The sequence below is a fragment of the Nelumbo nucifera genome, chromosome 5, assembly GCF_055504915.1.
Source record: "Nelumbo nucifera cultivar China Antique chromosome 5, China Antique-T2T, whole genome shotgun sequence".
Classification (NCBI taxonomy): Eukaryota; Viridiplantae; Streptophyta; class Magnoliopsida; order Proteales; family Nelumbonaceae; genus Nelumbo; species Nelumbo nucifera.
The window spans coordinates 10,803,721-10,932,077 of record NC_142653.1 but is presented as its reverse complement, the minus strand read 5'-3'; the positions used below and the strand labels follow the sequence as shown (position 1 = coordinate 10,932,077).

Here is a 128,357-nt window from a genome sequence, read left to right as displayed (position 1 = left end):
ATATCTTTGGGGATTTTGTTCTGTCCTGCTTATCTACATTGTAAATTCTTGGTTTTGATTATAAATTAATGACTACCCCGTTCTTAGTATGTGCCACTATATTGACATACTTTGTTTGAAACCCATTGTTTATATAATAAATTTAAAGTTAGGTTTTTAACTGATTTAATAGATTAAACTAGGTTTTAATTATATTTTAATAATTTTTGTGTGTTGGGGGGGGGGGGGGTATACGTATTTTACTAAAGTTTAATTAGAAATGTTGTTCATTATTAATATGGGTCCTACATTTGAAATTAGTATATTTCGAGATTGGAGGGTGACTGTTCCAACGTTTTTGAAAGTGAAAATAACCACCCTTAGAAATTCTTTTTTCTTGAGGAAATGGATAGATCATGTATCTAAAGTAAAGTGATTTTGTTTGAGAGTGGAAAATAATAGCTTGATAGGGGGGTTGCGAAGCAATATGATGACAAGAAGAGAGAATAAGCTGATGTGGACAACTGCATTTTGTTTCCGGAAGTTATTTATTCGTGTAAATGCAATTATTTGGGTAAGTTTTTCTTGGGAAACACTTATTTGGGTAGATGCATTTACCCATGTTCTTTAGTCATAGAAATCTATTATTAAAAGGGGCATTTTTATCCCATTCAAGTGTTAATAACTTTTCTCCTATGTGAGAAAGTTATTTACCCACCTAGGAGATGGGTATCACTTTCCTAGGTAAGTAGTACCCAGAAAAATAAATTTTCCTTGATCCCCATAAAGCTAAAAAAATGAACATGAAATTTTTGGTTTCCCCCTCTCAAAATCCAAAAAAAGAATACCCCCTCAAAATCTAAAGTCTAAACTACTACTAGTGGAGCTTGCACTTATATATACTCTTTCAAATCAAGCCTATTAAGTAACCCGGCTGTGATGTGTTACAAAGAATCTGGATTCCTTGATTCCTTCTCCCCATGCAGCATCCCCGAAGGGTCAATGGGCCTGACCTATATATACTCTTTCAAAGCAGCACTAGTGCTTACGAATTCGGCTTCAGTCAATGCAAGGCCCGTTCGAACGGCCTTTATGGCCATGTATTGAGAATATCTTCCCATAAAATAAAATACATATATACGGAAATATTCTCAGGCTGTTTAAAGTTCGAACGGGCCTTGCACTGAATGAAGCCGATCTCAGTTCTTACTGATTACTAAGTACTTAGTGGGTCTCTCTGTGGTTAGTCTATGAATCACCCCCTCTACACCACTTATGAGTACTGTTTGTCGCACTCTGCTCTACGGGGAACCTTACATCCTCCCGCAACAACGTGGAAGACTCGGGCGTCAGTTCAGCATTTAAGTTATAGAATGAATTACATCCATGGAAGGCAAACGTGCATCCATTCCATTTCCATGTTGACTCTACATCAACCCAATCATCATCATCCGTATAATACGAAACAAGTCTAAACCTTGTGGGACCCGACCCGGATCTTCTCCGATCGAGTACGGTCCAATTTGATGATAGATTCCCGTGTACCAGAATTCCACCCAATAAAATAATGTAAAATATGATTCATGCTCTATCTGGATCTTAAGGGCCGAGACCCACCCACATGCCCTAGCGTTATTGGCCCAGGAATGATCTTTTTCATTGATACGATATCCGACGCCTACCCGCACTAATACTTATCTCTCCCTCTCTCTCAATCAATCAATGGCGTCGAGGATTTGGTTTTTGTTTGAAATAGATCCGGGCTCATGATATGCGCTACACTTCGTGAGTTCAGATTGCCACCCCACACGTGCCTCATATGTACATCTCACTATGTTTTTAATACACAGTTGAGATGTCTTGTGGGGTGCACTTTATAAGGCGCCAATATAAATTTTCATTCTCACACCATCATTATAATACGGGATCTGTTCCTCAGTTTTGCGCCCCTCACATGCACATCTCCAATGCATTGGGAATACCTCCCATAAATAATAATTTAAAGGTGCGGAAGATGTTCCTAATGCATGGTAGAATGTGTGTGTGAGGCACTTGTGAGGCGTCGTCATCTATGAGGAGCAGATCCGATCTCTCTTGGAATTATACATTGAAAACATCTTCCATAAAATATTCAAGTAGAGAGATATTTTCAACGCAAAAAGGTTGTGTAGGTGGAGTGAATACAAATTTTGTGAGAAGGAAATCGGATTTCCACTCCACATCCTCGTTTTTAACTGTTCTGTGAGTGGCGTATACAGTGTAATACTAATAATGTTCTCCCACCAACACTAACGTAGCAACAGCAACACAGAGCACACAGGGAGCAGTGAGCACAGCCCAGAATAACACTCGAGTCGAGCGCGACTCAACCTCACTCGACTAGCCCAGATCTTTGACTAAAACCAACAATCATGCAACTTTGCACCGTACACCACTATATGGATTTGGAATATTGTGTCATGTCAAATGGGCCCACCCCAATTTTCAATTTTCAAGTTCAACCCATTTGTAAAGGCTGGGCTCTCGCTCTCCATTCTCCAACCCCATCCAGATTGAATGTTGGGCTTGGGCTGGGTTCATCAATGTTCCACGTGTTGTGTTCGACAATTCAACCCATATCTGCAACTGCAACTGCAAGCCAGAGGAGGTTCAGACTTTCTTCAGTTTAAGAAAAAAAACAAAAGGCAAAAGTGATTTTGTATCAAATCTGTCTTGTTTAATTACGTGGCATCATCCCCTGATACTCTGGCATTCAAAATTTCTTATCCCCCCATACCACTGCTCCAGTCTCCTATCAGTGCAAGTGTTCCATCTAGCAAATCTACAGCTTCAATCCAATTATCCAAACCGTTTTGAGTGGTTCAAGAACAAAAGAAGAAGCAAAGAGAGGGGTTGAGTAAAACAGAGATGTTCTAGATGAAACCTATGGGATGGATGGTGAATCCTGCCATCTATCAAGCTGTGTGGCTAGTTGGCTTCGCCTCCTTTCTTGGACTATGATGATGGTTAGGACTTTTGAAACCATCCTTTTGTCTTCGTACTAGTAGAGGCTCAATATTGAGGGTGTCATAAGCCAAATCGGATTTTCTGTGTCACATTTGCCCCTATAGTACAGTCGGTTGATTGCAAATCGATTACTAAGATAAAATAACCTATAGGAGACTGGTAGATGTGTACTCACTTACCAGACCTCCGTGAACCACTTAGGGATGATGCACGGTAAAGAAATAAACAGAACAATGAATTTGTTGGTGTAACACTGGGTTGACCACCAATCTATTTATAGAGTGTTGTCAGTCACCTGAACAGACATAGATGTGTTTTTATAGAGAGAAGTGTCTCTCTAGAATAGTGCAACAGTCCACCTGTTCGAAGAGACATGGAGACACAAAAAGAATAGGAAGAAGAAGATAAAAACGTTTCCAACTAACTTTGAAATTCAAAAGTCAAAACAGTTTAAACCGATCAAAGGCAAAAACGATCTGGTGTAGCACATGTGTACCCGCATCCACACCCCGCACACCGTCCCATCCTAAGGTCGCGTGTGTGAAAAGCACCCTAACCCCCTCACTTGCATGTAGAGATTTGCTCTCCTCCTATGGTTCCCTACCCATAGAGAGAGCAATCCTAATAATATGCTCAAAGCCAACTATTTTCCCAAGCAATGTGGGACAAGAGTCTCCTGCATGTAAGAGGAGGAAAAGAGAGAAAAGACAAAACCAAAACAAAAGGGAGGGATAGAGAGAGAGAGAGAGAGAGAGAGGATATTCTTGAAATTTTGAATCTCCTTCCAACACTCTCTACCCACGCTCTACTCGTCAGGAATTGTAGCCACACATCACCATCTTGTATTGTGAGATGTTCGCCGTAAGCTCATGATGCATATGATTCCTAGCAATAATCTCTGTCTCTTTTGGGAGAAGATTTTATCAAATGAGATAGTGATAGAAGATATCAATATATAATTTTGGATTTCTCTTTAGTCTAGATAAAATGGTAAATTCATTGAAAACAAATAGCTGGCAATGTCACAAATTTCTATGCTTGGAAATAGGGGTGGATTCGAGCCAAGCCGAACCGAATACTTGGCTATTTGAGCTTGACTCACAAGAATAGTATCAGGCTCGAGATCGGTCCAAAGCTCGCAAGTTCGAGTTCAGCTTGAGCTCGACTATAAGCCAAGTTTTTTTTTTTTTAAATAAAAAGTATATGTAAAAATATTTTTATTTTTTAGAAAAAATTAGGAAATATAAAAAAATATTTAATATTATACATAAAAAATAAATATATTATTTTATATGTAATAAAGTTATTTATTATATATATTCATATATACATATATATGTATGTATATATAATAAAATTATTTATTTAATACTAAGCTCGTGAGTCTCACGAACTGAGCTTCATTGTGCTCGAGCTTGGCTCGATTAGCAAATGAGCCTATATATCGGGTTCGAATTCGACTCAAAGCTCGATTTAAACCGAACTGAGCTGAGCTCGAATAGCTCGTGAAAGGCTAGGCTCATGGCCACCCCTACTTGGTAACTATGTAGCGTCCCTTTGGGAGATTGAAATTTTGCTTGGATTGCTTTCGTTAAGCTGCTTTGGAGAAGCTATTAAAAGAAGTGCCCATTTAGGAGGCCTTTCAAATAGTGTGGTTTCTTACTTTTTATACATGGGCTCCACCCTAACAGCTTATAAGCAATGTTTCTTACTTTTCTTACGGCCAAACTTAGCTGAACCTTAATTTAGTAATTTCTCCAAAGCAGTTCAGTGAAAACAGCTTAATGCAAGTTTCAGCACTCCCCAACGGGTCTGGAGTTTTACAGAAAAATCTTTTTTTTTTTTTTGGTTGATAGATAATTAATCTAGGCTTTCTAGGGTTTTCACCAGACATTGCTTATAGTCTATCCGGGTGAGGCCCATATCACAAAGCCAGAAGCTGCCACATAAAAGCCCTTCCAAACAGGCACTAGGCCTGCTTTCAAGAGGGCCTAACTCAATAGATTAAAGCTATCTGTATAAGCAGTGCTTCTGCTTCCAGATAATTCTTTTATTGTAAAGGGATAAGTACAAGTAGAAGAAGCGGATTAATATGAGTTTTGGAAGTATATATTTGGAACATGTTAGCCATTTTGAAGTACTAAACCTTGTATTTGCAAATATAAATATGTACAGTGCAAAGCCTTATATATTGTATTTCTAAATTTTGCATTTGCACTGTATTATTTGTACAATCACAAGTCTTATATATAGTATATCTATATTTTGTATTTACACTTTTTCCAAACAGAGCTAAATATTATGATTTTCAAAATCGGACTGAACCGGAAAAATCAGGAATCAGTCAGTCGTTTTACCTCAAAATTAATATTTTGTTAAAAAACATTGATTTGATTAGCAAACCAGTGATTTAGGCGGTCAAACCGTTTGAATTATCCAATGATTTTAGCCATTTTTTTTTGCAAAACAGATTGTCCATTCAGTTCGAACGGTCAGACCGTTGAAAGAATATAATTTCATTTTCTCTCATGGGTAGGATGCCATCTCAAACCAACATTAAATCCTAAGAAGGATGTCGATCATCACAAACCATTTGATGAGAAGGGGGCAGCAAGCTCAGCTAATATTGATAAATCCTGAGACAAATTTAAAAGTACCCCAACTTTGTTATGGCAAATAGGGGGTTTTCTCACTTGGACCATATGTTGTATAAAATAAAGTGTCTATTGATCCTTAACCATCTACTTCCCTTGATATGACAAATACTCTCTCTCTCTCTATATATATATGTGGTCTTTGGTAAATTGATTGTTTCAAGGAACCATTCAAGCCCTTGTATAATTTACCCTCTCAGGCAAAAGTCCATTAGGCTTAATTAAAGTATGAATAATCATAAATCAATCTATACCTTGTGTTGAAAATTAACTAATTATAATGGAGGTGATAATTTAGGGGGCGTTTTACATGAACAGTTTTTCTTGTTGTCGGTTTTAAAAACAAATCAAATATTTTGGTTTGAAATCAGATTAATCACAAAAAACGTATTCTTAATTGTGTATGTGCGATTTTTGTTTTCAAAACTGAAGAAAAAAGACATGCTCTTAAATCTGGTTTTAAAAACATATTTTCATTTGATTGTTTAACATCATATTCTATAAGTCATATAATTTTTATACTAGAAAATTTGTTTTTATTTAAAAAAAAAACCATTATTCGTTGGTTCTAAAAGTAGGTATTACTTTTTGAAAAAAAAAATTGTTTTCGCTTTAAAAACAAAAACAAAGTTTTTGCTGATGTGACAATTGAAAAATAAAAGCTTTCATGTTGTAAAACTCTCCTTTAATCAAACATCCTCTAATATCATTTTAAAGAAGTTTAAGCTCCTAGATAAGATCCCTAAATGGGTTTATTACTCTTTAATAGGTTGAAGTGGCTGAATTGAATTGTTTTGCTGCCTTTAATCAGTAGAAAAGCAATTAATTAAGTGGTGGTGAGATCCTTAATACGAGTTCGGATCTCCTGCCCATGAGAACCTTGCCCACGTCTACCCACAATACACTACCCCCCGTGAATTGGGAACATCTCCCCCTGCATAATACTATGCAGAGGATGAGATATTCTCCACGTGTGGCTGCGATAAATGTGGGCAGAATTTGTGTGGGCAGGAGATCCGGACTCAATTAATACATGGTTGAAAAGTTACGCAAGTATGTAGAGAATGAAGATGCTAAAACATCTGAAATATTTTGATAATAGCAAGGCAAGAATTCCCATTAGTAGGGGCCACGTATACTTGGTCAAATGGTTTCGTGTACTTGAAAAACTTGGGGAGAATGACCAATCAGCCCAGATCAGAATTTTATAGCCCCATAGTACAGGGGGAATGCATCCTGACCGTGGATTGATGCCAAATTCACAAACAGGATGTGGTTTATGGGGGGGAGAGGGCTAGTAATAAGGGGGGAGGGGGGCTGGAATTCAGAATTCTCTTGGACATGAATCCCAAAGTGCAGCTGGGTCCTAAACAATTTCATTTTCTTCCTATGTGGGTAAAGAAAATGAATGTAAAGAAATAATAGAAACTGTTTGGGGGGGGGGGGAAATAAATTTGAAATTAAGAAAGACTAAAAATCTGCTTAAAATTTGGAATAAATCAAGATTCAGACTAATAAATGAAAATTTACAAAAAAATTGAAAACAAATGGATCAAATTTCAAGAGTGGGCGGCTCAAATTGTGCACAAGAAAAAGCTAGATTAAAGAAAGAATATGATAAATGGCCATTAAGAGAAGAACAACTATGGAGATTGAAATCCAAGGAGTTGTGGCTTAAGGAGGGTGACAAAAATATTAAGGTCCTGTTCATTTTTCGGTAAGTTTTTTATCCGGGTAAATGCAGTTATCCGAATAAGTTTTTCTTGTGAAACACTTACCTAGGTAAGCATATTTATCCATGTTCTTTTATTTCTCAAGTAAAAAAGAAAATGACTATTTTAGCCATAAAAATCCATTATTAAATGAAACATTTTTATCCCATTTAAGTTTTGGAATCTTTCCCACCAGGTCAGAAAGTTATTTATCCACCTAAGAGATGAGTAAAGTGATACCCAGGAAAATAAACTTTCCCTAACCCCACATTAATCTGAAAAAACAACATGATATTCTTGATCAATGGGAACCAACTTTCCTCCCTCTCAAAATCCAAAAAAAGAACGCCCCCTAAGTATTTTCATCAAATCACAAAATTCAATAGGAAAATAAATTCCTTCGACTTTTTGAAAGATGAAGACGGAAATCCTATGTCACTTAATAATAAGATTGCAGAAATGTTTAAAAAGCATGTTGTTCAAATAAGCGGACCTAGATATGATAAAAGAAGTTGATATTCACCCTTTAGAGAAAGTAAAAATCTCAGAAACTGAGGCTGAAGCTTTACCGCTACCCCCGAGTGAAGAAGAGATAGAAAGTGTTGTTAAATCCGGAGAACTCATTCAGCTCCGGGGCCGGATGGCTTTTCTCCAATTTTTTTACCAAAAATATTGGAGACTGGTTAAACCTGAGGTCTGTCAGCTTGTCAAAGAATTTTTTCATTCTACTAAATTTCCTGTTACTATAAACTCCACAAATATTGTATGTATTCCAAAAATAAAAAATCCTGAAAATATAAATCAATATAAACCCAAACCAATCAACTTTCATTAAGGGCAGGCAAAGGTACTGATAACATCCTTATAGCTAGAGAAATTGTTCATAAAATGAAAAAAACAGAAAAAAAATAAAAGGATGGATCATGCTTAAGATTGACATGTCAAATGCATATGACAAAATGCGTAGGAACTTTGTTTTAAAAATGCTAGAGGCAATGGGTTTTCCAGAAAAATGGTGCAAGATGATTGAATATTGTTTAGAAACCCCAAGGTTCTCAGTCAGGATAAATGGAACACCTAAGGAGTATTTCCAACTCTAAAATGGGCTAAGACAAGGAGATCCTCTATCCCCATATCTGTTTATTATTGGAGTGCAAGCCCTCTCTAGTTTGCTTCTAAAAGCTGAACAAAATAAAGAAATACATGGTTTCAAAATTAGTAGGGGTGGTACTCTTATCACTCATCTACTATTTGCAGATGATTGTATCATCATGTGTAAAGCTGAACCAAACCAAATAAGAAAAATTAAAAAAATTTTATGAGAATTTGAGGGGCTGTCAGGGAAAATAAATAAATTTAGCCAAGTCTGGGAGTCCGGTTTAGTCCTTGTGTTCCTAGAAGGAAGAAAAAAATATTGTTACATCTGCTGCAAATGAAAGCAATGAAAGATCATGAGAAATACCTAGGAGCCCAATTATGTTTTCAGGGTAGAAATTTTGCTGGTCATCAAGAGATTATTTGAAAAAATGGAATCAAAACTTGCCTCATGGAAGGCAAAGCTGATATCCCAAGCCGGTAAAACAACACTGATCAAGTCGGTGCTTCAGTCAATACCCTCATATGTTATGTCAACCACCATTCTTCCAGTTAAAATCACAAGTCGAATAGAACAATACAAAGAAAGTTTTGGTGGAATAGTTTAAATTATATTCAACCCCATTCATGCATGCCATATGCCATAGCTTGGGAAAAACTCTGTAAATCTAAGAAAATGGGTGGACTAGGTTTTCGAAGAACTATGGAATCAATAAAGCCATGTTCACTAAACAAATCCGGAGATTGTTAGGAAAAAGTAATGATCTATGGACAAAAATGATAAAAGAGATAATTGGGAAATAAATCTTTATTCCAAGTCAAAGCCAAATGGCTCAAGTTGGTGGAAAAGTGAAGTTAAAATATTAAGTGAAATAAAACATTGTTTGGTGTGGCAGGTAAATGATGGCAATAAAGCTTATATTCTTGACCCTTGGATCCCCACTCGTTCTAGAACCCCCCACCTGAATCCAAATTAGCACTATCAAGTAAATAACATAGAAGTCCATGGCATGTTGGATGAAAATGGAAACTGGAATTAATTTGTAAATATTAAGGATATGTTTGAAAACGATGTAAATGGAGTGTAAATCCCGGTTCAGGGTAAATTTGTACTCTGATTCAATTTTGCCTGTATTTGGCAACATTACATTTATGCATTGACAAATGACAGATCAATGCATATTTACATTGACAATAAGATGTAAAAGTACTACATTAATAAAAAAGAAGTAAATTTGCATTCAAGTGGGCTTTTGATAAAAAAAAGCATATGCTTTATTGAAATTTATATTTGCATTAATTATAACTAAAAGTCTGTTTTGTAAGAAGATAAATTTGTCAATGCAAAACTAACCTAACTTTACAATTTATATGAACCATTTTACACTCTACATATTTGCATCGTTTCCAAACACAGCCTAATGAAATGTTTACTCAGGATTTGGTGAGTCATATAATACAAATCCTTAGGGAAGCAGTGCAATCAGAGGATATTTTGTTATGGAAAAGGTCAAAAAATGCAAGACATACCGTAAGATTTGGGTACGAGATTTTCTCATCTCTTTTGCCATCAACATCCTCCCATAATGGCCGTTGGAATATTATTTGGAAGGCAAAAGTTCTTATGAGGTTTCAGATATTTATGTGGAAGGCTTGGTGGAATGGTGTTAAAACAAAGGACAAGATGGTGTTTCTGAAACAGAAAGACCAAACGTGTGGTATATGTCAATCTGAAATAGAATCGTGGCAACATCTTGTTTTCTCTTGCCACTATGCCTAAGCAGTTTGGCTACTTGCTAATAGCCTAATATTGGTATCAACCCAGAGGCTATTAGAAATCTTCAGTTATATATATCAGTATGTTACAGATTGGGTGTCTACTAAATTAGTAAACCTTCCTAATGAAACAAGGAATCTGTTCATAGTTAAGTTTCTTATCTTGTTCAGGTTGATTTAGGATGCCAGAAATGAAAATATTCATGAGAAACAATTAATTCACCCAATCCAACTAATTGAGAGGGTAAAGAATTTCATTCTTCCCGATTCAGAACCATCTCCGATACCTAAAGTCCAACCAAGGGCCCATTCCTTTCAAACTATTCACATCATGTTTATTGATGGAGCTTTTATGGATTCAACAGGAAAAACTGCTATTGGATATGTTATTTTATTAAGAAATTTAACTACAGAAGGAAGAAGAATGGTGGGCTTTGATCGAGGGATTGAAAAAAACAATTAGCCTAAGTATCAAATCTATTCAAGTTTTTTGCGACTATTTAAGCATCGTAGAAGCTATAAACAATAATATGGAAGAACACTAGGAGACAAATTACTTGAAAGATCATATTGTCTCTTTTGAATTCTTTTGATAATATATGTATTAATCATATTAATAGAATGTCAAATTCTACTGTTCATCCTAACAAATATAATATAATATCTACCACTAAATGTTTAATATATTTTCTTTTGAAAAAAATGAGAGAAATTAACTTGCACTCTCATTTGTTATTTGTGATCTCGCCATGGTCGGCTGTCGTGGTCGCTCGATAGCTGCCTTCTACTGAAAAAGCTAATGTATCTTCACTAGATCTTCTTGCAACGTGCAGTTGGGGTGGGTAAGCTGAGCAATGGACGAGTGTTTGAACATGATGTTACGCGATCTAACTACTCCCTGTTGGAGGATGATTTGGTTTCCAGTCGGACAGCGAGATAGGTGAATCTGTAAGAAAGGATCAGAGAACTCGGGGTGGCTAATACGACAAGGTCGCTCCGATGCTTAAGTCAGTAAACTGATGCGAGCTGAAAAGCTTTGAGAGCTTAGAGAGCTAAAGAGTTAGAGAGTAGAAAAATTACGCGTATTTTGCACAATTGTGGTTGGTGCCTTTATATACTGAAGTAGTCGTGGAGCTCACGAAAGAGCTCTGAGATATTTGGGGTGTGGAGATAGAGTTCATTCCGCTTCCGAAGGAGCAGTATATAGAAGGCTTATTGTTCCACTTCCGACTCTGGCGGAGTCGAGATGAGTCCTCATCGTAATCTCGGAAAAGTCGAGATCTGTTAGCTCATCGTGATCTCGAGAGATTCGGGATCTGTTGGAGAGACCTCTGGAATTGGTTACGTAGGAATCAGTTACATGGCGATTCGAGTTGTTGGTCCCGAGCTGATACTTCGGTCTTTTAGTTCCGAATTGTATTGAATACCGATGTGAGTTTTGTGCCGAGGTGGCCCTGCACCGAGATGAGCCTTATGCCGAGGCGGCCCTTGTACCGAGGTGACTGAATACCCGAGCTCAATTGTTGCGAATTAAACTTGTCAGGCTGAGTTATCATCTCTTAATTAGGTTGTGTCCACATGTCCCATTTTCGCTGAGTCGGGGCCAAATCACCCTTCATCAGAACACTACAAAAAAGCTACCAAACACGTGTGAGGTTTGAAAATGGGGTGTCATATCAGCCGTGCATGATTGCCGATGCTAGAAAGGGAAACACTTCCTGAAAAGAGCAAACACAATGCCAGTAGAGTTCCTTTTGACAGAGCTCAGGTCTTTGGGCATGTGAAGGGTGATCGAAAGTAAAAGGATAGATAATAGAACGGTAGGAAGACACAGACACACATTCACAGTCACATTCATAGACTGATCATCCATCCATCCATGTGTGTACGGGTGTCTTTCGCCCTTTATTATTTGTTTATGGATTTATTTCTTTCCAACGACAGTGTTTTCCGTGCATATCAAGGTGCAAATCCATGGTGGGATCATGGGTCGAGCAGGTGGTGAACGATTGAACGTCACTAGTAAAACCACCTATCATGTGGGTGTGGGAAACTGAACTGAAAGAATTAGGTAGCTAGGTAGACTCTCTTTTGTACGTTTCTGTAAGGATCAATGGCGGGCTAGCTCTAGCAGCCCAATACTGAGATGATTTGATTTCTAAACTTGCGAGGCCGTCGCCTTCTGTTCATCGTCAGCTTCTCCTGGAGACTCCATGAGAACATGTATATATGAGTACGATTTTCACTATCGCTGACTTCATTCCCACTCTCAAAAAGTATATCTCAGCCTGTGAGAAGACGACAGGTTTCCCAGGACGACGACATAATGGCCTAGCCTGTAGTTTCTCTTGTTTTTTCCACGGGTTCATGATTAAGTTTGGAAGGCGAATTCCTTCCCAGAAATTGTATAAAAGTATAGTTGGAGCCTGGAGGTGCTTTCAGATTGTCTCTTCCAACTTTTTGAAAACATGAACAACAACAGAAGCTGGGCCTGCAGCTGCAAGTTTGCCTACACTGAAGAGATTAATTTGGCATTATATGGATTCATCTTCTGGATAGTGGTGAATGGAGATATATTCATTTTCTACCATCATCCTTTTGCCAATTCATATATAAGCACATCGCCAAGGTTCATCAACTTTGATGGTATTTGGTATCGTGGTCATGGTCGGTTTTCTCACCATCCGTGACACATTGGAATTTGGGAGAGTTGTCCGATAATATCAGGCACTAACAGGGACCCGTGCGATGTACGGGAAAATCTGAAAGATTTAATAATTTTATTTTAATTTATAAAAAATAATAATAATTAATTATATATGAATAAATATTATTTAATAAATTTAGTTTTATTAATAATTTTTATTTTAATTATTATTTTTAAATAAAATTTTGATTATTTTTAAAATAAATAAAAATAATTATGAAAGTTAACATTTTTATTAATTTCATTAATAATTAATAATTATATAGGAATGACAACGGGGTGGATTCAGGGCATGGCACCCCATTCCTGTCCTAGTGTTACATGGGTTCAAGGCAAGGTAACCACTCCTCAATGTTGAGCGAGCCTAGGGGCAAGGCACCCCACTCCTCAGAGGATCCTCAAATTTCCCTGTCCCGTCTCTAGTATTGGGTGGGTTCAAGTAGAGGTGTAAATTGGGTCGTGCTGGGTTAGCACGACACAACCCGCATGTGGCCCACACAAAGTGCGAGTCATGACGTGCTAGCCCATGAGGCATCTCCGGTCGTGCCTCCCTCCTCTAGGATAATTTGGGGGGTCGGTTCAACACGACCCACAGTTCGAGCCCGCACGGGCCCGTGCCATGCCATGGGTCGGGCTAGTTCATGGGCCGAGCCTTGGACCAGGCCATGCCGCACACCAAGCCAATCTCAAGGCAAAGCACCCGCTCCCCATCCAAGGTTTTTAAAATTGGACAGGATAGGGAACCGTTCTGGGGTCGAATGGTTTGGTCGAACGAATGACCTGCTCTGACAAAATAAAAATAAAAATTAGAAAAACAAAAATGGCCAAAAACTATTGTTCGGGTTGGAGGTTCGACCACCCAGGTCAGTGGTTCGCTAACCAAATAAACGGTTTTTTGACAAAAAGCGGTTTTGAAGTGAAACGGTGTTTGGTTCAAAATTTTTTCAATCTAACCATATGATTTGATCTAGTTTTGAAAACACTGTCCCTGTCAACCCAATATCAATTTGATGATAGAAATGATCAAAAGGATATATTGAGTATCAACCACATGGTAAATTTCTAAAAGTACACTAAATTGTCCTTAATATTTAAAAATGTAATTTTATGAAAATTTTGGAAAATTTATTGTACCTGTGTAATTTTGAAAATTTATTCAAATTTATTTAAATTTTTATTAAATATTTTTTTCTTTTTAAATGGTTTACTTACAGAATTATACTAATTTATCTTATAATTTCTAATATAAACTAACCAATAATTTCCTTTTTCCAATATTATACTAATTTATCTTAATAATTTGTGTAATTATTTGTTCAAATTATAGTTTTCCATTTCCTATAGTCATTTATCTTTAATAATTTTCAATAATTTGCAATGAAAATTACATAATTTTTCAATGATTTTCCAAAATCTATCAAATGTAATAAATTTTCCTAAAATTTCCAAAATATTCTAATAATTTTCAATAATGATTTAATGCATTTTAAATAAACTTTCAAATACTTTATATCTTTTAATTTCAAAAATGTTATTTTACGAAAATATAGTTTTATGAAAATTTTTGAAAATTTTATTACATTTGTGTAACTATGGGGATTTATTGAAAATTATTTTAAATTGTTATTAAATATATTTTTTTATTTGGTAGTTTACTAACAAAATTAAACTAGTTTATCTTTTATTTTTCAATATAAATTAATTAATAGTTTCATTTTCTAACATTATAATATTTTGTTCCCCTATTCGTATTTGGTTATTAATTACAATAATAACAATAACTAAAATTTTATACTTTTTGATAATTATTAAATATAATTCTCAATTTTATAGAAATTAGTTAAAGAGTTTTCAATTTCTATAAAATGTTGTTAATGAGTTAATTAATAACAATATTTATTAATTTTTGGTAATTTACTAACCTTACTAGTAAGAATATTTAATTTTTGATAACTTACTAACCGTATTTATTAACTTTTGGTAATAACACTATTTAATACTCATCAAATATGGATGGAATTAAATATTAACCGTATTTAACTATTTATTAATTAATATGAATATTTTAAATGAGGGAGAGTGGATATAGATTGGGGGATGCATTTTGGGAAATCATTAGGGAGTGGGGCAATATGATACTTTCCTATTGGTTTAAATGAAATATCTTAGGAGAGAGATTATAGGAATATTTTTAGGTAGTTGGGTGATATGGCTTAATGGGAGTGGTGGGAAGGGGAGAGGAGAAAAGTCAAAGAGAATGTAGGGTGGGGATAATGGAGCAAGGAGAGGCATGGTGACGGGACCCGTGCTTTGTTAAGCGAAAGTTAAACAACAGAAATACATAAGAGTGTATAATTGTTTTATATTTGAACTTTTTAATAAACAATCCGATCAAACTCAACCCGAGTTAGTCGGTTTTAGGGATGACAATTTTACCCACAAAACCAGGTCCCCGATCTGACCCACCCATAACGAGGCGAATATTCCCCAGTCACAAATGCATACGGGTCAGATTCGGGGAAGTTCTTTTGCCCTGGACCGGGGACAGGAAGAGGATGGGTTCTGCCTATAAATCCCCGGACCCGCCCCGACCCCGATTTTAATTTACAACTTTACCCTTATATATAATGTATTAAACGTATTAGGGTAAGAGTAATTTGACTAAATTCGTGTTCCTGAATTCTTGTTTCGTCTTCTTCTTCAGTTTCACTGTTCAACCTTCGCTAAGCGCAGAGACCTTTAACCTTCTCAATTTCTCAGTCTGCAATCTTGTTCCGTTCTTTCTCTTCGTTCATCCACCAACCGCTGGGTGCTACCGCCACTGTAGAACCTCTGGCCTCTGGCCGCCGACCGCCGTAGCATAGAGGTGCAGCTTAGTCTGCAATCATCTTCAACCTTTCTCAGTCTACAATCATCTATTCGTTTTCAACCTTTCTCGGTCAGCAATCTTCTTCGATCTTTGTTGCTCTCCGTTCGTTCACCCACCGTCGCATCAAGATCAGGTCCAAGCTCCTCATTGTCCAACAATTGAGGGTTTCTAAAAGACTGTCATGCTAATTGAATCAAAACAGAACAAATGAATGACATTTTAGGTTCTTGTAAATTGAAATGTTACATGGCCTTTCGATGGAAACCGTTTCTCTCCCTGTTCATTATTTTCTTCATTTTCTATTTGTCGTGTCCTCTGATTTACATCTCTACTCCATTCCATTTCATCGATCTCTTTTGGCTTTTAGGTCGGAATCTCTACAGCTCGTCCTCCAGCGTACCCATTGAAACAGTCATCTAGGCGGAGAAATATCGGAGATTACCCATCCCCAGATCATTGGTTGCAGGGCGAGTACATGTCGGGGATTCCCCATCCCCAACGGGGCCAGGGATGGGGGTTGAATCTTCACCCCGATACCAAGGACGGGGTGGGGATGGGTGCAGGGATTTAAGCTACAGGGCAGGGACGGGGAGTGGCTGCCCCTCCCAGTTGCCATCCCTAGTCAGTTTTCTAGTATTTCAGATCGACTTTGGTTTAATAAATATATATTACTATTTTATATTTTAAATTTAATTTTTTAATACAGAAAATAGGAAAATTCCCATATTTATTAGTCTAAAATATTTTATACCATAGATTTAATTTTTGTTATTTATTTTTTAATAATATCAATGTAATTTATGAAAATTAAAATTAATTTTGTAAGTTTAAATCTTTTGAACAAACAAACTAAACCGAAAATAGACCCAAATCGATACAACCCGAGTTGGTAGGTTTTCGCTAATGGTAAAACGGTTTCAGGTGACAAAATACGGATTTGATCAGATCGATTTGGTTGGCAAAACAACCTACAACTGAACTGAACCAATCATTGAACACTCCTAATCTCAACTAAGTTTATAGTCTAATTTCTAATAAATGATAATAGTTTAATCTCCAATAACTATTGAAAATTTATAGCAAATATACATAATCATTGAAAATAAGTCTATAATGAAAATATAATAGATATATAATAAAAATAAAATAATTACAAAAATATAATAAATACTGAAAATATGCTAAATTAGTCAATAAATAGTGTAATCTTAAATAATAGTTTAATCTCTAATAAGTATTACTCTATAAATTATAAAAATATATAAATACTAAAATAAATTTACAACAAAAATACAATAAATACGATAAATTAAATTTCAAAAGTTAAATAATAGTTGTTTAATCTCCAACAATGATTGATAATTTTCTATTAAATAACAAAATAAAAATACATTTATAAATAATTATTGAAAGAAAATTTATTAAAAAACAATAAATAATTACTGAAAATAAAATGAATATAAATTATAGTAAATATAAATATATAATGAATATACACTATTATTGTAAAATTATTACTAATAAATATAATTTTGTTGATTGGTATTTTTTATAATAATTAATTGATACAAGTGAAGTTAGTTATTTACAATATTATTTACTTATTTAAATAATATTTTTGTTTAAGTTCTTAAAATATTAATTATTTATTGAATTTAATAGTCCATAAAATTATAATTGTACTATTATTACATAATTCGTTATTAGTTTTGTAAAATATTAAATTATTATTAATATTAATATTATGAATTCTATTATAATTATTTTTCTACTTTCAAGATTTTTTTTTAATTTATTACGTAATTTCGTTATTTTAACTATTTAAAATTTTGTCATGCTAAATATTTTGTTATTTAAATATTTAAATAATATGTAAAATATTTAAAATTTTTCATTATTTGAGTTTTATTTATTTTAATGTCATTATGTAATATTAAATATTTGGTTATATTATTTAGCTATTTTTAACGTTTTTATTTAAGATTTTTAGTTATTGAAATATTTAAATAATATTTTATTTTTTAATGTTAAATTATTATTATTTGAATAACATTTAAATTGAATAATTTGTAAAATTATAATTTATATTGTTAGTACATAATTTCATGATGAATTTTGTAAAAGTATTGAATTATTAATAATATGAATATTATTAAATCTATTAATTATTTGTGTTTTGAATAAATATTTTAAATTTAGTATATAATTTTGTTATAACATTTAAATAGTTCTGAATTTTTTAATTGAATCTTTCTTTAGATAGATATAGACAAAAAGTGGGGGAGAGGATAAACAGGAATTAGAGATAGCAAATCCCTCTTTCTTTGTGGTTGTTAGAAATAGCAAAGCATATGAGATTTCCTTATTGGTATAATGGGTAATTATGTGGAATTTAAAAAATAAAAAATTCAAAAAAAAAACAGAGGGGGTTTGAAGCAAGGAGATGGCTGCTAACATGGTAGGACCAATTTTAATATATATATGGTTCAAATTGCAAAATCGAATCGAACCAAACTGAATTTGTGGTTTGGTTCAGTTTATACCTATAAATGGTTTGGTTCAATTTGATAATTTTTTAAATTATGGTTTGCGGTTTCATTTTGGTTTACAACTAAAATATATATATATATATATATATATATATATATATATATATATATATATGTATGTATGTATGTATGTATGTATGTATGTATGTATGTATGTATGTATGTATGTAAACATTATATGTAATATATTTAATGGAATGCGTAAAATTATAAATATATAATGAACTCTTTATTTTATAATAAAATAATAAATAAAAGTTTTAAGTTTTAAGTTTAATTTTTAGGGGAGATATTTGGGCTTTCTATTTGGGTTAAGCCCAAAAGAACCATAGAATGGTCCAAAGTCTCCAAACCGTATTAAACACTGCACCAAACCGTAATAAAACGATTTGGTTTGGATCGGTTTAGAAATTTCTCAAACCGTAATTTATTGGGTTGGTCTGAGATCTTCTCCAAACCGCACCGAACTGGACCGTGAACACCCCTATTAGGCATCACATAGGATGTAAATTTGAAAATTCTCTAGAGTGAAGAACAAAAATTAAAGTTGTTTTTATTTTAAATTGTTTTTACAAAAATTGAGACACAAAGACCAGGATGGTTGGACCATTTGGCCTGGGAGCTGTTCAAGAAACTAGTTTTGTTTCACCCCTTAACCTGTTCTTTGGCAAAAAACCATTGACTTGGTCAGCAACCTATTGACTTGAGTGGTCGAACTGTTGACCCATTCAACCCGAACAACATTTTTTTCCATTTTATTTTTATTTTTAATCTGGAATGGACCATCTATTCGAACCATATGATCGAATTTCTAACCCAAAAACCAGTGGCTAAAGCGGTTCCAGTTCCAAATTGGTTTTTAAACCATTGCTTAAAACCATTTTTCTAAATCACCTTATGAGTCTGTGTAGATATGATGCATATAATAGTGTATATGTAACAATGACACTAATACACCATTATATATCTATACTACTATAAAAAGTACAAATAGCCTCTAAAATTTCAGGAATTTTTCTTGACTAAACTACCCAATTTTTTAAATATGGTCCCTTTATTGTGAGGGTAAGAAATGTAAATTGAATACTATTATTCAATGCATTCAATTCCTTCATTAAATCTCACATTAAATCCATACATAATAAATTTTATTTATTCTCATCACTAAATTCCACTAATTAAATCCATACATAATAAATTAATAATTCCAATAAAATAAAAACTTGTACTTTTAAAATCTACATGAAAAAAATAATGTTTTCATCTAGGGTGGTAAGAAAGTAAACCATTTTGGGTCAAATAGGCCAACTCATGTTGCCACAATTAAATAATAAAAAATTCGAAATAGATAAAAAATTCAAAAAATATATAGAAATTAAAGAAAAATTTAGGAACATTTTTAATATCATATATTCGACATATTAAACAATAATAATTATGATAAATAAGAAATGTTTTTATTAATTATGAAAATGGAATAAAAAATTTAAAACCAATTAGAAATAAAACTATTTTCCTATTCTCTTCTCTCTTATTAAATCCTATATTTGAGATATATTTTTCTCATCATTAAATTCTATTAATTAAACCCTCAACATTAATTTTAATAGTATAAAAATAAATATTTTGAAAAGTAATTTGAAAACAAAATCATTTTCTTCCCTCTCGATGGTGGGTAAGCAATTCAGCCATTTGGGGTTAAATGAATTAATCATCAATGCCATAATGTAATAATAAAAATTAAAATAAATAAAATATAAAATATAGAAAAAATGAAAATAATTGGGCATATCTCTAATATTGTATATTCATTATACTAAACAAAATAAGTGTAAAATATAAGTGATGTCACGCGATCTAGCTCCTCTCGCGTGTCAGATGACTCAAACTCTGATTCGGATAGTACCTTGTCAGACTGAGATATGCTAGGTTGAGCTAGAGATGGCCGAGCTGGTTTTGTTTTGCAAGAGGAAGAGTTAGATTGCCCGGGTTGTCTTTACCCGAGGTGGGCATTCCGATGCTTAAGTCAGATAGAGTCTTTGAGAGTTCTTTAGAAAGTGAAAGAGCTTGAGAGCTTGTAATTGCGTGTACCTTCACAAGTATAAATGAGTGTCTTATATAGGCGTCAGTGGTCTGAGCCCTCTTACAATGGGTCTCATCTTTTCACGGAACTATTTCCCCTTGGTCGGGTGAGTTATTACATCAGTTACGAGATATGCATTGGGGTTACAATATGCCCGAGTAACTTTGAGGCATGTAGTGCGGTAAGTCGGTCCAACGGTTGAGGCATTAATGTTTTGGAGATCTCGAGTTGTTAACGTATCTTCGGGACAAGTCAACGGGCTGGCTTGGCAGGTCACCAATCACCATCAAATCCTGTAGCTCTGCCGGTCTCTGAGGCAAGTTGCTGTAAGCTGGGAGACCTGTCAGCTCGGCCTGGGTGAGGTGTTTTAGGCTAACTCGCCGAGCTAGTTCGCTTATGCAGCACCAAGGTGTTGCTCGAAGACCATGTGTCGTGATGTGATTTGGAGGATCAAATTACCCCTCACCAATAAGAAGTCTTTTTATTAATGATGAAAATGGAATGCCAAATCTAAAATCAACCTAGAAATGAAATGATGGCATAGTTAAATAATAAAATTTTAAAATAGAAAATAAATAGAACCACAAAAAAAAGTAGAGAAAATATAAATGCCAAACTATTTTCCTTTTTGGGTTGTGGGTTGGGTTAAATGGATTAACCGATGATGTCATGGTTAAATAATAAATCTTTAAAAAGAAAAAGTACAAATAATCAAAATAATATAAAAATTATAAAAAAATTATACACATCTCTAATATATTAATTATATTAAACAAAGATTAAATCTAATAAGTAAAAATTATTTATATAATGTAGATGAAATGTATAATTTAAAATTGATCTAAAAGCAAAGTTGTTTTCCTACTTAGATGGTGGGTCAATTATCCAACTTTTCAAGGAAACTCATGGTGTCATAATTGAATAATAAATAATTAAAAAATATAAAACACAAAAAATAAAAAAGTATAGAATTTTGTCTAAAACATTTGGGAACATTCCTAATGTTATATATTCATCATATTAAATAAAAATAATTTTTAAAATAAAATTTATTTTTATTTATGATAGAAATAGAATACAAAATTTAATAATAATAATAATAATAATAATAATTTTTATTGCAATTTAAATTTTTTATGTGAAATCGGAATTTTTGTGTATATTTACTTTTACCATATAATATATTTATTTATATTATTAAAAGTACCAATGAGGGAGTAGAACTTTACTAAACTACCCCTATTTTTTAATTTAGTCTCTCTTTAATTCTAAGAGATAATAATGTAATACCATTTATAATTTTCACCTTTTTTAATTCCCTCTCATTATGTTATATATTTAAGGTATTAAATCAAATTCTCTCACATTAAATCTTGTATTTGAAGTATTTTTTTTATTTAATAATTCTAATAATTAGATCTTTATCAAATACAAAAATAATTTTTAACAATATGAAACCCTTGTTTTTAAAGGGTAAAATGCTAAAACTGAAGTTTCTAACCATTTCTGTAAACCTCCCTTGAAGTTTGGTAATTGCAATCACCTCTCTTGAACTTTAACATAATTGCAAGTATAACCTTTCTCTTATAATCCTCTAATAAGAGGCATGAAAATGTCCAAAATAACTATGTAGTTACTTTGACTAAAATGTTTATTTTCCAAGTTTTCCCTTCATATCAATTAATACCCCAAACCCTTTCGATCTTTTCTGAAATTGAATTATTTTATACATTTTCCTTTCATATGAATCCCTCAAAGGTAAAGTTACAAATTTAAACTTTTTTGTTGTTGTTTAAAGTTTGTATTGTTTGTTATGCGAAAACTAGCCTCAATAATAACTACATGGGTATTTTGGACATTTGTGTGCCTCTTGTTAGATGATTCTAAGAGAGGGGGATCTACTTGCAACTGTATTAGAAAATTCAAGGGAAACGATTGTAGTCACCAAACTTCAGGGGAGATTTCAGCAACGGTTAGAAACTTCAAGGGAGGTTTCATTAATTTATTTATTTTTTCAAATTAACAAAAAAAAAGAAAACAAAATCATTCTTCCATCCGAGTGGTGGGTAAGCCAATTCAACCATTTGGGCCAATTGGGTGAATCCATGATGTCACAGTTAAATAAAATATGTAGAAAAAATGGGTCATTTCTCTAATATTTTATATTAATCATATTAAAGAAAAATAAAGTGTCATAAACAAAAATTGTTGTCATTGATAATGCAAATGAAATACAAATTTTAAAACCATAAAAAAATGAAATTGATTTTCTATTTGGTCTAGGTCGACAATTCAACTTTTAGGTCAAATGTGCCAATATTTGATGTCATAATTAAATAATAAAAATTAAAAACATGAAAAAATGAAAAAAATACATAAATTTTGCAAAAAAAGAAAAATCGTTTGGGTGCACCTCTAATATTGTATATTCATCATATTAAACAAAAGCAAGTGTCATAAATAAGAATTATTTTTATACACATGGAACTATAAAAATGTAAAAAATGTAATTCGAACTATTATTTTTTTGCCTCATTCAAATCCCTCTCATTAAGTCATATATTTGAGGTACTAACGTCCATTCTCTCTCATTAAATGATATATTTAAGATACTTTCTCACCAATATATTATGCTATTAGGTCTATATCTAATACTTTTAACAATATAAATCACTTTTTTTTTTCAAAATTGAACCAAAAAATGAAATTGTTCTTTTGTCTAGGTGTGGGTAAGGTCAGCCCATCTGGGTCATATGGGCCAACCCATGATGTCATAATTAAATAATAAAAATTAAAGAAAGATAAGAATACAAAAAATATAAAATATAACATTTGGAATACTATAATATAGAATTATTTTATACACCTAGAAATATATACAAAATTTAAAATAATTCGGATGTATATTACTATCTTCATCTAAAATTGCCATGTACATATTTACTAGTATATATATATATATATAATATTTGATGAGGTACAATAGTATAAATATAAATAGGTGATGAAAAAGAACCAAGGTGCCAAACACCGCCTTTGTTAATAATGAAATTCTTTATCCACACAATATTAATCCATTAGGTCCTACCAAATCTTGGTTGAGAGGTTATCACCTAGAGTCTAGGGAGACTTGGCTGTAGGAGGGTTACCTATAATCATAAAGGAATGTTAGAGGCTCTGGGTGATACCCCAAGGTGTGGATTCCGATGGTCAAGTCAGTAATGTCAAAAATATAGAAAATGAGTTGGAAGAATTCAATTAGACATGATATGAGGTGAGGTGTGCTAAGTTATTTGGTGTATGCCTTGTGTGTAGTATCCGACGTAGTGTGTTGAAACAAATGAGGGGCTCATCTATTTATGGTAGAGGAGCTCCATTCAAGAATGGGCACGACAGTCACAAGTGGTTGGAGCTCGGTTCAGTTGTCACACCCTAGGTTAACACGTTACATGCACGTGGTAGGTAGCGGGCCTACTTTGAATGTGGTGGTGCTAATACTTTAATGGATGTCCATGTGTTGCTTCCTTGGTTGATCAAATGTGCGTGTCATGAGTTGGTATTAAATCAGCGTGGTCAGGTCAAGTCGATTCGACCAAGTCAATTAGGGTTAGGTGAGCTTAGTCAAGTTGGCTTGGCCAAGTTGTGATGGGATCTGCTCCTCACAGGCACATCCACTGTGCATTGGGAACATCTCTCGTGAATAATAACTAACAAGTACGAGAAATGTTCCCAATGCATGATAGGATGTGCATGTGAGGCGCCTGTGAGGTACCAGGTGTGAGGAGCAGATCCGATCTCGGCCAAGTTAACTGCTCTTAGGTTGACTTGGCCTTCTAAGGTGATGTGAGGTCAATTAACCACTTTGTCCCCTATCCTTATGCTATTTGGAAACTTTTGACTAGTGTTGTATCAGGCAATAAAAACAATTTGCATCAAATAACATCTTTAATCAATAAGTCTCCTGCTACTTGAATTCTTGCATTCTATTTGTACTTGAATTCTGTTTCGTGATAGATAATGCTATTTTTGCTTACCAAAAAGTAATATTATTTGCTAATATCAAACTATATATCCATGCATTCGGATCATCACGGAACACCATTTGAATGGTCCAGATTAATGGCTGGATCATGACAACCCAGCACTATCTTGAGTGTTCCAAAACAATAGTTAGTTCTTTGGCTACATCACCCAATGACCTAAATCCAAGGATTAAAATATTGATATCGATAGGGGCATATTATACCTAGATATGCTTGGATACATTGATATAGAATCCTTTTATAAAACTTTCGATATATGGGCCCCAACCCTTTGATGATTATATAATTAACAGAGTAAAAAAAATAAAAATGAAAATAAAAAACATGAAAGTATCAGTAATATTGATATGCATCGATACCCTAACTTGGATATGAGGCTTATTGATATTTTAATCCTTACGCGATCTGTAGTTCAGCTTTTATTATATGGTCTACTTCAAAACTAGACCTTGACAGTCCATATAGATAGAACAGTTTGGTTGGTAAACCATGCATATCACTTGCACTTGCATTTTTTTTCCTTTTTAATATAAGTTGATAGAATTAAATTAAATAAATAAAGTATTACAACTCTACATAGAGCAGTCTCACAACATTTAGATGCGTATATTATTTTTTAAGTTTATGAGTTAGATCATGGCAGAAAACACAGACAAATAAGATGAATATACCACATAATTATTTTGGTACATCTCTTGGGCTGGTTCAATCATTTCAATGTAGCCCTAGTTATGAGAAGTGTGTAAAATATAGAAAAAATAAGGGGTATAATTGTATAAATGAGAAACCAGGCTCATCTCCTAAGGAAAAGTGAGGCATGGAATCTAGGCATCTACCTCTTTTTTAGTTTTATTAAAAGTGGTCCCATATAAGGCCTCATCACTTCAGTCCGTGTTGGAGGGTGATAGCAAGATGTTTGGATGCAGTGGACCTTTAACATCTAAAGTACAATACGAAAACATAAGGACATAATCGGTAAATATGAAAAAAAATTCAGACCATTCACCCAAACGAAGAGGCCATTCTTTCCTACCCCCAGTGTCCCATCAATTAATGTTACAGGTCAATTGGTCAAAAGCTCACACAGCAGGATGTTTGGTTACTAATTTATATGTCAATGGGCCCATTTACGACATGTATGCTACAGATTTGAATGGGCTGGACCAGGGTAAATCCGGTCATAGTCTCATAGATGTCTGATGTGAGCCCACTTATAAACTAATTTTGGGTTAGGGTTGTGGTAGTCCAAAATTTTGAAATAGAGGAAATTAGGGGCAATCGACTAATTGCCGTGTTGGCGTGTACTGTACCGACCGCTGCGAGTCCCGAGTCCGTAACCAGAGCCGCCCCATTCCTTCTCGTACCCGAACTCTCTCGAAATGAGCCACCGATGTGTCGTGTCCAGCTGTCTTTGACCGTGACATTGGACTCCACATTCACAGAGCACACGCGAGAAGGAGTGGTGTCAAAGTGGGTCCATTCTCGGGAAAGTTCCACGTCTGCATCCAATTCCGTACATCTTCTCTCCCCCACAAGGTGTGGGGTTCTGCAGACTAGGACAAAGGGGGGCATCCGATCTGGAAGGCCGGAGATCCTTGGGGATCCTTGCGTATGAGCTGGACGGCACTGCCAGTGCCAGCCAATAAGGGTCCGAAACTTGTGTGTGTAGTGTGTACATGAAAGCCACGATACCACCGCCAGGCTTCTAGATTCGCTAGTAAAGGAGTTCGAAGATAACGAAATGACGGATAGCACCCTGCACTCCACTCGAGTTTTTTGTTTTTACTTTTTAACTCTCCTTTCCTTTGGTCAAAAAGAAAGAAAGAAAGAAAAGGAACCGAATAGAATGAAAGAAAAAGAAGCGTGATGTCATACGCATTACATATCAATGAGGTGCCGTCTTATGCTGCCACGTGTATAGTTTTTTAAAAGATTAGAATCCACCATCAGATATTCGGATGGATCTTAAAGAAAAGAATATTCAGGCAAAAAACAATTAGCGGAGTCAAGACTCGAAATGATGCTAATCATAATTAGAATGTCAGACTCTTCTAAAAAAACTCAGTATATAGAAAGGTATTATGCGGTCATTTCCATTTCTTAGACGTGGGATGTTTTCTTTTTCTTGGGTGAGAATTATCAATTATTTGATGATGATTCTAGATTCTCTATACGTGTGGTCAATTATATGGTTCAATGTTTCCCTCCGGCTTCTACTTTTTTTTTTCCCTATTTTTTTCAAATATAGCCGGCATCAATTCGGCAAATAATAATGATGGATGAAACTGTCATAATTTGGAACATTTGGAAGGTTATACGGACCAATACGATATATCGAATGGACATGGTATTTATTGGTAAGGTTCAAAGTATTGGAAACTTAAGATGTATTGGAAAGATAATTTTAATAAATGTATGAGGATATGTTTTAGATATGTATAGATAGGGACAAAAAAATAACATATGTATACATATGATAGAAAATTTAAATAAATCATAAAAAATATATTAGTAACAATACTTACAAGTTTTATATGATTCTAAATAAGTCATTTAATTAAATATAAAAAAATTATATTTTAATATTTATATAACATGTGACATATCAAGATATAATTAGTAACCGTTGAAAAATGATGAAATAACTAAAATGTGAAAAAAGCAAAAAAATAAAAACTAAAATGTGAATATATATATACATCAAATTTCAAATAACCAATATAATTTATCTTAATATTTATTAGTATATAAGTTTTAAAAATTAATTTCAGCATTTATTAATAAGCACCACTAAGAAAAGATAAAATTTACTTAAAACTAAAAATGTTTATAATTAAAACAAGCAAATTGGAATGGCTTAGTGGCAAAGTTATGGGCGTTAAAATCTAGTGGCCAAGGTTTAAGTCTTGCTATTGTTAATATTTGTAGTTTTTATACTAACGAAACGAAATTAATGAGAGAGAGGATAATTAATTAATCGAATTAATGAGAGAATTGGAATTAGGTGTTAAAATTCAAATTTGTCTTAAATATAGGACTAATTAACTAATTAATGAAGGAGAAGTTAGACATAAATGTAGGAGTAACAAATGACATTAATGAGAGAGATTTGGTATTAAATATAAATTAACCAAATTAATGGAAGAAGGGGAACAAAAACGATTCGGTTTGTATTTCAGGCTCGTATCGACCGATGCATATTCGAAACAATCCAATACGGGCCCGTATCAACCAATACATATCCAAAATAGCCCGATATAGGCCCGTATCGGTCGATACATACGAAAAGAAATGGAATAAATGATTTATACGTGTTCCATGTATCGGGTTCTTATTGGAACGGTACGTATCATCTGATACGAACCAATACATTACAATATTTTGAACCTTGTTTATTGGATTGGATTGGACCTGGTTTATTGGTAATAGATTTATAATGGATTGGGTCAGATTGAACCAAAATCTGATCCATTGATAGAGGATAAAAATAAAAGTGCCAAATGGATTAGGTTTGAGTTGGAATAAATCTAAATTAAAACTAATTTAAACAAAATAGATGGTTCAAACATTAAATTAGACCAGTTCAAAATGGTCCAAAATATTCATCAGATTGGATTGAATCTGGCCCATTTGTAATGGAATCATATTGGGTTGGACTAAATCCAGTCCAATTAACACCCATGAATGAAAGGAGAGGAATTAAGTTAAATTGAACCTAATTTTGCCTCACTATCTTTAGAGATAAATTAAATCTAATTGAACCTAATTTTTCTCTCATAATTGTCCCAATTGAATTTTTAGAATACCAATTATAACCCTTTTACAAAAACAATTTTAAAATGGCACTTTTATAAAAGTAATTTTATGAAACTTTTACGAAAGTAAAGTATTTTTACGAAAGAACTTTATGAAATCACTTTTATAAAAGTACTTTTAATGAAAGCACATCTTTAAAAGTAGTTTTACACGAAAACACTTTTATGAAAGAACTTTTACGAAAACACTTTTATAAAAGTACTTTTATGAAAATACTTTTACGAAAGCACTTTTATAAAAGTACTTTTATGAAAGCACTTTTATAAAAATGCTTTTATGATAGTACTTTTACGAAAGCACTATTACAAAAGTACCTTTATGAAAGTACTTTTATAAAATCACTTTTACAAAACTACTTTCATGAAAGTACTTTTCCGAAAGTTTTTTTTATAAAAGCATGTTTATAAAAACACTTTTGTAAAAACACTTTTACAAAAGCACTTTTACGAAAATACTTTTATAAAAGCACTTTTTACAAAAGTACTTTTATAAATTTTTTTTACGGAAGTGCTTTTATCAAAGTACTTTTATGAAAGCACTTTTGTAAAAGTACTTTTATAAAGTCACTTCTGTCAAAGTACTTTTATTCATTCACTTTGTACTGAATATTTTGAAAATTTGAAATAAAATGTAGGACAAAAGAGTCACAATTGTTTATTTAAGTGCTTATTGGAGAAAAAGACCACCAAACACCCAATATAAAGAAATGCTTATTTTTTAAAATAAACACTTAAAAAGTTGGGTGCCAAATGCAAATAAGTGCTTATTCAAATAAACACTTGTTTTTAAACACTTATTCAATAAGCACTTATTTTTAACATAAGCACTCCCAAACATGGCCTAAGGCTTATGAAGGTATTTAGAGATGACAAACACCTCAAAAAGGATACATAAATGTTGATTGTGCTATTAAGGATGGATGCATAGTAGGTTTAGGGTTGCTGGTATTAAATCAATGAAAATGATGGAAGTCACCATTTTAGTAAAATGGCTTACCTCCCATGTTTTCTAAGGGAGATCGAAGCTTTTTAGCAGTAATTCAATCTTGTGTTACTCCTTGGTGAATTGATGCTCTTTTAGGAGATTGTAAACTTTTGTCAAAGAACAACCCTTTGACTTTCTAGTGCTTGCTCGTTCAAAAGCAGTGTTTTCAAAACCAGACTGGACCAGATGGTTGGACCTAAAAAATCAGGAACCGGTGACTTAATCGATTCCGTTTTACTCTAAAACTGTCTTTTGGCTAAAAACCGTTGATTTGATCAATAAACTGCTGACTTAGACAGTTGAACCGTCAATTTGAACAACAGTTTTTGACCATTTTTTATTTTTTTTAAAGTTCTTTGTCAAAGCAAATTATCCGGAACTGGACAATTGAACTGCTTGACCTAAAAACTGGAGCCCAGAATGGTTCCTTGTAGAGTTAAATACCTCTTCCATTAACACCCAATGGCTGGAGCACCAATCACTCGTAGAGTTACTTGTGCGTCAGCGCTCATCCGTTGCTTGTTGGTTCAGAGCATTGAAGAAAACTACAGGGCGCTCCTGCACAACTTTTGAGATGTTGTAATTCAATCTATTTGTTGAATGATTGAGATCATAGAATATAGGTTAGAGTTGTGCTCCTTTGTATACTTTTATTTGTTTATTTTTTTCTCCTAAGGGTTAAGCTTTATGTCCCCCTCGGTTTTTAATGATTATTAATAAATTTGCCATTTTATTTATTTTTCTTAAAAAAAGAATGGCCTAGGGCTATTTTCTGAAAAAAGTAACTTGCATCAAAGAGAAATTTGAAGTGTTTGACTGACCCACCTTGAATTTTGGATTTTTTTTTTTATCCTTATAGGTTTAGGTTTCTTTTCTTTAGGAAGGGAAGTATTTTTTTAGTGGATTATCTAAATTCTTTTGCTTAGGTGCATCCTTCCTAGGGATGCAAACAGATCGGATCATATTCAAATCAGGGTATATTCGAACTCGATCCGACAATGTTTATGTTGGATCTAATCCAAATTGAAAATTCGTTCAGATCGGATAGGACTCTATTTGAATTTGAATCCTGTTGTAAGTTGGATCTTCGGATCTGATATATACATGTTTTTTAATTATTTTCATTAAAGTAAAAACAAATAATATAACAAATAAATAAAAACATATATATGTATTATCTTCGGATCTGATATATACATGTTTTTTCATTAAAGTAAAAACAAAAAATACTAACATTTTTTAATTATTTTCATCATATATATACATGTTTTTTATAAAAAAATAAATAATATAACAAATTTATAAATAAATAAATAACATATATATGTATTATATATATTTAGATTTATAAATATATAATATACATCGGATCGGATCTTCTCAGATTGGATAGAGGTGATTCGAATCCAATCCAATCCAAAGATCCAAACTGAGGTGATCTGAATTCTACCAAATAGGATCAGGTCTTGGATCAGATCGGATCATGATCTGATCCATTTGCACCCCTAATCCTTCCAAAGCCACAAAATAAAGAATATGGATTAATCATAAATTAATTCTGAATTTGCATTATCTTATAGAGCAATATATGTGTGTAAGTAATTAAATTTGAAAGAAAGTGACATTTAGTTTTGATAGTACCATATAATGGAACCCAAGTCAATTGTTTATTCATTTAATGAGCGAACTCTCAAGTTTATCTAACTATTTAAAAAATAGAAAAAATGGAAGTATTTCATTTCTCTATTAAGTATCATCATAAACATATCTCATTTGTAACCATTTTATGCATATATAAATGGGCCAAACAATAATAAAATAACTCGTCACTCATCCTCCACTTCAAAAAACCATTCAGCCTAAAAGTTTAAGTTTTTAGGTAAGGCCCCTTTATAGTTTTTTTTTGTTCTCTAATACACCACATCATGCAAAAGCTTATTGGACTTAAAATGTGGGCAAGCACAGACCAACTCATATATTGTGCTTAAGTGGGTATTCTATAGTGTGGATGCGAAATTGGGTGGTTTGTTCTCATCGATACTACAGGTGTGAACTACACCACACCTCGTAGGCGTTGTACAAGGTGTGGTGTTGTTCAATCCACACTTTGTTTTTTATTTCATGCATATCATATACAACATGTGAGGTGATCTACAATAAAAATATCTTATGTTTTTTAAACAATATAAATAATTTAAAAAAATAAAATTTAATCATGATTAATACAAAAAAGTATTAATTATTTGTAACATAAATAACAAAATAATTAATAAAAATAGAAAAGGAATTTATAAAAAAATAATACTAATACTTACAAAAAATTAAGAGTATTAATTTTAAAGATAATTAATAAAAATTATAAAGCTTTAATAAAACATGATGAATAATTAATAAAAATTATTAGAAGAATTAATAAAAATGAATAATAATTATAAACAAATAGAAGTTGGGGTAAAACAAGAAGCATAGAATCTTTTTTTAATTTTTATTTTTAACCACCATCAAAGGACCAAACTAGACTCTTTGGTGTGGATGAGAAAATGCGATATAGAATCAATCCATGCTACAACCTCATTGACACCACTTATCTCGTGGCATGGACTGAAATTGTCAGCACCATGAGATTATCACACATCCGAACGCCACACCGCCTAAGTTGTTAAGGTGAGATCCTTGAATAGGTTTTTATTCTCCAACACCCCAAACCCCAAAATCCTCTTATGTTGATAAAATCGAGATCAATGCCCAAGTATTTGCTACAACCAGGGGACATTTTTTTTATGTAAGCTTAAGTGAACAAACTTGAAGGGTTTTCATATTTGTCTTACACAAGTAATCGAGGGTATGTCATTCAACAAACAATATAGTATATGTTTGGTTCCGCTGGCGTTTACAGATTAACACCCATAAAAGCATCACTTTAAACGTTTCTTGTTTTTTTTGTTTTTTTTGTTTTTTTGTTTGATTGGGCATCACTTTAAACCTTTTTTTTTTTTTTTTGTTTTTCCACTTTAGATTAACACCCACAAAAGCATGCCATATCAGCATTTTGTTTCAAGAAGTAATGGTACGTTAGGAGAAATGAAAATTTGATGTTTCCCTAAATGCCCTATGCACAAAAATCAAAGCATTTCTGTTTCTTAATGTTTATTTGATAAATGGTGAAACCAAATAGTGGTTTCATATATAATAAATGCCAATACCTATGTGGTGTGGCGCTATGTGGTGCATTTTTTTAATAAACGCCAACTATTCCCCTTCATTCAATGTATCTAGTAAAGTTTCCTCAAAAAACCATTGAAAGTATGGAACAAACAATTAGGAACTTTTGGTGGGGTGTGTCAAGCAATCGGAAACATCCTTATCGTTGGTGTTCCTGGAACACTCTTACCTTGCCCAAATCTTATGGAGGCCTTGGATTTAAGAAATTAAATCTAGTAAATCAAAGCCTTCTCAATAAAGTTACTTGAAAATTCTTGAATGAACAACATAAACTCTGGGCTCAGATTTGGAAATCCAAATATCTTAAAAATTTTACTGCCTTCCCTTATTCCATTCCTACCTCAAGCTCGATTTATTGGAAAGCTATTTGTCCAAAATTAATTGAATTAGCTTATGAATGTGGGCATTTAGTAAATGAAGATTCCTCCTTGATTTCTCAAATCCCTTGGGTACAATCAAATTCTAAATTCCATTGGATTTCTCTTCCCTTAGCCCCCCATCTTCGGAACTTAAATATTTCCAATCTTCTTGTGTTAGGAACCTGGAATGAAAACCTTATACAATCTCTATTTCCTCTCCTAGAAGCTACCAAAAATCTCAAAACACTTGTTTATCCTACTAATAATGATATTTCTTGGATATGGGAGAGTCATAACTTTGGAAAATATTCGGTAAAGGAAAATTATAAGAAAATCAAATGTGTCTTCTGAATATCACTTCTGATTTAAAATCTTGTCTCACAAAAATCTGGAAATTAACTATCCCTCCTCGTTTCCAATTATTTTTATGGTGAATCATAAACAATTTCATCCCAGTAAGAGAACAACTTTGCTTAGAAGACCTTGAAAATGTTTGTCTTTTGTAATACTGAAATAGAATCATTAACCCACCTTTTTCTTAATTATCAATTTTCCTCAAGTTGTTCTCTTCACCAACCCTTGGAATCTTCAACTGCCGCATATTTTTCAAAATTCTTGGACCACAGGCATTCAAAATTTGCATAACCTAATACTTGACTAATATCTTTTTATGCATATTCTGGGTTGGATTGCCATGGCCTGGTATTATATTTGGTTTGCTCGAAATGAAAAATCCTTTCGGAATCATCACATCTCACCTATGTCAATTGCAAAGATGGTTAATCATTCTTTTCAACTTACCATGGGTTGCATCTATGATTCCTGATTATGCGCGATCTGAAAGCTCCTAGTTGGAAGGTGACTTGGACCAAGCTACACGACAAAGTATCAGAGAACCCGGGGTGGTTAACCTGGCGAGGTCGCTCCGATGCTTAAGTTAGTATTGAGTTATGCGAGCTGGAAGTTAGTAGGCTAGGGAGCAAGTAATCGTGCGTACCTAAGTTTTGGGGGTTGATGCTCTTATATAGTTGGGACGCCGTGGGTCTCGCGTAATGCTTCCGGAATCTCCAGCTCGTGACGTAGGGATCCGTTCCGCTTTGGAAGGTGGGTAACCTACCAATTAATAAGGATCACCGTTTCCTTTCGATTCGAGCGGGATGAGGATAAGGCCTACAATTACGCAATGTGATTCCGAGAAGTTTGAAGATGACTAGCGAGCTTCTAGGTTCGATTATGTGGCACCTCGGCACGCGTGGGTACCGAGGTACCCCGGTTTTAAAGTGCTTTGGTACTGAGGTGCTCTGGTTCCGATGTGACCAAGCTCCCGAGGTTCTGCGATCTGTTGTCGTGGCACCACATGCTGATCCATCGTCTGGCTGGCAGGCCGCATCTACGTGTCCCTTACTTATTAGGTCAGGCCAAATCACCCCTCATCAATTTCCAATCTCTTTTAAATCAATCTACGGACGGATAGCAAGTACTCTCTTCTTATACCTCAAGGTGCAGATTATATTGTATTTTCAAATGCATTGAAAATTTTGGATTCTCTATTTACATTTGGCATCACCGTTATTATCTCGGAATTTAACTTGTTTGAAAATATTAGGAGGACGAACTTCCCCAAGTTAATTTTGAGGAAGTGTGTTTATGTTCTGATCCCAGCAGTTGATAAAATCGTTGACGCAACAAATGGATTCTCCCTGGTTAATGCCAATGGCTTTTGTTGAACTTTTGTTATTAAGGAACCTTATTAACTTTTGTTATGTAAATAGAAAGTTTAACGAATCAGCCCATGCGGTATCCCAATTAGAACCTCACCTTCTTCTTTTGTTAGTTTAAGATTATCAAGAAGGGATACATAGGGTTGAGGACTTTATTTTTCTTTCTGTTTGTTAATATAGTATTTACTTTTTTTTTTTTTAAAAATAAAAAATAAACTAAACCAAACATCATCACCATGTGCTCCTCTCTCTCTCTCTCTTAGAGTTACGTGTAAAGCACGTGCTACAGGCCGTTGACATGTCTTATCATATATGGTTATTTGCTTAATAATATTGTTTTCACTTTTCGACTGATAATTGCTTAATAATATATATATTTTAAAAAATGGCATTGTTTAAATACATGGCAATACCATCCTACAAGGCTATATATCCTTTATTGCTCTCATCATAAGAATATTCAGAAAACACTAGTTAGAGAGAGAGAGGAACTCTGCAGGATCCTTTCAAATCACCTGTCAAAACAATTACGTAAACTTAAAAAGGTCGGTGACGACATTATTTACAATTAACAACCTAGAAAGCTCCAACTCCAGAGTCAGATGTCTATATCTGTTATCCCTGATTTGGTTTTAGATAACTTACACGTACCGGACGGGTTCAACTTTCACAATCCATCTACATGTTTCTGTACTCTCACTATATTTCTAGTAAAATCACGAGACAGAAACTTAAACCACCATCTTCAACAGATGTTAGCTTCAAAAAATCTTGGGTCGGTTCCTAACTACAGCTCTAGCAATAAGATTTAGAGAAAGAATGACCCATAAATCTGGAATATGGATTAATCCCTAAAACAAGTTGGAATACCGAATTAGATCTTAAACCCAAATGCGTATGGGCAATGCAGAAAGTTAGAAGGAATAAGCAGGACCAGAAGTTTATTGCATTAAAAATTTTATTTTTCTGGTCATTATTCAAAGCTAGAATTTGTGATCATATGGACAGGAAATGAATTCTAGAAATGCCCATCTCCTGTGAAGTGTAGACAATCTCTGATTTGAGGTGGGTAAGTTATCATACCAAGGATATTTATGAACCCCAGCAATTACCATATCTCCTCACTCCTCAGTCCCATCCATATATAATCACCGTCCCCTTTGAGGCTTTTTGACTGTTTGCAGAGTGTTCATCCTATTTGAGTGGTAAAAAGAGTCAAAAGTCAAGGAGGGATGGAGTTTTCTGATTTAGAGAGTTAATTAGAAATTAAAGGATAGTTTAACTTTGAGACTAGCAAGTTAGTAATTAACTATTGTTTCCTCTAAAAATGGATTCTCAGAGCAAAGAGAGGATGGTGTCAATTTAGGAGTTCCTTAACCAAACATTTGAAATAGATTTTAACCAATACGATTCAAGAATTTAGCTAAAACAAAATCTCGACGAAGATCAATCTCTATCCATTTCCCTTCGCAACTCTATATAAACCCTTCCAGTTCCTCCCTCCCTCACTCGACTCAGACTCACAGGCCACAGCGTGATAATAATATTCCTTCACGACTCCCACCCCCATTCATCAAAGCAGAAAAAAAAAAAGAAAAAAAAGCTATATAACAACGAGTCTAGTCCACATTCTCCATTCACACACAACACACGCGTACGGAAACTAAGCCTGGTGAGAGATTGACTGAAAGACGGACAGGTGTTGCATTTTTGTGTAAGAAATTAATGGAGATGGGAGATATCCTGCTATACCTTCTCCTTCTCCTCCCCGCTCTTCTCTCTTATCTCTTCTTGAGAAAACACAGGAGGAATTTAGAACAAAGACTTAAGCTTCCTCCAGGTTCAATGGGTTGGCCTTACATGGGAGAGACTCTTCAACTCTATTCTCAGGACCCAAATGTCTTCTTTGCTACTAAGCAGAAAAGGTTTCTTTAATTTCTATACATCTTTTCTATGCTATTATCAGTTTTACTGCACTACTCTTTTTCTTTTTCTTTTTTCCTCTGAAGCTTTTTGTGTATTCTCGGGCCTGAATGTGGTGGTGGCGGTGGTGGTGGTGGTGCTTTAGGTACGGGGAGATATTCAAGACCCGCATACTCGGCTGCCCCTGTGTTATGCTGGCGAGCCCCGAAGCCGCTAGATTCGTGCTGGTGACAGAAGCTCAGTTGTTCAAACCAACCTACCCAAAAAGCAAGGAGCGTATGATCGGGCCGTCTGCTCTGTTCTTTCACCAAGGCGACTACCACAGCCGCATCAGAAAGTTGGTTCAGGGCTCCTTGACTCCGGAAGCCATCCGTAAACTTGTTCCCGACATTGACGCCCTTGCGATATCCACATTGGAGTCATGGTCCGGCGGCCATCTTGTGAACACATTCCAGGAAATGAAGAAGGTTGGTTTCTTCGATGCTATATCTTTATATGAAATAATGGTGGTTACGCTTGTCTCTAATGTGAAACTCGTGTCTTTTTGTTTAGAACCTTTGTATTTTATTGGACGGATAGAACCAGATATAGAGATTAAGAATTATGATCAAAATTGTCTTATTCTCTCATGTTTTGTTAGATGGGTTCTCTTAGCTTTTTGTTTTTATTGATGGGTTCTCAATCTTTCTCTCAATTATGAGTCTTTTCACTTTCTCTCACGGTTTTCTATAATTTATTACTAATGGTCCTCTTTGATTTTTGGCAGTTCTCTTTTCATGTAGGTATACTAGCTATCTTTGGCCGCTTAGACGCTTGCTACAAGGAACAGCTAGAGAAGAACTACTGCATAGTAGACAAAGGCTACAACTGTTTTCCGATAAACATTCCGGGAACTGCTTATCACAAAGCCGTCATGGTAAGTCAAGTACTCATCGTATTTCAGCTACTGCTCTGTAATGGAAAAGCTCTTCTCAATATGATGTCCGGCTGACGACTGACTGTTTAATTCTTTCCTGTATTTTCTGCATTAATTGTCAAAAGGCAAGGAAGAGGCTAGGTAAGATCCTGAGCGAGATAATCTGTGAGAGGAAGAGTAAGCAGTTAGTGGAGAAGGATCTCTTGGGTTGTCTCATGAACTCCCAAGATGAAAAGGCAAACGTCCTGACTGAAGATCAAATCGCTGATAACATCATCGGAGTGCTGTTCGCAGCTCAAGACACGACAGCAAGTGTCCTTACTTGGATACTCAAGTACCTCCACGACGACCCAAAACTTTTGGAAGCTGTTAAGGTAATTAGAATTCATGATCAAAATTTGCTTCTCGATCTCTGACTCTGAGAAGCTACTGCAAATTAAATAAGCAGAGATCGTAAATTAATAACGATAATCATTTTTGCAGGCTGAACATAAGGCAGTATACGACTCGAATGGTCAAGGAAACCAACCCCTGACATGGGCTCAGACTCGAAACATGCCACTTACCAATAGGGTATGTACCTCTCTTACCCAGAAGCAATTATTTTCTACCGATCGATCGATGATATGTAGGCAATGAAGCAGCAGCTTACAGTCAGTGATTGCTTCTCGATCGTATAGCTCGCTGAACAGCCTGAACCTGAAGTGTTTGTTAATTTTGAAGCAGGTTATATTGGAGAGTCTGAGGATGGCAAGCATCATATCTTTCACATTCAGAGAAGCAGTGGCTGATGTGGAATACAAGGGTAAAGTATAGGAATATAGACGAAAACAATTAGACGTTCTCTTCTGTGGACTGTGGCTTCTTTTTTTTTTTTTTTTGGGTTCTCTTTTTTCTTAAGACTGATCATGATCAGTATTGGGAATTGTGATGACAGGATATCTCATTCCAAAAGGTTGGAAGGTGATGCCTTTGTTCAGAAACATTCATCACGACCCAAGATTCTTTCCTGATCCCCAGAAGCTTGATGCTTCGAGATTCGAGGTATGTGTGTGTTGGTTGGAGACAAATACACACTAGGCACGGATATAAACTGAGATGTTGTCCCAGATCCGGTCCCAGAGGAGAGAATTCTGAATGGATGAAATTGTGTTTTGGTTCTGTTTGACGTACGCAGGTTGCACCAAAACCAAATACTTTCATGCCATTTGGCAACGGAGTTCATGCGTGCCCTGGCAATGAGCTTGCCAAGCTGGAGGCGTATATTGTGGTCCACCATCTGGTCACCAAGTTCAGGTACGACAAACCCAAACCCACTTAGGATCATCATCATCATCCAGAGTCCACACCAGTAGAATAGTAGATGGTCCCTCTTACTCTTTTGACATTAATTGTGTGTTTTCGTTGGTTTTGATAAGTTTTGGTTTTCCAGGTGGGAAGTGGTGGGATCTCAAAGCGGGATTCAGTATAGCCCATTCCCCGTCCCTCAGCATGGACTTCCGGCCAAGTTTTGGAAAGAATCCGGCAGCCAAAGCCAAGGCGACGTACAGGAGAGAACAGAGGCATTTCCAAAGTCTGAAAGTCCGAATTAGTCTCAAGTCTGAAGAACCATGCATATGGCATCTCCTCCGCACCCCAACCCCTTTTGACTTGCTTTATTTTTGTTTGCAAGTTTTGGCCTCTTAACGGCATCATCTCTTATTGGGAAGAGAAGATTCCTCTTTTTCTTCTCATGTTGTTCCTGTTATCACTTTTTATTACAAAAGAAGAAGAATTGTTCTAGCTAGTCAGTCCGTCGGTCTTTCTTTTACTCCACATCTTTCAACGGTCCCCCCTCTCTCTCCCTTTCTCCGCTGTTATAACTTGTAAGTAAGATACTAAGATGTAATAAAAGAAGATTGGCATTAAAGAAGAAAAGGCAACCAAGGGTGAACGTGAATCAATCACCTTTTTCGAGCATCGTCTACGGCTTGGACATCAATGGTAGAACTACTTTATAACTAGATGATATCAAGTTGTCAACCCAACTGAAATATTGCCACGTGCACTACAGAGCATGTCCTTTCACGTGGAGTTCTACAGCTGCGGCTGGGAATGAAACACAATGTTTCTGGTCTGATTGGACAGATAGAGAAAGGGAGGGAGGTGCCCATTGCTGGAGGGCATCCTCTCTTTCTCTCTCTCTCTCAAGGACAATGTTTTATAAGTATGGTGGGACCCGTTGCAAAGTACACCACATTTGGTGCTTTCCCTCTTCCAACTGACCCTACCAAGATGTGGCTACAAGAAAACTTTTTATTCTAGTCTTGGAGCTATCGTGCCTTGGCCGGTGTCTATCTATGTCTTGACTCTTGATCGATCTTTTTGGGAGGCCCAATCGTCCTCTATCTGTGGGGCCCTGGTGTGACCCTATCTCAAATGCCAACCAACCACCGACCCGAACCCCTCCTCCATCACTCCTCTTTCTTCTGTTTGCCAACCAAACCAGAGTGTCCTTTCTCCTTGGCCTGCTTTAGTAGTTTTAAATTTAAGCGAAACTGCTCGTCCTTTCAAAACAAAAGAAAATAGCCCAAGACAACTATCACAATTTCCTAACATACCACTCGCTATCACTTGTAAATGGCCTTCTTTTGGGATTCAATTAACCATAATAAGTGTGGAAAACCATGGGCTGGGCTGGGCTGGGTGGTCAAATTAGTTATTAGTATTTCATGGACTCTCTTAAATGAATGATGTCTTTTTTGCATCCAAGTCCAACACTCTACGGACTCCTGTTTCTTGACAAACTTCTATCTATGTATCAACAGTTCCTTTCCTTTCTCCCACACTTGACTTAGGGCCTGTTTGAGAGGCCTGAGTTGAAGATTCAATTACACCCGTTTACTTATTTTGAAGCGCTTATATAGGATAAGCTATTTAAAGACGCTGAAGCAGATAATTAATTTGAGCTCTCTGGATTTTCTTTTTACCAAACATAGCTTATAGGCTGTTCCTTCCATTTCTAAAATAGAATTAATAAACAAGTCCATGTATGGTTTGAGGAATTAATCAAAGGTTTCTTCTCCAAATGATTCATCATGGTAACGTTTAGTATTGCAACCCTAAGGGCCAAGGTTCTTGGTTTGATCCAACTTACCCAAACCTAACCTAAAATAAAGGGTAAATCACCCACTCCCTAATGCTTTGTGATCCTCTAATTCTCGTCCTAGGACTGTTATCTCATGAATGAAAATGCAAAATGACATTAACACCCTGATGTCTGAGAGAGATTTGGGTTTGCCTTTCGCTATTAGAGAAAAAGAAGTGAGAAGCCAAGAATGGTTCCTCGAATCCCAATAAGGGGATCTATCAAAAAAAAAAAAAAAAGAAAAAATCCTGATGAGGGGAATTGAACTTTTCAAAAAATTCAGGGGCGTTCCTAAAATATATCCTATGTACTTAAACGCAGTGACACAGTTGTGCACATCAGCTTATTCTCTCTCCTGATATTGCTTCCCACACCTTACAATTTTGTGGTTTTATGAATTTTAAAAAATAAAAAAAAAATCAAACATGGGGCTGTTTAAACTCACCCACAACCAATTTAGTTTCCTATTTATTAGGAAATCGAATGTGATCACCCCCCATATAAACCTGAGCATAATTTTACATTTTAACATCAGTCCATACATCAGACTGGTTTGTTCTAGTTTAGACAATATCTACGATGCCAGGAAGATATGATACCAATATACCAGCTGATTGGTTACCACTTCTTCGATACCAGTTAATTGGTTATAAGTTTTTTTGGATATCATGCCTTTCTAGTATCATAATCAGATTCTAAAATAAATGATAAGAAAAGCAAAGTATAGAAAAAAAAAAGAGATTCATGTGCTTGTGTTATTACCTAAGGCTCAGTTTGGAAAGAGTACAAATATAAATATGTACAGCGTAAATACATACAAAATATAAGGTTTTGCATTTATACTCCTTCCAAACTGAGTTTAATTTACTAACCAAAAATGTGGTAAGCAGGGAACACTAGATTGGCCCTCCAAAACACTGGTGAAAAACCTAGTTGCATATTTTACAACTTCCTGTACTGCCATGTTTACATGATTATGGCCATTCTCTGGTCCAAAGTTCAAGCCATTTAGTTTATATTTGGTTGAAAAGGGGAATTTATTTCCCATGGATAAGATATAGTGCTAACCTAATTAGTAACAACTTAAGGTGGTTGCTTCTGCAACGTGGTTCAAACCTACCCAATGTTTTTTTATGAAAACATCTATTACCATAGTTTTTCAGATGTAAACAAAAACCTTTAAATAGTGAACCACTTTTTTTTTTTTTTTTTTCAAAAACATGTCAGACATGGGTCTTAGGCCTGTCTACCCCCCTAAAATAGTGAAAACCCCAAAAGGCCAAAACACCCCTATTTTATGTTTTGGTGGGTCACCGATACGAATTCAGGTTTCCTACCCACAAGAACCCTACCCACTTAACACTACAGGTGTACATTGGGAACATCTCCCCATGAATGGTAACATGCAAATAGGGGAGATGTTCTCAATGTACAGCTGTAATCTGAACTCCACCGGTACCTATGGGTCTATATGAAAATTTGAACCTTGATTGCGTAGTAATTAATTAACTGGGTTTGGCATTAATGTCTAGTAAGAGCTACTATTGCAGGACCTAGAAAATTTTCCTTGGGGAGACACTGTACAAACTCTTAAACCCTATCTTCGACACCTAAAGCCTTATTTCGAGTATTTCAAGCCTTCTGCTGGATGAGGCTGGGGGACCCAGATCCACCCTAGGTAACCATATTTTCTAGCCATTGTGAACATCAACAAGACCCCATGGTAAACAGGGCTGTTGTTTATGGCACTTGTCACCTGAACTTATTCTCTGTATTAATCTTGAAATCTCAGTCCTGAATGTCAGGACAGATGCAACAGAATGGTAGTAGTTATGCATGTAGAGCTTGAAGTGACCTCTCTCCAAATGTACCATAATTACAGAGGTAAAGAGGACCACAATAGAACAAATGGTTGCCTGGATGGACACCTCTTACAGTGAAGTGCTTTAACCTGGGCCACCTGGCTGAATAACAACTTATTGCAACTCTCTAGAAGTTGCATCAGGAATCAGTTGCCTACGTGTGAACTCATAAACCAATACAAAGCAGTCCTTTTTTTTTTTTTGAAAAGGTGAAGTAATTTATTCATCAAAGAAAACATTACAACAAAGCAGTCCTTGATATTCTTAAAGAACAGTACACAGTAAATTGTCATAGAAAGATTTGTACTGTTCAGGTAAGAAGATGGTGATGCCTTTCTCAGAAAGGTACAAGCAATTATAAATGTTAGTCGCAATAATTGGTTTGTGTGTTTATAATGTCCTTCTCAGTAATAGTACAAGCAAGACCATCATAAAAAGAAAACAATGGGAATAGTAAAGTGAATAATACATGTATGATATTCATAGGGTAATGGAGCCGTGCATTTTTGGTTGATCCAGTTGACCGCCAAGAAAACCATACAAGTATGAATTTCCATACTTATCAAAGATTTGAATCTTGTGATTGACAGCAAGCATGTGAATTAGCATAAACCTCCAGTCTGAATCACCATGTTAATGCAGCAAGTTAAAGCATAGAACCTGATTGATCTAGATGCCTTGAGAAGCAGCAGATGTATACTTAAGAATGGTAGCAACAGTCCTTTCTGTCTCTGCTTAGGGACCACCTGCATATGTTTAAATTCATACATAGAAGCTGGAATAACATGACCATACTCTATTTATGAGCTACTGTTGCAACATAAACTCAAAATGCATTGCTGGATTAAAATGCTTCTAGCAGTAGTAGCCACGCCTAAATGTGTACCATTGGTTAGAAACGAAATTAAAACTCATACCAAATTTGAGATTTTTATAGTGAATATTCTAGGTGATGATATTGACTAGTGGTTGCATCTAATAAATTATCCTCTTCTCTGGATGCATACGTATTCCTGGTACTGTGCTGTGTTCACGACCATGTAAAGGAAGCCTTACAAGGATGCTGTGACCACTTAATTGGCACTGACTGAAAATTCCCGACACAATAACTTCCTCAAATCCATGCCATGTATCTAAACTCATCAACTAAGAATTTTTAACTTCTAGTTCATTTTTCTTCAAATCCATCTTAGATGACCAAGTACAAAAAAAAAGCCACCTAAAAATTCATTCCAGAATGAATTTTATTTGCCAATGACTTGAAGCCAAAATTTGTTTTCATCGGAACTCATTCAACTTAGCTCTAGGGGACTTTCATTCCACACTCCACAAAAAATATATGGAATGCTGCTAAACAATGAACTCTATATTTTCTTTGCAACCTTGTCCCCAACCAAGACATGCAATTTTTTCTTGTAGCATGTTGTTTCATGGGTCCCACCATGTCTGTATGGTCAAGTATCAATAGTAGCATAAACTTGTTGTTAAGTAATTTATAGGATAAATTACCTGGACAGATTGTTCAGCACACTCGTCAATGACCTGTAGAAATTAGCACCAGCAAAATCATCCTGTTTAGCTAATAAAAAATATTGCTTTAATTCGAAAACAAAATATACAGTGTTAAATCTGTATATATATATATATATATATATATATATATACCTACTTTAACCACTGAAGATAACAAAGAAAAGGAAGGTAAAAGGCACTAAGATGGTGTCAGTACCATAGCAACAATGCCTGTGGTGCATTCCAGAATAGTGGGTCACACCATGGTATGGTGTGTTCCAAAACATGAGATAATAGTGCATTCAATTTTCTATTCGGGAGACATGGATTGCTGATTCCAGAACCAGCAATGTCCCAACAGAATATCAATAACTACCATAGTGTGTTTAGGAACTAAATGAAACAAAAACTACCATGATACCAAACACCCCCTTAATCATGGACATTGTTACCATAGTTACGGTGATGGATGCAAAAAACAACAGCTTCAGACTCTGGCCCAATTCATATAAGATAAAAAATAGAAAAAAGGAAAAATAGTTAACAAAGAGATATACCCAATAGCCTTTTTCCTCAAGTCTCAACCATTTACCTTTACCCTTTTCTTTTCTTCACCTTGATTCCAAATCTTAGCTCTAGATTGGACAGTTAAAATCCTTCAACCAATTTCACTTTTCAGCCATGCACCAAGATCAGGTGTCAAACGGCAAAATATGGAGATCATGGATGGTGAAAGAGCAATTCTCCACCTGATATGATCTCTGAGGTCCCATTTGGTTGCAAAGAGAAAATAAGAAAGTGGATGAAACTAAAAGAAAATAAAAACAGAAAACAAACAAAAGAAAATGTTCATTTTCTTGGAGGTGTCTCTAATTGACAACAAAAAAAGGCCGTTACCCCATTGTTGGCCCCAGCTATCTGGGGTCTTGGGAGGGGTGGACTAGATATAGTCCTAAACTTTGGCATTTTTTCCACACAGTGGCCACTCTCATGCTCGAACTAGCATTCTCATGCTTGACGGAATGAGATTTTACCATTGCACCGAATAATGGCCCCTAATTGACAAGAAAAACAAAGCCAAAAAGTGGCAGTTAGTGAGCCCCATCCACTAAATTTGCACTTAGCACTCAGTTCTATTGTATTCTCAGATAGTTTGAAAGGAAAAATAATTTTACCATTTCAAAGAAAATTTTTGGAATCAACGGAGTCCTATTATGGATCCCACCTGCTTTCTTACAAGGTTTAAAATGTCATGTCCGTGGAAATGTTGGTCATCCAAATATAAGAAACATGTTGGAAATGTCATATGGAAATATTGTTAAAATTATAGACATGGTGAAAATATGCAAAATATAGAATGATATTTTATGAAATGATAAAAGAAGCATAGGCACACCTTTTAAAATTATTAACTTGTTCCAAATCACTAAACAAAGCTAAGAAACTAAGATTATGGACAAAATAATACGTTCAGAAGTTGCCATGTAAACCTTAAGATTCAGTGCTTCATGATGGGATGAGTTAAAGCAAAAATTAAACTCATAGAAATGTAAATGGTTGTAGTAGATCAACCAAATAATCTATTACACAAACAAAAAACTAATATTTAACTTCATGCTTGAAATGAATATTGAGCTAGCTCACATTGGTAATCATGTAAGTTAGGTAGGCAATAACATTGTCACTCCACAAAAATACAATATAGTCACCAACTTATGTTGTAATGCTATCTCTTGCACTCCACATAGTGTTGGTAGTGTTCACTGGGCAATATATATGTCGTGGAAACTATCTCTTGTACTCCACATAGTGCAGGTAGTGTTCACTAGGGAATATGTCGGTTCCAATAAAATTTTGTGTCACTACCCATGGAAATGGGAATATGTCATGGCAATATTAGGGAAATTAGAGACATTTTAAACTATGCTTTCTTAGGGCAACAAATGTTTGTTTTATGATTTTCCTGAGAAAATTTTACTATTCTCTCCCATCTCTTATTGTTAGCGTAGGGGTATTTCTATCTTTATACCTAGATTAATGTTGCTGATCTGTAATGTTGTGTTGGAACCAGTGCTCCTAACTTAAGTAAGGGCACATAGGTCTTTTCAATTAGTTTTAATAATATAAATACTGCCTGGCCGACTAGGAGATTTTATGTTGAGTCTTCCAGTTCGAACCAGAATTTCTCCCTTCTCTCTTTCTCTCTTTCTTCCACCTTTCTCCTTCTACATAACTGATCTCAGACAGACAGAACTCTAAGGCAGAACCGAATTATAACATGGTATCAGAGCAACTTGAATCTGCCTAGATTTCTGCTTGCCTAGGTTTCTATTCTCTGCGCACCCTATCTAGGGTTTTTTCCTCTTTTTTCTGCATTCGATTGGAGATAAGGGAAAGGGCTGAAAAGGAGTGATCGCCCTCTTCCCTTGGAGGTTTCTATGCCTCCAGTCAGGTTGTATGTGGTCGGTTGCTGTGATTTCTGAGATCGCCCTCTCCTAGTAGAGGAAGAATAGAGGGCCGAACTGTGTGTGCAGTGGCTGTCATGTGTGGCTGTCGTGTGTGCAGTGGCTGTCGTGTGTGGACTGATTTCCTGCTCGTATGGTTGTTACTTCAGTGATAAGGTAAGAGATCTCAGTGCATGATATCTGTTATGGATTAAATAGGAAGTGTGTTTCAGACCATATGCTAGGGTTTCGGACAGTAATGTGCTAGGGTTTATGCTGGTTTCTTTGTGCATTTCGAAGGAAGAGATATGATCATATAGTGGTGAGATTTCAGGTAGTTGTAGGAGTAGGGTTTGTGGTGTAAAGAGCACATTTTTCAGCAACAACAAGTGCTGAAATCAGTGTGACAGGTGTGGTCTAGGGTTTGTGGTGTAAAGAGCACACATTCCAGCAACAATAAGTGCTGCAATCAGTGTGACAGGTGTGACCTAGTGGTGTGTAGTGTGCAGATCTCAGTGATAATAGAATTCAGCAAGTGTGCAGAATCGGTGATAACATAATGTGAGATAATAGTGATTATAAACCTAGTGTGATGGTGCCTACAGACTACCTGAATGTTCAGATGACCTCCATTAAATTAAATGGAGAGAATTATGTGCCTTGGGCTAAATCCGTCGAAGTCTTTCTGAAGGCAAAGAAGAAGGTAAAACACATCAGAGAGGAGAAACCCTCCTCTGATTCTCACGAGTATGAAGACTGGGAGCAAGAGGATGCTCAGATCATCACATGGTTGTGGAATAGTATGGAACCCAGGATTAGTGTGAACTTCATGTTTCTTGATACTGCCAAAGATGTGTGGGACCATGCGAAGAAATTGTATTCGGGGCAGGACAATACAACTAGAGTTTATCAGCTGTATCAAGAGTACTTTAACCTGCAACAAGGCAATCAGAGTCTCGAGGAGTACTATGCTAACATGAGAAACATACGTAATGAGTTGAATGTCTATCATCCTCTCACTTCTGATGTCAAGATTCAACAACAACAGAGAGAGCAGCTTGATGTGACTAGATTTTTGGTGGGACTGAAGTCTGAATATGAACCAGTACGGGCTCAGATATTAGGAGGATCAACTCTTCCCTCCTTAGAAGAGGTATTTGCTCGACTCTGGAGGATTTCTATCGGATCTACTGAGAACTCTAATATCTCAGATAGATCTGCCTTTGCTGTATCGAGAGGCCGTGGTGTTAGAGGTGGAGCTAGGGGAGCTCAGTCTGGCCGTGGTGGTGGTAGTGGTTCTGCGTATGGCTGAAGTGGCAATGGTGGGCCTACTCATAATCGTGGTGGTGGTCGTACTGGGGGCAGAGATTCAGGGGGAGCCCATGGTAGAGGACGTGGCTCAGGCCCGAGGAAGTGCACTCATTTTGGTATGGATGGACATACCATCAACTATTGTTATGATCTACATGGTCCTCCCTCAACCTGGGCCAATCATGCCGCGACCGGTGAGTCAAGTTCCAGCTTTAGACAGGAGAATCATTCATCTGATCAGATGCCTCCTACATCCACAGATGGTCCCGTGAAGGAGATGGTGAGTGTTCCCCATGATGAATATGAGAGGTTTATCCAATCACAGCAGAACACGGCGACTTTCTCTCACTCAGGTATGGCTTGTCTGGCATCCACACCCAATCCCTGGATCATTGACTCTGGAGCCTCCGATCACATGATTGGAACTCCAGGTGTGTTTTCCTCCTTATCTCATTGCTCAACATCACAATCTGTCACCCTTGCTAATGGTTCCACATCCTCAATTTGTGGTGTTGGTAATGTTGACCTAGATCCTGTATCCCTCTCCTCAGTTCTGTATGTTCCTAAATTACCTTTTAATCTTATGTCTATTAGTAAGCTGACCAAATCACTTAACTGCTCCATTACCTTTTATCCTTCTATGTGTGTTTTTCAGGATCTCAAAACGGGGATGAAGATTGGTGGAGGGCATGAAGCAGGTGGACTGTATTATCTTGACGGTGGTGGCGGTAGAACTTCAACAGCTCTCCAGTCATCTCTTTCTCCTCTCCAGTGGCACTGCCAATTTGGTCATCCGTCGCTAAAAGTCTTGAAGTCCTTGGTTTTGTCCTTGAGTCAGCTTTTTGTTTTGGATTGTGAGTCGTGTCAGTTTGGGAAACACCATCGTGTTCCCTTTAGTTCTAGGGTTGATAACCGTGTGTCGAGTCCTTTTTCTTTAGTTCATTCAGATGTTTGGGGTCCCTATAAAGTGATGTCATATAATGGATATAGATATTTTGTCATTTTTGTGGATAATTTTTCAAGGATGACGTGACTCTATTTAATGAAAGAAAGAAGTGAATTGTTTACCATTTTTCAAAAATTTTATGCTGAGATTCGTAACCAATTTGGTACCCACATCAAAGTTTTCCGTTCTGATAATGACCACGAATATTTATCCTCATCATTTCAGGAATACCTGGACCAACACGGCATTATACATCAGACCTCGTGTACCTACACCCCACAACAAAACAGGGTGGCTGAGAGAAAGAATCGCCATCTCCTTGAAACCGCAAGATCCCTCATGCATCACATGCATGTTCCCAAACCTTTTTGGAGTGATGCAGTGCTTACCTCTTGCTTTCTGATTAATCGGATGCCCACGTTCATCCTTGATGGTCATTCTCCGTTTCAGGTCTTGTTTCCCACTTTGTCTCCGTTTCCTCTTACGCTGAGAGTTTTTGGGTGTGTCTGCTTCGTCCATAATCTGGGTCCCGGGAATGACAAGTTCGATGCCCGTTCTCTCAAGTGCATCTTCCTTGGCTACTCTCGGACCCAGAAAGGGTATAGGTGTTACCATCCTGGTTCTCGACGGTCCTTTGTGTGTGCTGATGTCAGCTTCTTTGAGTCTACTCCGTTCTTTTTGGGGTCCGTTGATTCTTCTTCCTCCTCATCACCTCCTCTTCCGCTTCCTGTTGTCGACCCTCCTTCCTTTGTTCCAGTCGTGACCAAACCCTTGCCTCCAATGCCACCACCTGTTGAGCGCCCACCTATCCGTCATGTGTATACACATCGCCCACGCGCACCGGCTACATCTCCGTCGACAGATCCGGCACCAGACCCGCACTTAGCATCTGAGCTTGATCTACCCATTGCTTTGCGGAAAGGTAAACGTACTTGCACCCTTCATGCCATTTCTAATTATGTTTCTCTTACTCACCTTTCTGCTTCCCATCGCCAGTTTGTCACCCTGTTATCATCAGTTGTTGTCTCTAAAGATGTCCAGGAAGCCCTTGCCTCTCCAGGGTGGTGCCGAGCCATGGAAGAAGAACTCTCAGCCCTTCATCATAATCATACTTGGGACCTCACTGCTCTTCCTCCTAGGAAGCAAGTTGTTGGTTGTAAATGGGTTTATACGGTTAAGTATCTGCCTGATGGTAGTGTTGAACGCCTGAAAGCGTGGTTGGTTGCTAAAGGGTACTCCCAAACCTATGGTATTGACTACATAGAGACATTCTCACCGGTTGCTAAGATAGGCTCAATTCGTGTTGTGATCTTACTTGCAGCCATGTATGAGTGGCCACTATATCAGCTTGATATCAAGAATGCTTTTCTACATGGTGACTTACTCGAGGAGGTCTACATGGAGCAACCTCTAGGGTTTGTTGCTTAGGGGGAGGATGGTAAGGTGTGCAGACTAAGGAAGGCTATATATGGGCTTAAACAGTCTCCTCGAGCGTGGTTCGGTAGGTTCAATGAGGTGGTAAAGAAGTTTGGTATGAAACAGTGCAAAGTTGACCATTCTGTATTTAGTCATGACTCTCCGGGAGGAAAAATACTGTTGGTGGTGTATGTAAATGATATTGTTATTACTGGAAATGATAACATGGGTATTGACAGGCTGAAGACTTATCTGCAGGATCACTTTCAGACAAAGGATCTGGGTAAGCTGAAATACTTCTTGGGGATAGAGGTAGCAAGATCCAAGTATGGTATTAACCTGTGCTAGAGAAAATATGTGCTTGATTTGCTGGAAGAAACAGTCTTGTTGGGTGCCAAACCAGCTGAAACACCCATGGACACAAATACCAAGCTAAGCAGTGATATGGATGAAGTGTTTGAAGACCCTGGCAGATACCGACGACTTGTGGGCAAACTGAACTACCTAACCATTACTAGAGTAGACATCTCATTTGCGGTTAGTGTGGTAAGCCAGTTCATGCAGAAACATCTGATTCCTCATTGGAATGCAGTTCTGAGAATTGTGAAGTATCTAAAAGGGGCACCGGGTCGCGGTCTGATATACAAGAGTGGCGGAAAACTTGAAATAGAAGGGTATTCTGATGCTGACTGGGCCGGTTCTATGTCTGATAGGCAGTCTACTACAGGCTATTGCACGTTTCTGGGAGGTAACCTGGTGACATGGAAAAGTAAGAAGCAGACGGTTGTGGCAAGAAGCAGTGCAGAAGCAGAATATAGGGCTATGGCGCACACCGCTTGTGAATTAGTGTGGCTAAGGAACCTTTTACAGGAAGTAGGGTACAACATTAACACTCCAATGAAGCTCTATTGTGATAATCAGGCTGCAGTTCATATCTCCTCTAATCCAGTGTTTCATGAAAGAACCAAGCACATTGAGGTTGACTGTCACTTTGTGAGGGAGAAGGTGCTGAATGGAGAGCTAGACACTACACATGTTAATACAGGAAATCAGTGGGCTGACTTATTTACAAAAGGCTTGAGTCGGGGAAGAGTGGACTACATATGTCAGCTTGAGGGAGAGTGTTAGCATAGGGATATTTCTGTCTTTATACCTATATTAATGTTGCTGATCTGTAATGTTGTGTTGGAACCAGTGCTCCTAACTTAAGTAAGGGCACATAGGTCTTTTCAATTAATTTTAATAATATAAATACTGCCTGGCCGACTGGGAGATGTTATGTTGAGTCTTCTAGTTCGAACCAGAATTTCTCCCTTCTCTCTTTCTCTCTTTCTTCCACCTTTCTCCTACATAACTGATCTCAGATAGACAGAACTCTAAGGCAGAACTGAATTATAACACTTATTTTTTAGATAACCAAATGTAGCCCGAGGTAAATGCACTTTTGACTATATCTTGGCACAATTACTAGAAAGACATAAGATACAGAGAACTCAAGGACTCTGAGCATTACGTTATGAACCTGCCTAACTCAGAGTTCTTTAAGGGAACTAGCCTACATGATGTAGAGAGAAAAAAGAAATAGAGAGAGGGGAGAAGGAGAGAGAAGGGGGAGTCAAAAATGCAAATCTCTATTCTGTTTGCACTCATGTGCTACTATTTATATGGCTTACATCTTATTCGAACCATATTTTGTCACATACTGTTATAACAAGCAATGTTTTAAAAGGTATGGAAGACATATGCCTGAAGGCGTGCCTCTAGGCGAAGTGCCTTCAAAACGCCCTGAGGTGCATGCCAGAGTTGTTGACACCTCTTAGGCGTACACTCATACACCTTTTTTCATGAGGCATGCTAGAGGCATACGCCTCCTCATGCGCCTCACACACACCTCATATAAAAAAAAAGAAAATAAAAGAAAATAAAGGGAAAGGAAAGAAGAAAAAAAGAAAAGAGAAAAGAAAGAAAAGAAACGGGAAGGCAAGGAAAGAGAAGGGGAAAGAAAGTGGGCTGAGAGCTTCGCCCTCCAACCTCTTTCAGCTAGTGTTATGCATCTTCATTTTTCTTAATATAAAAGATTTTTATTAAAAATAAAGAAAAATGAGATCCTCCTTCCACTTCATCCTCCTCCTCCCCCTCCTCCTCCTCCTCCTTCCTCATCCCCCTCCTCTTAAGGAGGCTTACACCTCCTTGTGTTACACCTCTTACATTCTGAATTCTGCGTCACGCTTCTAGGTAGTGGAATGACTCGCTAACGCCTCCACATTTTAAAACGTTGATAACAAGTTGCCCCTCCTCCAACTACCAATATTTAACCCCCTTGCTGATGTGGCCATTGTTTATTTGTTTGTACACTTGCTCAACTAGAAGTCTGTTTCCAAACATGGGCCTGGGATCCGTGGATGGGTTATCAAACCATATTTAAAGTTGCATTGTTTAATTCTCAGTTATCAAACCATATTTAAAGTTGCATGATCATAGATATTACATTCAAAAGAGGATAACTTAATCAGGAACTGGAGGAAGAAACCACCCTCTCTACTTCTAGAGAGATGGGACCCATCATTGGATGGGTTTCTTCAAACTGATCTTTTAAGCAATAAACAATCCAACTGATCTCTTTCTAGCCTTTTTTCTCATTATTTGCCAACTTCTCCTAATAATCAGAATGCAAGAAATCACATGGGTTGGATAAGCTAACATCAGGAATTGCAAGCCAAATTTAATAGTCCAAAATGAACAGAACAAAATCAATTAAAACAATGCTCACATTGTGCTCTAAGAATATTATTGTAGCCTTCTGATCTCCAGATCCTTTGCATAATTTTGAGAAGACCCTCTCTATATATTTGCAGCTTCACACGAAGTACAACAAAATATACCATAACTAAAGAATCAGTTCCATTGGCCTTTCTCTAAGATTTGAAGAACTCTTTACCAGTCTTAATTCTTAAATTCTCTTTCACAGTCAACAGGACAAAGCTCACCATCTTCATCAGACAATTATCCTTGATTTTGGTTAGGGACAAATCCAAAGCCTGCATGCTTGAAAGGTGTTATTTATCTTCAAAGCAACTATGCTTGATTTCTTTATGATTGATGGATCTTTAGTCATCACCAGCCAAAATCTAGAATGATTTCTCTGAGGAAGTAGCCTTGAAACTGTACAAACAATTCCATAATCAAGTAGTCCATATGGAATTTTCCAAACACTAAAAGAGACTGTTGGGTAAAGAAGGATCTGCCTTTGAAATGGAAACAATGGCAAACTTCCACAACAGAATACATGAAGCTTTTCCAATATGAAGGGAAGCTTCAAGCATAAGGCCTTTCAAGATGTTTTGATTTCTGTGCAGCTTCCATGGGAGATGTTGCAGCAGGTCTTCATTTATTCTTTACACTACTCACTCATTCCTTGGCTGGCACAGAAACAGATGACCATTAAAATAGGGAATTAAAAAATAAAAGTAAGGTGCTATCAAGACATTCTCCCAGATAAACTATGGTAAAAAAACTTTGACAAAGACAAACAAATTTACCATAATAACCTAGTCAAAAATGTTTTCCTGACATAGGAAACAAGGGGTAAAGTTAAATAAGAAGAGTTTGACACTATTTAAAAATAAAGATGGTGAATTTTGTTTGGAAATGGCCGTAATTCAAATATTTGATAGAAACAGATGATCTGGCCCAGAAATATCAAATTAGGAAATATGATATGCTACTGTACTTAATACTTCAATATATGAAGTACAAATATGCTCCTCACACCAACCTCACAATGCCTCCCAGACGCACATCGGGAACGTTTCCCGTACTTTGTAGTGTTATTCACAGGGAGATGTTCCCAATACACGGTGGGATAGGGCTGTGAGGTCGGTGTGAGGTGCACTCTGTGAGGAGCAAATCCCCATTCGTTCTATTGTAAACTCTAACAACCACCACAAATGGAGAATCCTTTCCTACATACAAGCAAATATGACAATTTACTGTCTCTTGATGAATCATACAGTAACTAGCTGTGATCTTGCTTCATTCATCTTATCCCAATTCACATACATATGTCACAATTAGACATCCTTCGTGACATAGGGGCCATCAATGATTGTTTTTATTCATCAAATGGCTCTCAGAAAGTACATTATGAGACTCGACATTGGGGTGGAGGAAAGAACTCTCTCCCAAATGTCAAAGTAATACCCAATATTTGTATATTATGTAACTCAGACTCAGAATCAGTACAGAATCTTCTCTTTTTCATTGCGGGTTTTCAATATCAGTTTGGAGCATTCCTGGTGACCTAGCTTGTCTGGTTGGTTCTTGGCCATCTAGATGGCATAGCAACTGGGGGGGGGGGGGGGGGAGGATTTTGTGGAACCTGATTCCTTTTGCCATCTGTTGGTGCATTTGGAAGGAGAGAAACAGAAGGATCTTCTAAGGAAAATGTGTGAGAGTCAAATGATGATTGGTAAAATTGAAAGAATAGTATTTTCATGTGCTTCCACCGTTGAGTTTAATGGGGTCCTATTCTCTGGTTTTTGTAATGCTGGGGAGTCATTGTCCTTTCTGATTAATCCGGTGGGTCTTGATTTTGTAATGTATATTTGTTTCTGGTCCTTTGTATTCAGAGATGCCCTTGCCTTTGGCTCATTTTATTAATAAATAAAATATTCATTTACTATGTGGTTTAAAGCCTACTTTCAAGAAGTAAAAATTAGTGGAACTAAGGAAAATAGAATGAATCTATCCAAATGGTGTAAAAATGAGCTAATTTATTAATTAATCTCTGTGGCAGCTATGGTATAGTTTCTATTTGAACTTTGGGAATCAACCAAGGGGGACTGAAGGATATTCTCTGTGGTTTGGACAGCAAAAGAACTAAAGGAAGTAAAAGAAAGTAGGATTACTTGATTGGTGATGAAATAAGTCAAAAAATTAGAGTTTCAATAACAATCAAGCACTAATCATGACCCCAATTTAACAAAGAGAACACATGCACTGATGCACACAGAAGAAAGAAGAAAAGCAAGATAGAAAGTGATGAGAGGGTGATTTCGCCCTCCAATGACATCGCGACACATGGCACCACAGAACCATCAAACGACACCTCAACGTCATGTCAGCATCAACTTCCGGAGCACTTTGGACACATCACACCCATCTTGACCTCCTCGACCCCACCTCACTAGGCCGATTGGTGGACGCCCCAAAAAGCGTCAAGTCGGTGTAAGAGGTGACCCACCTCCGCCGACTTGACCGAGGCCCAATTAGCAACCTACGCGACGTTACGGGCGACCTCCTTCACAAGCGGGTTATCGTCTTCGACTCCTCCGGGCTCACGTCACCACGTTGACAGAACTGACTCCCGTCCCGCCCGCTTCGGAGGCAACCGGGTAAGCGTTATCACTTTACGTGAAGTCTGCCTTTGGGCGTGAAACCACCTCCGAACCAGATGGGCCGGTGATCTCGGATACGCTACGTAAAGGCATTCCATTACTCAGAAAAGGTACGCGCGATTTAGCTCTCAAGAACTCTAGCATTCTCGCTCTCTAGCTCTCACAACTCTTCGCTGACTTAAGCATCGAAGTGCCCTCCCCGGGTAAAGCAACCCGGGTACTTTGGTAACTCTTCTCTTGCGGCTTGACCAGGCGACCTCACCAGCCCGGGTACTCTGGTAACTCTTCTCTTGCGGCTCGACCAAGCGACCTCACCAGCCCGACATCCGAGCTGTCATCCAGAAGGAGTGACCAGATCGGGTTACATCAGAAAGAAAATTGAGAATGGTTTGGTGTAAATTACTTGGCCAACCTTGAACAGTAAGAGGAAGCTTCAAAATTCATTTGCAGGCCAAAATCAGATGGAAAACAATTATTCCCACCTTTCCATTTTTTCCTTTGCATGAGGGGATATTAAATCAAAAAAGATAAATGGCCCTTGATATTCAAAAGAACAGAGAGAAGGGTATTACAGTTTACCCCATTCAAAACAAAGATGTTTTTTTTTTTCTCATGAAAACTTCCGTGAGACTTGAGAAGATTTTGTTGACGTTCGCCAGTTTGGTTTCACAAATATCAAAACAGGAAGAACATAATCAACAAAGAATGATTACCCACAGTGATATTTGAACATATATTCACTTTGAGATGAATAAAACCCAGCACCCAGCATCAACAAAAATTAAAAATAGTAACAAAAATAAATTAATAAATATAAATATGCACAGTTGCAAAAAATAGCAATTTAAATTAATTAGAAAGCTGCATACAAGTCCAACATTATGTAGCAACTGTATCCCAAATAAGATGCTAATCAAAGAATTCAAGCAGAATTAACATATGGATTGCTTTGAAATATAGAAAATTAATCGTTTCCCAAGGTAGCAATAAATTACTAATTAACTAACTAATTCTCTAATGGGATTGCAGTACATCCAAAAAGTACATCCCACCATGATTTATTTCACTGATGTTTCCCATCACCAATCCGAGAAACGAGAGAATTTGTCAAGAAAGAAGAAGTATGCAGTTGCAGGTAGATTCTTTTCTCCGTAATCAGGAAGTCGAGGAATATGCTTACCAGTTCATGAGGGGGGGATCTCTGGTATTATATATTCAGATTTTAATCAGCAATAGAGGCGACAAACCCGTCAGTCGTCGTCGTTTGACTCGTTTCATCGTCGTCTACAGTCGGTCAGGCTCTTTGTTCCAATGAATATCCTGTACATTGTACGTGTGTCGTGTGAATCTGTCGTGTGAATCTACACCTACACCTACGCCTATCCGTTATATGGTCCTATTTCAACCACTGGAGGAATAGTGGTACCAATTCAGACCGTCCATCTCGTTATTAGCTCCATTTATCAGTGGCTGATATTGATACCTTGTTGTATGCGAATTACACGTAATCTTCTTCAGATGTCCACTCCGACGGTCCGACTCGCCTCGAGCGAGACAGCGAGTTTAGACTTTTGATATTTTACAAATGAAGAAAAGGTGACTGCGAAAGCCAAACCAGAAGACGGAGAGAGAAGGAAGCTGATTAGCTGAAAGCGTGTGAAACAACTGCACAGTACGCACGTTCTCAGCTCCCTAGAGAGAGCAACCCCGATATCATGGTAAATTTTTCAGATTAATTTTGTTTTTCTGTTTCTATTGTTCAAGCAATTCTTGCTTTTTTTTTTCTCGATATCAATCAATTTCTGATATTCTTTGCCTTTGTTTGAATCATGTGGATAGGCTATAAAATGTTCCTCTGAGACCTTTTCTGTTTGAGTTTTGTTCTTTGCAGTCTGTAAATGAAAATGGCTATTGCAAATTTATAATAATCTTCGTTTAATTTTTAAAACTCATCAAAATTGGATCTCCTGGATTTGGTTCAGAATCTGTTGGAAACAGAGCTCGCTTGAACTCATATGGTATCTTGCTCGATATTATTAGGTATTTTTTTAGCTAAACAGAGTTTTGTACTTTATACCTTCGATGATTTTTTTTTTTTTTTTGTTTTTTTGATGAGTTATACCTTCGATGAAATTTAACACAATGCGTGAAAGAAATGGGTTGTCCTTGTAGGAGGGTTTTCTCTTTGGCATGGAAGTAAGAATAACTATTTGAAAAAGGATAAAGGATAATTAGAGTTCAAGAATCCATTAGTAAAAGGAAAACTTTATCTCAATTTAGGCAGAACTAAAATAAAAAGAAATTCGAAATGGCTTTGGTAAAAGCTAAAGAAACAAAAAAAGAAAAAAAAAAGAACCATGGGAACTAGAACCAAAACAATATGAAATTATACTATAGAGTATTCCTCCATATTTATAATTGTGAGAAATTATGATTGGTACTTAGGTTGTAAAGTATAAATTTTCCAGAAATGAAAGACAGCATACACTTTTTTTTTTGAAGGCTAAAGACAGCATACACTTATGTACACTATACTGTGGAACAATTGATACACATTTTTGAGAGAAGACAAATGATCTGATCATGGTCTTTAGTATTTTAGAAGAAGCATGCAGTAGTATTCTTATGGAGATAATCAACTGGGTGGTAGAAAATAAATGGACACAAGTGGAACTTAACCAGTGTTGGGTTTCCATGTTTTCTTTTATCAGCAACCAGAAAGGATTTCATTTATAATATTTTGAGTATAGAGCTGTCCAAAGAGAACCTTAGATCCCAAAAACAAACCTGCAACCCTTCAAGCATACTGCATACCACCCTCCACATCCAAAGTAGTAAGTCATCTATAGACAAAATTTGTCTAGTTGTTAACCAGAAAAATCCTTTAAATCCAAAATCCACTCCATAAGTTAACTGGTAGAAATTAGAATTACCAATCAAAAAAAAAAAAAAAGATTACTGGTAGCATTTGAAAGAAACAGTGTCAATTTTGGTGGAGAGTCTGGAGACAAGCTAGTTTGCATTATAATAACCTTAATCTTAAGGGTTGCCTGAAGGCTAGAACAATGTTTAAAAGTAACTTGGATGTTGAACCAGAAAGTTGTCTGGATTACTGGTTCAATGGATCAACCTGGTGGTTTGCCCATTGTAACAATCAAACCATAAAAGAATCTGGACCCGATCAGCTGTCTGGTCAGTGGTTTGTCCATCTAGATCAATGATGGTTTGAAAACATTGGATTACCAAGTGCATAGTGCATGCCTTAAAGAAGTTGAGATTATGTAGGGATATTTGACCCTATTTCAGCCCCTTGTTAATGTTCTAAGCCTGTTGAAGTCTGGTTTTCTTTCACCTCATGCTAGGAGAGGCAAGATCATGTGGAGGAGTGTTCAAGTTTCTATTTTGAGGGGCAGCTAAGAAGACAGAATACAATTTTTTCTAATAAGTTCATAAGTGAAAGGTTTGTTCTTGACTTGATTACTATCAGAGTTGCCTATCTGATTTTTACAATAAAGAGTAGAAGTTGCTGAAAGTTGTTTTAGTGTGATCTTTGTGAAGAAAAGAAGAAGAAGTTGAAGAGTTTCAGCAAGAAAAAGAAAAGAAGAAGAGAAAAGAATGGGATGTCGCCAGAATTGAATAGATCTGCCCCCCCCCCCTTTGATTTATATACTTTATAAAAAGAATAGAAAAGTACAATGATACCCTTAGTAGGTCGGCTACTTGAAGTAGCTGAACAGTTACAACTTAGCTTAACATAAACTAATGGGCCTAAGGCCCAATAACTTCCTAACTGAATTAAGTAAATAAAAGTAAAACAAAGTTGGGCCAAATAACATAAATTCGGCCCAATCTCAATACTCCCCCTCAAGTTGGGAGTAGATGTCACGCATTCCCAACTTGCATAGATCATGCTCCAGCTTGTTTCTTGCAACACCTTTTGTAAGAACATCAGCAAGTTGCAAATCAGAAGCAATGTATGGAAGACAAACTTCCCCTGAAGTCACCTTTTCTCTTATAAAATGTCTATCCACTTCAATGTGCTTTGTCCTGTCATGCTAAACTGGGTAGTGAGCAATGTTAATTGCAGCCTGATTATCACAGTACAACATCATAGGTTCTTCTGCCTCAATACCAATTTCTCCTAACAAGGACCGGATCCAGAGAAGCTCTAAAACTCTATGTGTCATGGCTATGCATTCAGCTTCTGCACTTGATCTTGCCACAATTGTTTGTTTCTTACTTTTCCAAGAAACCATATTGCCTCCAACAAGAGTGTAGACTCCTGATGTAGATCTTCTGTCATCTAGGCATCCAGCCCAATCAGCATCTGTGTAAGCCTCTAGCTCCAATTGTCCATGGTCAACAAATAGTATACCTCTACTTGGGTGTCCCTTCAGATAAGTAAGAATCCTGTCAACATCCTCCTAATGCTGAACTCGTGGGGCATGCATGTATTGACTCACCACACTCATTGCATAAGAGATGTCTGGTCTTGTCATACATAAATATAGCAATCGCCCCACTAGTCTCTGATATCTCACAATGTCTTTCACCAACTCACCTTTTGATGCATTAATTCTGTGATTCTAATCAATATGGGTACTAGTTGCCTTTGTCCCAAGTTTCCCTGTCTCTTGTAAAAGGTCCATAACATACTTCCTCTATGAGATAAAGATGCCATGCTTTGATCTCGCTACCTCAATGCCCAAGAAATACCTCAGCTCCCCAAGATCCTTAATTTCAATTTCTCTGTGCAGATTCTTCTTCAAACTATCAATCTCACTCGGGCCATTTCCTGTAACTACAATGTCATCCACATAAACCATCAGAACTGACACAAGGGACCCTCTCCGAATAAAGTATGGTCTGATTGAGTCTGAGTATAGCCAAAAGCAATCAAGGCCTTTCTGAACCTGTCAAACCACGCTCTGGGTGACTGTTTCAAACCATAAAGAGACTTCTTCAATCTGCATACCTTTCTGTTTTCAGCATCACTATAGAAACCAGCAGGGAGATCCATATATGCTTCTTCTTGTAGGTCCCCATTAAGAAAGGCATTTTTCACATCAAGCTGGAAAAGGGGCCAAAAGTATGTAGCAACAAGAGAGAAGGATCCGAACAGAGTTCATTTTTGCAATTGGTGCAAAAGTCTCTAAGTGGTCAATGCCATAGGTTTGAGTGTATCCTTTTGCAACCAGTCTTTCCTTGTACTTTTCTATACTTCCATCTGCCTTGTATTTGACTGTATAAACCCATCTGCATCCAACTGTGTCATTGCCCTTTGGAAGATCCACAATCTCCCACGTCTGATTTTTAACTAAAGCTTCCATTTCTTCCTACATAGTTGTCTTCCACTCAGGTTTGGAGAGAGCCTCACTGACCCCCTTGGGTATAGACACGGAGTCGAGGGAAGAAAGGAAGGCTCGATAAGAAGGAGAAAGTCCATTGTAGGAGAGATACTATGAGATGCAATGAGCATTACACTTTTTCTTCCCTTTTCTGAGCGCAATAGGAAGGTCAAGGTCATTTGTAATGGGATTAGTGGAATCAATAGGAACTAAAACATCAAAGGGAGCAAAAGGAATACTTGAGTCAGTGTCAGCCGAATATGGAGTCTCAAAGGAGCCAATAGGAAGTGATGTGGGTTCTTCTGTTGTGGAATCAACCTCCCTGTGAAGACGAAGGCGTTGTCGTGAGAAACAAGACGCAAGGGAGGTGGTAAAGTAGGTGACATAGGAGGATTAGATACAGGAAAGTCAGACACAAGAGTGGACTCAAGGACTGAACCGGAAGAGGAATAGATTGCTCACTCAGAAGAGGAATAGACTGTTCACTTCCTTCCCCAAAACACTCCCCCTGAGAAGAACCCTTCTGGAAGAAAGCTGTGGACTTAAAAAAGGTGGCATCCATAGTAACATACCGACTCCCAAAGACCGGATCTTAGCAACAGTGTCCTTTCTGATTTTCTGCATACCCAAGGAAAACACACTTCTTTGCCTTCGGATCAAGCTTCGAGCAGTGAGGACCAAGAACATATGCAAAGCAAACACAACCAAAAACCTTGAGAGGAATGTGGAACATCTCCCCCTCAGGAAAAAGGAGGCTGAATAGGGTGCTATATCCATGAACACGAGAAGGCACCCTATTAATCAGAAAGACTACTGTGAGAACTGCGTCACCCCAAAATCGAATTGGAACAGTAGGTGTTATCATCTTGCTCCTCGCAATCTCAACAATGTATTTGTTCTTCCTTTCTGCTACACCATTTTGCTGTGGAGTGTAAGAACAACTGCTCTGATGAATTACTCCATACTCTGATAGATATGAAGTAAGGTTCTTCTCAAAATATTCCTTGGCATTGTCTGACTTGAACACTTTCACTCATACCCCAAACTGTGTTAGCACCATCTGATGAAACTGTCGAACCAAGGATGGCACCTCATCACGGGATCTCATCAAGTAAATCCAAGAATACCGAGAAAAATCATCCACAAATAAAAGAAAGTATCGGTAGCCACCCATAGAAGGAACATGGTATGGTCCCCACACATCAATATGAATAACATCAAAAGCAGATGAACATCTTTTATTACTAGCTTTAAAGGAATGTCTACAATGTTTTCCAAGTTGACAACCTTCACACTCTAAGCTAGACAAATTAACAGATTTAAATAACTTTGGAAATAAGAAACACAAAGAAGAAAAAGACAAATGTCCCAACCGATTATGCCAAAGCATAATCTGACCCACAAACTCTGATTCAAAATCCCTGCTAACATGATGACTCTGATGACTGGGAAGCGCATCCAGAAGGTAGATTCCATTCACCTCACGACCACTCCCAATCATCCTCTTTGAAACCAGATCTTGCAAAACACAATGGCCAGGAGAAAAAATCATTAAGCAATTCAAATTCTTGGTCAAACTACTAACATATAGCAAGTTAGTACTTAATTTGGGTACATGAAGGACAGAGGGTAGGGAAATGGAATCGGTTATCTTGATAGATCCCTTCCCAGCAATGGGAACATGAGATCCATCAGTTGTGGAAACTCTGTCTCTGCCAGAGCAAAGTTGGTAAGAGGAGAAAATGGTGGAAATATGGGTCATATGCTCTGAGACTCCAAAATCTAAAATCCAAGGAGGTCCCTCCTTACCTGTAGTGAAAACAATTTGCAGAGGCATGTGAACTACCTATATGGGCAAAAGAAGTAGAATGTCCACCACCAGAACCACCTGTACCCTAGCTGTCCACCTAATAACGGATTAGGGCTGACTGTATCTTGCTAACTAAGTAACGGCCCATATCTCTCAAGCTTGGCCCTCACTGCAGCAGCTACAACAAACTTCAAAGTAGCTGTAGTAGGAGGTCTAGGTAAGTCACCAATTACTGCCATGTTCACATTTCCCTTCTTGTTTTTGAGTCTATTCGGCACAAGGTGAGGGTGAAGCTTCCAGCAGGTATCTCTCATGTGTTTAGGCTTCTTACAGTAGTCACAGATCAGGTCCTTCTTATCTTCCTTCTTGATTTCATTTCCACCCTTGTCTCCACTTTGTTTAGGTTTCACAGTACTAACCATAGCCGACTACTCAAGGCCCGAATGCTTCATCATCACATTCCTCCTACTCTTCTCCTGATACAAAGGCATATGCCTGAGAGAGAGTAACACTATCTCTGGAAAGGATATGTTGCCTTGCAATGTCATACTTAGGATTAAGGCCAGCAAGAAATTCAAAGACTTTATTCTTCTCTAAGAGCTTCTGGTAGGTTGCTGCATCCTTACTACTTTCCCGAACCACAGTGTCCAAGTGGTCAATCTCCTGCCATAGGGTTTTAAGGGCTGAAAAATAAGCAGCAATAGGTTTATCTCCCTATCTGGTAGCAATAACCTGGTTTCTCAACTGGTAGGCCCTAGCAACGTTCTCACTCTGTGAATAGGTTTTTGCAACCCCATCCTAAATTTCCTTAGCTGTATTAGCCCACAAAAAATTTTTACTTATATGGGACAATTGCACAACCAAGTCATTACCATATAATTTTCTTGTACCCACTGGGAGTAGTTAGTCTTGGGTTTCACTTCCTCACCAGTGATATATCCCAACTTCCCACGAGCACCAATGGCCATCTTTTCAGATTGTGACCATTCTAAATAGTTTGTACCATCTAATTTAACTGTAGTGATGGTCCCAGCCCCGAAAAGGTCTCTGACACCTCCTCTCCCTTGTCCCATTTCACTCATCGGTTTGTTTTCAGCTTTGTGACCCTCCATTATTCCCAAAAAAGGGTTAGAAAACCACTTTAAGATGAAAAAATATGAAACAATCTCCTTCAGGCACCACAGGCACCCTTCTGGTACCCTAGATGCACCTCCCACAAAAGATTCCTTTTCCACGGGAACGGGAGAAGAGAGAGAAGCAGCAGCCACTCCCTCTAGAGGCCTCCAAAACAGGTGGAACCTGAATCGCCCCCTTTAGAAAACTCCAAGAAACCCAAAAAAACTAGGGCGCCACTTCCTAGGTCAAAATTGAAGAGTCTTACAAAACCAGGACTCTCCCCCTTTCTTCAGTTCTTCCTGAATTTGGTGGGAAACCCTAGACCAGCTACAAGGCAAAACAGATCCACCAAAAAATTCAAAAATTGGGCTTACTTGAGGTCTTCAATCAGCCTGTCACCTCACCATGTAGTTGGCCGATCTAGGTATGCATGATGGAGCAGCTCAAGAAACCTTCAGCCTGCTCTGATACCAAGTAGAAGTTGCTGAAAGTTGTTTGTGTGATCTTTGTGAAGAAAAGAAGAAGTTGAAGAGTTTCAGCAAGAAAAAGAAAAGAAGAGAAAAGAATGGGATGTCGCCAGAATTGAATAGATCCGGCCGCCGCTCCCCCCCCCCCCCTTGATTTATATACTTTATAAAAGAATAGAAAAGTACAATGATACCCTTAGTAGGTTGGCTACTTGAAGTAGCTGAACAGTCACAACTTAACTTACATAAACTAATGGGCCTAAGGCCCAAAAACTTCTTAATGGAATTAAGTAAATAAAAATAAAACAAAGCTGGGCCAGGTAACATAAATTCGGCCCAATCTCAACATAAAGGATTAAGAGGTTTTTATATTGATTATTGTCATAGATTGGCATATTCTTTGAAGTTCCTCAATATGGAAGGAACCTTTGCATTGATAGGATAAGTTATTAAGCTTGATACCAGTGTCTGATCTCTAATGAAGCAAGGCCCTTAAGAGTTGGAGGAGTTTTTATCTACCATAGGGGCAAATGCATTATGGTTCATTCAGGCCACTTTGTGCTGAGAACTCTACCATTTGGGCTTTGAGAGAGTCTGAGGTGGAAGGTGATTCTTCAACCATCATTGGGTGGATGCTGATGGTTCACATGCCCCATGGGTCTAAATATCAAACTAACTTGGGCATTCCATAAAAAAGCACAACAAAAATATGTACAGTATACTTGTACATGGGGTTCTCCCCTTTGAAAACAATACATTTTACTTAAAAAAAAAACTATGGAGTTCATTATGTGGGAGTATACACTCTATAAGTGAACAATTGATGGAATGCATATGAGGTACATAGCCCAAGAATGGATACCTGGACCTGGAGTAATGCAAGAGGTCCAGTGAGAGTGTGTGGCACACTAAATGGGAGTAGGATGATCATGGACCCAGTCGGGCTGGTCTTCTGGGCTCTGAAATTTTGAATATGTAAAATAATATAAAGTATTATAAATTTATAATACATAGAAAGAGGTACTAATATACATTATTTATAAATTAAAAACCTAAATCTACTCAGGTCATATTTGAAAGCCTGCTTAAGCTAAGGCCTTTCTGATTTAATTCCAGATTCCCATGCCACATGTCCCACATCATCTTCTTCTTAAAAGATGATGATATGGCAGTCCTATTCACACCCTAATACTTGTAAACAACTCACCAGTCCGCCTCCCCCTTCATCTCAATCAACCAAGTTTTAGCCCTTGGAGAATTGACTTGATTTCAAAGATAAAAAACAGTGTGATTTCTGTGGCCCTGAATCTCTTCACCATTTTCCCTCCAAATCAACTCTCCATACCTGATTGGTCCAGGATGCTCAAAGAACATCCATCAAAATTGAGCTTGGTGGAGCTACAATCTGGAGCTTCCCATTCTTGTACTACCTGTTGTGCTGCTTATGGTGGTATTACTAACCACAGTTTTCCATCCTATTATGATTGCATCCATGGATACCCCTTCAAACTCCTGCCTTGTTATCATCCAATGAACTGCCCTAATTGTGGTTAGGTCAATGAGTATATATATTGCCATATAATGCTGCAAATGGACTGAGAATCAGAGTTTGCAAAGAGAGGATGGAATGTTTGAGAGGAAGGTTGAAGACATGGAGATTAGCCATCAATCCACGTTCCACATCTGCCCAAGAGAGGCTGGAATGTTTCTCACAGATGAAGGCTAACTTCTAGATGCCAAAAGGGTTGGTGGTGTGTTTGACGTTCACAAAGCTTCCACCGCCAGAGTGAACAATATGATTGAAGTTTGTCTCTGGCAAAGGAAAGGGATCCCAAAGAGGGTTTGGTGGTCTTTCTCACTTAGGGGCTAAAAGCGGTGAAAGGTAGGTTGTGAAAGTTTTCCAACCCAGGCCACTCTCACCTTGCTTAGGAAAAAGTTTTTTGGTTGGTAGGAGATCTTTCCTCTAGAGAATGAAGCAGAAAGGAGAGAAGTTCTGAGGCTTCATCCGTCGAGAGTGTTAAATGGGACCAAAAACCTTTACCCCTTTCAGTAATGCAACAGAAATCTTCCGATGATTTGGGATTTGCAAAGAGGTCGAAAGATTTGGATTCTATCACGAAAGATTTTCGTTCGACCAAGGGGACAGCATGACGAAGAACGCCCTCCATTTGGGTAGCCATCGGAGAAAGCTAAACAGCAGCAGCATGCTCAAGATTCGTCAATGGTTGACTCAGGTTTCATCATCGGTGGACTCAGGTGTACCAGGTGTACTGATATACACGTATTAGGTGTACCGATACTTTGAACCTTGCAAGTTCCCATTTCATCTCCCTTACCCCAAATTTAGATTCTATCATTCTCCTCCATATGCTCTTTGGCTCCTCAATATATTTCTAAAACCAGTTTCCTAACAGGGCTACCCTGATTATTTACATTTTATAGTAAGAAGGTCTCCATCTCAAGATGGTGGCCGTTGGTGAATACTCAAGAAGAAGACCTAAACTTTGACGGCTGGTTAGAAATTTGGGGCCTTCCTTTCCCCTTGTGGTCTAGGCCAACCTTCGAACTTATCGGTAACTCCTGTGGTGGGCTCGAATTTATTCATAGCAATACTAGATCCTTGAAGTATTTGTCTTGTGCAAGGATTCGGGTCAGATCACAAAAAGCTTGCCTAGTGCCTAGATCGATCCCTATTCATGAGAGAAACATTTGATTTAACATTAGAATTTCAGTGGGGAAGACGACTAACTCAACTCAGAGTCGAATGCAAAGTCACCAAAAGTGTGGTGGCTCGTTCTGTTGTGACATGATACAAAGAAGATTAGGATTTCAGTCAGTTCGGATCAGGTAAGCACAATTTTGTAAGCACGTTTAATGAGCACTTGAAATTTTTTTTTTGACACCTGTCCCTTAAAATACCCTCAGGCCTCAGCCCACCCTTGAAAAAGATTAAAACCTACTTTTGACAGTTGTCAAAATACTCATCAAGTACTTATGCTAATTAATTGTGAGCTGGCTCGTACTTTTTGGAAATTCTTCCTTGATATGATGTTTGGTTCTAGTCTCCGTTGGGTTCCTCTCAATAGTGTAGCAAGCTTCTATAATCAGTGGCCTTCTTGCAAAATGGGTTCAAGAGGTAAAATCTTTTGGAGAGCCTTAACACATGCTATCATGTGGTGTATTTGGGATGAACATAACAAGAGAATTTTTGACAACTTTTCTAGGACGGAATCCATTAGAGAAAGAATTTTTTTTCTTCCATTTTTTTCCTGGCTTCTCTCCTCTGATCAGTTCAAAGGTTTCAGCTATTCTGATCTTGAAAGGAATTTATTAGAGATCATTCACTCCTCCCATGTTGACAATCAGCCTGGACACTCCAGCACTCCAAGGCCAGATCAATATTTCTTACTGAGGTTTGATGGCAGTTGTAGATCTTCTTCCAGGGGAGTTATTCTAAACAGAGAGGGTTCTGTGATTTGGGCTTACAGTGGCCCAGTTAGTGCTGTAGATGCTTCAGAAGCTGAAATCAGAGCCTTGATCATGGGTCTGAGAACTGTTAGATCTCTGCAGCTGAATTCTGTTCTCATTGAGGAGGATTCCAGAAATGTTATTAATTGGGCCTCCCATCCAGAAAAAGGGCCCTTGGAGGTTGGGTCATTTCCTCAATGAGATTTCTGAAATAACCTCTTCTCGGCATTGTGGCTTTAGATGGGTTCCGAGGGAGCTGAACTCAATTGTGGATCTTTTGGCTAGACCTGGGGTGGATAGAAATTTTTTGTATAGTGCTAACATGTTACCCCCTTAAGTGGGGTGGTTTTTCGTTGTGAAATCCTGATGGTTTGTTTGTACATCCTCTGTACATCCCTCCCCCCCCCCTTCCCCCCCTTTCACCCCTTTTGAATATAATAGTTACCTTTTCTCAAAACAAAAATGCTGCAAATGGACTAGTAGAATCTATCAATGAAACTTTATGCAAAATCATGAAGATGAAGAAAACAATAAAAAGTGGCATAAGTGGCTCCCCAACAATGTTGCATTGACATGGACATCGGAGTTAGAATCTGACGTGTGTAGAAGAGTCTGACTTGGCAAGACAAGAAAACATGGATTCATAGGCACATATGGAATAGTATACACTATTAAGTAGTTGATTTTTTTTTTAATTCTAACATCATATACCTGCTAAAAAGTAATTCATATCAAATGTTGTTACTAAGTAACATTTTATATGAAAAATGGCAGTCATCTTTTACATTAGCTGTTCATTTATGTCAATAAGCTAGGAGATAAAAAAAAAGGAAATTTTACATAGAAGTCCTCTCAAGAGTCTGTGGAGTGTTGGACTTGACGCATTTCCAACATGGACACATTGTCCATTTAGGAGAGTCCTTGCAACACTGCTGCCCAAGGACTTTGGACATATGGAACTACATGTAGATTCAGACTCAAGTGACACCATACTCATTGGTCTTTGGAGGAGTGACAGTTCTTCCTCTAAGTTTAGATATCCTCTTGCAGAAAGCAGTCCTGTAACCCCTCAGTGAAGAGGGAAGCACCATGATATTGATGAAGGAAGGATTCAAGCAACAGAATTTGGAGATTGGTCAAAAAAGAATGGCCCGTGCAACAGAATTTGGGTATAAGTCACCTAATGTTGGCAACAACCAGTGACTGGTTGGGGAGGATAGAAGGAAAAGGAAAGGGGAGTTTGTCACATATAGAAAGATAATCAGTATGGGGAGTTCGGAAGGAAAGAAGAGAGCTGAAAGGGTGAGAAATTTAAGGAAAAGGTATGACGATGATGAGGAGAAGGATCAGTCGGAGAAGAAGCAGGAAATGAGGGGTTTAATGAAGAAGCAATTGATAGGGAGGAAGTGAATGAGCTTGGAGCGAAGAAAACGAAGATTTACCAGAGAAAAAGAGCTTACAGAACAAAACCTCTTGAGAAAGAATGTGAAGAGGAAGCAGAAGGCGAGGGAGGTGAGATTTTGATAGACGAAACACATAAGATTGGAAAAAAAAACCTGATTTGGAGATGGTCATCAACAAAGAGGTGGAGGTAAGTAAATTGTTGGGACTATTTTTCTTAGGTGGAGAGGAATTTGCAAGGAATGCCTTTAAGAAAGCGGAAGAAGCATCAGATGGAGTTTTATTGAGGAATGGGATGGATTTTCCGATTTCTGAGGCTTGTGGTTCTACCTATGAAGTGGAGAAGGAAGAGGGCTTGACAGAACAAGTTTTTGAGAAGAACGCAGTCTTAGAGTTGGAAAGGATTAACAATAGATCCTTCCTAATGCGGTGAAGAGATTTAAGCACCAGAATAAGAACCGAAATGTGACAGTTTCAAAGGTTTTTGCTAGATTAAAGGGTGATCTATTTGGAATTGCTATAAATAAAGGGTCAAGAAGACAACAAGAACTATGAAGTGGAAAAAAGAGGTTCTGATTCTTACTGATGTACTGATGAAGGTCTTGAAGGAAGGGTGTGAGATATGCAGTTGGGATGGGGTTTGGTTGGGTGTCTGGTTGTTTGGTTTTGGAAAGTTGGGATATTAGTTTTAGGTAGGGGTTCTGGTTTTGGTTTGGGTCTTGTATGTTGTAATGATTCATGGAGAGTGGGAGAGAAAGAGAGAGAGAGAAAGAGAAGAAAAGGGAGATACGATTGAGAGGAAAAAGATACTACTGGCTGACGCCAGTTTTCTATTTATATTAACTTAATAAAAAGAATAGAAATTACAAGTATGCCCCTGGCGGCACACCCTAGAACCAAACTAATAAGAAAAAAAAGACAAGTAACTAACTGACAGTATCTTAAGAAGTCAGCCTACTAACAATAACTATAAAGTAACAATTAAATAAGCCTTACAACCCTCCCCCTCAAGTTGGGCTGAATATGTCTATCATGCTCAGCTTGTCACATAACTCATTGTGCCGCGAGTATGGAAGCCCCTTTGTGAGGACATCAGCAAGTTGTTCCTTGGAGTTGACATAAGGGATGCAAATTTCCCTTTTTTCCAATTTTTCCCTTATGAAGTGTTTATCCACCTCAATGTGCTTGGTCCTCTCATGTAGGACAGGGTTGCTGGCGATGTTTATTGCAGCCTTGTTGTCACAGTAAAGGGACATAGGACTATGAACAACAACTCCAAGCTCCCCTAGAAGATTCTTTAGCCAAAGGACTTCAGCCACCCCATGTGCCATAGCTCTATATTCAGCTTCAGCGCTTGACCTTGCTACCACACTTTGTTTCTTGCTTTTCTAGGTCACTAGATTTCCTCCAACAAATGTGCAATACCCACTTGTGGACTTTCTGTCATCCACAGCTCTTGCCCAATCAGCATCTGTAAAGATTTCCACCTTTAGATGATTGTGTTTACTGAATAGTAGGCCTGTTCCGGGATATTTCTTCAAGTATCTAAGAACTCTCTCTGCTGCCTCTATGTGTAGTTTCTTAGGAGAGTGCATGAACTGGCTTAGGACCCCAACGGAATAGGCAATGTCTGGACGGGTCATGGACAAATAAATTAGCTTTCCCACTAGCCTTTGGAACCGTTTCACATCTTTCAAAGGTTCACCAACACAGTTGCCTAACTTGTGGTCAACATCCATGGGAGTATCTGCCGGCTTTGCACCTAATTTGCCAGTATCCTGTAATAGATCAAGGGTGTATTTCCTTTGAGAGATAAAGATACCCTTTTCTTAGCGGGCAACTTCAATCCCAAAGAAATACTTCAGGGGACCTAGATCTTTCACTTCAAATTTAGATGCAAGGAATTGTTTCAAGTTCTGTATCTCTGAGCTCCAACTTCCTTTTATGATGATATCATCTACATACACTATCAATACAGCAACCTGTTCCTGACATCTCTTCACAAAAAGTGTATAATCAGACTGACATTGTTTGAAGCCCATCTGTTGAATTGCCATGTGAAACTTACTGAACCAAGCTCTGGGAGACTATTTTAAGCCATAAAGAGACTTTCGCAGCTTGCACACCTTATTTTCACTTCCCTTGGCACATAATCCAGGGGGTTGAACCATGTATACTTCCTCCTCTAAGTCACCATTCAGAAAAGCATTCTTTATGTTCAGTTGATGCAATTCCCAGTCAAGATTAGCAGCTAAGGACAGGAGAACCCTAATTGAGTTCATCTTAGCTATTGGAGCAAAAGTCTCATCATAGTCAACCCCGTATACTTGTGCTTAACCGTGAACACCCATTTACACCCTACGAGGTCTTTCCCCTTTGGAAGATCCACCAATTCCCAAGTTTGATTTTTGTGAATAGCATTAATCTCCTCCTTCATGGCACCTGTCCATTCAGGGCATTTTAAGGCTTCTACAACATTTCTGGGAACAGTGATGCAATCAACTGCCGATAGGAAGGCTCGGTATGAGGGGGAAATGTGATCATAGGAGACAAAATGGGTAATGGGGTGTTTGGTAGTGCATGACCTGACTCCCTTTCGTTGGGCAATAGGAATGTCAAGGTCATCCACAGTAGGAGTAGGGTTAGGGAGTGGACTTACCTCTTGGGAGTCTAATGATGTCGGTTGCTCAGTGTTTGGCTGCTCCATATCTCTATCACACCGCTGATCTCTACGACGTGTACGTTGGAAGACACGGAAGGGAGCAAGGTTCAGAATAGAAGGAAGAGATACCTGAACCTGCTTCTCCTCTTCCACACTACTACTCTCCCCCTGAGGAGAAGCAAGGAAGAATGGCTCAGACTCAAAGAATGACACATCCATAGACACAAAAAACTTACGACTAACGGGATCAAAGCATCGATACCCCTTTTGAGATGAAGGATACCCCAAAAAGACACAAGGAATGGACCGAGGGTCTAACTTACCTCGAGATGGAGACAAATCATGGACAAAGGCATGACAACCAAAGACTCTCATGGGAATGGAAAATAAAGGAGACTGAGGGTACAATAATTGATGAGGGGCCATGTAGTTCAGCACTTTGGAGGGCATGCGATTGATGACATAAGTAGCTGCAAGTTAGCATCCACCCAAAACCTTTTTGGATCATTCATGTGTAACATCATCCCGTGAGCTACCTCAAGGAGGTGTTTGTTTTTTCTTTCTGCAACACCATTTTGTTGTGGTGTTCTGGCGCATGAGCTCCTATGAATAGATCCGTGGGAGACAAAGAACTCATTGAGCTCCCCATGGAAGTATTCTTTTGCATAGTCGGATTGGAAGATTTGTATTTCAACATGGAACTGCGTAAATACCATCCTCTGGAAGTCTTGCACAATCTTTGGAACTTCGTCTCTACTACGCATAGGAATTACCCATGTATAGCGAGAGTAATCATCGATCAATGTGATAAAGTACTTATATCCACCCTCAGAGATTACATTGGTAGGCCCCCATACATCAGAATACACAACATGAAAATGAACATTTGATCTTTTATTACTTGAGTGAAAAGTTGTTCTACATTGTTTGCTCAACTGACACGTTTGACACTGGAACTCTGACACTGAACATGACTTAAATAAAACCGGAAACAAAGACTTTATTATTTCGAAAGAAGCATGACCTAAACGACTATGCCACAAAAAAATTTGACTCTTATTTGACTGACTATGTGACTTTGAGGATGACACCGAGAGACCAGCTTTGTTGTCGAGAATGTAGAGACCATCCACTAGGCTCCCTCTACCAATCGTTCTCCCAAAAGTTAGGTCCTGGAAAACACATGAGTCAGCAAAAAAGGTTACACTACAGTTTAAAGAGCTTGTATTGCTATTAATTGAAAGCAAATTTATAGGAAGTTGAGGGACATGCAATACACAATTCAGGTTAAGTCCATGGGGAAGAGATATTGATCCTTGGCCTGAAATGGAGGAAAAAGAACCATCTGCAAGTCTCACTCTATCCCTTCCTGACAAAAGGCTATAAGACTAAAACAAGTTCGGCTTACCGGTCATGTGGTTGGAGGCCCCTGATTCAATGATCCAAGGGGAATCCGTGGGAGTGACATGGAATGCAGAAGCCGTATTACCTGAAGTAGATGCAAATGAAGTAGAGGGAGTACCAGTGACTGAGTTGCCCATTTGTCGCAAAGCCCTACCATAAGATTCCAGGTGCTCTCTGAAGGAATTCATTATATCTTCCTTGGGGTCAGACTTATTAGGGTGGTCTCGGGTACTACCGGCAACCTGAATATCTTGGGTTGCCACATGTGTTGCATTCTGTGTTGTGTTCATTTTCTTCTGACCTTGACCTCACTTGGGTTTCCCGTGGATGTCCCAACAAGTGTCACGTGTATGTCGTGAACGCTGACAGTGGGTACAGAACAACTTATCTTTATCATCAGTCTTCTTAGTGTCACTTTTCTTCCCCGTGGAGTTATTATTCATTGCAGCCAAAGCAACTTGTTGCTCCCCCTTAGCTGTAACCATTACATTCCGCCTGCTTTCTTCCGATTGACAAGGGAGTATATCTCGTGAACCGTCGGCAACTCTTTGCTTCCTAGGATCTGAACCCTCAACGGTTCATATGCAGGGTTCAGTCCCAACAAGAAGGCAAACACACGTTGCTGAGAGACCAGCTTCCTGTAGGCCTTAGCATCATCATCATGTTTCTACTCTATAGCCTGATAATGATCCAATTTTTTCCATATGGAGGTAAGGGCTGAATAATATGAAGACAAACTACGGTTTCCCTGTTTACAGGTTGAAGATTCAGCTTGTAACTGGTAAACCTTGGCATAATGCCTTTGCTCAGAATAGGTAGTTTTGGCCTGTTCCCAGATCTCACTAGCGGTGTCTGCCCACATAAAGTTCTTCTTCACATCAGGTTCCATGGATGCGAGGAGCCAAGACATCACCATACTGTTTTCTTGGTCCCACCTATCATGTTCAGCTGTCTCACCCTTGGGTTCTTTCACCCTTCCATTAATGTAATCAGCTTTACCCCTTGCTGTTACATAGAGTTTTACGCTCTTAGCCCACTCCAGGTAGTTCAGACCATTTAAAGGGGTAATTGGCATGGGAAAAATCATGTTTTCACCTCCCATACCCGCTGTGCTGTGGGTTGGTGTAACCCCCGATGAAGTTGATTCATAATTTTCCATCGGATACTACTGAAAAACAGTCCAGACACCACACAACTACACAGCAGCCACAAACAGAATACCAACCCTCAAGGAATTTACTTTTAGGATGTGAGGAAGAGAACAAGACACTGCTGAAATCAACTCTGAGATGGTTCAGTCAACACAACCAGTCATTAAACCAGCCCGGTAATCAGTTCAACACAACCAAGGCAGACATTACTATCAGTCCGACTGCAGTTCATACAGTCTAACAATCCAACATCCAAACCAATATATATATAACCAAGGAATAAGCCCTACACATCATCAGCCAAAGAAGACAGAAACAAAGAACACACCTGTTCAGCACTTGTACGAAGGTGCTAACCTGAAATCAACTTCACAGCATCAAACAGAGAAGGAAGGGAGTCTGTATCAGCATCGCCCTTCTCCGACTAGGGTTTCCTTGGTATTACGACCAAGGAAAAAACGCAGGAAGTGCCGCCAGAAATCTGCTAGGGTTTCCGCCAGTAACCTACTCGGGTTTCCCTGTCTTCCACGTCCAAGATTTTTAAAGAAGGAAACCTTGCTCAAAACAGGAGGGATCGTTGGTCTTTTACAGCCCAGAAAACCTGCTCTGATACCATGTAATGTTTCATGGAGAGTGGGAGAGAAAGAGAGAGAGAGAAAGAGAAGAAAAGGGAGATACGATTGAGAGGAAAAAGATACTACTGGCTGCCGCCAGTTTTCTATTTATATTAACTTAATAAAAAGAATAGAAATTACAAGTATGCCCCTGGCAGCACACCCTAGAACCAAACTAATAAGAAAAAAAAGACAAGTAACTAACTGACAGTATCTTAAGAAGTCAGCCTACTAACAGTAACTATAAGGTAACAATTAAATAAGCCTTACAACATATGTGATAGGATTTTGAGCTCATTGGTTTTGATTTGTTTGAAGGCTTGTCAAAAGAATTGGGGTGGGCTGGTTTATTTTGGGATTTTCGGGTGATGCCTTGTCACATGTTGTATTATTTGCTGGTTGTTATCTTAATAAATTTTCTTCTTTATTTATCTTCAAAAAAAAATGAATGGATCAGATTAAGATTACCCTTTCAAGATGGAAAACCTAGGTCCCCTGCTACAAAGTAAAAAATTTTTGATTATTATCAACCAATGTACCCGGGGAAAGTTGTTGCCCAAATGTGAAGGACCCTAAATCAAAAATTCATACTAAGATGGAGCATACCTGTTCATCACCATGGAGAGCATATGAGTAACTTCCCCCTACAAGTGCTTGGTTCCTGGTATAAGTGTATAACAGCACCTTCAAGACTATAAATAGAAGAACCTTTCACAGGTCCCAATCATTTTCAAACATGCTACCATAGACCATTTGTTGGACTTCTCACAATTTTTCCAAATCAAGCTGGTTGCAGCTGGGGCCAGTTCTCTGTCCTTTATTTATTTATTTATTTACTTCTTTTGTGGGTGTTATTGGCTATACAAAATGGCAAAAGTCACTTCCTAGAAATAAATGCATGGAATTATAACCCTTTCCAAACTTTTAGGGAGTTTTCCCCACTAATGAATTTTCTTCATTAGATATTAACACGGGAAGAGACTTTTATCTGATCTAGAATCTAAAATAGAGCTTTTAGATCATGTTAATAATACTATTAATTAGAACTTTTTTCTGTAGCTAATTTTACCAGTTATGTAGAATTGTTCTTCCTGAAATTTCTTTATTCTTTGTAATTTTCTTACTTAATGTGCTACCCAAGTATTTATTGCAAGTTGACCATGAAAATTGAATATAATTTTAAGTAATTATGCTAACTAAGTTTTTATTCCAAGATGTTCATGAAGATTGGTATATTTTTAAATCTTTTTTTTATCAGTGAAGAAAACTTTATTAACCAAAAGGTCAAAGCAATACAAGCATCCCTAAGAGAGGCGCAAGCTGCATCCTCTCCAAAAAGACATTGGATAATACAAAAAGCAAGTTACAACTTACAACTGAGCCCAAAACAAATGCTCCCTATTAACCCCTTGCTTGGCTAAACAATCAGCCAAAGCATTTGCTTTCCTTCCCACCCATTGAATGCTTATGTTCATGTTCTGTGTGAACCACTTGAATCTCTTTTTTTCATTCCTATAGGACCACATAACAGAATCTGAATCCTTCAACCACCACACTACCACTTTTGAGTCCCCTTCTATCAGTAGGGACTCCACTCCAAGCTGATTTGCTATCTGCACTCCTTGAACAGCCACTAGTAATTCAGCCCTTAAAGAGTCTCCAATTCCCAGCAGACCTGAGAAAAGACAATAATCCGAGCATCGTTTCTGAGGACTCAACCTATACCAGACGGACCTGGATTACCAAGGCTACTTCCATCAAAATTTAGTTTTACAAATCCTTCAGGGGGGGGGGGGTCCAAGTCACCAGCAATCTGTATATGTTTATGTTATTAAAGATAACTTTTCATGAAAACATTTAACTAATTTACTGAATTTGTACTTCCTTGTCAGGCAAGCCTTTATAGAGGAGCTAGGACAGAAAAGCCTAGAGGGCGCCATCATGGATTAACTCAACAGAAGAGGCAAGAGATAAAGGAAGCATTTGAGCTATTCGATACTGATGGCTCAGGTAATATAATCATTCTTACTATGTAAATTGTTACATATTCAATTTTTCAAACTAAATTGATTACTTTGTTAACTGTTTCCTACTTTTTGAAGGCACCATTGATGCCAAAGAGTTGAATGTTGCCATGAGGTATGAATGACTCTACTACACATCCTACAGCTACAAGCTACTAATTTGACAGGTTGTGCAATATCAACATTATAATTTTTGTGCAGGGCCCTGGGGTTTGAAATGACAGAAGAGGTACCACTTGCACCTGGTTATTTTATCATTTAAGTGCTAAGTTATTGAATATATTGATGCTAAGGTAAGAACATAGCTGGGAGATCCTATTGAATATTTCTTGATTGAGTAGACTCCTTGTTCATCACAACTACAATGTATGTGATCATAAGGCTTGTTTGTTGAAGTGTTGGGGGAATACCAGTTTCCTTTCAAGGCTCATGTTGAGGAGTTTATGTGCATATTAACTTTTTATTTTTTGAAGATAAATAAAGAAAATTTTATTGCTAAAAAAGAAAGTACATCATAACTAGGTGACAAGAGGTCACCCCAACCTGATTAGAAGTGAAGCAAAACAGAAACCACAAAAAGCAAAGCTTTCAGAAACAAAAAACACAGACATCAGAATTCCTTTTATGAATTCAGAGAAGTCCAGAAATCAGCACCAAAGTCTTCTTTCTTCAGCCCATGAAATCTGGAAGAAGCGATACTCAGCCAATAACTGTTGAACTGATAACAGCCACTGCCTCCTCCAATCTTTTCTTTTTCTCCTAAAAAATTCTTCTGTTTCTTTCCTTCCAGATCTCCCAGCAAACAGCAAAGGGAATACAGGTCCATAAAATCTTAGTCTTAATACCACCCTGTATTCTTGGCCAGCAACTAAAAATTTCAGCTGGATCCGACATGGAGCACCTAACTTGAGCTCAGCCCAATATCCCACACTATTTTTTTTCATGTGAACAAATGAAGAGGCAACAATGGGCATGCACCAAAGATGGTTTTTTACTGCCATGTTACCTTCATCTCCAATCCATCAATGCCTACTAAGGGAATTTTGATATTGTAAAAGATCAAACAGCAGTATATTTTGACAAACTGAGGAACTGTGAAAAACTCTCTTTGGTAGACATAGCCTGTTTGGTATCGTTTTTTGGAAAAATATCTTTCGGTGCTTACCTATGACACTTGTGCCAATTGATGTTCAGTGATCCAGAGTTCTCTCACAATTTTCCACTCAAACCCTTGGGTTTTTATTACTCCAATGCACCTGATAGAGCAAAATGGTGGGACAGGATTCATGTAGTTGACCTCAAATACTTAGAATTAAGAGAGTTAAGTCGTGTACCCTTGGGGATTTTTTTCTTAAGACAGAGCACTTATTTCTCAAAGATCTCTCTATTTTTCGATAAATCTTGAAATCAAGCTTCCAAAATGGGTATTTCTCAAAATACCAAAATGGGTGTCTTGGTATTCCAGTAGAAGAACAATCTGTGGAAACCAAGTTTAATTCCTTATCTTGCAGCAATTACAGGATTATATTAGCTTCCCTCAATAGTCAACACTATTGATTCCTTCTGGTACACATCTTGATGATCGAGAAGACGGCCAAGGGGAGATATATTTTACACTACCAATAAGGCAATAATAGAGTTAAGGGCAAACCAAAATTTGCTTTACTTTTCTCGAAATTAAATGTCAGCAACTGGTGACTGGTGAGAATTCAGGGTGTACCATCAGTCTGATCATCTGTAGTAAGAGGGTGAGAAATGTGAGTTGAGGTACTCTGAAAGAAACTTTTTTCAGAGCTGTGACATGGGTAGTTTCGTGCCCTTGGATGCAGACTGCAGAGGCATTGCATCGCTGATGTCCGGCCCAGAGACACACACGAGTGGTTCTACACACTTTCGTGTAGTAGCAATTATAACTCACATCTTGTAAAACTAAACAATATCTAGGTTGCTGAAACAACATCTGCTATTTAGATCATACTTGGGCAAAATCACTGTTGTCAGACTTAGACTGGACATTGAACCGGTGATTCAGTGCGAGCTCTCTAGATCCCAGTTATTTGACAGTCTTCATGGACCAAATAATAACTATTGAGGGAATGGTAAAGGTAAGGCCATTATGATTTTTGTTTAAGCATTCAAATTCTTTTTGCAATTAAAAGGCTATCCTTCAATATATTCACATAGTTGATTGTGTTTCAGTGCTTATATTGTAGGATATCACAGGATGCAGCACAAGGATGAGCTCATTAATTATTTAGAGATGCCTTTTTCTCAACCTTCAGATTGCGATTCAACCCAAATCTACATACAAAATTATTTGCCTCAGAAAAAAATGCAGTTTTTTACTATGCATGATTGGATTTGAAATCATTTATCTTGCCTTGATGTATCTACAGCTTTTTTTTTTCTTTTCATTTTTACCTAATTGAATCTTGGTCAGCCATTTTGTTTGAATTTAATTGTCTAACATGATCAAAACAAGCAGCCTTAAATGCAACTTGACATTGTTGACATGTTCATCATTTGCTCAAACTTAAATTAAGAAAAGATTCCCTTCGATTTGATTGATAGTCCTCTCATTATCAGTTTCAGTATCACTTGTTGTTCTTTCTTCCTAATTGTTATTGTTAAAGCTATAATTACTAACAGTAGAACCATCTGTTATTCCAGCAAATTGAGCAAATGATAGCAGATGTTGACAAGGATGGCAGTGGTGCTATTGATTTTGATGAATTTGTGCACATGATGACAGCCAAGATTGGAGAAAGGGATACCAAGGAGGAGCTAATGAAAGCTTTTCACATTATTGACCAAGATAAAAATGTGAAGTGCCTCAGACCTCTAAAAGACTAAAACTGTCCTTTTCCTTTCTTATTTCTAGCTAATTTGTACCGATCAAAGTGCAGGGAAAGATATCTGAAGCAGACATTAAGCATATAGCAAAGGAGCTGAATTTGAATTTTAGTGACAAAGAGATTCGTGACATGGTAGAGGAAGCAGACCGTGATCGTAAGTTACCTTTTTCAGCATTTAAGTTGATCATTTTATTCTCTTGTATATTTTTTTATTTTGGACTAGGCTTTCTCATGATATTGATGGAAGTGTATGGGTCTCTAATATTAACTGGTTTTCTTGTTACATTTCTTCTCCATTGCATAATTCATGTTTACATTTTGAAATAGAAGACCAATATCTGGTTTTTTTCCCTTCTAAAATCTTGAGAACGCCTGCTGAGAATGCTTCAAACTATGATACCCAGAGTGCAACCAGGACATGGATGGGCAAAATGTCAGATGCGGAAATCACATTAAAATTGCAATGCTGCACACATAGCACCCCGTGTATGGGTACCTGTATATTGTAGGCTACAAATATTTTTGGAAAAGTTTAGGTTGCCCTTGTTTAGTTCCCAGCCTATTTTAAACCATACAGGAACATAGTCCAGAATGGATCCACCTGTTTGTGCATGAACTTCAGTAAGGCACCAAGTTTGCTAGCACACACCATCTTGTCCATTTTGTTTTTACTTCAATAATTGATTAAGATGACCTGTAAATTTATCAAGAGATGTACATGAAACAGGTCTGTTGCTCATAAATCTTTCAGCATTAGGTCGACTTGCTAATCCATCACCTGCCAAGAATAAGCCACTGAAGTACTAGATTTTATTAGAATCGGAACCCAATCCCTTTGCCATTAGTTTGGGAAGAGTGCAAAATACAAATATGTACAATGCAAATATAAGGTATAGAAATACCGTATACAAGATTTTGCACTGAACATATTTGTATTTGCACTCTTCCCAAACTGAGCCTAATAGTATTATCAAACTATCCAACATACAAAATCCTTTCTGGCCCTTTTAATAAGCTCTTGTGAGAAAATGTCGTCTGGAAGCTAGTACAGGGAAGTGTAGCTGTGTAGGCCTTCTACTAGACACACACGGAGGGGGGGGGGGGGGGGGGAGAGACCTCATAAAATACATGGCCTTCTGGTGCATCCTCTATGAACACCAACTCTGTCCTTTTATAAAAATTTAGCAAGGTTTTGCAACTTCTTTTTCTTCTTTGATATTGCTATGGTTTTTCTCGACTCCTTGCAGGTTATTTCATTATTTACTTTGCTTACTTTAATTCCACTGAAATGCACAGGTGATGGTGAAGTCAATTCTGAGGAGTTCATCAGGATGATGAAGAGAACTACTTATGGGCATTAAAGGTCGAATTTCAAAATCTATGCAATATTGGCAATCTCAATGGAATTCTGACAGATGCATACTCAAATTTTCGGAATTCAGAGCCTAGCAAAAGACCCTCCAGAATGAAATTACAGTTTCATATATTCTCCCATTTGCTTGACCATTTACATTTGCAATGTGGTTAATTTAGTTTGTTTCTATTACCATCCTTTGTACAGTGTTTCTCTATTTGGGTATACATTTTGTCCTAATGAGTTCTGTGAGAGGTGGTTTTTGTTCTATGTCCAGACTCCAGACATTATTTTGGATATTGACTCCTTAGGAATGATAAATTATCCAATACCCTGGTCTCCATTGGCCCAGTTGCCATGATTGTTACTAGTGCGACCAGGCGTGGCAGAATTTGGTTCCTTGGATGATTGGAGACGCTGGTGAATGCCAAGCTGGAGGTGCTCAGCCCAACCTAATCTGGAGTTGTTCATTCTCGGCCCTACTTAACTTGATTCAGTACTTGCTTATGGTACCTTGGGTTCGGCTTAGGTTGGGTTAATTGTTTTTCCCAGCCAATCCAAGTTACACTGTACTTCAGGACTAGATGCTGGATGTAGATGGTAAACTCAAGGTTCAAAATATCGATATGTCCGATATGCCAGTAGGGGCATATCGGGCGATATTGATAGTGTTTTTTTTTGCTTTTTTTTCAAAACCGGTTTAGGAGGGCCGGTTTAAGGCTCCTCCACCCCCTGAACCGATCAGAACCCCGATACACCCCTCTGTAGGGGCATATCGGGAAGCCATTGGCACGATATCGACTGATAAATTGTAAAGACTTATTTAGCACAGCTGGTATTTCTCCTCGAAGTTCAGGGGGTGTCATACAACATGAATGCTTTTATTTTCATCTGTTTCTAAAATTCCCTACATAAAACAAAAACATGTTTTTGAACTCTTTTTTTTCAAAGGCAAAAGCAAGTTTGTTTTGTCTTAAAGAACTAGAACATGTTTTAGAAACCATCAAAATAATAGTTTTTTTAAACAAAAACAAATTTTGCAGTATAAAAATTTTATGATTTATATAACATGATATTAAATAACCAAATGAAAACATGTTTTTGAAACTAGAAATTCAAGTATGATTTTGGTTTCAGTTTTCAAAACAGAAAAACACATACAGAACCAAGAATATTTTTTGTGTTTTCGTTTTGAAAAACAAGTTGTTTTTGAACCATGGTTTTGAACAATTCATATAGTAGAATGCCCCCTTATTTTTTTTTTCTTTTTTGTTTTTATTTTATCAAAACAAAACAGGATTCAAGAAGATGCCTCATTTTTTTAGATTTTAGGAACAAACGAAAACAAAACAAATCATGTTGTAACTTGTTACTTGTTAGACACCACCTTATCTATTGACTTTTTTTTTCAATAATGGTATTCCCATAATTTTACTCAGTTCAACAGTCACAAGTGACCCACGATACATCAAGGCTATAACTTCAAGGTATTGATATAGATATAGATGGCACCATTATTCTCCCTTATTCTTTTGGGAGAGTTGGGATCTCTTTATCTACAAACTCTTTTCACATCCTTTGCTACAGGAGTGCATTAGGAGATAATGAGGAGATGTTTTATTTGTTCAATAATTTTTTCAAATCGAGTTTGGATCTCTGCTTACGTCTACCCACATAACATTGCAGTCACACATGGAGAACATCTCATCATCTTACATAATATTATGTAAGGGAGATATTCCAATACATGGAGTAGTGTGTTGTAGATAGACGTGGGCAGAATTCTTGTAGGCAGGAGATCCGGAATCTCCCAAATCTATTATCTCCTATCAACAAAACTCCCTCCCAAATAACTTCCAAGATGATTTATATATTGCATGAATGACAGGTTGTCTTGAGGGAGTTAACTTGGCTGTTGGGGCCAACAGTATTTTCTGGACTGGGCACGTTTTAGGAGTTCGCCTATTCACGGCCCATGTTTTAATTTTTAATAAAAATAAATTAATATATAATTACTAATTTACCCATTCTCATGATAACGGTATTCCTAGAAAATTTCTCTACAGCATAGGCGGTTGACCCCAACAGTTAAAGTCTTTCGGTCTTGAGGTGGGTTTCAATCGGCATCTGTTACTCATAAAGCGCACCTCACACCAACCACACGTTGAAACGTGTTGGAAGGGGATTTGGGAATATATCTCCCTTTGTCATTTCATTTCATTTCATGGGAGATGTTCCCAATATTATAAACTAAACTAAACCCGTCAAAGTCAGTTGGTTATCCATCAGCTCATCCCCTTCATCCCTTCATTCGTCCATTTTCCCCCGTTATATGCTTACTATACAATGGTTTGCTTTCCCTTGATCCCTTCTACCATCTTGTTTTTTTCTTCCGTCCCGCTCATTATAGCAAGCAAGCAACAATGTCGACCCCGAGCTCGCTCAAATCTGCCGTACTACTGGAGCAGATGAAGTTCCATCTCGCCACCGACGCTGGTAAACAACTCACCAAGAAAATCGGCCTTGTTTATCAGATCACTTTCGCCCCTAAGGTCTTCCTCTTCTCTCCCTTTCTTTTTCTTTCTGTCTCTGCTCCCAATCCAAAACTCCGACCATAGTTTCTTTGGGTTTCTTTTATTTTTCCTGCCTGGCCAGAAAATGGGAGTCGATGACCAGATTTATGTGGTTGACCTCAAGAAAGGAGAGGTTACTGAAGGTTAGGGCTTTTCTTTATCTTAATTTGATTGAAACAATTGAAGAAATCCCTTTGTTTTCATAGAATGGATGTAAAGTTTTTCAGGCTGAGATTTTTCAGAGCTGCCCCTTTTTTCAATTTCTTGATTTAAATGCAATGAATGGGATGAAAACATGGCTCAAATGTTTCAGCCTGAAAATTTTTTGTGTCCATTTCATGCAAACGTGGCCTTTGAACAAAATGCGAGAAAAAGTTATGCTTGTATATTCAATGAGTCTGGTCTTTGCTTCTGGTTTCTTCTTGAACTGAAACAATCAAATTGATCATAACCTCAACTTAACAAACCCAAGAAGAAAGCAAAGGGAAAGGGTGAAGAAACGCAAATTCTCTATCAACCTATCCTGTCTCCGTTCCGCTTCATTTTCTTCTAAAGAAAAGTTTCTGAATTGGCATTGCTTTTTGATGATTTTGATCTGTGATCTAGTTATACAAGCAAATTTAAATTGGAACAGTTCAATAAAGATTTGACTGTAAGAATTCAGACTTTCCACTTTGTCTGTCTGTCCAAATTTTTGGAAACTAGGTTCGTATGAAGGGAAGCCCGATGCCACGTTTTCCTTCAAGGATGACGATTTTGTTAAGGTTGCTACTGGGAAGATGAACCCACAAATTGCTTTCATGAGGTGAGATCATCCCTATAATATCAGAAGTAATTTCAGAACTGTGACGAAGATGAAGCTCAATTGTTTTACTTATGTTTTTGAAATCGATGAATGCAGAGGCGCCATGAAGATTAAGGGTAGTCTGAGTGCAGCACAGAAATTCACTCCGGACATTTTTCCAAAGCCTTCAAAGATGTAATAAGAACCATAGAAAGAGGGAGCTAGTCGTGTCAAGACTGTTTCCCTTTGAATCCTTGAAATTTAAGTTTTTAGATGCTTTCAAAGAAACATGTTATTAGACTGAAATTTCTTTAATTCTATGCTGTAACCTGTAAGATCATAGCCAATTAGCTCATCTTTCATTTACATACTGTGGCCCGTTCCCAAATCCCAATTTCTAATTTACAAAAGCTTCATTTTGCTGAGCTCATCAACTGCAACTACTCACGGAATTGACCCATGTTTTGATTGGCCAGCCAATCCCAAATCTCTAAGAACATGGAATCTGAATCTCCTGTATATTTGGCCAAGTACGAATCATGAGCTGCCATTAAAAAGTTTATCAATCTGAGACAAGATGCATCAATTGGGCACAACAGAAATCGAACTCTCTAGAAGCTGTTTACTAAACTTAGGTTGCCTTTGAATAAGCTTCAAGATTTGTGATTTCAAACCGCAAAGCCCCAATTTTAGCCCTGTTTAAAAAAAAAATGTTTTTATAATAATTAGCTTTGAGATTAGGGAAAGGAGAGGTTTCTTGAAACACTAAATTTTTGTTTCTTGAATTGCCTCGGTGATCTTACATCACCCTGGTGAGATGGTACATTGAAATTTGAAGAAACTGATTATTTTTTGAGATGTCACACATTGTCATTATAAATATGTTATAATATTAAGCCAAATCACTATAAACGTTCAGTCAGCCTGCATCTCATTTTTTTTGTGTTTCTTAAAAAACAGATGAAACAAATCACTTGTGAATTAGGGCCCACTTGTGAAATAGAACGGTTGTGAAATGCACCAATCCCAAGCATCCCCAGAGTGTTTCTCGCATTTTAGCCGCACATTGAGAACATCTCCCATATTTGTATTTATCATTCATGGGGAGATATTCCCAATACAGGGTGGGATGTGGCTGTGAAGTCAGTGTGAGAAGCATTTTATGAAGAGCAGATCTCAATTCATAATAGATATATAAGAGATTGGATTCAGTCCTCACAAGACTGCTCACACCGTTCTCATAGTCCCTTGCAGCCTAGCATTGGGATTGGAAATATCTATATTCTCCAAGGGACTGTGTATCTGCCATGTGCAGATACAGATCATATTGTGTTAAGAAACAATTTTTTGTTGTGAGCAGATCGCAGATCTGGCTTCGTCGTAGAATATTTATTGAGTGTTCATTCACGAATCTGGATCTCTGATCTCTTGCACTCTACTTTGGTGTGAGACGGGATAAAATTTAATTCACTTTTTTACGGGTCAGCCATGCGTAGCACTGGTATCTCAAATGTGCCAAGTCATCAAAAAAGGTTTATAGAAAGAGAGAGAAGAGATCAACAACTTAAAACTAGAAAATCATAGTATGTTGTTTTTTCAATCACTTTGTTGAAGCAACATATCTCCATTTGGGTCAATTAAGTTTTAAGAAATGGCAAGAAAAAGAAAATAGAGAAAGTTTAATGGGATATTTTGATAATTTAATGCCTTCCTGTTCCTGACTTAATGGTCAAGGGGTATTTATCACAATGTAAAAGTTCAGGGAGATATTTGTCGTAAATTGAAGCAAATTTTGCGAAATACAGGGGGACTTTGTAATTTAATACTCCAAATTTTGCGAAATTTATCTTAACACGGCTATCTGTTAAGGGCATATTTGAAAGAACTTTCACAGAGAAGCTTCTAGCTTTGCAAGAGGGGCCTTCACATGAAAAGCCTAGAAGCTATGTAAAAAACTGGAGGCTAAGATGCCTTTTAACAGAGCAGCTTCTGGCTTTGGTGCTATCATTATAATAAATCGACTTTGCGATGAAAGCTAATTTCAGTAGCTTCCTCAACGTGGCTTAAGCAGTCAACGCAGCTCAATCAAAGAGCTGAAACCTTGGTAGGAAACCTGGGCTCCGATCAACCTCCGCTTTCTCTCGTTTTCTTTTCGAGTCATATTCCCGTTGCCTTTTGTCTGTCCCTCCCTCATTCCCCACCGGCAACGGACCCCCACCCTCTGGTCCTTTCCCTTCTCTCACACTCACTGAAAAGCCACTTATTAGGGAGTTAGGGTGAACGCTATCTCGTGCAATTCTCCTAGTCTTATTCTTATCGCCAATTGCATCTTCGTAGCAGATAATTCTCGAGCTCAGGCGCCATTGGTCCACCAATTGATGCTTCTCTCTCAATTATCGGTTGAATTTTTCTCATGGACTCGATCTGGAGCCACAATGGCGTGCCGGAAGCTTTCCATTTCTTCATAGCTATCTACTTTGCTGTAGGTTTTGTTGCCGCTAGGTTCTTCTTGGACACCTTCATATATCGTGTAAATACATCCTTTTCCTTGTGTTATTTTTTTTTCTGTATCTGGTAATATTGACATGAAGTAGCTTTGCTTTGATCTTGTTGGGTTGCAAATGTAATCAAATTTTGGTTCAAAAGGCGTTTTTTACCAATGATAAAGATTTCTGTTATTTGGAATCTTAATATGGAGTTACTCAAGTGAATGTGCGTCTGTGGAAACTTGAACTGGAATGCTTTAGACAAGACGAATCCAGCTCAAAATATCATTTCAAATGCTTGCTCTGTTTTTTCTTTTACTTATATGCCATTTTCTTTGCTTTTAGCATTTAATTGACAAAATGCATGCATGGTCTCTGATAGTCTGATTACGTTCTATACGGGCATACAGTTCACATGCACAAATATGCTCGGTTTAGAGAATCTAGTCAATCTATCTACAAAAAATAATAAAAAAAAAAGACGAAACGTTAGATGTGGGAGAGGATCATTTCGTTATTCGGTGGGTAACATAGAGTCCAATACAGTTCCATACAGCGGCTATCTATGGCTTCAATTGTCCTCCTATTTAAATTGGTTTTGTCATCGATCAAATAATTGCCAACGCCGTTGGTGAGAGCACTTCATTAGCCTGCTTTTCTTTAGTTGCTTTAGCTGCTTCTATTGCACGGATATTTAGATAAGTTTGAGCTTGTTATTGCTATTGACGAAAATGCTTCCAGAATATTATTTTTAGCCACTTCTATTGCTGTAATTTAAGATATGATTAAGCATGTCATTACAAATTATAATGAGGGCTAGTAGTTAATGTCTTTTGCCACTTACATTATCATGAAACCATACAATACTGATCTCACGCGCATAAGGTGTTGTGTAGCATTAAACACTCAGGCTATGTATGATTTGAAGGAAAAAGTAGGGAAATGTAAGGAAACCTTTACAAGCCTTGTATAAGTTTCCCTGCCTTTCCCTTCCTTTCCTTACTTTTTCCTTCAAACCAAACACAGCCTTAAGGATTGAAAAGGACTTCAGTTATGGTTCTTATTCTACCATTAGGTTAGTAGGTCAAACTGAAGGATGGATTAAACCAATGCCCCAAAAATCCTGAACCCAATTAAGCCTTATCCCAGTTGTATATGGTTAGATAGAAGAATCCCATTTTTCCATTCCACTCTGTCAAGGACAATTTCCATTGTTAAATTATGACCTTTCAACTTGCAATATGTCACTTCTTAATTCTTACTTGTGCAGTAGACCATCTTCTATGGACATGCCCAAAACCATCTTAGTGTACTTGCCCTTGTTTTATCACCTGTTGGGGCCACTCCTAGGTTCCTAGAAATGCACTAGTTTCTAACTCCTTTCCCCTTTTTTTTTTAATTTTTTGACTCATCCATCTTGACATCTGAATCTCTACCAAACTAGTTTTTGTTTTGTGGACATTGCTTCTTGACTACCCAAAACTCTGATCCATTAAAAAAAAAAAAAACTCTAGAAGTACTGTTCACCAAAATGCCCCATGATGAAAGACAGAATATAGTCATTTACATGCTCAGTTGTCAATTGTCATAAGATTACCAAGTTGACATTACAAAAGAACTCAAAGAATCTTTATCCAACCTTTTGAGGTTGGCTACATGTATAAGCTCAACTCTCTTTCCCTATCTCACATAACACACAGAGTACATACATGTAGAGAAGTGCTTCTCATAGCATGCATATATGTTTTTGTCAATATATTAGTTTCATCTGAATTCTTTATCACTCAAGTTTCTTTGATTTTACTTACCCTTTAGGTAATGGAATGGCTTCTATGAATTTAGTGGATCAAATGGAAAACATTGTCAATTTATTTGCTATGACAAAACACTACTGACGTTGACTTATATTATTTGATACTTTAAATTCTAATCCTTCAATGTTCTTTTTGATTATATTTTCTTGCATTTTTCTCTATTTTCCAGAGGCTGGCTATTTGGTTGTTGAGTACTGGAACTGCTCCAGTAAAGATTAGTGAGGCTAAGCAGGCAAAGATAGTAAAATGCTCAGAGTCTATGTGGAAGCTAACATACTATGCCACTGTTCAAGTATGCGTTCTTAAAATTACCTACAATGAACCCTGGTTCAGAGACATAAAAGAATACTTTAGAGGCTGGCCAAATCAAGAGATTAAGTGAGTGCTAAGTTTTTGTTTTCTTGGATACATCCTATTTATTGAGTATATATTCTTCTTTTTTTGGCACTTAAAGATGGGAGTCAAAAGTCTTTTGTATTGTCCTGTGCATTGTCTGGTATTTCAGGTTTTATTAAATGTTCAAATTAGCATGAAGTAGCTCAGGCCTGGAACAAGAAAAATGAAAAAAAAGAGATCTATGATTTGGGGTAAGTCCTAGGAGAAACTGAGAAACTAGAGGTTTTTCTTTTTCTTTTTCTTTTTTTTTTTTTTGGCATAGGACTATTGAGTTGTTGTAGAGTTCACTAACCCAGGTGCATTCTACAATCTGCACCTCACCTAAAATCTCCCATCCATGAAGTGTGGTGCAATCAGCACCTTGAATCTGCACCTCACCTAGAATTGCTCATCCATGAGAGAATAATTTGTTTTCTCCTAAAATTTGGTTTCAGAGGCAAAATTGTAATTTCCACCAGGTGATATAGTAGAAATCACTGATTGTAGATTTAGTTGAATTTCTTGTGAAAGGAAAAGGGGAGGAAGATAAAGATTTCAGTAGTAGAGAAGAAAAGAGAGGGAGAAAAGAGTAGGAAGTCAACCAGGACTCTTGAATTAACCCTAGCCGCCAACCCCTCATTATATTTATACTTAACTTAAAGGATGAGATATTACAAGGATGCCCTTAGTAGGGCGGCTACTAATGTAGCTGAACAATCACAACTTAAAAACATAAACTAATGGGCCTAAAGCCCAACAACTTCCTAACTAAATAGCTTAAAATAAGAATAAAAAACAACTAGGCCCAACTCAACACTCCCCCTCAAGTTGGGAGTAAATGTCACACATTCCCAACTTGCGTAGGTCATGCTCCAGCTTGTTCTTTAGAACACCTTTTGTGAGAACATCCGCGAGCTGCAGATCAGAAGCAATGTATGGAAGACAAACTTCTCCAAAAGTTACTCTTTCTCTGATAAAATGTCTATCCACTTCAATGTGCTTAGTTCGGTCATGCTGGACTGGGTTATGGGCAATGTTAATTGTTGTCTGGTTATCACAGTATAACATCATAGGTTCTTCTGCCTGTACACCAATTTCTTCTAATAGGGAACGGATCCAGAGAAATTCTGAAACTCCATGTGCCATGGCCCTGTATTCAGCTTCAGCACTTCATCTTGCCACCACTGTTTGTTTCTTACTCCTCCACGAGACAAGGTTACCCCCAACAAGGGTGCACACTCCTGAAGTTGATCTCCTGTCATCAAGGCATCCTACCCAATCTGCATCTGTATAAGCCTCTAGTTTCAACTGTCCATGATCAGTAAACAATATGCCTCTACCCGGGTGTCCCTTCAGATAAGCAAGAATCCTGTCAACTGCCTCCCAATGTTGGACTCGTGGAGCATGCATGTATTGACTTACTACACTTACTGCATAGGAAATGTTTGGTCTTATCATACACAAGTATAGCAGCCGACTCACAAGTCTCTAATATCTCCTAATGTCCTTTACTGGTTCACCTTTTGATGCATTGATTCTATGGTTCTGATCAATAGGGGTACTGATTGCCTTCGTTTCAAGCTTCCCTGTCTCTTGAAGAAGATCCAAGGCATACTTCCTTTGAGAGAGAAAAATTCCATGTTTTGATCTTGCAGCTTCAATGCCTAGGAAGTATCTCAGTTCTCCAAGATCCTTAATTTCAAATTCTTTATGTAGATTCATTTTCAGACAATCAATCTCACTTAGGTCATTCCCCGTGGCAACAATATCATCCACATAAACAATTAGGACTGACACCAAAGATCCCCTGCACTTCACAAACAAGGTATGATCGGATTGATTCTGAGTGTATTCAAAAGCAATCAAGGCCTTTCTGAATCTGTCAAACCATGCTCTAGGAGATTGTTTCAAGCCATAAAGTGACTTCTTAAGCCTGCATACCTTTCCCTTTTCAGTATCATTGTAAAAGCCAGCAGAAAGATTCATATACACTTCCTCTTGCAGATCCCCATTTAGGAAAGCATTCTTCACATCAAGTTAAAACAAGGGCCAAGAGTATGAGGCAGCAAGAGAAAGAAATATCCAAACAGAGGTCATCTTTGCAACCGGTGCAAAGGTCTCTAAGTAATCAACACCATAGGTCTGTATGTACCCTTTTGCAACAAGTCTTGCCTTGTACCTTTCTATACTTCCATCTGCCTTATATTTTACCGTGTAAACCCATCTGCATCCAACTGTTTCCTTGCCTTCTAGTAGATCCACAATGTCCCATTTCTGATTCTTAATCAAAGCTGCCATCTCTTCCTGCATAGCTGTCTTTCACTCAGGTTTGGAGAGAGCCTCACTAACACCCTTGGGTATAGACATTGAGTCAAGGGAGGAAAGAAAAACACGGTAAAAAGGAGAAAGTCCACTATAGGATAAGTACTGTGAAATACAATGAGCAGTACACTTTCTCTTCCCTTTTCTGAGAGCAATAGGAAGATCAAGGTTATCTGTAACAGGGTTAGTAGAATCAATGGGAACTGAAACAGTAGCGGGACCAAGAGGAATACCTGAATCCATGTTAGCCGAATCTGGAGTCTCCAAGGAATTGACAGGAAGTGATGTGAGTTATGTTTCAGTGGAATCAGCCTCCTTGTGAAGTCTCTGTCGTAAGTAATGCTGAGAAGCAGGACGCAAAGGAGGTGGTAAGGTAGGTGACACAGGATGGTCAAGCACAGGAGTAGACACAGGATGGTCAAGCACAGGAGTAGACACAAGGACTGGAACTGGGAGAGGAATAGACTGCTGACTCACTTCCCCAAAACACTTCCCCTGAGAAGGATTCTTTGAAAAGAAATATGTGGATTCAAAAAAAGTGACATTAACATATTGGCTCCTAGAGACTGGATCATAGCAGCAGTACCCTTTCTGATTTTTTGCATATCCAAAGAAGACACACTTCTTTGCCTTGGGGTCAAGCTTTGAGCGGTGAGGACCAAGGACATGTGCAAAGCAGACACACCCAAACACCCTAAGTGGAATATGAAACATCTCCCCCTCAGGAAAAAGGAGACTGAATGGGGTGTTGAATCCAAGTATACGAGAGGGCACCCTATTAATCAGATATACTGCTGTGAGAACTGCATTACCCCAAAACCGAACTGGAACTGTAGATGTGCTCATCATGCTTCTTGCAATCTCAACAATGTGTCTGTTCTTCCTTTCTGCAACACCATTCTGTTGTGGATTGTAGGGACAACTACTCTGATGGACAACACCATATTCTAACAGATATGAAGCAAGGGTGTTTTTCAAAATATTCCCTGGCATTGTCTGATCTAAACACCTTTATTCTTGTTCCAAACTGTGTTAGCACCATCTGATGAAATTGCCTCACCAAGGATGGTACTTCATCACGGGATCTCATTAGGTAAATCCAAGAGTATCGTGAAAAATCATCCACAAATAAGAGAAAATATCGATAGCCTCCCATAAAAGGAACATGGTAAGGTCCCCACACATCCGAATGAATAACATCAAAAGAAGAAGAACACCTTTTATTACTAGGTTTAAATGAATGTCTACAATGCTTTCCAAGTTGACAACCTTCACACTTCAGACTTGACAAACTAACAAACTCAAAAAGTTTTGGAAACAAAAGACTCAAAGAAGAAAAAGGTAAATGGCCCAAACGATTATGCCAAAGCATAATTTGACCCGCAGACCCTGACTCACTACCCCTACTGACATGATGACTCTGATGAGGAGGAAGAACATCTAGGAGGTAGATCTCATTCACTTTACGACCACTCCCAATCGTCCTCTTTGAATCCAGATCCTGCAAAATACAATGACCAGGAGAAAAAATTATTGAGCAGTTCAGGTTCTTAATCAAACTACTAACAGATAACAAATTAGTGCTCAATCTAGGAACATGAAGGACTGAGGGTAGAGAAATAGAATCACTAATCTTGACAGATCCCTTCCCAGCAATAGGAACATGGGATTCATCAGCTGTGGAGACCCTATCTCTGCCAGAACAGAGCTGGTAAGAAGAAAAAATAGTAGAGCTATGGGTCATGTGCTCTGAGGCTCCAGAATCTATAATCCAAGGAGGTCCCTCCTTACCTAAAGTAGAAACATAATTTGCAGTGACGTGTGAACTACCTATGTGAGCAAAGGCAGTAGAGTGGACTCCATCAGTGCCACCTGTACCTTGTTGTCCGCTTGCTGCTGAACTGGAACTGGCTGTATCCCGCTGGTTCAAAAGTTGCCCATACCTCTCAAGTTCGGCCCTTACTGCAGCAGCTGCAACAGACTCCAGAGCAGTTGTAGTAGGAGGGGCCGGAATGTCACCAGTAACTGCCATGTGTGCATTTCCCTTCTTATTTTTCAGTCTAGTCGGCACAAGATGTGGGTGAAGCTTCCAGCAAGTATCTCTTGTGTGTTTAGACTTCTTACAGTAGTCACAGATCAAATTTCTTTTATCTTCCTTCTTGATTTCACTGCCACCCCGATCTCCACTTTGTTTAGGTTTCATAGTACTCACCATGACAGACTGATCAGAAACAGGATTTTTCATCATCACATCTCTCCCGCTCTCCTCCCCTGACACAAAGGCATATGCTTGGGAGGGGGTAACACTATCCCTGAAAAGAAGACGTTGTCTTGCAATATCATACTCAGGATTAAGGCCAGCAAGAAATTCAAACACCCTATACTTCTCTAGATGTTTTTGATAGGTAGTTGCATCCTTAGTGGTTTCCCAAGCAAATGTCTCTAAATGGTCAATCTCCTGCCACAGGGTTTTGTAAGCTAAGAAGCTGAACTCGAAGTAGTAAAGAAGAGGATGAACTTCTTAGATGCAGAGAATGTCGAACTGTGTTAGCAGTCGACTAGGCCTTTATTTAAATATAAGTGAAGTACAAAGTACAATAAAATTACTGGTATACCCCTGATTAGTAATGGGACAACCAGAATACTTAAAACATAAATAGGATTAGGCCCATTAGCAAAGGCCCAGTTACAAGATAAAATTAACATGAGAATGGGCTAATAGGAGACCCTATCAGCCGAACACACTCTAGCATTCTAACACTCCCCCCCAAGCTAAACATGGATATCAATCATGTTCAGCTTGCCAAGTATGTCCTTGAACTTTGTAGTTGCCAGCCCTTTTGTTAATACATCTGCAATCTGCATTTCTGATGGAGTATAAGGCACACAGAGTTCCCCTGAAACAATTCTCTCTCTGACAAAGTGTCGATCAATTTCAATATGTTTTGTCCTGTCATGTTGCACGGGATTGTTGGCAATGTTGATAGCTGCTTTATTATCACAATACAACTTGAGAGGACCTTCAGTCTTGATACCAAGCTCATTAAGGAGAGTTTTGAGCCATAAGAGTTCAGCAACCCCATGTGCCATAGCTCGGTATTCTGCTTCTGCACTTGATCTAGCCACAACATTCTGCTTCTTACTGCGCCATGTAACTAGGTTTCCTCCCAAGAATGTACAGTAACCTGAGGTTGATTTTCTGTCTCCAACAGACCTAGCCCAATCAGCATCAGTGTAGGCTTCAATTTCAAGTCTACTGTTCTTCTTGAATAGAATTCCTTTCCCTGGGCAAGTTTTCAAGTATCTGAGAATTCTTTCCACTGCTCTCGTATGAGGAGTCTTTGGTGAGTGCATGAATTGACTGACAACATGCACTGCATAGGCAATGTCTGGCCTAGTAAGGGATAAGTATATCAGTTTTCCTACCAATTTTTGGTACCTTTCCTTATCACAGTATTCCTCACCCATTGATTCTTGTAATCCATGGTTCGGTTCCATTGGTGTGTCTGCTGGCCTGCATCCCATCATGCCTGTTTCTTCTAGGAGATCTAGCACATATTTTCGTTGACATATGTAGATTCCTTCTCTTGATCTAGCAACTTCAATCCCGAGAAAATATCTCAAATTTCCCAGGTCCTTGATCTCAAATTCCGAAGCTAAGAACTCCTTTAGCCTCTTCATCTCTTTCACATCATTTCCAGTAATCACCATATCATCCACATAAACAATGAGAGCTGTAAGTTTTCCATCCTACCTCCTTGTAAACAATGTATGATCCGCACTGCTCTGAGTGTACCCCACTTTTTCCATGGCCGTACAGAGTCTCTCAAACCATGCCCGGGGAGATTGCTTCAAGCCATACAAAGCTTTCCTTAATTTACACACCTTCTTTCCAACATTATATCCAGGTGGGGGTTCCATGAATACCTCTTCATGTAGATCACCATTTAGGAAAGCATTCTTCACATCCAGCTGATGGAGTTCCCAAGAGAATTTTGCAGCTAATGACAGTAGAACCCTGATTGTGTTGAGTTTTGCTACCGGGGCAAAGGTTTCCTTGTAGTCAATTCCTTCCTTTTGTGTAAATCCCTTTGCCACAAGTCTGGCCTTGTATCTTTCAATTGACCCGTCTTCCCTGTGTTTTACTGTGAATACCCACTTCCACCCAACAGTGCCTTTCCCTTCTGGCAGGTCCACCAATTCCCACGTTCTTGCTTTCATTAGGGCTTTCATTTCTTCATTCATGGCTTCTTTCCATCTTGGATCAGATACCGCCTCTGAATATCTGGAAGGGACACATACAGAGGAAAGAGCAAACACAAAGGAATGATAGGCAGGTGATAAATGTGAGTAAGAGACATAATCAGCTATGGAATGCCGAGTGGTACAAGAACGAACAGGCTTACAGAGAGCAATAGGAAGATCCAAATCTGAATTGAGAGAGTCAGAAATACCTTGGATTGCCGAGACAGGTTGATTTGAGTTCAACTGGTTGCAATCATGAGGCTGAGGGCCCTTCTTCCTTCTACTGTATGTGAGTATCTCTTTCTCTTGCCTGCTGGAGTCATCAGAAGCATCAGCTGAAGCTGGAGTCTCACTAGGTTGACCCGGAATGTTACAGCTAGGAGTAGTGGAAGGTGATGAAAGGGGAACAAAAAAGAAGGGAGACTGAGAATCCTCTTCCATTCCACTAGTCTCCCCCTGAAGAGGATTCTGGGAAGACTGGAAATAGGGTTGAGACTCAAAAAAGACTACATCTCTGGTGACATATTTTTTCTTGGAGACAGGATCATAACACTTATACCCCTTTTGTGTAGGAGAGTACCCCAAAAATATTCCCTTTGTAGCCTTAGGATCCAGCTTGGTTTTCTTTGGATCCTTCACATGTATGAAGCATGTACATCCAAAAACCCGTGGGGGAAGAGGAAATTCTGGAAGAGTGGGACACAACACAGAGAAGGGGGTCTTCATACCCAGTACCTTAGATGGCATCCGATTTATCAGGTATGATGCAGTGAGGACAGCTTGAGACCAATATTGCTTGGGCACATTGTGCTGGAAAAGTAAAGCTCGAGCTGTCTCCATTAGGTGCCTGTTCTTGCGCTCAGCAACTCCATTTTGCTGAGGGGTGTAAGCACATGATGACTGATGTAACATGCCTTCATCTTTCCATGAATGAGTTCAGGGATCTTTCAAAGTATTCAGCTGCATTGTCTGAACGGAATTGTTTAATCTTCTTCCCAAATTGTGTTTCAATCATCTTGCAAAACATCATAGTTATCCGTGGAACTTCTTCATGTCCTTTTAACAGATAAATCCAAGTGCACCGAGAATAATGGTCAATAAAACTGATAAAATAACGGAAGCCATCAATGGAAACAATGGGTGAAGGACCTCAAACATCAGAATGGACCAAATCAAAAGAGGCTTGTATTTCATTACTAGAAATTGGATACATTGATCTGCATTGTTTTGACATTTGACACACATCACAAACTAAACTTTGACTCGGAATTCCCTTACATAAATCGGGAAACAACATAGTTAAAGAAGAAAAGGACAAGTGACCTAGCCTAGCATGCCACAAGTGCAGCCTAGCTCTTGACTCCACACTTTCTGGACTAGTAGTAGCAAAAGCTTGCAGTGCTGAGCTGACATCCGCATCAAAATAGGTGGGTGATAACACACTGGATGCGGTAGGTGGTTCTGGTTAGGGCTGGCCGAAGTGGTCACAGAGTTCACAGTGCTGGTAGCACACCGGATAGGTTTCACTTCAGAGTTCACAGTGCTGATAACACACTGGATAGGCTTCACTTAGACTAAACCAGTTTGGGTACAGTAGCAAATGAAGGTCTGTAACTGAACCAGTTCATAGAGCTGAAGTAGTGCTGATACCAGAAGAAGGGCTGATAACCGACCTGGAAATGATCTGTGACTGAAGTCACCACAGTTCTGTAAAGGTCTTGCTGATGCACCGAAGCTGCAACTATAGAGGAGGCTATGCCTTTACCACTGTTCTGCACAAATCTGGCTGGAGCACCAAAGCTGCAACTGTAGAGGAAGCCCTCCCCCTTTCGGCTAGTGCTAGGACTGCTGGAATCAGTCCTCAACTAGGTCTGTCTTGTACAGACCTCTCTTAGTAGCCAAATAGCTACTACTTGCTAAAAACAACTAGTAGGACATCTACTTCTGGGTCTTACTTCCCTTGAGTCCTACAACCAAGAGAAACCCTAGGTTTGAACTTGCTGAGTTCCCTTACACTCCTAGGTCTTCACTGCAGCAACCCAGAAAGAAAGGAGAAGATAAAAGAAGGCAGCAAGAGAAGATAGTGCACCGGTTGAAACCAGGAAGGAGCTAATGCTCTGATACCATGTAAACTAAGAAGCTGAACTCGAAGTAGTAAAGAAGAGGATGAACTTCTTAGATGCAGAGAATGTCGAACTGTGTTAGCAGTCGACTAGGCCTTTATTTAAATATAAGTGAAGTACAAAGTACAATAAAATTACTGGTATACCCCTGATTAGTAATGGGACAACCAGAATACTTAAAACATAAACAGGATTAGGCCCATTAGCAAAGGCCCAGTTACAAGATAAAATTAACATAAGAATGGGCTACTAGGAGACCCTATCAGCCGAACACACTCTAGCATTCTAACAGGTTTTAAGGGCTGAAAAATAAGCTGCAACAGGTCTATCTCCCTACCTTGTAGAAATTATTTGATTTCTCAACTGATAAGCCCTAGCAACATTCTCCCTTTGTGAATAGGTTTCTGCAACCCCATCCCAGATTTCCTTAGCTGTATTTGCCCATAAAAAATCTTTACCTATATGGGGCAACATGGAATTACACAACCAAGTCATCACCATATAATTCTCCTGTACCCACTGGGAGTTGCTAGTTTCGGGTTTCACTTCCTCACCAATGATATACCCTAATTTCCCGCGAGCACCAATGGCCATCTTTGCAGATTGTGACCATTCTAAGTAATTTGTACCATCCAACCTAACTATAGTGATGGTCTCAGTCCCGAAAAAGGTCTCCAACACCTCCTCCCACTGGTCTCATTTCACTCCCGGGCTTATTTTCAACTCCATAACCCTCCATGCTTCTCAAAAAATGTAAAGAAAATAACTGAAATATGTAACAAGATCAAACGAAACACTTCTGGAACCAACAACACCTTTCTGGTGTCCTAGGCTGTTTTCCCACAAAAGATTCCTTTTCTGTGGAACGAGAGAAGAGAGAGAAGAGGCAGCCACTCTCTCTAGAAGCCTCCAAATCAAGTAGGACTTGAACCGCCCCTTACAGAAAACTCCAAGGAACCCTAAAAAATTAGGGCGCTACTTCCTAAGTCAAAATTGAAGAGTCCAACAGAAACAGGACTCTTCCCCTTTCTCCAGTTTTTCCTGATTTTGATGAGAAACCCTAGACCAGCTATAGGGCACACAGATCCACCAAAAAATCCAAAAACTGGGCTTACCTGAGAACTTCGATCAACCTCTTAAATCACCATGTAGTCGGCTGATCTAGGGCTGCATGAGGAAACAACTCAAGGAACCTTCGGCCTGCTCTAATACCAAGTAGAAATCACTGATTGTAGATTTAGTTGAATTTCTTGTGAAAGGAAAAGGGGAGGAAGATAAATATTTCAGTATTAGAGAAGAAAAGTGAGGGAGAAAAGAGTAGGAAGTCAACCAGGACTCTTGAATTAACCCTAGCCGCCAACCCCTCATTATATTTATACTTAACTTAAAGGATGAGAGATATTACAAGGATGCCCTTAGTAGGGCGGCTACTAATGTAGCTGAATAGTCACAACTTAAAAACATAAACTAATGGGCCTAAAGCCCAACAACTTCCTAACTAAATAGCTTAAAATAAGAATAAAAAACAACTAGGCCCAACTCAACAGATATTTTGGATCAATTTTTTATTGTTCTTTTTCTTTTTCCTTACAGGTGCTAATCAGCTTAGGAAGGTTTACTAAAGTCTAAAAAGTCTTAAGCCTTAAGTAATATTAAATTTGGAACCTATCAATCAAAAAAAATATTAAATTTGGAACCTCATCATTTTTTAGGCCTATTATGGGGGCATTTCCTGGTGGGGTTGTTTCTATTTCCAGAAAGGTCTAGCAACAGAATCACCCCTAGAAAGAAGAATTGCGTTCTTCTTTGGTTGTTTCCCTGAAAACAATTTGAACTCTGACTAGTATAGATTCATGGAATATTCTACATTTCACAAAGCTACTTTTTGATGTTTCTGGTTATTTCATTCTCTTTTGCTGTTGTCATATAGAGGGCCTAGTTGAAAATGGAGATAACCACAACAAAAGAACAGGTTGATGACTGTTTTCTTGTTGAGACCATTGTGAAAAACAAAACCACTGTGCAAGGATCACTTCCTTGGAATCGCCCTCAAGAGAAAATTACCCCATTGATGAACACAGCCCATAGATGGGTCAATTGGTCAAAGGTTCCCAGTTTGATGTAGGAACAAAGAAGCCAAAATTGGAAATATGAATTTTTATGTATCTCTGTATTTTTGATAGTATGGTGTTTTGGTAATTTCACATAATTTCTATAGGTCCAGCCTGGGAATTTGTTATTAGGTATAGTCTAGTGATGGGGTACGTAGTTAGTACTTAGTAAGTTACAGTAGTTTCTTTGAGTTGAAGTATGATAGTGACATTATTGTAACTTCCGTTTCTTGTACATTTTGGAGTGGGCAACTTCTAAAGTGTATATGTATATGTGCTATGAATGCAAAACATGGCTAATGAAATTTTGGGTGATATTTTTATTTTTGTTGTTAAGATTATTAATTCTTATATACCCCTGGGTGATTCTAGGTCCTTGTAGAGTGATTCCAAGTTCTTTTCTTCTTTCGTTTTCTTCTCTCTTAACTTCCTCAAGAATCCTGCAACAACCATTGATCAGCCATTGAAGACTTTGGGAAAACATCATCAAAAAATTCATTAGAAGACTAATATTGATACTAGGTAAATCCTTTCATTGATTTCCCCAGAGTCAAGATTTCATTTTTCAGTAACTGAATAGAACTTAAAAAAATGGATGAAATACAAAGAGGAAAAGGGCCACATATCCTTCCTACATGAATAATCATAAAAGCTAACCCCACTGTTGTTTTCCACTAATAAGAGAACCCTCAATGACCAAAAGTTAAAACACAAGCAGTAAATCATGCCAGGGGGTGGGGGTAAGGCCCTTAGTACAATGATTTTCCATATACCCTTTCTTTTTCTAGTGTGTCATCAGGAGAATTTTCTAATCTTGGAATCCAGTAGAAAGATGCTTTTAAGCTAGTTGGGAAGAACCAGACATTTCTTACTTGTCAACAAAAAAAAAAGAACCTTCCATCTCTTAGAGAGTGTCCTAACAGCCATGAACCAAAACCACCATTTTTCATCCATCCTATGACTGTTTGTCAATTTCCCTCCACCTGTAGATGTGTGCAAGCCATTTTATGTCCCAGCCTTAAACCTTGAAGCAGTAATAAGGTTTTGGCCCTTGTCGAGTCTCCCTCAACAATAGGGCCTGATTCGCCTGAATAAGCTAGCAAAATGTGTCCTTGACCATTTCTGAGTGTCCCACCAATACCAAAATTGTTGGTTTACCACTCAAAATCTTCTTGTTTTGACATTGTCTCTTATGCCAAAACCATTTTGGAATGTCTTCGTATTAGATCATCACCCCAATTCTTTATATCCTATAAATTTCATTCCAAAACTCCACCTAAAACTCCTGTTTTTACAAATTCTCAGGTTTCTCCATAAGAAGATGTTTCATCCTTTTGTGTACAACATCGCTGGAGCCTTACCAAGTTTGGTGACTCCTAAGATCCCCACACTCGGTGTCTAGGTGATCCATGTTTTTTTTAATGTTTTGAACCATGTAAAACTTGAGAATTATTACCTTCTCTTTCTCTTACCATTTTGGCTATTTCAATTTTTTCTATTTATTATGTAACTTGCATGGAACAATTTATGCTCTCTGCTTTAGTTAATGTTGCCAATATGCATGCTTTATATCTCAGATGGTTGATGTTATCCTGATCTTCTAGGACTGAACATAATTTCTAGGAGGGTTATTTACTAGAACACCCCCTATAGTTTCACAAATTTACTTAAACCAATCCTATAGTTTTCATTTTACTAAAACACCCCCTATAGTTTGCAACCTATTTACTTAATCGACCTTGCGCTAAGAAGTGTCTGTTTTCTCATCTGAAAATAGTAACATGATCACCTAAATTGAATGCAAAATGTTCAAGGGCATGGGCCCATGATTATTTATTCCAAAATTACCCTTAACTCTTCTTTGTACAGAAAATAAAAGTGACCAAATAGAGTGGTTGCTCATGTCTTACTAGGGGCAAAAATGGTATTTCCATTTTTATTTGCTTTTGATTGAATTTCTTCAAATGAATGTTATAGCCAAAACTGTCATTTTCCACTGTCATCTAATGGAAGGTCGACTAAGTAAATTGATTGCAAATTATAGGGGTGTTTAGTAAAACTCAAACTATAGGGTAGGTTTTAGTGAATCCATGAAACCATTGGTGTGTTTTTAGTAAATGATCAGTGTTTGGCTTGTAACCAATGCTTCTGAATGTCTCTAGTTTTCTGGTAGCATGGAGTTGATAGTCTTCTAAGATTTTCTTTCTGAAGCTGACTTATTTCTTTGTTTAGGGTTCCCTTGAAGCTTCTCTATATGTGCCAATGTGGGTTCTATGTCTACGGCATTGCAGCCCTTCTTATGTGGGAGACTCGAAGAAAGGATTTCAGTATAATGATGTCTCATCACGTAATCACTGTTATCCTGATTGGATACTCCTACCTATCAAGGTATTAGTTTAGCAGTTTTATGGACCTAAATCTTTTATCCATGACAATTCTGCGTAACTACTTGATTTTCAAATACACTTTGTCAATTCCTATTTCACCTGGGTGTCTAAAAGTTCTGCATGATACCCTCTGCTGATTCCTAATTTCATTTGACAATGATTTTGTCAATTTTAGCCTACAAATCCCTTTTTTCTCTAACTTCTGCTGATAAGCAATAAAGCTCAAATTGTTGTATAGCATTTCTAATTAGCATTTGCTTTTTTTTTTCTACTCTTGTATAACATTCTTGTGTCTTTAGCTCGATGGATTACATCTATTGATCTATCTACTGTGAAAAATATTTTATTGCAATAAATAAGAAAGGGAAAGAAGAATTAGAATGGGATAGAAATCAGAATAGGCTAGACAAGATACCTGTTGCCTATGCATATGTGATCATAATCTATATATACCCTAGAAAGGTGGATGCTCAAAGCAACAGAAAACATCATACCCCCAACCCCCAGTTGGTCCATCTGCTAAAGATTTGGCAGATGTTGGCACCCAGAGGAACATTGGTGCCAAAATGTTCTCTCATGTGATGTCGTAAGGAGTAAGGGCCATGGGCTATCTGTAAATATCTTTCTATCATGACTACATCAAATCCAAACGAAAATATCAAACTGATGTTTTTTTGGAAGTGTGAGGGTGTCTACTCTAGTTAAGTGGAGTCCCCAGAGGAATCTAGAGTTGAGATGACTAGAAGTACATTTCCCTTATAGGTTCTCAAGGTTTCTTAATCCTAAGATCTGTCCCGTTGAGGAACAATCCTCAAAATTGAGTTGTTGGGCTCCATGAGGAGGTGAAGATAGCTACAAAAAACAGCCTATCTATAAGCAAAGAATCTCACAACAATCGACCATCCTTGCACCAAATCATCTATCAAAATGTCACAGAAGTACTTTCTAGATGAAATATGTGCCAACCCCAAAGTGATGAGTGATCAGAACATAATCACCTGTGTGGTCCATGTAAGCAAAAGCCCTGATATTTCTCTCCTCCCAAATTGTCAATAATATTACTGCTTATGTGCTTCCAAATCCTGTTAGCATAAGAGACAAAAATATGATGAGCTTCTCACGACTAAAAAAAGGTCATTACCCAATGTTGGTCCCATGCAGAAATGATGAAACAATATCCAGGTTTTTATGCTTTCATTGAAGCATCTCAAATGTATCAATCTCTAAGTGCACAATTTTCCCACTAAAAGGGACATCACATTAAAGGTGTTGGTAACAAGTATGTCTCGGAAAGGATGGATTGGATATGAATCTAACCTTTGGTATATATTTGTTTCACAAGTGGCTGCTCCAGGACTCAAACCCACATTCTTGTGCTTGTCAGCCTGGATTTTTATCATTGCACCCATCAGTGGCCCCAGCTAACAGCTATTATTTTAGGTGATGGTCCCAACTAGAAAGCTTTACATGGAAATGCCCGGGGTTAGGGGTGCTCAAGATAAAAGCCTTGAAGAAAGATGAGCAAGAAATACATCATAGAGATCAATAGGCCAAATAGGATATGGTCCAGGTGCTTGGGTATATTTGGGTTGAAATTCTGTTTCAGCAGATCTCTGAAGGAAGCCTCGGAGAGTTGGTTTTGCAGGAGTGAAGAGAAGCCAAGCAATATGGAATATGCTACCAGCTGAAGTGGTTTGAACTATATGAACCGAAAGAAACAGTTGAATCTTTGAACATAAATTCAATCTGGATGAAGTGTTCATAAAAAAAAAACATGGTTGGGAAGATTATCTCTTTGTTATCTGTTCATAAAAGCTTCAAGGGATTGAGCATAATGTTTTTTTGACACTGTTTCACATGGATTAAGATTGGAATCCTGTTGTGTTGCTTCTATATGGGGCTTCTTGCATATCTTTGGTGGGGTGAGTTTACCTTGGATGATTCCTACCCTCGGTTATGTCACCATCTCTTCCTGTCATTCTTCTTCTCCCCTTAAAGGCAATAATTGGAACCTTAACCTTAGAAGAACCTTAAGGGATGCAGAAAATGATGAGATTGTTGGCCTTCTCCAGGCATTAAGGGAAATCTATATCTCTCCTTCGTCTCCCAATCAACGCATTTGGAACCTCCACTTTGCTGGCAAGTTCTCAACCAAGTCTTTTTTTTAAGGATATGATTATGGGAGATCTCAAACCCCCACTTCCCTTTTATGAAGACTTGATACTCTCATAGAGTTTGTTTCTTTGTGTGGGATGCATGCTTGGAGAAAATAAATACTTGTGACCTTATTCAGAAGAGGTATCAGGGAAAATTATGCATTTCTCCTCATGCTTGCATTTTGTGTCTTAATAATGGAAAATCTGCTGAATATATCCTTCCCCATTGCAGAGAAACCTCATTGGTTATAGCTGGATCGCTGTCTAGCACATTTTGGACTTTATTTGGCAGTGGCAAGGAAGAGGTCTTGGTAGAAGAGGAAAGATCTACTGAGCCACATCGATACATGTTGTGATGTGTGGTGTGTAGGAAGATAGAAACAATCACATTTTTTAGAACAAGGCTAGATTTCTTGAATATATGATACCCACATTACCAATTTATGCAATATGTGGACTGCAAATTTTGAGGAGATTAAAGGAATCTCTGTGGAGACCTACAAAGAAATATAGTTTAAAGGAATCACTTTGGCAACCCGGGTGATGTGGGTATTGGAGGAATGATCAAGGCAAGGGATATTTTTTTTTTTTTGAGTAGTATCTGTTAGGCTTTTAGTGGTCCTATTGGGACTGATGACACTACAAAGGCAGAGATTATGGCTGCTTTAACTGGAATCAGAATTGCCAGAAGTTTGGGCATCTTGAGTTTGGTCAATGAAGGAGAGACTGTAAACACTATCAACTGGTTAGGAGTGAAAGATGGTGGTCCTTGGGCTTGGAGGCTGGCTCACTACTTGAACGAGGCTAGAGACAGTTTGGGGTCTATGACAGTGACTTTGCAGTTTGTATTAGATTCCTAGGAAACTGAGGTCCCATTTGGTATGTCTTTCCGCACGGTCTTTCGGCTGTTTACAAGCCAGGCAAACTGTGCTGCGGTCTTTTTCCGTTTGGTTTGTAACAGGTCTAACCGCCAAAAGTTGGTGTGCCGAAAGACGCGAGAAGCCCATTTTGGGCTGATTTCGGGAAGCTCCAAATGGAGCTTTTCGTGTCTTTCTCACTTTATTCTCACATGGAAATACATGGAAAGACGCACGGTAGCGAAACTAGCTTCGGGCTGCTCAGATCTTCATGCAAAAGCTCAATGCATCTTTTGACTGTCAGAGCTACCAGAAGATCTTCCCAAAAAGACTTGCCAAAAGGCCCCTGAATTCTTTGGCTGATAGTCTAGCTAAGTCTGGGGTTCATAGGATATCTTGTGTAGTGATAGAGTACAGCTGTCTATCAGCTGTACATCATCTTATGTACCTCTTTTCTGTTTAATGAAATTTCAGTTATCTTATCTAAAAAAAACTTTATACTGTTAAAAAAACCGACATAGGATACTATATTCCACAAGGCCACACAAGAATGTCATCTAAGGTTTTCAGGGTGGATATAGCCTCAATACTCTAATTGTATAGGAGATGGGAAATTTTTAAATTGTGAAATGGTGTAAAAGTCTGGAGAATCATAAAAAAGAAGGGTGTCACACTTGATGAAATTTAAGGACATTATTTTTCCATTAGTAATGAGTGTTCATACATGATGCCAAAGTGTAATTTAAGACCTGAATACAGTTCAGATGGCCTGTAGCACCAGCAACATATTACACAATGTTAGTAACACAGCCAATGCATTTCATTCAATACATAGATAAATAAAACGGATAATTTGATTAGGAAAGTTTAGTGTCATGAACCAAGTGTAATGTGGAAGTTTAAAATGTAAGGATTCCCTGAATAAGGTGTGTTCCCCACATGTACATGTCTTATAATGGTGTTTCACCCATCAATTGCCCCGTTTGTGCAAGATTTTATGAGTTATGACCACCTTGTGATGGTGTAGGTGGATGTGGGTGTAATCTCTTAAGCTATGATATCCACATACTTGTACATGCCTGGTGTAGTGGTGTTGGATTTCAATATGACCACCTTGTGATGGTGTTGGGTTCAATTTGTCCACATACTGAATGGACATTTCTGGAGCAAATACATAAAACATCTTTTAAAAATCATTCTAAAATATCTGTATATATTAGAAATTTAGAAGGTTAATTAAATTTAGAGTATGCAAGTATTGAGAAACGATACTTAGCTTAAAAACTAGATATAGAAGCATAATCTAAGTATAATAAGTGGGATGCTTGTACCTTTATCCATGCCCAGGATCTTAGCAATTGGAGAATTGTATTCCTGTTCCCACATTCATGTCTGCCTCAGTATCCTGCAAAATATTGTTATTTCAAAGTTTAATGGAAGTTTTCAGTGACAAGAAGTGATGAAGGAATATATTGGGCATATCCTGTAGGTTCTTCCGGATTGGCTCAATTGTTCTTGCTTTGCATGATGCAAGTGATGTGTTTATGGAAGCTGCTAAAGTATTCAAATATTCTGAGAAGGAGCTTGCAGCCAGCTTGTTCTTTGGATTCTTTGCTATATCATGGATCATACTACGGCTAATATTTTTTCCATTTTGGGTTATTAAAAGCTCAAGGTTTGTCTACACTATAGGTGCTATTATCTCATTAAAAGACTTTATTAGTTTATTGTTCCTTCAATTATCCTTTTATGATGGTTGTTATTTTCCAGCTATGATATCCGTGAATTCTTGGCACTGTCAGAGCCTTACCCAGCATTATTGTACTATGTTTTCAACACGATGCTATTGATGTTACTTGTCTTCCACATCTACTGGTGGATTCTCATATGCTCAATGATCATGAGACAGCTAAAAAATAGAGGAAAAGTAGGAGAAGATATACGATCAGGTAAAGACAATTATGAGCTTCACCAGATTTGTATTTGTTTCTAGTAATCAATCTCAAGAAAATAATCAATCTAAATAATACACCTATACAATCATACATACATTTGTGTGTGAAACAACTGTAATTAAGTCAGCTTTCTGGATTCTACCAGATATCTTTTTAAGACTTAATAGAGCACAGGTCATAGAAGAAGTAATATGTTACAAGTTGAAGGGGCTAGAAGGGCAAAGGGCAAACCAAAAAGGACATGAATAGAAATAGTAGGAAATGATTTAAGCACCAATAATTCAACAATGGATATGGCATTAAACAGAACGGACTGGCAAAACAGAATTCATGTAACCCACCCCATATAGCTGGGATAAGACTTGGATAATGATGATGATATCTGTTTTTCTTTTCTTCCTCCTTTATTTTCTATTTCTTCCTAGATAAGAGCATGTTATTGGGTGTACATCTCCCAAAACCGTTTTACTAATCCATTCTTTCCCTTGAGTAATAACCTTGATCCATTTAAGACAGTGTTTGGCATTGCTTATTGCCTGAAAAGTCCAGTTTTAAATGGGTCTCTTTTAAAATTCCAGTTTTTTTAACTGATTAAAAAAGGCCCATTTCTTTAAGGAGGTTTTAGTTTTTGGTTTGTGATTAAATTTAAAGGTGCAGGGGTAAGGCTGCATACATCTATCCCTCTCCAGACCCCCATTGGCTGGAGCCTCATGCACTGGGCTGCCTTTTTTTTTTTAAATACAATGGGTGATTTTAAGATTTGAAGAGGGTTAATAGTTCATTCAACATGCTCTATAGCAAGATGAGTGGCGTAAAGTTGGTACTTTGAAGTTCTCACTAAAATTTCTGAAAGAGCATGGATTTAAAAACCATTGTCCAGATAAGTTAAAAACTTAAAAGTAGCCCAGTGCCGCTTCAGCGCTTCTTATTTTCACTACTAAACTTTTTGGAATTGAAAAAAGTATCTATGTTTTTTTGGTTATCGTACACCATGATAGCCATTATAGAGAATCTTTGAATCCAAATTGCCCGAAGTGGCTTTTGAAAGTGCAATGCTATTCAATAAATAAATAAATAAATAAAATGAGACATGTTTTACAAGAAGGTATTGGTTGTCTGGGCATCACACTGCACTTCTTTTTAGTTGACTCTCTTTTATACCTTAGTGCAAGCACCAGGGATCAAAGCCAGATAAACCATCACCTAAGCAATGTTTTTATAAAGAATATAAGAGAACACGTTGATTTGCTATTTTGCCTTTATGCGTCTTTATTATGATTGTTATGAAGCAATATTTATTTTAGTCTTGTGGTTACTAATACAGATTCAGAGGACGGAGACTAAATGGAGGTGGAGACTTTTTATCAAATTGTTATGATGGTGGAGATAGTTTTTAAAGATAATTCCATCCTATTTGAGGTGCAAATATGTATTCAATTAGTTTCTACAAGTGGAAATTTGTGTGGTCCTGATTTTTATTATTTACTCTTTTTTTATATCCTTTATCTTTTCCAGAGAAACGAGTCAGACCACCAAGTGTTTTTTTTTTCTTGATCACTTTGGTGTATATTAGGTTTTTTCTGTATAATTATTTTATATGGATAGCTTATGTTTAAGATGATTCTTTCCAGAAAAAAATGCAATAGTTGCATTCAAATTTCCGCACCAGAATTTCTTGTTCTTCTAGGGGTCGGTACAATGTATTTCAATGAAATACAGGATGTAATTAGAGCAGCTTGACAACAGTGGCTGCAAGATATTTGATTGATGCTCTCATTGTGCAAGGCGAGAAAACTGATGGCAAAAAGAAAATTGGAGGCAAGGTTGAAAGTATTGATACGCATGTATGACATGATTCAATGGGGTGATGCACTTCGATTAGAGAAGATTTAAATTTCAAGATTTGGTATTAACTTTCGGTTCATTTTTGCAGATGACTAGAAATGTTCAAATCTAAATAAGGGCTAATGCAATTAGCCTGGCCAATGTCCAATTTGGCTACAGATCTACACAACAAGGTAGGCCCATGCCACTTTACTAATCACAAGTGCATAGATATTGGGCTATGGTGGAAATTTGCTTAAACTTCTGCATTACTCTTTACTCGAGTTTGACTGTTTGAATTCCATAAATTTCCAAATTAAACTAGTTAGCTATTTGAACCTAAATTGTGGGGCTGGATCGGGAGCTTGTAGGTTTCCTTTTTAAGGAGGGGGAGTTTGGTCCCCCTTGACGACTCTACTATGGCATTGGCATCCTGTCTCGTTCTACAAAGTTTGTAATGATTTCCCTACCTTTACCGTTTTTTTCTTTTTTCAAATCAAATACAACCTAAACCCTAAGGCTGTTTACTGTTTAGCTTGAAAGAAAAGGTAAGGGAAAGTCGGGGAAACCTTACGAAATCTTGTATAAGTTTCCCTACCTTTCCCTTCCTTTCTTTCAAACCAAACACAGCATAAAGGTTCTCTGTTTCTATACTGTCAACTTTTATTGTAACTCTATACTTCCATGATCCCATCCATTGAGTGGTGGCTTGGTTGGCACATAAATTGGGTAGCCCCATACGAGATGTGGTATTGAGCCCTACTATCGGCTTTTAGACCATCTTTGAGAAGAATTATTAATGTTGCTAGATAAAAGTGATGTACGCCATGGGCAATTTAATTACGGCGCTATCAATACCAAAAAAAATGATTCCATCCGTTGTCCTGAGTTGATTTTAAAATTTTGAAACAAACGAGTTCATTTTGTGAGTCACATAATGAACTCCTTAATCACAGCAACGAAGAACTAACTATTGGTTTGGACCCTAGAGCAAGCCCTAATCTACTGAAAGCAAAAAACTCTGTTCCCATAGCATTCAGTATTCATAGGAAGATATTCCCACACGCAACTAGATTTCCATGTTTTCACAGTGTGTACAGAGTTTTTCCTTGCAGAGAATCCCTCCCCCTGGACCACTATGATGGTTGATAAATGGGCTATAGAATACCAGCCAAAGCCAACACTAGATGTAGACTACTTTTGGACAGAGTAAACCTCGATTGCCACGTCTCATATCAACTTAATCTATCCATCAGATCAGGTACAAGCAAGGTTCCAAGTATCGAATCTCACAGTTTCAAAAGGTCAATTTCAAGATATACATCGCCGACATGAAACCAGGAAAAAAGAAAAGAGATACATGGCAATACAAGGGATAGAAATCTAGAATAAAATCCGGATTAGCTGCATTTGATGGCTCTATTTGGCACTGTTTAAGCAAAAATCATGCGGCACGTCAGTCGTACACCAGAAGGGAGAGATTGGAGTGAGTTAGGGCATATAAACTTGATAGTAGACGTGGGGCGTTTTTATTGGCTGTTCAGCCCATCACACAGTCATCAATTGCAGTTAATCTGGACTCGACAAATACATGAATATCACAGTGCTTGAGAGCCGAAGAATTCAGCTCCAACACCAAAGTAGTTTACACAGACACCGAGAGCCTCTAGCCACTCGAATTAACAAGAATGACCTCTAATTGTAATATGAAATGAAGGTGAAAAAGAGAAGCTCCCATCTTCAACTTCTTTTTCAGTTCGATTACCATCGAAAAAAGTCTCTCTTGCACTTACCCTTTTTTTAATTTTCGTGGCAACTCAAAACTTAGAGATTCAAATGACACTCCAAGATAGAGATAGAGAAAACATGGTTTGGCTTATAGCCTAACCCATGGCGAGAGAGCAGAAATCCATTATAGAGTCAACAATGGTAAAGAGTAGAGAATTGTACACACACAGCCTCACATAAAACCCTTAATTAATAGTTAATACATCCAAATTGATTGACTTCTCTCAAGTTCAAAAAAAGGGTATGCAGGAGAAAACACTAAATACATACTCTTCGTATTCAGGTTAGACCCATAAGCTGATTATGGATCAAGTCCAAACCAGGATAAGGGTCACAAAACCACTATAGAATTTTAAATTTGGGCTTTTCTCAACTTAATTCGAAGCGGTCAATGACAAAACCACCATAAAATTTTACATTTCTAAGGCCTCCCTATACTACGGGGTCAATGACAAAGATCTCCATGTATTTAAGACCCCCTGAACTTTAGTTGTTAGACAAAGATGTCCCCTCCGTTGGTATTTCATCAATTAACTCAAAAAAAGTTATCATTCAGCTGTTTAAAATTTTTTAAATCTCCAAATTACCCTTTCCTATTTATTTGAACAGTGAGAAGACATCTCCAACTAGATCACCATGGTTTTTAGTGGCCATAGTGATGATTGATTTGTTCAATCATCTTCAATTAGTGGTTTCTATCATGGAAATCCACATGATTGATGATCTTGTTGGTTGTGTCATTTTTTTTATTTTACCTTGAATTTCTCAATACTCTTCTTCTATTCATCTGGGTATCAATGGTGAATATTGAGGGTGAGTGGTGATTGGCATCGGTGGGGGTAGAGGCAAAAACAAGGGAAGAGGAGAAAAAATGGTGATTGGTAAGCAACAAAAACCGAGGAAGAGAATACAAAGATAAGATTAGGTTAAGATTTAAGAGAAAAGGGTAACAAAAAGAAAATAAAGAAAGCTCAGGTGGGTATTTTGGTAATTTACTACATCATGTCATCTGAATTAACGACTAAGAGGGGTATTTATTACATGGCAAAAGTTTAGAGGGTCTTTGTGGCAAATTAAAATACAAGAGGTCTTGATTACTGATCCCTAGTAGAAGGGACCTTTGTAATTTACCCAAAAAATTCAAAGTCACAAACAAACAAGTCCAAGTCACCTGCCAACAAAACAGATTCCAACCCTCTACCAATATGATCTCACGCCACACATCTCATACATGGCGGGTCTCAGTCTGGGTTAGATGTGTAGTGTTAGATAAAGTTGGTGGAAGTTGGAATGAATTTTGTTGGCAGAAGATCTGAACTCCAAACAAACAGAATAAATTATACTTTTTCGTATTAAAAAAAAAAACCACTTTTTTCAATGAAGTCCATGATTTTTTTTCCTTTTTATTTACACAACATATTAACAACTCACAGTGAGTGGTAATAGGGATTCCAATCCACATATCTACTGGGCTACCTTCTTTTCACCTTCAGACAGAGGTCATTCTTGTTACTTTTATTTTAGTTTGAGTGGCCAGAGGCCTTCGGTGTCTGTGAGAAGGGAGAAGAATTGGGATCTGCTCCTCAGTACATCCCACTGTGCATTGGAAACATTTTTCGTAAATAATAATACATAAATAGGGGAGATGTTTCCAATGCACGATGGGATGTGTCTGTGAGGCACCTTGTGTAAGGATCAGATCCGGTCTCCTGTGTTGATAACTTGGGTGTTGGAGCTGAATTCTTCGAGCTCACATCCTCTACATCCTATATTGCAGAAAAATTTCTACAACTGCAAGTGAATTTGTGCCACGTCATTCTTGCTTACAACCATTAAACTTAACGGAATCAAGGCCCTTAACGGACGTATACACTCTAAAAAAATTGAAATACCTAAAATCCGGCCTCTAAAATCTCTCCCCTATTTAGTTTCACCCCTCCCCCGCCTCTCCCTCTCGAGCTGAAAGTCCTCTCTCTCCAACCACTGAACCGCCTTCACCTCTCAGGTCTGCCGCTGCAACCATGGAGAGTCGCATATAAAAGATCATTAAATCTTTTATCCGCTCCTCTTTAATACGATTGCACTCAATAAGATAAGAAAACAAAGATAACCCAGAACCAGAAACAAGGCTCGATTATTCTCATTCTTTAGACAAGCACCCAAAAAACATGAGTCACCTAATTTAAAGTAACACCAATCATCTTATTCCTACACCTTTGAACGCACTAAAACCCAAGAGCGGAATCACAGTGCCCCTTTCCCTTTGCTGTCGTCAATGTCATCCACCCATAAATGTTGATCCATTGGTACCCAAGGTTTTTGGATGTGAGAGACTAAAGAGAGACCAGTTTGAGGTGACTGATCTAGTTTGGATACTGGAGTACGGGGCAAGAAGGATTTTCTCAAGGATTGGATTGACTCTTCGGTTTTCAATTCATCGCAGTGTCAATAGAAGAGAGTGGATGAGTGAATTCAGGTGGGTTAAGCATCGAGATTTAGGTGTTCTTAAGCTTCAACTTTAGTTTTTAACAATTAGCGATGCCGTTAAATCTCATTGTTTTGCTTTTGGATGAGAAAACTAGACACTCAATTATACAAATGAGTCATGTCCAGTTTTTACATTTATGATCATGTCTTATGATGAGTGTTTGCAGCGGTAGATCTTCACGGTTGCAGTATTATGAGAGGCAGAGGCGATTGGAGAGAGAGAGGAGTTCGAGGGGAGACTGGAGAGATTTGAAACTTGAGAAGCGGGATTTTTTTTTAATCCAAACGTCCGTTAATGGTCTTTGACTCCATTAAGTTTAATGGTCGTAAGCAAGAATGATGTGGCACAAATTCTTTTGCAGTTGTAGAAATTTTTCTGCAACACGGATGCAGAGGATGTGAGCTCGAATTCTTCGGCTGAAGGAACAACTAACAGTCTAACACCCATGAAAAGATTGAATTTATAATTGATGGTGGTGTCATCCTTGGGCGAAGCGAGGATATCTTTCGAGTTCGTGATGTGAAACCAGACCAGGTTTGTTTCTAACTTTCTATGTTTCACACTTGGCAAGAACACAAGAAGTCAAGAACCCATCCCTTTTCCATGGATAATGTGACGACTAGCCATATTCCTGGTCATTTCTTTTTTCAATGGAGGCTCTGGAAAAACCGGAATAGAACCCGCCCGATACTTCCTGCATTCATCACGCTTAAGCTTTTTGAGGTTGAAAAATGGAATCCGGAACGTACCGAATTCGTTAAATCTAAATCCTTCCTATCCGTTTTACTCTTTTTTATTGCATATTCACCTTAATGAATCGAAACACTGTTTTCTTGTACAGGACATATTACTTATAACAGTTACAACTTGGAGACAGGGTGAAGAAGGTGAAGGCAGGACTCTGTCTAAGGTCAGTGACAACTTGGAGATAGGGTGAAGAAGGTCAGTGACAGTGGGTTACCAACTGATTTGGATCTAAGCGCAACAGCCCGCTCTGTCTAAGGAGGATGCCATATTGCCATCCATGAAAACCCAACTGCTTATTGAGCATTGTACGCATTCAGAGGGGATATTCTTGGCTCTTGCACTCATTGGTTGTGGGTACTGGGAACCAGACACCAACTTCTCCTATTTGCTGTATAAATATCTCTGCATTATGGTCGGGTTGGGTTCAAGCTTGCCGAGCCAGGTTAAAATCACATTATGATTCACCTGATTGTATTGCGTGTGAGCAATCCCTTGACGCTTATCGGGTATTGCGGGAGGAGGACGACTCCGGCGGTGGGTCCCAATCCTATCAATGAGAGAAACGCGACAAAGTGGTGCAAGTAATAAAACTGGTTTCTCCCCACCACCGAGTTAGTACCACCCACTCCACCCTCGTAGAAAGATAAAACAAAATGAACGTTGTTGCTGCATTTTCGTACCTCTGTCTTATAGTCTCTCTATTGCCCACTTCAATATTTGCTCAATTAGTTTTTCAGGTATGGAGCTTGCCTGCCTATATATAATCTTCTCACCGCCAGCCCGCCACTCCTGGTCTGGCTTTGCTGCTGCTAATAAGAATGACGATAACATGTTTGGCTTTTGGGCCTTGACTGCAGGGGTTTAATTGGGAGTCGTGGAAGAAGGAAGGAGGATGGTACAACTCACTGAGGAACTCCATCCCTGAACTGGCTAATGCTGGCGTTACACATGTTTGGCTTCCTCCTCCCTCTCATTCAGTCTCGTCCGAAGGTATCCTGCTTCCTTGAATTGCTCTTTTTTGCTTCCAGAGAATAGGTCTTACAGGCTTAGCAGCCCTGTCTGCATGGGGAGGTGTCCTGGTTACTTTGATTGGTATGGTGTGACCCAATCTTCTCTTGTGAGTAGGGATCCAATCAAGAATTTAATTTATGAAAAGCGTAGTGCCATGCTTGCCTTCTCCAAACACTAAAAGCTTCATTCCTTTTTCTTATGAACTGGTCTCTAAACAGTTCTTCTCTTATGAACTGTATCTTAATCATTGCAATATTTGCATAGTTTCCTTGTTACATTTCATATGTTTCAGTAATCAAAACATTGTTATCTAATGTATGATGCAATGCAACCATATATAGTGTTTCTGAATGTTGGTTCTAGTTAGATGCAAGGCTTAGTTGTATCATCAAAATTATTATATCAAGGATATTCCAGATTTTAATGTTTCTATGAAAGTTAGGATAGTAGATTTTTGACACTTAAGAATTAATCAAACAATTGAGTCAGTGTATTGCTCAAATGTCTTGGTTTGATTGGTTATTAGGTGGCACTTTGAAGGCATGAAAAAATGTACATGTAATTCCATTGCCTAAAATTGATTCATCAATGGAATTCTAAGAACATCTAAAATAAGTTCATTTCAACATGGTTTACTAACACCAAGTAATTTATACTCCATGTTTGTGACATAGTCAAGCAACAATCAAGTGGTTAGCTTGACCAATTTTCTTGACTGCCTTTCTGCTAACTTGTTTATGTTCAATTAGAATGAGAGATGGGAACATTAGTTTCAGGTATCTTGAATTTTTGAGCATGGTATTTAGCAATGGCCTTTTTGTGCAGTAGCTTTCTACTTTTTCCAGTTAGAAGTGATTTTGCCATAGAAGGATGCAGTTGATCACAACCCTCAACTGCAGCGAGTTAAATCTATTAGAATTAAAAACTCAATAGGGAGAACTAAGCGTTATCTTAACCATACCACTCAATCTCATAAGGTGGACAATTCCAGGAACTAGTCAAGGCTTAAGATGCAACATGGTTGATTGGCAGTGGCAGTAAAAGCCATCAAAGAGAAAAACTGTTTTCAGAAGGCTGTGCAGGTCTTGGCATCGCAAATGGTCTTCATGTATCAAACTTTTCTCTAAAGAAATGGATGAGTATTTGATGTTTTCCAACAAAAAGGTCACAACTTCTAATATAAGTAATGCCTACTAATTTATAATAATGATGGTTTCATCCAATTATGCTCCAACAGCAAGGTCAGAAGCAAGGGCTCTAGAAGGTGATAAGAGGTGGCCCCCATCCTTGTACTTAATTACTTTTTCAAGCTTTATACTTTACACCCCCACCCACCCACACAAGGGGAATAAATAAAAAGAAATAAAAAAAAGATCTTGCCAGTAATTAAGGATCTTATGGCAGATAACTGCAGTTCCGGACATGTTTTTAATGCAATTATCTCTCTCTAAACCACCCTTTATAATGAGATCCATCTAAGAGACACCATCCATAGCTTTAGCTTTGAGCTTGACCACTTTAGGTCTATATAAATAAAAGAGGTTATATATGCCTCATCTATAAGGCTTTTATTCCTTCCAGTAATCTAATACAATTCTGTTTTTGTTTTTCTAGGATACTTGCCAGGAAGACTGTATGATCTAGACTCTTCAAGATATGGGAACAAGGATGAATTGAGGACACTGATAAATGCTTTCCATAAAGTGGGGATCCAATGCATTGCAGACATAGTTATAAACCATAGATGTGCAGAGAAGCAAGATGCAAGAGGAATATGGTGTATTTTTGAAGGAGGAACCCCAGATGACAGGCTTGACTGGGGCCCATCCTTCATATGCAGTGATGACAAACAATATTCTGATGGAACAGGGAATCCTGATACTGGGGCTGGATATGACATTGCTCCAGATATTGACCATGCCAATCCAAGAGTCCAAAGAGAGCTTTCTGATTGGATGAATTGGCTGAAGAGTGAAATTGGTTTTAATGGATGGAGATTTGATTTTGCAAAGGGATATGCCCCATATATTACCAAAATCTACATGGAACAGACCCATCCAAATTTTGCAGTCATGGAGATTTGGAATTCTCTTTCATATGGACAAGATGGGAAACCAGAGTACAATCAGGACAAGCACCGTTATGAGATGGTTGAATGGGTACAAGCTGCAGGTGGTGCTGTAAAGGCCTTTGATTTCACAACAAAGGGGATCCTCCAAGCTGCAGTGCAGGGGGAGCTGTGGAGGATGAAGGACTCCAAGGGAGGGGCACCAGGAATGATTGGAGTGCTCCCAGAAAATGCTGTCACTTTCGTTGACAATCATGATACAGGGTCCACACAGCATCTCTGGCCATTCCCAGCCGACAAAGTCATGCAAGGATATGTTTACATTCTCACTCATCCAGGGATTCCATCAATAGTAATGTCTATTGCTTTCTCTTGATTTTCTCTTGCTTACCATTTTAGTTCCCACTTCCTAGACACTTAAAATAGAGTTGATTTGCAATATCAAAATATTAACTTTCTAGTATGGATTAATGCCCAGTTGCTAATGTCAAAACCAAGTTTCTACCCCTAATGCTAGAATTCCATTTGGTATAGTTATTAGATTATGGATCACAGGCAATTCCCCTGTTTACCATCCAATGAGTGGTTGCATAATTAGAGATTGGAACATGTCATAATTTCATCCTTATATTAATAGTTGTTGAAATAGAAAAATATGCTTCTGTTGTTAACTAAGATGTATGTTGTCTTCTGCAGTTCTATGATCACTTCTTCAACTGGGGACTGAAGGAGGAGATTGTTAAATTGGTTGCAATCAGGACCAGGAATGGGATACGACCAAATAGCACCCTACGTATAATAGCCTTTAATCCTGATCTCTACCTGGCAGCAATTGATGAGAAGATTATTGCCAAAATTGGATCAAGGTATGATGTTGGGAACCTTGTTCCGCCAACCTTCCAAATTGCTACCTCAGGAAATGACTATTGTGTGTGGGAGAAAAAAGGTTAAGGAAATCCAGATCATCCACATCAAGACACATGATGAATATATAGGCAAAGATTCAAGCCAACATGAATGTATATGGGCTAAAACCTATGAGCAAGTATCAGAGCTGGTTCGAGGCATCTGATGCTGCAGCTGGAGTTACCAAATTGCAGATATGCCCAAACAAAATTATATTCTGCAGTATCTATCAAAAAATAAACTAGTTCAAAGTGAATGAACGATGCAGAAGGAATGTACTTGAAATAATAGCTGAAGTAAAATATAATCCAGTTTATCTAAATTAAATTTCCTGTATATATCTAAAACATTACAAAATGGTGCTTGACATGGATGAATTCCAGAAATGAAAATGCAATCACTACATAGGTTTTAAAGCTAAATTACATTGTTTTCAAAACTGGACCAGACTAGGAGATCAGACCGGAAAAACTGGAACCTGGCCCATTCCGTTTCACCCTAAACCGCTTTTTGGCCAAAAACCGTTGATCTGGTCAACGAACTGCTGACCTGGGTGGTCAAACCGTCAACCTGAACAATGTTTTTTGGCTGTTTTTTATTTTTTATTTTTTAAGTTAGAATGTGCCACCTGTTTGAACTGGACGGTCAGACTGTTCAACCCAGGAACCATCCAGAACGGTTCCCTGTCCGGTCCGGTTTTTAAAAACCTTGCTAAATTGTAGTTGGTTCTTGTTTATAACACAAACCATGCATCTATTTTCCATAAAAAATAAATATACTTTGCCAACAACAACATGAACATGATCATAAGGGCTTTTAAAGAATCAAATTGTGATCTAGATCCAATCCGAAATCAAGCATACTCAGATTCTAATAGAGCTTCAGGCAGATCATCGGATCACGAAATGACAAATCAGGATCCATGTTCATAAGAACTTCAGGTCAGATATGATCCTGAATGATGATATTATGATAATTGGATTGAGTCAATTTCAACACCACCACCATATATCATATGTATACTTCCATATGTGTTGAAAGCAACAGGTATTTTTCAAAAAAAAAAAAAGGCAACAGATGCTCAATGGTTTAGTTGGTCATCATCAGATCACGAAATGACAAATCAGGATCGTGTTCATAAAAACTTCAGGTCAGATATGATCCTGAATGGTGATATTATTATAATTGGATTGAATCCAATTTCAACACCACCACCATATACCATATGTATACTTCCACATGTGTTGAAACTTGAGCAACAGATATTAAGGCAACAGATGTTCAATGGTTTAGTTGGTCTGTCTGTGTATTAGGGTGTAAGTCGGGCAGGTTGGGCCAGGTTTATCGTCAACCCATGCCCGACCCTAAAATTTGGACTTAAGGCCTGAGCCCGAGGTCAAGCCCAATTTTCCCAACCCGAGCCCAGCCCACCCTGTAATTTGATTCACTCAGGTTGGGCTCAGGCTCGGGCTTGGGTTGGTCAATGAACCCACTCTAAAATTATACATATATAAATGTATTTATCCAAATATATACATATATTTATGTATGTATGTAAAATCTCTCTCTCTCTCTATCTATATATATATATGTGTGTAAATATATATGCAACATTTATATATATATATACATATATGTAAATGTATTTTACATATAATTGGACTAGTCTCCGGCCGGGTTTGGGCTACCCAAGGGCTAGGCCCGAGCCCGGCCCGAGGACCAAAAATCCAAGTCAATCCATGTAAAATTTTGGGTTGGGCCTGGCAGGCCCGCCCAAATTTAACCCCTAGTGTGTGTGCGTTATATCCGAATTGCCTATATATTCATCCCAGGCCCAGCCCAGTATTATTTGGATTGGACCATTACGCGATCCACCAACAAACCACCCAGAATCCGAACTTGTATCTATGCCGTTATATGTGTAAACCAAGGATAAAGAAACAAGAAATATACCCGGAAGGCCTATATCAAATTCAAAGCTTAGTTGAACATCTGCTGACACGCGTTTGTTTAGGCCCAAGCCCAACCATGCTTGGCGTGGCCCATTTCTGAAGGATGAATGAAGTATGAATGGGCAATTTGATTAGGGTGCGTATTACGCCACTGATCAAATTGCCCCGCCAATTTCTGAAGGATGAAGTATGAACCTTTTCTGTTCGATTTCCGCCGGCCGTCTCCTTCGTCTCTCCAAATCAAACTCCACTGTCGTAAAATCCCCTGTTCACACTCTTACCTCTTATGACACTCTTTTCACTCCAAATCCCAATGTCTCTCTTTGGAATTCTGTCATTAGATCTTGCATGGAAGACAAGAATTCAAGATGGGCACTCGTTCTCTTTCGCAAATTGTTGCGGTACGGCGTAAAACCAAACGGTCATACTTTCTCCTTACTCATCAAGTCTTGTGCTTTTTCTTCGTCTGTTTCGGATTCTCTCGCTGCAATACAAGAAGCAAATCAGATTCAAACTTACCTCATCAAAACTGGTTTCGACCGTTTCGTTCATGTGGGTACTGCTCTTCTCGATCTTTATGCCAAAAATGGGTGCGTGTTCACTGCTCACCAATTATTCGAGGACATGCCTGATAGAGACCTTGTCTCTTGGAATGCATTAATTTGTGGATATTCGCGTAACGGGTATGATGCCGAGGCCTTGGAAGTCTTCATCGAATTGTTAAGACAGGGCCTCAGCCCTTGTCGAACAACGCTAGTCTGTGTAATACCCTCTTGTGCTCAACCTGAATTACTGTATCAAGGAAAATCCGTTCATGGAGTTGGAGTTAAGGCAGCACTTGATTTGGACTCCCGTGTGAAGAACGCACTTACCTCTATGTATGCAAAATGTGCAGATTTGGGTGCAGCGAAGATTTTATTTGAAGGAATGTCCGAAAAGTGCGTCATTTCATGGAATACAATGATTGCTGCGTATGGCCAAACTGGTTATTTTGATGAGGCATTTCTTGTCTTCAAAATAATGCATGAGGAAAGTATAGGAGCCAATTCAGTTACCATCGTAAGTCTTCTATCGGCAAATGGTCATCTGGATTCTATCCATTCGTTTGCCATTAAAACTGGTCTTGACACTGATGCATCTGTAATTACATCACTAATCTGTACGTATGCAAACTGTGGGAAGACAGAATCAGCAAGATTGCTTTATGGGTCGATGCCCTACAAAAACATAGTTTCATTAACTGCAATCATTTCAAGCTATGCTGAGAAAGGGGATTTGGGTTCGGCAATGGATTGTTTCTCAGAGATGCAGAGGTTAGAGATGAAAGCAGATTCAATTTCCATAGTCAGCATCCTTAATGGATTCACTAATCCTTCTTATGTTCGGGTTGGGGTTGCATTCCACGGCTATGGAATCAAAAGCGGGTTGTGTTCTTATACTATGGTGACAAATGAACTCATATGCATGTATGGCAAGTTTGATGACATAGATGCTGCTTTTTCTTTGTTTCTTGAGATGCATGGAAGGCCATTGATCAGTTGGAATTCAATCATTTCTTGTTGTGTACAGGCTGGAAGATCAACCGATGCCATGGAACTGTTCTTCCAGATGAAAATGTTTGGATACAGTCCAGATTTAATCACCATGGCCACTGTTTTATCAGGATGTTCCCAGCAGGGGTCCTTGCAGTTTGGGAGGAGAATACATACATACATTCTTAGAAACAATTTAGAAGTGGAGGAATTTATTGGGACAGCCCTTATAGACATGTATGCCAAGTGTGGAAGCATAGAGAGTGCAGAAAGGGTTTTTAAAAGCATTGAAAAGCCATGCTTGGCAACTTGGAACGCAATGATATCAGGTTACGGTTTGTATGGTTTGGAAAATCAATCTCTGGCTTGTTACTCAAAAATGCTAGGACAAGGTCTAGAACCAGACGAGATCACATTTTTAGGAGTATTATCTACTTGTAGCCATGCAGGGCTTGTCCATGAAGGACAAAGATACTTCAGGATCATGACTGAGGAGTTTGGTGTGAGTCCAGGAATGCAACATTATGCTTGCATGGTTGACCTACTTGGGCGTGCAGGTTTATTGGGCGAAGCAATCGACTTTATCAAGAAAATGAAGATCAGGCCCGACTCTGTGGTCTGGGGAGCTTTGCTTGGCGCAAGTTGCATCTACCAAGAGGTCGAGCTCGGGGAATGCCTAGCTAAGTGGATCATCCTCTCGGATTGCCATCACGGTGGGCTATATGTGTTGATGTCCAATCTTTATGCTGCTGCAGGGAGGTGGGATGATGTAGCCAGGGTGAGGGAGATGATGAGAAGTACAGCTGAAGAGGATGGATGTTCAGGAACTAGCTTAATTGAGGTGACTTCCTTTTGATCATTACAGAAATGAATTACAGGCTGTGCCTGAACAAAGCCAAATTGGAGACATTCCCTGCAGACAAGTCCATATAAATATCTACAAACGAGAAAATTCTAGTATTTCTCTGTTTTTAAATGTTATATGATTTTACGCTATTCTTATAAAATCTTTTCCCAGAAATTCTTATCAGTTTCCATCTTTGAAGTTTTACGAGAACATGGTTCTGCATCTTCACTTGCGATTCCTCCCTGCTTCTTCTATTCTACATCTTATGCCAGTAATCTATGGTTTCTACGCTAGTGTCTCTTTTCCCTCCTATCTCTTATTTCGCAAAGGTGAAATGTCCAAAAACAACCTATCGCCTTTTTCAACTCTACGAAACTCGATGAATGAAGGAGGTAGCAACCTTCTTGCTCTGTTGAACCTCTGTAAAAAACTCGAAGACCTGAAGCAATTCAAGTCTCATCTCATCTTGCACGGTGCAATGGAGGACGAGTACTTGGTTGGAGAATTCCTTAGGCTTTGCTTCTATTTGGATGTCCATGAGCTTGCTCTTGGTGCTTTTTATAGCATTCAGAAACCTACTTTGTTCTTGCAGAATATAATGTTGAGGTGCCTTTGCAATCATGGGTTATACAAGGAACTCTTGGCTCTCTATTTAAAATGTCAGAAATCAGGCTGTCTCTCTGATAATTTCACCTTCCCTTTTGTCATCAAGGCCTGTGCAGCACTCTCTGATCACCGAACAGGGAAGGAGGTTCACTGTACTGTTCTGAGAACAGGGTTTGAGCAGAACCTTGTTGTACAAACTGGTCTCATAGACATGTATGCTAAAGTTGGCCATATGGAAAAGTCACGTCTACTTTTTGATAGAGCTCCTCAGCTTGATTTGGTTTCTTGGAACGCTTTACTCTCTGGTTATTCTATGAATGGGCTCTATCAGGAAGCCATTGAGGTTTTCAAGCAAATTTGGACTGTGGGATTGAAGCCGAATGCAAGCACCTTGGCCACCATTGTTCCTGTATGCACCCATTTGAGAATTCTAGATACTGGTAGATCCCTCCATGGGTTTGCTGTCAAGTGTGGATTTTGTTCAGATGAAGCCTTGGTGCCTGCATTTATCTCCATGTACGGTGGTGTTGGTGATTTATGTATTGTTCGCAAGCTGTTTGATTTACTTCCTGAGAGGAATGTTATTGCCTGGAATGCTATGATCTCTGCATATACACAGAACAAGAGATCCAGTGAAGCCTTTGAACTTTTCCGACTGATGCTCCAAGGAAATATGCTACCTAATTCAGTCACATATATATCTATGTTTACCTCTTGTGACTACTTAGGTAGCTCTTGGTGTGGAGAATCACTTCATGCTTCTGGAATTAAACATGGTTTGGAGCATCAAATTTCTGTGACCATAGCCCTTATATCATTGTATGCCAAAGATGGAGATATAGATTCTGCTAAATTTCTGTTTGATGAAATTCCTGAGAAAAACCTCCTGTCGTGGAATTCAATGATTTCAGGATATGTACAGAATGGGTTTTTGGACTTGGGTTTGGCTGCATTCCGCAACATGCAGACCACAGGCTTGATTCCAGATGCAGTCTCCATAGTTACTATTCTTTCAGCCTGCAGCAGATTAGATGGCATTCATCTGGGCAAATCTGCCCATGCTTTTATCCTTCGAAATGGATTTGAATCAAATATTAATGTGTTAAATTCACTATTAGCTTTCTACTGTGATCCTGAACAACTTTCTTCTTCCCTTGTGTTATTCCATAAGATGGCAATGAGGAATGTGGTTTCATGGAATACTTTAATAGCTGGGTGTGTTCACACTGGAAACATTGGAGATGCAATTTCCCTCCTACGTCAGATGCAGCAAGAGGATGTACGGTTGGATTTGGTTACCATAATAACCATTCTCCCTGGTTTCTGTGAAACAGAAGGCTTGGTACAAGGGATGGCTATCCATGGCCATGCTATCAAAATTGGGTGTTGCTCTGATATTTCTCTTGTAAATGCACTTGTTAGCATGTATTTCAATTGTGGGGATTTGAGTTCCGGGATATTACTCTTTGAATGCATGCCTGAAAGGAGTGTGGTCTCTTGGAATGCTCTATTGACTGGTTACCGATACCACAACTTACATAGAGAGGCCATAGTCTTGTTTCGCCGAATGACAATGGAGGTTCATAAACCAAATTATGTAACCTTACTAAATGTGTTACCTATATGCTCTACCCAGTTGCAGGGTAGATCCATTCATGCTTATGCAGTTAGAACTGGAGCTATATTAGAACCTCCTCTTTTTACATCTATTGTACTCATGTATGCTAGATTTGAGAATGTAAATGTATGTTGTTTACTATTTAAATTGGTGGATAAGAGCAACATTTCTATGTGGAATACTATGATGGCTGTGCATGTCCAGAGCAAAAATTCCCAAAATGCAGTTGCCACATTCTGTGAATTGCTTCAAACAGAAGTTGAACCTGATCATATAACAATCTTGACCTTGATCTCAGCTTCTCTTCAATTAAGAAGTCAGAATCTCACACAGTGCATAATGGCTTACATCATTTGCAAGGGTTTTGAGAAAGACGTATTCATTTACAATGCCCTTATAGATTTAAATGCCAGATGTGGAAACATTTTTGTTGCAAGAAAGCTGTTTGATTTTTTGGCCATGAAGGATGCTATATCTTGGAGTGTAATGATCAATGCATATGGGATGCATGGTAATGGTGAAGCAGCACTTTCTCTTTTCTCACAGATGAAGAACTCTGGAGTTGGACCCGATGACATTACTTTTGTTAGTATTTTGTCGGCTTGCAGCCATGCAGGCTTACTTGACGAAGGCCAGGTGCTTTTCAATTCTATTGCAGAACATGGCATGCAGCCAGGGATGGAGCACTACTCTTGCTTGGTGGACCTTCTTGGCCGAACAGGTCGTTTGCACGAGGCATTCGACCTTGTTAAGAGTCTTCCATTTAAGCCTTCTGCAAGTTTGCTTGAATCCTTATTGGGTGCTTGCTGCATACATGGCAACATCAAGCTTGGCGAAGAAATTGGGAAAAGGCTTTCTGAAATAGATCCAGAAAATTCCAATTCATATGTGATGCTTTCTAACATCTATGCAGCAGCTGGAAGGTGGACAGATGCCTGTAGGTTGAGATCTGAAATGGAAGGGAAACAACTGAGAAAACTACCTGGTTTTAGTCTTCTTGGGGTAAATTAATGTCAATTTGAATAGTTTATTGGGAAGCTGAGCAGAGGATCTTAAGAATAGTTTCCTTAGGTGCCCATGTTATCTTATTACAAAGTCTCAGTTCTGGAGAACGTACCACCCTGATTACCCAAAGCACAGCAGATGTGCATTCCAGTATGATAGAGTCACTAAGACGCTCTCTCAGTCAAAGGGAATACCTGTAAAATAGCTTGGGAACCTTTGCTCCAGTTGTGATTTTAAAAGACGTACTCATTATCTTGTGGTGTTGATTTTAAAAAACATACTCATCATCCAGAGATCAAAACTATCTTCAGAAATATAGTGACACCATCATTAACTCTCAGGAAATGCTTGAAGAAGTTATTGTTCACCTCTTTTAGTTGTTTGAGTGATGGAGGTAATGGTCTTTCTTATAGGAAAAGAAAAAGTTCCGAATCTTATGGCTTGATCAACTGCAGTTTGTGGACCTAGGAGGCACTATAATTTGTCGAATCATATGGACAATTTAAGGAAATCCACTGTAAAGGCATTAGAGGGCTGATTTCATTAGGGGGATTGCACCTGCCATCATTTTTCTATAAGGGATATCTCTTCAGGAATGTGCCTTGGCCAAAAATAATCTCTTCATTCTTGTCAACTATCCACTTTGCCTGTATATGTGCACTTAAACAGTAATAAAATAGTAAGTTTTGGTTTTGTTGATAAGAAAACATTATTAATTAATTTTTTATTTCTGACATTTGGTTGGTAAACAGGGTTTAGCCTAGAAATTGCAAGTTCATAAGAGAAAAACTTCTAGCAATTTCTTTATGACAATTCATGTTGAAGTTTTATTTTCAAGAAGAAACCTTATTTAAAGAGCCAATTGACTGGTCTCTTTTTCTCCAAAAAATGGAAAATTCACACTATTCCAACAACACTAAGTATTATCATTGTATACATTGCAACATGCAATTTTCTATGGACTTATTGTTTATTGATTTTTGTTTTTCTTTTTTTCTTCAGTCTGACCGTCTTTCTTTGTTTCTTTAAGACTGTTGATTCTTCTAAATGATTCTGGATTTTTATACTGGTATGCAACTTTATGGTTGATTGGTTATTTCCTCTTTTAAATGTGGTTTATAGAATCTTAAAATTTGTGGTAGAGTTTCAAAACTTGTGGTTTTCTTTTCCTTCCTTCAAGATTAGTATGTATAGTTGTATACAATAGATCAAGCGTTCTCTTTCCTTTTCTGTATACAATCAGATTTGGGGTTATTCTTCCATATGTATGACCAAGGGTGATGATTTCCTTCTGGATTGAAGCTTTCTGAGGTTGACATCCTTAACGCAAAAATTTGTGCCCACTGACAAGAATAACTGAATAAGCTTGACCACTTTTCTTAGAGAAGTTTTCTAAGTTTTGCAATCTGATTATCTGAACATTACAATTTAGGAGGTTAGAGATCAGTTTAATTGATACATATTCTTCTATTTTGAATCCCTTGCATCACTCACATATTCTTCTATTTTGATTGGCATATTAGAAAGAAATTAATTTTTTTTATTGCCAATAATATATTTGGTTCTGTTGCCATTTATTTAATATACATTTTGTACTTTCTTCATCTTGAAAAATGAAATAAATGGTTGAAAGAACGTTTGTTAATGTTTTTTGGTAGGCACCATTAGATTCCATTAGGCGCCACAATAGTGAAAAAAATGCTTGAGCGTTGGGGGAAACATTAAAAAGAAGCTTCCCACAACAGATGGCTCTCACACAAACTAAGACAAATGTTTATTTAATAAATGATTTAACAAAACAGCATTTCAGGGGAAACACCTATGTGGCACTGAGCTGATGCCATTTTTCAGATAAACGGCAACGAAACCAAACACCATCTAAAAGAAGCAAAATATTACCCAAAGCTAAAGTGAGAATGGGGTAAAATGGTTTGCCTTCTTTCACACATCAAGCCATTTTTCCTAGATTCTTGGATGGGATCATGGGTTTTACTTTTAAAACTTCTAGTGTACAACTTTCTCTTTAACCCACTCTTATCTAATATGACTTTTGATTTCATTGAAGTCTCTCTCTCTCTCATGTAAACCTAAATAGGGCTGCCAATGGACTCTGAAAGTCCAAAACCTGATCCTAATCTACATCCATTTAATAATCGGATCAGATGCAGATTTGACCCCATCTGATCTGATTAAGATATGAATTCAATTAAAATTTATTTTATATAAATTTAGTATTAGTTAAAGAGTAATTAACTTTTTTAAAAAAAAATTAATTTTCTTTATTTTAAATCTGATCCAATATATCAGATTTGGATCCAGATTTGAAGCTTCAATAATATCAGATAGAGTTGTGGTTGGATCCAAATCTGACCCGACTACAGCCGGTAGTTCAGCCCAAAAGCTTAACAGTGTCGATGATAAGTGGAAAGTTTGGATATGATACAGTGTGACTACATTTTTTTTTTATAAGAATAAATATGCCATTCCCAGGATTATTTATATTTAAACGGCCCCTGATATTTCACCAGAATACTGAAACATCCCCTCTCCTCTTAGATGATGCTAGCGGACAAAAACCTCTCATCTGTTAATACTCCATTTATGTTTATTAGAACATGACATCATATTTGGTTTAAATTAAAAAAAAATCCAGTTTTGCCCTTTATCTCTTTGAT

General features: G+C 37.8%; 6 protein-coding genes and 1 long non-coding RNA gene across 13 annotated transcripts; 6 read left to right on the top strand and 1 right to left on the bottom strand.

Annotated features, from left to right (window-relative positions):
* The first annotated feature begins 36,081 nt into the window (after positions 1-36,081).
* Positions 36,082-39,331, top strand: CYP707A4 (cytochrome P450, family 707, subfamily A, polypeptide 4). Its single transcript, XM_010271607.3, has 9 exons — positions 36,082-36,500; positions 36,644-36,965; positions 37,265-37,414; positions 37,540-37,788; positions 37,898-37,987; positions 38,141-38,219; positions 38,352-38,458; positions 38,592-38,710; positions 38,847-39,331. The coding sequence occupies exons 1-9, from the start codon at positions 36,301-36,303 to the stop codon at positions 39,004-39,006; spliced, it is 1,476 nt and encodes a 491-aa protein (XP_010269909.1). The 5' UTR covers positions 36,082-36,300; the 3' UTR covers positions 39,007-39,331.
* Positions 39,332-42,641: 3,310 nt separating this feature from the next.
* Positions 42,642-56,850, bottom strand: LOC109115329 (uncharacterized). 7 transcript variants are annotated; one of them, XR_016076086.1, is made up of 6 exons: positions 56,481-56,850; positions 52,803-53,451; positions 45,091-45,140; positions 44,813-44,970; positions 43,913-43,945; positions 42,642-43,149 (listed from the first exon to the last, which is right to left on the bottom strand). It is a non-coding gene; the product is annotated as an uncharacterized LOC109115329 (long non-coding RNA). The 7 variants fall into 7 exon arrangements; XR_016076084.1 differs by having other exon boundaries at positions 44,813-45,140; XR_016076085.1 differs by lacking the exon at positions 45,091-45,140.
* Positions 56,851-57,006: 156 nt separating this feature from the next.
* LOC104606439 (putative calcium-binding protein CML13) lies at positions 57,007-81,431 on the top strand. Its single transcript, XM_010271659.3, has 7 exons — positions 57,007-57,146; positions 76,762-76,879; positions 76,972-77,008; positions 77,095-77,122; positions 79,564-79,716; positions 79,800-79,902; positions 81,045-81,431. The coding sequence occupies exons 1-7, from the start codon at positions 57,144-57,146 to the stop codon at positions 81,107-81,109; spliced, it is 507 nt and encodes a 168-aa protein (XP_010269961.1). The 5' UTR covers positions 57,007-57,143; the 3' UTR covers positions 81,110-81,431.
* A 1,899-nt stretch (positions 81,432-83,330) lies between these two features.
* On the top strand, positions 83,331-84,887 carry LOC104606448 (sterol carrier protein 2-like). The gene is made up of 4 exons (XM_010271670.3): positions 83,331-83,654; positions 83,758-83,818; positions 84,381-84,480; positions 84,577-84,887. The coding sequence occupies exons 1-4, from the start codon at positions 83,526-83,528 to the stop codon at positions 84,656-84,658; spliced, it is 372 nt and encodes a 123-aa protein (XP_010269972.1). The 5' UTR covers positions 83,331-83,525; the 3' UTR covers positions 84,659-84,887.
* A 1,575-nt stretch (positions 84,888-86,462) lies between these two features.
* Positions 86,463-108,958, top strand: LOC104606459 (ceramide synthase LOH2-like). The gene is made up of 6 exons (XM_010271680.3): positions 86,463-86,989; positions 88,929-89,137; positions 102,168-102,323; positions 106,825-107,010; positions 107,106-107,284; positions 108,615-108,958. Exons 1-6 carry the CDS (start codon positions 86,873-86,875, stop codon positions 108,632-108,634), a joined length of 867 nt encoding a protein of 288 aa, XP_010269982.1. The 5' UTR covers positions 86,463-86,872; the 3' UTR covers positions 108,635-108,958.
* A 3,872-nt stretch (positions 108,959-112,830) lies between these two features.
* Positions 112,831-122,627, top strand: LOC104609601 (pentatricopeptide repeat-containing protein At2g04860). The gene is made up of 7 exons (XM_088887539.1): positions 112,831-113,924; positions 114,232-114,874; positions 114,995-115,127; positions 116,763-117,568; positions 117,913-118,162; positions 119,385-119,451; positions 120,263-122,627. Exons 2-7 carry the CDS (start codon positions 114,791-114,793, stop codon positions 122,460-122,462), a joined length of 3,540 nt encoding a protein of 1,179 aa, XP_088743665.1. The 5' UTR covers positions 112,831-113,924; positions 114,232-114,790; the 3' UTR covers positions 122,463-122,627.
* Positions 122,628-122,661: 34 nt separating this feature from the next.
* LOC104609610 (pentatricopeptide repeat-containing protein At5g39350-like) lies at positions 122,662-126,475 on the top strand. The gene has a single exon (XM_010275984.2). The coding sequence runs from the start codon at positions 122,665-122,667 to the stop codon at positions 125,686-125,688; it is 3,024 nt and encodes a 1,007-aa protein (XP_010274286.1). The 5' UTR covers positions 122,662-122,664; the 3' UTR covers positions 125,689-126,475.
* The last annotated feature ends 1,882 nt before the right edge of the window (positions 126,476-128,357 follow it).

What these genes read in the sequence shown, in the direction of transcription:
- CYP707A4 (XM_010271607.3), top strand. Translation starts at nt 36,301, where the DNA reads ATGGAGATGGGAGATATCCTGCTATACCTTCTCCTTCTCCTCCCCGCT. An exon ending in TTGATGCTTCGAGATTCGAG is followed by an intron (nt 38,459 to 38,591) that starts GTATGTGTGTGT and finishes TGACGTACGCAG; the next exon opens with GTTGCACCAAAACCAAATAC. An exon ending in CATCTGGTCACCAAGTTCAG is followed by an intron (nt 38,711 to 38,846) that starts GTACGACAAACC and finishes TTGGTTTTCCAG; the next exon opens with GTGGGAAGTGGTGGGATCTC.
- LOC104606448 (XM_010271670.3), top strand. Translation starts at nt 83,526, where the DNA reads ATGTCGACCCCGAGCTCGCTCAAATCTGCCGTACTACTGGAGCAGATG. An exon ending in GAAAGGAGAGGTTACTGAAG is followed by an intron (nt 83,819 to 84,380) that starts GTTAGGGCTTTT and finishes TTTGGAAACTAG; the next exon opens with GTTCGTATGAAGGGAAGCCC. An exon ending in CCACAAATTGCTTTCATGAG is followed by an intron (nt 84,481 to 84,576) that starts GTGAGATCATCC and finishes CGATGAATGCAG; the next exon opens with AGGCGCCATGAAGATTAAGG.
- LOC104606459 (XM_010271680.3), top strand. Translation starts at nt 86,873, where the DNA reads ATGGACTCGATCTGGAGCCACAATGGCGTGCCGGAAGCTTTCCATTTC. An exon ending in GGATACTCCTACCTATCAAG is followed by an intron (nt 102,324 to 106,824) that starts GTATTAGTTTAG and finishes CATATCCTGTAG; the next exon opens with GTTCTTCCGGATTGGCTCAA. An exon ending in TGGGTTATTAAAAGCTCAAG is followed by an intron (nt 107,011 to 107,105) that starts GTTTGTCTACAC and finishes GTTATTTTCCAG; the next exon opens with CTATGATATCCGTGAATTCT.
- LOC104609601 (XM_088887539.1), top strand. Translation starts at nt 114,791, where the DNA reads ATGAACGTTGTTGCTGCATTTTCGTACCTCTGTCTTATAGTCTCTCTA. An exon ending in TCATTCAGTCTCGTCCGAAG is followed by an intron (nt 115,128 to 116,762) that starts GTATCCTGCTTC and finishes TTGTTTTTCTAG; the next exon opens with GATACTTGCCAGGAAGACTG. An exon ending in TTAGGGTGTAAGTCGGGCAG is followed by an intron (nt 119,452 to 120,262) that starts GTTGGGCCAGGT and finishes TGAAGGATGAAG; the next exon opens with TATGAACCTTTTCTGTTCGA.
- LOC104606439 (XM_010271659.3), top strand. An exon ending in GAGTTGAATGTTGCCATGAG is followed by an intron (nt 77,009 to 77,094) that starts GTATGAATGACT and finishes ATTTTTGTGCAG; the next exon opens with GGCCCTGGGGTTTGAAATGA. An exon ending in GGTTTGAAATGACAGAAGAG is followed by an intron (nt 77,123 to 79,563) that starts GTACCACTTGCA and finishes CTGTTATTCCAG; the next exon opens with CAAATTGAGCAAATGATAGC.
- LOC104609610 (XM_010275984.2), top strand. Translation starts at nt 122,665, where the DNA reads ATGGTTCTGCATCTTCACTTGCGATTCCTCCCTGCTTCTTCTATTCTA.